This window comes from Labrus mixtus, chromosome 5 (genome assembly GCF_963584025.1).
Source record: "Labrus mixtus chromosome 5, fLabMix1.1, whole genome shotgun sequence".
Classification (NCBI taxonomy): domain Eukaryota; kingdom Metazoa; phylum Chordata; class Actinopteri; order Labriformes; family Labridae; genus Labrus; species Labrus mixtus.
Genome location: NC_083616.1, coordinates 23,093,390 through 23,237,568, shown reverse-complemented (window position 1 = coordinate 23,237,568; position 144,179 = coordinate 23,093,390). Strand labels below are relative to the sequence as shown.

At 40.1% G+C, this 144,179-nt stretch overlaps 4 protein-coding genes and 1 long non-coding RNA gene across 8 annotated transcripts in view; 2 read left to right on the top strand and 3 right to left on the bottom strand.

Annotated features, from left to right (window-relative positions):
* Nucleotides 1-2,887, top strand: part of sema6a (sema domain, transmembrane domain (TM), and cytoplasmic domain, (semaphorin) 6A) — a 113,179-nt gene extending 110,292 nt beyond the window's left edge. For all 3 annotated transcript variants that reach the window (XM_061038665.1, XM_061038664.1, XM_061038663.1), the window contains one exon: nt 1-2,887. This exon is cut by the window's left edge and continues 1,438 nt beyond it. The gene's annotated coding sequence lies outside the window, so the exon portion shown is untranslated.
* A 53,550-nt stretch (nt 2,888-56,437) lies between these two features.
* Nucleotides 56,438-120,824, bottom strand: commd10 (COMM domain containing 10). The gene is made up of 7 exons (XM_061038659.1): nt 120,671-120,824; nt 118,869-118,959; nt 118,243-118,353; nt 116,707-116,862; nt 113,232-113,342; nt 57,191-57,250; nt 56,438-56,769 (listed from the first exon to the last, which is right to left on the bottom strand). Exons 1-7 carry the CDS (start codon nt 120,697-120,699, stop codon nt 56,731-56,733), a joined length of 597 nt encoding a protein of 198 aa, XP_060894642.1. The 5' UTR covers nt 120,700-120,824; the 3' UTR covers nt 56,438-56,730.
* LOC132974552 (uncharacterized) lies at nt 96,180-97,378 on the bottom strand. Its single transcript, XR_009673128.1, has 2 exons — nt 97,290-97,378; nt 96,180-97,243 (listed from the first exon to the last, which is right to left on the bottom strand). It is a non-coding gene; the product is annotated as an uncharacterized LOC132974552 (long non-coding RNA).
* Nucleotides 120,825-121,673: 849 nt separating the features above from the next.
* Nucleotides 121,674-135,641, bottom strand: ap3s1 (adaptor related protein complex 3 subunit sigma 1). Of its 2 annotated transcripts, XM_061038662.1 has the most exons (7): nt 135,308-135,641; nt 129,661-129,752; nt 128,549-128,660; nt 128,381-128,452; nt 127,105-127,212; nt 125,717-125,758; nt 122,390-122,528 (listed from the first exon to the last, which is right to left on the bottom strand). In XM_061038662.1, exons 1-6 carry the CDS (start codon nt 135,374-135,376, stop codon nt 125,723-125,725), a joined length of 489 nt encoding a protein of 162 aa, XP_060894645.1. In that variant the 5' UTR covers nt 135,377-135,641; the 3' UTR covers nt 122,390-122,528; nt 125,717-125,722. The 2 variants fall into 2 exon arrangements, with proteins under 2 accessions (XP_060894643.1, XP_060894645.1); XM_061038660.1 differs by lacking the exon at nt 125,717-125,758 and having other exon boundaries at nt 121,674-122,528; nt 135,308-135,636.
* Nucleotides 135,642-138,416: 2,775 nt separating this feature from the next.
* cdo1 (cysteine dioxygenase, type I) lies at nt 138,417-143,748 on the top strand. The gene is made up of 5 exons (XM_061038658.1): nt 138,417-138,654; nt 140,058-140,135; nt 140,657-140,814; nt 141,347-141,516; nt 142,708-143,748. Exons 1-5 carry the CDS (start codon nt 138,485-138,487, stop codon nt 142,735-142,737), a joined length of 606 nt encoding a protein of 201 aa, XP_060894641.1. The 5' UTR covers nt 138,417-138,484; the 3' UTR covers nt 142,738-143,748.
* The last annotated feature ends 431 nt before the right edge of the window (nt 143,749-144,179 follow it).

Genomic DNA, 144,179 nt, shown 5'->3' with positions numbered 1-144,179 from the left:
GAAACCGAAGAAGCTGAAGCTGTCCTGAATATTTCATCCAACGGCGCCCTGTAGCATCCAAGGCGGTGGCTCTGTCTCTTGTTTGTGGTGTCTTTTTGCCGCCGGGACTTGACCTGATACTTTATCACGCTGGTAAAAGCACATAAGAAGACAGCGCTGGGAGAGGGGTTTGGAGGATAATCGTTGTACAGTACCTTGAGGACTGAGAGAACTGAGCGAGCGAGCACTCAGAGAGAGACTGAGCTCGGGCTGAACGGACAGACAGCTGCTTGAGTTTTGTCAGAAACTGTGAAAAAAAAGCCTCTCAGTGTTGCAGCAATCAAGTCCTGCCTGGGTTTGACTGAAAGCCGGAGGAACTTTCTACTGTACTGGTTACTGAATAACACATGACTGTTAATACTAATAGCTTGTTGTATTTATTTTTATTAAGTGCTTTTGAAAAAAAGACTGACTTTTTAGGCTCGGAGAGAGAGGACAGAGAAGAGATCTTTTAATATGAATTAATCAAGTATGAGAAAAAAAAAACATATTTAAAGTCATTAAACTGGAGCTCGTAGAACTTTCTTGATGACTTATGGTAAATGAGGTCTTACTGTGTGCTCAGTGGGACCGGCAGCTTCAGATATATGTGACCTCTGTGAAGAGGAGGAGATATTTATTTAAACTGTGCCAGACAGGGACTTCTATCTTCAAGGACCACATTGTCCATCATTTCAGACCAATCATTAAAAAAGACTTCCCGTTATCTCACCCTTTTCACTCCTCCCCCTCCAATCAGCACTGTGGTTTTTGTACAAGTCGGTAACATTTGTCCTGATTGGTCGCTGGCTTACCGGTGCCATCTAAGCTCACTGTTGCATGTTGCAAATACAAGAGAAGCAGCTGCAGCAGCAACAGTGCGAGAATCTGAATACACATACATACAATAAGAGGCTGTAAGAAGTGACGCTGCGAGCAAACCGAGCCCCTAAATCTGAACGTGTCTTCGTTTGTAGCGGCGTCACTCAGACGAGCAGGCAGAAAAGAAAAAATCTGAAAAACATCTGTATGGCCTGCTTCTTTTTCCACATGTAAATTTGTGCCTTACACCCCTAAAGTAGTGACAATGTTTTCTTTATTAGCTGTTAACTTTGTCTCCTTGTAGTATTTTATTTTTTATTTTTCTTACATCATGATGTTTCCCTGGTTTGATAAAAATGCAATTAAAGAATGTAGGTGTTATTGTTGTAATTCTGGTCCCTAGACATAAAACACAGTCCAGAGGGAGGAAAGGAAGAGGGCTTCAACTTGTTTCTTTCACTCGCTCTCTCTCTCTCTCTCTCTCTCTCTCTCTCTCCCTCTCTCTCACACACACATGCACACAGTTATATTTGTGGTTAATTTCTGATTGTGCCATTAATGCGCTAAAAGCAACCCTTTATGTTGTCATGTTGTGCTGGCAGTGTCGATGAAGACGTTGTGTTTTTGATTTTATATTTTATACAATTTCAAGTCCTGTTCTTTTTTTTTTTTCTTTCTTTTTTTTTTTTTTACTGTTTTCTTTTTTTGCTGTCTGTTGGTTTGGAGTGACAGTTAAATGACTGATTAACTGAGCAATTAACATTTGTTACTTGAGAAGGCCAATGTATGTGTATCTTTCTGGTGCACTGCAATAATAATAATAATAATAAAAGCAGCGTCAACACTAGCAAGTATGAGACACTCATGAGAACCTGGTGTACCGACACAAGTCTAGGCGTCTTGTGTCTGTTGTTACAAAAATTTGTTATGCAGTTGCATAAACAGGCTGGTTCCTGTGAAGTGGGTTGACATTTTAAAACAACATTTTAGAGAAAAGTTCCTTACTTAACCCCCTTTTTGTAAGAAAAAATATATGTTTTTATCGTGCTTCAGTAACTCTCATTATCAAGGCATTAAAGTTGGCTGAGAGTTTCTTATCTGACCTTCATTTAATTGCTTTCACTGTCTTTTTACTTGAGGATTTTTTATCAATCACCCCCCCCCCCCCCCCCCCCCCGAACACTTATATCAACGGAGCACTCCCTCAGTGTCGTATGTGTAGATACATTTCTTGATATTTCAAGCAATTTTCTGTTTCTCAATGGAGGAAAAGCCAACGATGTCTCAATCCACAGCTAACAGGGAGAATGTCAAGTGGGAAGTTAGAAAGTGACCTGACTAGCATGTAAATAGATTCTGGTTGCAAATGGCAGGGTCATGGTGCAACAGATGAGGTCAAGGCAGGAAGGTGCCTCTTTAGAAACACGGTGTGGCATCTGTCAAGGAAGTTATCCCTGTAATGAAATAAAGCTATGATCTTCAATTTTAAAACGCCCAAGATTAGTATAAAGTGGTGTGTTAACCACAGATTTAGAATATACCACAGCATTGTAGACTTCAAGAAATCTCCCATGCCTTGATTACTCAGATTTTACAGCTCAAATGTCTTGAAATTCGTCCACCCAAATAAAAACTGAAAACATATCGTCCACATCTTAGGTTGACAAGTGCATTTAGATTTGCGATTCTTTAACAAGTGTTTTGATGTCGAGTTGGGCTTTGAACTTTTGAAAAGGCTGGATTGCGTTTGACTGTGAAGGCTGCTGTGGACTGTGAGGTTCTTTGGTGTGTGCCTTTTTTGTCTTTCACCCTTGTTATGATCCACTGCTACTAGATGCAAAATCGACAACTCTCTTCTCAACTTCTCGACCTTTTGAACTTTGTAAGCTTGTAAGATATTGTGACGTCACAGAGTTTTTTGCCCTACTCTCTTCACTTCCTTAACATCTGATTCACAGCTTAATGTATGTTGTAAAGAAAAAAACTCTTTAATTTAATGCAAAATGTAATTAAAAAAATAAAAATAAAATAAAATTCTTGTCATGAAGATTGTGGTTTGTCCTTGACTTATTCTTCATTTCTCTGCCGGAGGAAGGGAGACGTTATACATTAAAGGTCTCATTGTTGTTTGGGGGAGAAAACCAAGCCTGAGCTTTGCACAGGATTTAAAGCTTCTTTGAATCCATTTGAAAGAAAATAGTGTAACACTGTGTCCTCAAGTACACTATTCTTCTCTGCTTGTAAAGCACCCCAAACCCCTGGAGATGTGAGAAAACTTTTCTTTAGAATAAGATTCTAAGATCTTGGAGGATGAATCAACGTTAAATTGAAGTGAAAACGATTTCTTGAACTTTAGAGTGAATAAGAGTGGGTTATGAGCAGAAGGCAGAGGCTCTGGACTCGGTTGTACAATTGATTCTGTGGGTTAAATGAAGCAAATGATTTTGATGGAGATTGTGGGCAGCTCTCTGTTTGGCAGACTGGTATAAGAAACACTCTCAATTACCTTTGAAACACATAATATCTACAGAGTCATTAGGAGAGTTGTTTGAGTCAGTGGTAAATCATTTACTCTCATATAGAGAATCAATAATCAACTCTAAATAAACTGCAGACAGAAAGACAGTAAATGGATTCAACATTTTGAGATCTCGTTTGTTTTCACCAGACTTATGAGGAAATAATCTCAATGTGGTGGTTACATCACAAGTGGACCAACAACAACAAACAGTATCATTTAATGTACATTTAAAATGTGAGAATACAATGGGAGCCAAACATAACCCATATTTCTGCTGGAGGGATTACCACAGATTGACTTAATGCTGACGTTCTCCTTGTTTGAAGTTCTGAAGGTACTTCAGAAATGGTGATGACAAAAGAGGAACAATGGTGATAGTGTGTTCTTACAAAAGGGTTGTGTAGTTACGATTAACTGGGGGTGAAAATTGAAACAAGTCACAGCACGTGCCTGATGGTTGCCTTGTCTCCTAAGAGAAGTAAGTGAGTAAAGAACACAAGTAGGATTTGGTTAAACGAGGAAATAAAGCACTAAATGCAGAAAGAAGAAAGAAGCAAAAATGGACTATTCTTTTTGCCTTAATGTTTAGTTTGACATGGATTCTAAATACAAGTCACATCACCCCGAGCTGCTGACTAACACTGACTACAACGGCTCCCATTTCAGATAGAGGCCTCCAGTTTCACACGTTAGCACATCATTGGTATCATTCTGTCAGGAGCTGTGGCTTTGGCAGGTAGTTTGACACTCTGTCCTTTGATCCCGCTGTGAGTCAGAAGTTTCATGCGCTGGTAAGAGTCAGACTGAGCATGGAGATCAGATAACAAGGATGTGGTGCAGCTAATGAGGCCTGTCGCTGCCTCCACAATGCCGCATTGTGCTGCCTCCATGCAGGAGCCCGTGTGTTTATGTACTACTCAGAGATCAAGATTCAGATATTCACCACTGAGTCCCTGCCAACATGACAAGAGCACAATCATATCTGGTGGTGACTGGCGCGAGCTGAGATGATCACAGAGTTAGTCACAGTGTGGTTTGGTGACCTCGAGGTCAGTGCTTAGGAACAGGTGAGTGTGTGTGTGTGTGTGTGTGTGTGTGTGTGTGAGTGTGTGTGAGGTGATTGATAGAGCAGACATAGAGTCAACATGTCAGAGTCAGTGCAGATAACAGGTTATATCTCTAATCTGTGTCAATACCAAAGCAATAAAAACCTAAACACGAATGCATTTGAAGGGTTCTTTTATTTCAGCAAACTTAACTTAGTGCATCAAAATTATTTTGTTTGTGGATAAAATGGATTATGTTCACGTATAGAGGCATTAAACATATTCAAAAGTGTCCTTTCCTCAAAAGATCAAAAGGATTGCCCACCCTTGAAATCTGATTGCCCCCCCCCCCCCCCCCCCAGGTGCTATACACCCCAAAATCTTTAATTATTATTAATTGCTGCTTCCTGATTGAGACGATGATGACTTGTGTTAAAATCAACAATTTGATCTGTTATGCACCAGGCTATTAGTAGCTGTTAGTAGCCATGTATGATTGATTGAGCCATATATTTGATTGATCATGTTTTTTGTTGCTTTTTTTTCAGTCTTGTTTTGTTTGTATGGACCACAGGAAGAATAGTTGTTACTGCGGTAACCACTAATGGGGATCCAATGTAAATAAATAAATACATGTATTTCAATGTGGTACATTCATACATATAAGTCGTGAAAGTTGCTATTATTAGTGAATATAGGCCTACATAAATAATAAATAAATACATCTAATACATCTAACTTCACACCACCCATGCATAAAGCAAGCCAGTGCTTAAGGTTGCTCCCCCCCCAGTCAGAAAAGTCTGGATACTTCCCTGTTAATACTTCATAGTCTTTGTCTTGATATAAGGATACAGAAAGGTATTACATTACATAAATATAATCATGTCAATGCCACTTGTATTAGTTTAACTTGTCTCTGTTCAAATATGGAGATTTCTATGACAGGTCACAGTGTGTGTTTACAATGTGTGTTAACTTAGTCTCAGTGATATGTAGCTTGGTTTACGTCACATTATATTGTTTGCCTCTAATGTCCTGAGCAGTCCCTGTGTGTGCATCTTTGTATTTGGCAACACAACCTTCTATTTTAGGCAACTCAAGTTGATACCCAATTGTATTCCTCTGTTGCATCATGTATCCTCTGGTATCATTAAAATGTTCTCTCATTAGGTGAGAGATGTGCATGTTTTCTACATCTTAAATGAGACTGAATATTAGAAACGGCTCTTTGTGTAAGGCAGTACAATTTGGAAGCACAAACTTAAAAGCTTTGCCTTCATGAAACTTGGATTTGATTCGGGCATATTAGGCTATATTAACTTTAGTTAGATGTACCTACTTATTAAGTTATGATTATTCTTTCTGTATGTCAGAGATCCAATTAAGGGAGAGAGATTGAGAGGAATGTTACTGAAGGATTTTTTAAAGTTTACTGTTTATGGAAACTCAATGCATAATTCATATAGAAATGGTAATCTAGAGATAGGTATGAATTGCTCTCTGATTAGCAGTTTCCATAGATTCCCTGAATGCTGCAAATCTCTTGAGTGTAAATCAGTCGCTTTTCACTCTGGCTCATGACCCGACATTATGACCCTGAGCTTGATGGCTCATGTCCCTGCCAGCAGCAGCCACCAAGGGCAGCGTGCCACAGACTATCAGTGATCCCAGCAACAAAACAGCCACACAGCCAGCTGAACAGCTAACCAGTGAGCTAGCCTTTAAACCCTCCAGCCTGCCTTTAAGTAAAGCGTGTTGTCATTCACGAGCTGCCATCCAGTCCCTCCCCCCCAATCAGTGCAATGCAACCATAATCCACTCTGGCCAAGGCCTGGCAGTGCTCATTTCTAGTGCACTGCAATCTGTGGTCACAACAGGCTTAGCCGTGTGTTAATCCTGCTGTCCCATCCAGCTATCATTATCCCCACACTGATACTGTCTGCTTCTGCCATTGCTCTTAATGATGCACACTCAAGGGTTTTTTTTTGTTATGTGCATTTTTCTGACAAATAAAAACTGTTTGTGGTGCTACAATGACGCAAACCTTTACAAAAACAAATACATTCACCAGAGACACATTGGCAGAAAAAAATCAACAAACATAAGAGACAATTATTTGCCTTGTCTAGAGGAAAACAACTGCATAGATACAAATACAGTGTAAATATAGGGCGGCAGAAACACACACACACACACACACACACACATGTGAAGCAGACGAGTCACACATTAACACACTCCTGAGTAATGGTTCCCCTGTGAATTAATGACCCTCTATGAGTCATTAATGGAGGTCAATAGGCCTCTTAATGTCCATTCACTATGTTGGTTGGTTTGTCGTTAATGTGTCATAGAATAAGTACGTGTGAGCCTCATAGTCGAGACTGTGTGTCTGTTTCTTAATCATTTTGTTGTGTTAAATATACACACACACACACACACACACACACACACACACACACATGCACACACATACACCCTCTGTACCTTGTGCAACATTCTTAACTACCGTTGACAACACTAAGGTCAAGTCCTCTGTTATTATTCTGGGGATTCAAAGGGTTTCAAAACCCTTGGGGTTTTTTTTTTTGTTGCATTCTACAATTTAAAATGTAGAACTTCCTGATAATTAATGAGGTAGTTTCAGTTACTTTTAGTCCAAAAAATAAATTAAGCATTAAGTATCTCTACCGGTTTACTCCTATAAGTGTGGAGAAGACCACATTTTCCGAACACTTAAGGATTCAATTTTGAGGGATAAAATACAAGATACAAAAGTATTTTGGACTGCATTTTTCCATACCGAAATTTTAATTCAACAAATTACTTAAACATGAAAAATCTTAATCAAAAATCTGAGATTCTCCTCCACTGATCAGTGAATATGTTATGCCAGAAGACCGGTCTGTCAGCCCTGCAGAAAGGGTGTGTATGAGTTTTTAAACAATGCTATGATCCGTTACGTTCTACTTCTTATCAAATATTCAGTTTTGTAGTTTCTGTCATAACATTTCTTGCATCTCTTTACCTTTTTTCTCTGCTGTTTTTGTCACCTTCCAACCGTAAACCTTCCAACGTCACAGTTAACTACTTTCAGCGGATTGATACGATTACAGTTTAATGTGTGACGCGAACAGGCACATTTTTCACTCTGACTTTTTCTGGAGTTTCTCCTGCAAGCCCCCTAGTATTTTTTCGACAGAAAGTTCAGGTGAGCTGAGGCGACGCATAGCCTAGTGGTTATGTCGTATGGCTTTAGTTGACGCCGCCGTGGGTTCGAATCAAAGCCCCTTTGCCGCATGTCATACTCCTCTCTCTCTCTTCCCAACATTTCCTGTCAGCTGTCCAAAGGCTAAAAGGCCCAAAAAAACAACTTTAAAAAGAAAGAAAGAAAGAAAGTAAGTCTGGGTGAGCTGATGTCAGAACGCATCAGGATATAATCAGGAGAATTCACCTTAAGCCAATGAAAGGGGTTGGTGATGTTTATATCCTGTGACTGGTGCAGGACCATAGACTGTCTGCATGGGACTGACATGATCTCCGTGCACATAATTAAACTGCTGCATCATGTGTTTCAGGAGCGGTCCTCCTGAAATGTTCAGGAGTGCAAATATGAAAATAGCTTCAGTCCTTCAGTCTGTGAGTAGAGCCACATCCCTATAGCAACTTCCTGCTCTTCATAGTAACTGTTTGTTCTTCGTAACAACGGTGTGCTATTGAGGTAAAAGCGGACTGTTGCATTCTTGGCCAATCAGAATAATTTATTTTACATAGCTGTTAAGTAATGTACCTTAAATTTAACACAGGAACAGTTATGCCTTAGTCAGCAGTCTGTAGCAAAAAAAAAATGTATTTGTCATCTCTGTCTGACACTCCAGGACTCGTATTAACAAACAATTTTCATGTATGTCCCTGTTATTGTTGTAAAATGTGAAGGTAAGTGAATAGCGCTGACCAGGTGTTCATAGAGGAACTTTGACAAACTGATGACCTAAGTGCTTTCAAATCCTGACTCTACACGCAAGAAAATATGTCTACCAATCTGTTTGTTTTAGTGTGTTATATTTGTGGTAGTGTTTATGTACACCAGTTTAATCTATGAATGCCTCTAATCCTAGACTCCTGGAAAAAGAATAATCTTCCAGAGGATATGCAGAGCTTACTGTTGCTCAGAACCTGCCCCAACAGACTCATTTAATCATAAAAATAGAAAACAATAAAGAAATGCTGTTTCCATATAATCGTAGATACACTTTTGTTCTGTATTATGAAGGTTTACAATCACAAACCTTTGTTACATCGTGCTGTTGACTATGAATATGATTTCTTTTCAGTGAGTGGTCATTTAGCACATCTGGTAATCTGCTGAGAATATGTGTTTTAACAGCCAGCCACAATCCCTCACACTGAACCTTATGTCTTGTGAGCCGAACAAAATCTGCACCAATTCATATTAAACTGATTAAGTCTTGCAGAAACCTGGATCCTGGCCAAAATTCAGCGCACAGCAGAAATGATTGCCTTGTCGAATTCATAAAAGCACACTGGAGACATTCTTCCCCTTGTAGGAAGTGTACTATCACATCCCAAGCACTTAAGCTGCACTAAATGTTGCTTTAAGGCATTTAGGTGGCCTTGTTGTGAAGTGGAGAGACCTGTAGAGGTGTAAACTATGAAATGGGCCTGTGTGCTGTTTCTGCTATTGAGTCATGAAGCCTGCAGGACACAGAGTGGAAAGATAAAATAGATTCAAATAGATTACTGCCTTAAATTATGACATTTATCCAGTGTATCAAGATTAACTGGGTGAAATGGGACAGATTATGGTGTAGTAAATAATTCCGCTAATGATAAAATAGCCTCCTGATATACAAGTGTATCTTCATACATCAAATATAAAGCCCATGTTATGCAAAATCCAAAATGTGTGTCATTCCTAGCACTCCATGCGCGGTAAAGCTGCATCTGCTCCACGAACTTAAACCAGGAATCCATTTAAACGTCCTCAGATGGGTCTCATGATATGATGACTCACTGAAACAGCAAGACGCACATCGCACGCTGCTGGGGGATAACAGCTTATTCTTGTATGATTTCAAGCACACAAAACATGCATCATTCAGCTCAAACTCCTCAGAACCCTGGAAGAATCCAGCATCAGAATCTCAGCTTGGATTCGCAGGAACGAGGGCGAGAGCAACTGTCTCTTGTGCTTTGAAAAAAAGCCTTCGGCTGTGAGGAAGAAGCAGCAAGAGGAGTATACCTCTGAGACTTCTGATGGCAGAGTGAGCAGGGAGAAGAGCCAAGCCTTGTTCTGCCTTTATAAGCCCTGCTGCACCTCATACATCCACGAACGAGCAGGAGAGAAATTGGCAGTGGGAATAAGGGCAAGACGGTGTAAATTTGGAGCACAAAAGGCTTAAGGGTGCACTGTGCGAGCATCCCTGTGGCCCCACACACACTCACCCATGCAGCAGAGTTTGCATGGGGCTTAAGAGGTGGCTGAGGAGAATGACTGGCGAGGGGATCAAAACAAAGCCCCTGGGTGATGTTGGAGGGGAGCTCAGGGACCTGGGATGGAAGTCTGCTCCTCATTTTATATGTACTTTCAGGCGTGCACACACTCACACACATATTCCAAAAGGCTAAGAGCATAATGACCATAAGAGGAGGAGAGATAACCCCCGAGAAAAACACCACCACTAAGAGAGAAAAGTCAAACTCACATGCATTTATGCACACACAAACACACACTTAGTAAAATGCTCAAGCTGGCTGAATTTGCCAGGAGTGAAAGATTAATCCTGTGAAACTGTGTTTGTGTGGAGAAACTTAGTTTCAGTGGTCCTCCAAAAATTGAGAGGAGATGCCAATCAAGTTTGTAGCACAATAATCTGTGACCTGGTTTCTCAATGCTGTCAGTCCCTTTGAGGGGTGAAAATAACAACACTACAGCTACATCCAATTATTTTCGTTTCAGGGCATTTTTCTGCATTTTCCTGTAAACATGGCTGCTATTTTTATAGTCAAAGACTTTCTCTATCTAAAAAAATATACATAAAGGCAGCATCAAATATTGTGCTGTATTTGCAAAAGACTTTAGTGTGATTTCACATGCCTAAAACAGTGTAGGCTCATCAAGCAGCTGGAAAACTTGGCCATGATGAAGAACCAAAAAGTCAGAATTTATGGGAGTGCAGCACCCAATTAATGGTGTCATCCTGCCAGGAGCCCAGAGTCACAACTGTGGCGACAAAGATATAAACGGGAAATGTCATTCGATTTATGATACTGCATATGTTGTTAATTTTTCACAGGACAGACTAATCAGTGAGTGTGAGTACAAACAACAGCTCCCCCTGAAGCGATGAACCCGAGAGCCTTTAGCTGCGTGCTAACTGAACAAAATTAAATTCTGGACTGATTTTGTGTGTATAAAACTATCAATGTGATTTCACAAAGCTATGACGAGAGTTTTTCAAGGGTAGTCTGACTTTCTATGATGTGGTAGAGGATTTTCCCTTGTGCAAAAACTGAAGTTCTAAGTTTCTTTTTAACAATCTTCCTTTTCTAAAAGGAAGACAATAAATATGAGTTAAACTGCATATTTAAGATTGGATTAAAAGTATCAGTCTGCTTTGTCATTGAATAAACTCTAAGGGTTTTCAATGTAAGAAAAATTATGTAAAGCCACAACATTTAATCTAGTGAGTTAACACATTGGTCAATTAATATAAGACTCAATTATAAAAGCTCTAGAATTTGCAGTAAGATGTAAGAACTAACCCTGGGTGTTGAGTAGGACTGTGCTCAATTAGCCGACTTAACGATTAAACTAGTCGACACCAGCATTATAAGGTTAAACACATTTCTAATATCTTTCACATATAGGCTCACAGTACCGGTTACATTTCTGTCATAGCTGTATGCAGCCACTATTAGCAGGGCTGTAGCTCTGATTAATGGCTGCTTCCATAATGCCATAATGTTCTACCACCTGGATGTAAACTGGCACATTGGACGTACAGTATGGCATCTGTAGCATGATGCTGTTTGGCAGCATTGTGATCTAGAAAATGGAGATATAGATAAATGCTTTGTAAAGGTAGGCACACACCTGACAGAGTGTCGGGGGGTTGGGTCTTGTCAGGGCAGTCAAAGAGTTGGTGGTTATGGTCGGTGTGAACAGCAGCGTCGGCCAGATTCAACATGTAGAAATGGCCACGGCCAGTCGGAGAAGAAATCACTCTGATTGGCTCTCAGCCAGCGTCTCCGTGTACGGGAATAGAAATGGAAGTGACAAAGGACAACAAACGACAAGTCAAGAGGTTCACGCACAAAGGCCAAACCAATTTGAAAGCGTTTATCCACAGCCATTGTGATTCTGTGTTTAGCCATGTTGAATGCATTGTGCTCAATCTGACTGATTTCTAAATGTTTTGTTACCTTTAGACTCTTCCACTCGTTTGAACTCCATGTACGGAAATAAGTTATTAGGAACCTCCCAGTGTTGAGTTGCTCTTCATGTCCACACTCACAACTGAGGCATAGTTTGTGACGTGCTTTCCATCATCCAGTTCTGGTTACTCTGCGAAACCTTCAGTTTATTGGTGTACAACGTAAGAGCTTCAAAGCAGCCTGTTTTCTTGTTTTTGCTCAGCTACAGTTGCAAATGTCATACATTCATGGATTAAAGAAGGTTCCTTTGACATATACAAGAAAGGATAATAATATGACTCACGACTGACTGACATCAGGTGACACATCTGTGTGTCTTGGATCTGAGTTGGAGTGGCTGATGCCCAAAAACAACACCTGCAAGTACAGCCAACCTTCTAAATGTGCTGCCAAAAAAAACAACGCACAGTTCTTTGAGATTGAGGTCTTGTCAAGTGAATAAAAAAACTCATCCGACCCCTTGATGTCAGAATGAAGTTGGTGGTGAAGGCTTACGAAAGGCTGCACTCAACATGTGCACCAACAATCTGACGTTCACAATTACGTCATATATCAATTAGCCAGGTGTGCAAAGGTAAGACAGCACACAGGACTTCCTTTATCGGCCTCCCTGACGAGAAGAGTTGAACTTTAGTTATTTAATACTTTTCCTGTTTTGTATTGGAGACTGTATAATCCAAAAGTGCTTCATCATCCCCATTTAAATGATTTTCAGGTCTTGATTCTCTGCTATTTCAGCTTTTATCAGAATAGAAGAGATGCTGTGAGTCAACTGACTGAGAGTAACTAATCAGAATACGTTTCTGTGTATGGGTATTCTCTAAGACCCAAAATGTTAAATTTTAAACAACTGAATAGAACATTATAATGCAATAAATATTTTAAAGTATCTTAATTTGCTCCTGCTTGCCTTTTGCAATGAGTTTTTGCAGGTTACTCTTCTACTCATAAGATGTATTTTCAGTTTGTCTGTTTTTTCATTGTGTGAAGGAACGTGTTTGGGTCTTTTGCTCATGCAAACTAAAGCAGCAGAATCTTTCACTAAGAAATGTTTCATGCAGGATATTCCCCTATAAGGGAAGTCATTAATAAGGTGGCTGTGGCTCAGTGGTAGAGGCGGACGTTTCTCAACCAGAAAGTCAGGTGTTCGATCCAGTGTTCCTTCAACCAAATGTTACTGTGAGTATGGGCAGCACCTGAACCCCGGGTTGCATAACCAGCGGTGTGTGAATTGTATGAATGGGATTAGGTAATACTGATTGGCTCCTCTATGTAGCAGCCTCTGCCATCAGTGTGTGAATATGACATGTAGTGTTAAAGAATCTTTGAGTAGTCTAGGACAGTGGTTCTCAACTCGTCTAGCCTCAGTACCCAGGATCTTAAACACAGACTGAACAAAACAAACCTGTTCAAAAGGCGCTTCATATAGGCTACTTTTCTTTTCCAGGCACACACTCACGACCCAATGAAAACGGCCATGCAGCCCACCTTTGGGTCTCGACCCTTCAGTTGAGAACCACTGATCTTGAAAAATTAAGAAAATGCTGACAAAGATGGTTAGCATCAACCTCCTTTCATATATGATCTTACGTTTTATTTTAAGAACTTGTTTCAAGGCCCCTGCAGTCATCAGAAAGTGAGAGGAGTGGGTCAAAAGAGTAGGGCGATGAAAGTCTCACCTTCCTCCCACCCTCTCGGGCCGCTGTGACAGGGGACAGGGGCGAAAACATGGATGTGTGAAAGCTGTCCCAAAGTTGTTAATTTGCTGATGGGGTTACATCCATCCACTCTGAACTGGGGAACAGACTTTGTCTGGACAGTGTGCCAGCGTGACCGTGTTATTTTGCTTATTCACCCTTTGGAAATGTACTGTAACATCTCTGTTTGATTAGAAACTAGAACTACATGAATTTTTTTCATGCTTTGATAGGATTTACTTTGGTCCCTTCACTTCTCTCTGTTTGTAACATCATTCATTGTATATGCATTTGGTACAGCCCTTGTCCTGCTGTTGCCCTCCCTGTTGCGTCAGAGCGGTTTAAAAAAAGAGTTCAGATTAGCACAAGCATGGAAAATTAATGAGTGTGTCATAAGCAATAGAGACTCATGGAGATAAATTGATGTTTACTTTTAACTCCTCTCCTTGAGTGCGGGTCACTCAGGAGAGGAATAATGAACAAATGGAGAAAATGGAAGTGTTATAGAAGGTTTAAAAAAGGTGAATTCGTCACATTTGGATGACATCGGTTTCTGAATCAGAAATACTTTATTCATTTCCAAGTGTGTGTGTGTGTGTGTGTGGGGGGGGGGGGGGGGGGGGGGGGGGGGGGGGGCTCTGAGCTAAACGCGAATGTCTGCTTTCAAATTTTCTGAGCTTTGTTGGTTCATCATCTCACTTTGAATAAAACAATGTAATATACTCTTGTGTTTTAGAAAAAGAAAGAAAGTTGTTTTTCAGCACAACACTACCAAACCCACTATCACACTCCTTTCAATCTGCAGAGTCCCTTTTCACCTTTAAGAAAAAGCTGAAGACTGAGATCTTTCATGAGCACCTACGCACTTAATGATATTGAAGATGATGGTTTTGACAATGACAATGATGATATATAGGATGGTTTTAATGCTTATTAGAAGTGTCAATAACAGCTGTTGATGTTGTTGTTATATTAGCTTAAAAAACCAGAGATGTCAGAGAGAGGCCCGTTAGCACCGCCTGTCAGCATCTGTCCAATCAGACTTAAACTTACTGACTTTGTATCCTCCTTTCATGATCTTTGCTTTTCTTGTACTTACTCCTATGAATGTAGACTTTGATAAAAGTGTCTGCTAAATGAACAGTAGAAATGGAGAAATGTAGACAACACACAAAGTGCAGCTCAGGTTGATATAAATGTTAGTTTTGTAGAATTTAATGTAAACCAAATTATTTGAAGAATAAAAACTTTAACCTGAAAAATACAACAGGTAAAAGAAACAAAATGCATACATATCACTGACAATCATTGGGTTTTAACCTCTTGTGATCATGAAAATCAGTACAGAATTTTGTGGTATTTCATGAACATTATTATTGTACAAGAGAAGTCCCGACCTCGGATAAGCGGAAGAAAATGGATGGATGGATGGACAAGAGAAGTGAAGTGCAAGTGAGAAGGGATTCATATTTCCTCCAGAACAAAGAAGTCGACAAATTTGATCCAATCCTCTGAGGACCATGAATATGTTTGCAAAGTTTTGTGTCACTCCATCTTGTACACTTACAAATATTTTACCAGAATGGTGAACATTTTGACACCTGCTGCTACGACATGAAAAGTCTGCAAAGTGACTAACTCATTAGCATTCATCCCTTGGGGACCACGACTGTCCAAATTTATGCCAATCAATTTGTATCTCTTTTCTGGACCAAAAGGACAACCAACAGACTGGCATTGCCTTCCCTGGAGCCATGTTTCTAATTTATGTGTTTTCTGTCTTTGAATGCGCTCTGCATGTCAAACCATGCAGACAGAACAAAGTTTAAAAAACAGAGACATTAACAGTTGAATGAATTCCACCAGTAATGATGAAAAATGGACCCACATTTTAAAAAGAAAGCACATCAACTGCCCATGAAAGATAATCAGTTTTATCTTTCTTACATGGTGGTCTTTCAAACAGGACTTGAACTGGAAATACACGGCGCCTGATGGCTGCTGGTAGCTGCTGTCAGAGGGGATTGTCTGGGCTTGTCAGACACCAAAGTAAGGGGAAAAGTTGCCTGGTGAGTGTGATCGCACCTTTCTTTCATCAACCATACCCTGAGAACACGAACCCCAAACTGAGATCACCGAGGGCTTTTTAAACATGTTCTAACCAAGGACCAGATAGCACTGGAACGAGCACTGGATTGGATTGCTGAAGCATTGAAAGTAGTTCCCTTGTATCTTCATCATCATATTGCTTTAGTGAAGATCAGTAATCAGTCTACCTTTTCAAACGCCTCACAAGCTTGAAGACAAAAACAACCGGCCTCAAAACATTTGATGAATGTTGACTGATAAATTGTCTACTTTAAATGTCCATGTTATAGTCGGTATCAGATGGAAAAAGTGAAAGGTAAGGTGATTATTATTTGTCTCTGTTTGAGTATGTCACTAACTTGTCACTTTTCTTACTGACATGAATTTCGAAAAGGACAGCCAAAAAACGATACAGGCGGATTGTACAAAGTTTATTTAACAGGAGGTGAGCATTTTTTTTTTACATTTTGCATCTAGCATTGTAAGACCAGAAACAAAATCCCAGACTGAGTGAGAAGTAAAACACCCCTACAAAATCATCATCTTTGATTTTATGCAAGGATAACCAATCATTATACCAGGCGGTTACATTTCTCATTAGCTCACATTAGCGCATATTTGAATGGATTAGAGCTAATGGAAGAGACAAGCAGTTCAGCAGCTCCGTGTATTAAAAACATCAGCAGCAGGGAGAAAAATACTATAAATACATGGAAACAAGGGAAGCTTGTGTAATATGTTCGGCTCAGACACAGGCGAGCAGAGTCGGTCTCGGACTGAGGACACAGGTTGTGATAAAACACTCCCACAAAGACTGCTTTCTCTTTTAGATGTTAAGAGAGGAGAGGAGAGGTCATTGGATGATTTCTACTCAAAGACGATCAAGGTGAGTAGATGTAGAAGACAGGTGAACTTAAGTGGATAGACGTGACATTATCATCAGCATTGCACAAGGATATAACAGGAAAGGCTATAAAAAAGCACAACATTGATGTTTTGTTGATGCTGATCAGACTCAGTTTGCTTCCATTAATATCAAGTACTCATATAAAGATTTTCATTGCTAAGATTTATTATGCATTTGAAAAAATTGACATGTTAGAATTCAAAATGACGGTCTCCACTTACAGATTTATGGACATCTTAAAATGATTTTATTGTTTTACTCCCTTTTAATAGTGCGTGCATATTGGATAGTTTAGGTCTGTGTCATATATCCTCCAGAGTGACTATAAATTTTAAGTTGCTTAGCATTGCATGACTTCCTGAGATTTATTCCCAAGGCTAATACACATATAAATATAGAAATATATATATAAAGAGTTTTCTTGAACCACAGGCCTGCGTGAGCACTTCCCCTCTGCCAGATGAGCCTCCACCCATATCTTCACACATTACAGCCTCTCTGTGGTATCAGTCAAGCATTCTGTGTGTGTATGCAGACGTAGCCGTGTGTGTAGTGGTGGCTGTCGTCCTAAACTGCACTTCTGATATAAAAAAAAAGGGATATCTCACTGAGCCACAGATGTGGCCGCTGAAAGCAGTCCTTCTGCTCCCCAGAGGAATAGTTTTTAGAAAATCTTGCACAAGTAGTGCAGCACTGAGAAATGTGAGAAGAAGCTGGCTCAGCAGTAGATAGCAGGTGGAGACGTATTATAGAGGGACACATTTAACAACAAATGACTGAGCTTCACATTTTGAGATAAACAAGAACAGCTTTACTGAAAAGATGCAGCCTCAAGAGTTTCTTAGAAAAACATAAACGGTGATAGAAAAGACGGTAATGCCACAATTAGTAACTCATAACCATTTGGCTAAAAATCGATTTTATAGTTCTTTGGGACTGCACAGGTGTTGCTGTTTTCAGGCTTTGCTTTAAAACCATCTCCAAAAGAGGCTAGAGGGAAACATACTAAGAACCAGTTAATTCACAGGTTTTATCTCACTTCTAAGCTCCACAGGATGGGCTCGCTGAACAATAGTCCATGTTGGACATTTCAGATGGAAACAGGAACATTTTAAATCCAATTTGGGAGTTTAAACTGGTGTACCCATTTTTGGATAAGTAGTGCAATACATAAGCACATGTAGGCCTACCTATAGTACAGAGACTATGCCTACAGAGAGAGTAGACATAAAATATCAATATATCAGAATATGACTCAGTGATTAAGATAGGGTTTATACAGCTGCCTGAGTGATCATGAACAAATGTTGGCTAGAATGAAAGGTGAGAACTTTAAGAGGCCCCTCCTCCTGGGCTCATCGTCCCCCAAGATCGTACACTCACTGCAGGACGTAATGTGTACGTACACTGCTTGTATCTACACTGCAAGCCACATGCCAGCACAAGCCGTGTTAACACAACAAACCCCTGAATAATGTCTGAAGTTATTCGGGTATGAGCTGTGAGGTATGAGTTTTTCCTGCCAGTCCCCTAGTATCTATTCCACGGAAAGTGAATGGATGTGAGAATGCATCAGGATATAATAATCAAGAGAATTCACTGTGGGAGTGTGGGGAAAGTGGTGGTGACGTTTATTCCCTGTGATGAGTGCACGACCATAGACTGTACGCTCGCGACCGGTGTGATCTCAGTGATCGTCATTAAGCTTCTGCATTATGTTTTCTGCTCGCCCAGTATGTTTTTCTCCACTCTTTTTTTGATACTGGGATTCTGTTGAACTCTGTTGCTTTGTCCGCTATTTCCACATCGTTCTTTTTACATCATGTCTTGCCACAGGAGACCCCCTGGAAAATTTCATTGTAAATCCAGAATGTTTTATTTTTCATTTTCACGAGTCTGTGTGTGAACAGCTTACATTTCATACATAATCTATTGTTTTGTTCTGTTTTTAAAAAGTTTGTTGCAGATGTCAAGTTTGATTAAATTGGAAGTTTCAAATATTGAGTTGTTTTCATGCTGTGTGTGTGTGTGTGTGTGTGTGTGTGTGTGTGTGTGTGTGTGTGTGTGTGTGTGTGTGTGTGTGTGTGTGTGTGTGTGTGTGTGTCACTGTGTCTGTGCTGGTCAAGCGTCCTCTGCTCTCATATCAGCTGGGATGAAGAACTGTGTTCAATCCATCAGCTCACAGCTGTGGCTCACCGCCTGTTGGTCAAGGTCACCACACACACACACACACACACACACACACACACACACACACACACACACACACACACACACACACACAAACTAAGACTTTTATACACGACATCCTTATGACAAATAAAACTGGTCTACAATGTGACTGCACAAGACAGAATCTTGACTTGTAAACAACCACACTTTTGTCGGCTAATTTTCTATTCAGTTATAGATAAACTAAATTATACAAAATTGAGTTAAAGGTAACTACCACTGGGATGTTCTGTTGGTATGTTGATGTATACGTCAGTGACATTAAAAGTCATGGCTATAAATGTTTAATTCCTTTCCATCTTTCCTGTGTTAGCCCCACCATGTTGCTTAACAAAGCATAAAAATAGCATGCATGGGAAAGAAGATGAACGTGACCTTCTTCGAAAAAGAACTGTTGTTTTCTTTATTAGGTTGTGAGGAAGTAAAGTGTGTGTTCATTTTCTGGTTGTGTTCAAGACATGAAATTGACTCATACTGTGTTTTGTCCATTTGTGCTCCCATTGCCTAAAATCAGACAAATGGCTGAGCCAAGTTTGAATATGTCCCCAGTCTGAACAAATTGATTCCTTGTCATAATGCCTGTCCAATTAATTTACCTTTTGCAGCTGAGGCTTTGTCAAGAGGTTGGCTAATTGCTGCGACTTGCATCACAGACCCTCTCTGCAGGGAGGGAAGCCAAACGCTGAACCAGAGAACAAGCAGCCATCTGTAGACAGGCTGGTCAGATAGCCGGGCTGTGGTGAACATCGATATGGAAGAAACCTGAAAAGTTTCCATGCTGCTCAATAGTGCAGCTGGAGACCAAGAACTCTTTGTCTGAAGAAGACAGTATCCTATTTTCAGACCAAATTAATCCTAAAATGTTACAACAAAAAGTTTGGGAAAAGGATGAAACACTTAAGCAAGTGATTCACTAATTGCCTGGTGAACTGTTTAAAGCTAAGTGAAAAAAAAGGCTTTGATTCGTCTGATCAAAACGGATGGCGTTTCTGTGACGATGGATTCCAGCTGTAAAGTAGCACTCTCTTATGTTATTACTTTTCCTTTATTTATGAAGACCACGATCGTCAGAGCAGTTCTTCTATTTTAGCACATAATGATGCATGCTCTAAAAATAAAAACTGGTCCATTTTCCCATCACATTCAGCCTGTGCTGACGTTGTGTGGTCCCAGGTGGGGTACACACACCCTGCTGTTGTCTCCGTGATGCTGCGTCTCTATATTTAATCTCTGTGTTGTTAATAATTTCACAGATTACCTGGAGCTATAATCACATGATGTGTGACGAAGGGAAGGTAAAGCAGAGGCCATCTGGTCGGACTGGGTGTGGCTGAGCCCACACACACACACACACATATACATACACAAGCACGCACACATTTTAAGCATAAAGGCAAGCCAACATTGCACATATGCACACACACACACGCACACACGCGCACACACACACACACACACGCACGCACACGCACACACACACACACACACACTGTCAAGAAAGATCGCATACATAAACAACAGAAAGCAGAAACAGCATTATCCTGATTATAATTAACTTGTCATTTAACCTGTATTCCACTTTAATCAACACAAACAGTGAGCCAATAAATCAAGCTGATGTTGCCAGCTTTTTAAAATTCTATTAGATATTGGCTTCTGTCCATTCAATGACATGCAAAAAATATTAAAACACCAGTGACTAATTATGGCCTGAAAACAGCTATTTACAGTGTAAAACATCTGCAGAACCTGCTAAGAGATTAATTTGTATCAGTTTCCCTGACCGCAGAGCAAGTAGAGGTGCGTCATTCAATGCTATGGTTACAAAATAATTTTACTGATCATGGGTGTCATTTGATTTTCTTCCTTCAGTTCTTTTCCCATCATTCTTTGCATCTCTCTTCTATATTTATTTATTTATTTTCCCTGGCAAAAATGAAATTGCACATGTACTTCATATTTGTCATTAATCCCATGAAAAGGTTTTCTATTGCAATTAAGCCTATTCATTTCAACTCTTTTATACCTAAAATGTTTAAATTCTAAACAACACATTGCATATCCTGCATGCTCAATAACATAATAACATTCATGGACAGAGATAAAATATGCACAGCCTCTATATGTCCTTCTATGTTCCTTTTTCTTGCCCTTCACTCTCCAACAGTATCAATATCCACTTTTCTTGCACACTGCTCACCTTCCCCCCTGCCAGTGTTGCATCATCTCTCATCTTTTCTCCTCTCCTCTCCTCTCCTCTCCTCTCCTCTCCTCTCCTCTCCTCTCCTCTCCTCTCCCCGCCCTGCACCCCGCTATCAAACCTCTCCATCTCTCTCCTCCTCCTCAGCCAACAACCTGTCACTTATACCTCAGAGCTATGGGACACAGCTGCCAGATATCTGTAACCTCTATGCATGCACACTCTCTCTCTCTCACACACACACACACACACACACACACACACACACACACACACACACATGTGACTGCCTCTCTGGACTATAATCAGTGGGGTCTCAGCTGCAGGTCTGGCCATCTCCCCTCTGAGGGCTGAAAGATCAGTCAGCTCTCCAGGGGGGAGAAAGAGCGTGTGTCTGTCTGCAGTGTGTGTATGTGTGTGTGTGTGTGTGTGTGTGTGTGTGTGTGTGTGTGTGTGTGTGTGTGTGTGTGTGTGTGTGTTTCTGAATTTCAAAGGTTTGGGGACAAATTTGGAATTTAAATCAGCTGTTATGGGACTGCTTGCTAATTGAGACAAAATTGGTACTGCCAATTTGCCTTTACTGTGGCTGCATTATAAAACATTGTCACGAAACATTTCTGATTTAGTCAACCTTTGAAAGAGCTCTGATTGCAGAGAAACACCTGAACAAAAAGATTTTTCAACCAGTGTGCAATAATGTTTGATCCCACATCACTCTGTCGGGCTGACTCAATCAAGCTTTTGTGGGATTTAATGAACTCACCACATGACTCCATTGACCCTGCCTGCACCATTGTATGTAGATCTTGATTTAATATATGCTGCCTCTGGTATGTACATTTGGAAAAAGTAGATATATAGTTCATAACTAATTGGACAAGAAGCAAATATAAGGTTTTATCCCCAACATTGAGACCTACTAGAAACAGATGAACGGATTGCTCCTCCATGGGGTGAATTAAAACGAAGAAATGATGGTGTTTATTTTGCAGACATATCTGGAGCTGTGAATTTCTTTTCTCTTTTGATCTGAACACAATATCACTTCTCTAGTCACTTATCGGACTCTTAACAAGGCAGCTCATGGGTTCCAAAATTGGGAGGAGCATAATGCAAGCCCTGAGAAAAACACTGATTTATTAACACAACACTAACATTCATTTTGAGATGTGTTCCTGGCCACCTGTTAAAAAAAAATCAAAATCAAATCCAATATTGACTCCCCATTTTGTCTCTTGTCTCCAGCAACTCAAAAGGGGATTATATGTCTCTTTGCTGACTAAAAGCTCCAACTTGTTTACCAGCAAGTTGCCAGCTTTGTCAGTCTGTCATTTGTTGATGGGAAGGTAGTGTACTGAGGGCTTTTAGGGCTTTTTATTGCTCTAAAATCAGCAGCAGAAACAGTGCTACTATATAAGAGCAGTGAGAATGACCCAAATCAGTAAAGTTGGGGGCTGAACTGAAAGATTCTGAAACGCTTCACAGTGCGAGATGTGGTTGACAGTCCTCTGTGGTATTTTTACGACTCTTTTCTAACACAGGCAGTGACGTAAGCCATTGTTAATTTATATTAGAAAAAAGGTTTTGTGTTATAAATATGTTATAAAAGTGTCGTCTTTTGAGGAGCAGGGTATGATAGAGTATCTAGAAGTTATGGGGCAGTGACTGTTTTTTTTATTTTATTCCATTCTTCCACAAGCGCTGTGCAATGGCTCGGTCCACAGGGAGTACATTTACGAGTCAATGCATTGCCCCCAAAGGAGACTTAAACCAACAATATGTGTCTGTATGTGTGTGTGTGAGAGAGAGAGTGTTGCTCAATAATATCTGTGTGTGTCTGCGAGTACCTTCGTTTTTTTTGTTGGCATGTTCCAGCTGCTCTGTGTGTAAGCCTGTGCATACAGTAATGTACGTGCACAAATGTGTGTCATTGTGTGTGTGTGTGTGTGTGTGTGTGTGTGTGTGTGTGTGTGCTCTCCAAAGCCCTGAAGGTCAGTTGTGAGGTGATTATACTTCAGCTGCATCCAGGTTTGGAGCACAAACAGCTGCACTTCCGCATTGATTTCCTGTCACTCCGGATGGAAATTCATACTGTACACCAGATTGGACCATCCCCCCCATACCCCCCCGAACCCCTCCCCATCTCCTTTATCTCACACACACACACACACACACACACACACAGCCTAATCATCCCCAAACTGATGTTTGATTCCAAACTTAGTGCGTAAAAGGTGAGGGATCAGGCGGCGTTTCTGACAGGTCACTGATGGTTTCAGTGGATGACTGGAAATGTATTCTCTGAGATCTGGATGAGCTGTCAAACGAGGTTAAAGGGAAAGGTTTCATTTGGAATTTTAATCCACACATTTTAACCGTCTGACATGTTATTGAAATTCAAATGACCACCTCCCCAGTATTTCTCAATCTTACCGCATGAATATGAATGCAGTGATAGCGTCCATCTGATTGTTCCTTAATATGCATGAGGGGAGAGGACTTGATGAATTGCCCAAATCTGTGTACCGATCCCCATTGGAGATTATTGGACCAAGAAACCAATTGTTCTATAATGAGAAGCGTTTACGCCCGCACTGGATGGACTCTTAATGTTTCTGTGGGTCTCATCTTGACCCGGCCTTGTTACATGAGCGGTCAGAGGTCAGACGTCTTGTGAAGGGAGCATCAGTCTCACTTGACATTTGGTATTGACCTCTGCAGAGTGTGTGGAAGCTGTGAAGGCGCTGACAGTTCATCAGTGAAGGTGCAACGAATGGAAACGCACATAAACACAAGCAGAGAGGCCTGTTTTGTGCACACGCTGCTTTCAATTTCACCCCACACTACCCCCATCCCACACACGTTTAAAAAGCTTTTTATTTCAGGCGGTGATTGCCGGCTTTGAACGCTACTTGTGAATGGGGACTACCATTAAGGCTTGTTCATTGCTGTGCTAACAGCCCTGTTTGCTCTGACAGGTCAGGGCTGGGAAAGTGGAGCCCCATGAGTGATGACATCAATGGCTCATATTCATGCAAAAAGCCATGCTGCAAATGAAAGCCGTAATTTGGTCTAACACAAAGGTAATGGATTTCAAACCATCACATTTGACCCGCATCTGTAATTTATTTATTTATTTTTTCACAACTTTGTAAGTCTGTATTTATTAGAATACATACAAGCAGCTCAGAGAGTTACTGGAATGAAATATCTATTTGTCCATGTTCAATATCTTTGTTGTACTTAACTAGAGTAATTTGTATTATGTGGCTATATACTTCTATTCAACAACATTCAGCAGATCAAATATTTACCTTTACACCTTTACATTTATTGACATCATCTTCTTATACTGACTTGTAAATGGGATAAAATTGTGATTTGAGATGGTGGTGTAAAAGTGAATTGCATAGTGTAAGAGTGCCAGTCAAAAACAGTTCACAGTTCTTAATACAAGGTCTTAAAGTGTTACAATCACAACCTCGTAAAATGATTTAAAATAAGTTCTGCATTCAAAATAATTCCTAAACTGTAATCAAGTATGAATAGAAAAACTTTTTTTTTAAATGAAATGTCAGTATGCCATGCATAACACAAAGAAACAGCTTGTTTCTGTGCTGGTTAATTATTGTTTATCGTCCAATTTTCTAGTAATATCACAAATGGATTATAATGGTAACATATTTTTTGTGTTTGCTTGGCAAAGTTAACTTAATTAAAAATGGTCATACAATGTGGGGTAGATTAACCTTTGACATATTTTTGTAATACTATTTTTCAGGCTTTTTGGGCTTTATTGTATGGGACAGATATAGAGTGACAATAATTATTTTGAGAGAGAGTGGGGGATGATCTTTCTATGCTTTAAATAAAAAGTATTTTACGACTATGAATGAGCGTGACACTGGGCTGAGGCTGATTAGTGTGTTTGTGTCTGTTTTAAGAGGGTTGGCTAGAGATGACCAGGGCATTTGAGATGTTTTCCAGCTTGCTCTCTCTCTCTCTCTCTCTCTCTCTTCCACACACACACATGCACACACACACACACACACACACACACATACACGGACACTTCTTCCATAATTGATGTGGGAGATGAGGCTCCCCAGGGGTCATCTCCTCTCTCTTCATCCCTCCTCTTTTCCCCAGCTGTTCTTGGCTGTCTCCTGCTTACCCTCCTTTCTCCTCCTTCCTTTTCTTTTTCTACCTCTTTCGTTTCACCCCTCCATACCCTGCCTTTCATCTTGTCCACCCATTTACATGCCTGCTGGCCCTCATCCATTTAATGTTTCTGACGGCGCCAGGGGTTACCGGTTTGGCTCCTGTGAAGCACTCATAGCAAGATGCCTTTCTTTTTAACCTCCTTTCTGTTCAGCCTCATCCTGTGTCTCCCTGGATCTACATCTACAGTACAAATTACGCCCCCAACACACACACAGTCTCACACACACACACACACACACACACACACACACACACACACACACACACACACACACACACACACACACACACACACACACACACACACACACACACACACACACACACACACACACAAACCCTCCCTTTACAACTCACACACATACCTTGTATTTCCCCTCTCTCTCGCTCTCTCCCCACAGAGGATTTTATCATACCGCACCTGGGTCCCTCTCCAGATGTTAAGTGTCTCCCTGGCTGGTGGAGATAGTAAGGAGAAAGCAGGCACCAAGAAAAGCACACACACACACACACACACATGCACACACACACACACACACACACACACACACACACACACACACACACACACACACACACACACACACACACACACACACACACACACACACACACACACACACACACACACACACACACACACACACACACACACACACACACACACACACACCCTAGATAGAGATGTATAGTGGAGGAAAGCTGGATTACTGTGAAATCATCAGAACCTTTTAATGGAAAAGACACACACACATTTACACACACTATAAAACACACACTCACATTAGCTCAGACCTTGCTGGTCACCCATTGGTAATCCTATATTCTAATATACAGTACAGGCAATATATCTCACCTCATATAATGAATTTACATACAATGTGACTCAATTCATCAAATATGACACGTATACAATATTTGCAGGTAATTTAAGCACTATGTGACTTTATGTTGCATTAAATTCATCTTTATTGGATTTATTATCGAGGGTGCTGAGATGGAACATGCTTTATCACTCAAGTATAATAAAAAAAAATACTTTTTAATAAAGTCACTCTGAGAGTAGATATTTTTTCACTTTCCACTATTATATAGTGAGGGGAAAAAAACATATAATACAATTTCTGCAGAATTATATCACCTGAATCAACATCAGACAAATGAGCCAAAACCAAAAAAACACCTTTATTAATTTGGAGGGATGAAGAGTGATTATATTAACATGTTCTCCCCAATCTTATGGAATGAGGTTTTTCTTGTTTTGTTGTAAAAAACAAAACAAAAACAAAACATGTAAAAAGATACACACAACACAAAAAGCTAGACAGTTAAACTACAAATAGATTTAAAAACTCATTAACAGTTAAGCCAATGTGTGGATGTTTAAGAGGAGCAGGGAGAGGCTATTTGATTATAAAAGAAGTAAAGGAAACAGAGAGAGAATATTTTAAATAAACAAAAATAAACGGCATATTAACCATAAGGTTGTATGCTTTTTGCACCACACTTATGCACATCATCTCAATGACTCCATCTATCAGGTATCTGGTGGGAGCTAGGTTTAAAGAGCTAGCACCAAGCAAGCACGACCTTCTGGCTGTAATTTAACAACAGTATGTGTCTGTTCCGTACTTATGCAGCTCTGTAGTTATTTGAATATTTTTTGACCACATGTTAAACATTTTACTGTTTGGTAACTTTTATTTCTATGCCACTTGTTGGCTGGCTGGATTGCAAGCTCTGCCGTTGGATAGTGTGACGAGGCCCAAAGCATTGTGGGGCATTTGATCAGGACAAGTGAGCTCATGTATCATTAAAATTACAAAAAAAAAAAATACTAACAATTATTAACAAAATTACGGCTGATCTCATAAACATCCATGAATTTCTCGCGTACACAATTATATGGTCATTGATGAGAGCAACCCATCTGGGTACTTTGTCCAAACGACGCCGGCCTTGACCCTTTCTGGGTGAAAACATTCTAATGTATGTCGGTAAATGGAAAAGATTCAAATAATAATAATAAAAATAATACATTCATTTTATATAGCGCTTTTTAAAAAACTCAAAGCACTTACAGTGAGGTAAACATATGAATGATTACTTATCAGGGATCGGGATCATAACATTATAAAATAAACACATTTAACGGTTAATAAATATGAAAATGGACAAATGAACCACACTGTGATCAGAGGTGTCATAAACTGACACCATATACCTTATGTGAGTATGTGAGTATGTACTTTTAAACAGTATTTCTCTGTAATAGCTTCTCGGGTTCATAGCTGTAATATTGTGGTTAAAGCCGTAGTTTTGAGGAAAAAAAATATAATACCGGAGTATTTCCTGACAAAAAACGAGGTTTATCAGTTGTTTTAGAAAATAATTAAATATGTAATGTAACTTTAATGATATTAATGCCTTTTTGTTTTTTGTAATACAAGATTGGAAATGATAACAAGTGAGGCTCTGAGATGACGATGAAAAGGTGTTATGTTGGGCCAGAAACCTTTTTATTTTTTAAATGAATTCTTTAATAAGAGGATCAGGTGTAATGTTCCTTTATAGACATTTTCCCCTACATATTTATGAGATGTGTCAAAGTTACATATTGCTCCTTTGCAGTCTAATAAGTTAGTGTGTGTGTGTGTGTGTGTGTGTGTGTGTGTGTGTGTGTGTGTGTGTGTGTGTGTGTGTGTGTGTGCGCATGTGTGTTACAGGTCAAACACTTGCCTGAGGAGGCTGTCTGGTGCCTCTGTCTGGTTAGGGAGGCTCGCAGGCTTCCCCCAAGCCCAGAGAGGGCCCTTACTCCCTGGGGAACAAAACTCCGACCATCCTCCAATCACAGATCCAGCAGATGGTGGAGGACTAAAAAGTGATTGGCAGTGAAGGCTCTCTAAAATGTTCCTGACAACAACAACAGCACTGTAAGTGGAAACACGGCCATACAGAGGAGCAACAATGAATAAAACATGGAGCTGTGACTCCTATTTGACTCTTTCTTGTTGACATTTTTTCAATCAAAAAAAAAAAAAAAAGCTCAAGCTCTTGAACGCATGAATCACGACCTACAAATAAATGATAGATAGGATGGATTTACATGCAGCAGATATACTGAACTGATTCTTTTGTGGGAAGAGACAGAATATTTTGAAATGTCTCTACTTTAACATCTGGCAGCATGCATGGTGAAGAATGACAGAGAAGTTGGGCAGAAACATGAAACAAAGCCGGTGCTTGAATGAAATCTGCAGGACACAAAAGTATATATCTTTACAGTATGTATGGAAGACTTTTGGTCTGATCTGTCAAAACAGGAAACATCATACTGAGGAGAGCAGGAAGGGTTTACTTTGCAGTCATAAATGTAGTGATGGTTTCAGTCAGAATGTTGTGGATTTTATAGATTAGAATAAAAATAAATGTGGTCTGTTTTGACATCGCAATAATGAGGCACCTATGAGCTTGATTTTTTTTGGTTTGGTTATACCAGGGGTGGGCAAACTTTTTGACTCGCGGGCCACAATGGGCTCTAAAATTTGACAGAGGGGCCGGGCCAGGAACAGATGGATGGAGTGTTTGTGTGAACTAATATAAATGACATGTAAAAGCCATTACATGAAAGGATTTGGCCTTTAACAGGTAGCAAAGCATGAATATGCAAGGCTCATTGTACAAATTGATTTCCAAATGCATTCATTTTATTAAATTAAATTTTAATAAACACAGTAGAGAAACTCACGTTCAGTTTCAGTGGGAACAGTGTTGTTGATCTCCCTTTTTTGCCAGTGCATTAAAGTCTGGAGTTAGTTTTGTAGTGGCAATTCTCAGGATAGATCCGAGGTGTTGGGTCAGTTAACTTGGATCTGTGAGGGCCTTTGTTGACGTTCATGACGCTGAATGTCTGCTCACATACGCAGGTCGAGCCAAACAAAGTCAGCATCTTCTGTGCTGTCCTCCGGAGGTTTGGAAACGTGGCTTTCGTTAAGTGAAGCATAAAAGTCATTCAGTTTAAGAGAGTTGGACTTCTCCTTTAAGACGGAGTCAGACTGCAGATCGATCAGTTCCAATTGCAGCTCCTGTGTTTCAGGGTCTTTTTGAAAAGTGACTTTTCAATGTTTTCAAAATCAGAAAACCGACGGCAGAATTCTCCGTGCAGGTCGTCAAGGGATTTGCTGCATTTCTTTGCGTTTCGCGTCGCCTCTTTCTGCATGGCAAGTGTGGGGAAATGAGCGAAAGATTTGTTTGCAATTTGTCTGGAGAATAAAGTCAGCTTGGATTTGAAGGCTCTAACATTTTTGTACATGTCGTGCACAAACTGATCTTTCCCCCCTGTAGTTTCACATTCAGCTCATTCATGTGTGAAAATATGTCCACAGCAAATGCAAAGTCACAAAGCCAGTTCTTGTCGCTTAGCTCAGGACTAAAACTCCAAAAATGCGCTGATCTCCTCTTTCAGCTCCCACACTCGTTGAAACACTTTGCCCAAACTTAACCAGCGGACACGAGAGTGGTACAGTAAGTCCTGATGATCCGCATCAGTTTCCTCCAAGGTAGCTTCATTCTCTCGATGACAGCAGACACCTGGTTATACAAGTCCTCTCCTCGCGTTTTTCCTTTCAGGGACTCCATGGTCAAAAACTCCTCCGTTATCTCAAAACTGTCATTAATCCCTCGGATAAAAATGAGGAGCTGAGCAGTGTCTTTTACATCATTAATTTCATCCAGCGCTAGTGAATATAACTTAAAGGACTCAGCCTTTTTGTTTAATTCGCTGGCTATATCTTCGTCAATCAGTTCCACACGGCGAGTCACAGTCCTGCTTGATAAACTGATTTTTTCAAACTGGCCTTGGCTCTCCGGACACAAGAGACCTGCTGTCTCTAACACGCATTCTTTTAAAAACTCGCCTTCGGAGAAAGGCTTGCTAGCCTTTGCTAATTTGAATGCCAGCAAAAAAACTTGCCTTGGTAGTTGACTCTTGAATCGCAGTTTGTTGGTGAAAAAATTGTTGCTGAGTCTGTAAATTATCCTTCAACCTCTGAGCCGCAGCCGCCCCGTTCTTGCGGGGACTGCTTGCTAGCGTAGTTAGCATGCTTCGTAGCAAAGTGACGGCTGATACTGTACTCTTTGAAAACTGCGACAGTTTCTTGGCATATCAGGCGTACAACCTTTGTTAGTTGTCCACTCCGTATTAAACACTCGGCATTCACTGTCCACTTTTCTTTTCTTTGATCTGCTCATTTTTACAGAAGGGCTCATACGGGTTCATTATCATCATTTAATAATAATATAATTTGGACAAGTTTGGCGGGCCAGATTAAAAAGCCCAACGGGCCGTATATGGCCCGCGGGCCGCAGTTTGCCCATGCCTGGGTTATACCAACCAAGTTTGAGCACATCTTGGAACAGTAGTGCAGTATCCATGTCAAAGAATATGAAGGGGCGGGGTTGAGGGGAATATGAAGTTGAAGTGAAAATGAAGTGAACCAAGTGTAATATGACTAATTTCTGAAATGTGAAATGGTGTTTCCCATTCTCTCCTTTTTCTTTCTTTCGCTTTTCTTTTGTGTCTTTTTGGATTAGGCTCATTCTGGCTGTGTTTATAGTCGATTTTATCCTGCAAACGATGTTCAGCTGTGCCCATTTTACCAACATCACCAACACAAATTAACTAACAAACAGGGTGATTATAAAGACTGAATCAGAACTTCAAGACACATTGTGTACTTTTTCAGCCACAGGTTTTTTCCATGCTAGTTTTGCACATCAAAGGTGCTTTGATGACTGTGTTGGCGGGTAATCTACTTTCGTTCAGGCTGAAATAGCTCAACAACTATTGGATGGACTGCTTATTTATTCTTACATATTTCTAATACATTCACGGTTCCTTGATGATGCTTCCCAAAGACTGATGACCCCTGACACCACCAACAGGTTGACACATTGGCCCTGTTAACGATTGTTTTAGAACATGTGTACGATACAATACAAGAGGTATACAAGATATAAGATACGATACAAGATGAGAAATTGTATTACTGATAGGATACAACACAAGACGAGAATAAGAAAAATAAGAAAATAAGCGTTGCTGTAGACCCTCCTGTTAAAGTGTCTGTTTAAACACAGATTTCTTTGTGCAAAAAAAAAAATCTATGAAAAACTTTCAGTTCAAGTTTCTGGTTCATGCTTCCTTGTCTCTAGAAGCTGTGACTGACATTTTCAGACAGTTTCAATTTGGCTTAATCACATTTCATGAACAGCAGAAAGAATTAAGACTCATCCAATAATGACTGTGGACATTTCTCAAACATTAAAAGTACATCTCTGTGACAACTTAAAAACACATTTTACATAATAATTTCCCTTTGCAAAGTAGCAACACAGTATAGAAACAGAATATTTAAGCCTTAGTGCCATGTGATTTAATCTGAAAATATTATGGCCAGCTATGGGCCTGCATGTATTTTAAAGAACATTATAGTCGATCTAAAACATTAAAACCCTTTGCGTCTCCAGTGTGATGCTGCACCAGAGATTAAAGATAAACTTTTGATCTGCTATCAAAGTTTTCAGTAATGTATCAGCAAGCCATGATAAAACACCAGTTAAATCATGTATATATGTAAAAAGATTCATCCATAGAGGCTGCTCAACAAAATGAGATAGTTGAGATCAGAGTGTAAAACATATTGCAAACAAACGCCGGTACATCAGTGTGTGTTCCCTTTGGGTTTCACACACGGCTCCTGCACATGCTGCACATTAGCCGATGGATCTCACGATTACAGTAGTTCACACCGGTTGAATGGGCGGTAATCATGCATGTTGCAAAGTGTTTTTCATCATCATGAACCCTCTGTTTCATGCACGGAACACATCTGCTAAGCCTGAGAGAACAAATGGCTCCGTCTGAAACATTCGATCAGACACGCACACTTACAGACACACACACACACACACACACACACACACACACACACACACACACACACACACACACATTCAATGAAAGACTGTTATATTTACTCCCCAGAGACAAGCTCCTTTACAACAAGTGCAGAGCGGCTTTTACCATCTCTCAAAGAGTTCATGATCATCTAAATATTGTGGCAGGGTTGAGGGGAGGGCCACAGCACGGTAGCACAGATGGATGAAGCTCAGAGAATCCCCCCCCCTCGTATTTCATTAGTACACACACACAAACACAGAGTTTCTGAGTGCTCCTGTCACGTGTGATGAATCTGTAACAACCAAATGCAAAGGAAGTGATGACTTGATTATAGTTGACACCAGCGAGTGTTGCTTTGATCTAATGATGGAGAAGCAAAGTGTGCTTGATGTCATTTAGCTCAAGCGTCCATTTATCTTCCCCAATTTACCCGCAGCTATCAGCGAGGCTTTCCTCACCTCCATCTCAGCTGCCATTCACCCAAATTAATTGATGCTGCGAGGGCCGATGCAATGTTTTTGCTTCAACAAGTTAGTAAAGTTAACTCTGTGTGTACGTGTGTTTCCTCTATTTTAAAGACTCCATTGTACCTAGAGAGCTATAATAAGATGAAATCTGTTGCTTGTGTTTTTTATCAGAGACCTCTGACTGGGGGGATCAGACTTGAGGTTAATGAAGGAGGAGGAAGATTTCATCTGTCTGTCTGGGTGTGTGTGTGTGTGTGTGTGTGTGTGTGTGTGTGTGCAAAGGTGCAAGGTGAATTTCATACCATAATGCCCCAGATTTTGCCTCTCAGGCTCCACACAAGCTATCCATCAACCAACCAGCCCACAACTCAGAAGAGATGATTTAGCTGGTTTTGATAATTTGTCTTTGAAGTTCTCCTTCAAAGACAAATTATCTTCAACCAATGATGGCTCACTACCAGTGTGATCGTGGTAGTTAGGAAGTTATCATTGATACCTTTAAACTTTAAAGACTGATTCTTGACACATGAAAAAGCAGTTTTTTTTTTCATGCTTTTACAAATAAATAAGACCTCAATCAAATTACAGTCGATTTTAAGGATAGAAAAAAGTATGAACAGTATCATCGCTTTTATTTTGAAAAATGTGAATTGCTTTATAATGGAACTTTTGTATTACCATTTGGCTTCACTAGTTTTTTGTTTTTTTAATGCAAATTATTATTATTATTTTTTTAATTCTGATACATGTTAAACTTGCAATTTATACTCACTCATTTTCAGATGAATTGTGGAGCAGAGATTAGTTCATTATAAGCCAGGTTTACGTAAACCAGCTGGTTATAATCCTGGAACTAAGCTTGAGATGGAAAGAATAAAGACAAAATACTTCATAATTGCTGGTTGATAAAAAAGAGGAAAATAAAACTACTACTTGCGTCCTCATTGCCTCGTTTATTTACTGTTGATAACGTTGGAGAATCTTTCTCCACTTCTGAACCAGCCCTGCTCTCTTGACTTTGTTTGTTACAAGCTCAGTGTTCAGCAGCATGGGTCCTACCGAGTCTTGATGTCCATCTCATTAGAGCACACATGCACTCCTTCCACACAGCAAACACACACGTCTACCCACAGGAGCCTCTGTCATGCACACACACACACACACACACACACACACACACACACACACACACACACACACACACACACACACACACACACACACACACACACACACACACATCAACACAGACTCACACACACACATACGAATACCTCGACAGCTACAGGCAGACATACACTGAGAGAGACAGATGGTTAATTGCGAGCACTAAACATGCAACCTTACTGAAATCCCCCGATGCCACTAAAGCATTTACAGGTATTCAGTTGAGCATAGAGCACGACTATCCATCACACACTCTCACTTACACACACAAACACACGCATACAGACTCACACACACAGGAACAACATAATCCATGCTGTTGGCACAGGAGTCTTGGAGCAGCTGCCTTGCTACACACGGGGAAGAGGGCATCATCTGGCTTCTGAGAAAAGCCTGTCAGTTATCACACATTTGGTCGGACGTATAATCCTTCACCTACACACACACACACACACACACACACACAAACACGCAAGCTCTGCCACCCACACAAACTCTAACAGGCACACACGTCACACAATTAATAATGAAGTTAGCCGTACAGATCGGACGGTGGTGATCTGAGAGCCCATCCTCTCTCTTCCCTCTTAGTAACGAACACTCAAGTTTCCCTGCAAAGAATACAGCCTCATGAATTATTAACTGTAACTCTATCAATAAACAAAAAGAGCAATAAATAAACCACTAAGTTAGTTACAGCAAAACAGCAGGCTGGCAAGCAGGCGGGCGGGCAAGTGTCCCCTTTGTGTGTGTGTGTGTGTGTGTGTGTGTGTTTTTGTCTCTGCCTGAGATTTCCTGCACAACAATGGATGCTATAATAATCTGGAGACATTGTTGATTATGGACCGAGTGCAGGGATTTTAGGGGTGATTTACAGGAGAAAACATTGGGAAGGCAGGCTTGAAGGAGACAAAGGCACTGTGGAGGACAGTGGATTTCTCTTCGCTGAAGCATATGGAGAGATGTGCAGCACCAATAGGATTTTCTCAGCGGAGTCCAAGGTACTGGGATTTGGGAAACAGGATTAGCTGCAGTGTAATAATGTGGATGTGATGGGGGGGCAGCGTGCACAGAGGAGGCGGCCCATGTTGTGTGTGTTTTTGTGTGTATGTGTGTGCTTATTGTGGGGGGGGGGAGTTGAGGAGAGCAGTCTAAGGGATTAGGAAGGTCCCAAGAATAAGATGTTCCTCGTCTCCGCTCTTTTTTGTAGAGTTTAAAGATGCAACCGTCCTCATTTTAGGGAAGAGGGCTGTAATAAAACATGAATGAGGCTAGCTGAATTAGCACATGTGGGGGCCTCGCTCCGTCAATGTTTCTCATTCATACACACAAACATACAAAAAATACACAAACGATTACAAAGTCACAAGAAGGCAGAGCTTCATGAGAAGAGAATTCAGTTAAAAGACATTGTTCCTATTGTTTCCTCATTCTGCGCACAACATCAAACTTTGACCAACACTGCTGACAACAGTTGCTGACTTTGTCAAGTTAAGTAATCGTTCACAGTCATTTCTTTACACAAACAGGGATCAAGAAGTTTAGTTACTGTAGCCCACTTCTCATCTCTATGAAGCTTGATTAGTGACGATTAGCTAAACACAGCCAGTTTCTGTCAAATACATTTTTCTAAAACATGGTTTATGTCATCAAAGTTAGTTGTTAGAATGCTTTTTTTATGTTGAAGTGTTCATTTTTCAGCGATAATAAGTTTTAATTGATTATTTGATGCCAAAAAAAGAGCAGATATAACTTAATGACTGAGAGCTCTTGTTAACAAATTCGGCCCCTGTGGCATTGTCTCCATTGAGAGAAAATGTAATCTGCTTTGATTAGCAGCTCCATGCCAGCAAGATCCTCTCTGCTCATGCCCTGAGAAATGACATCACCAGCGCAATAACGTCTGTCACAGGGGTATTTTGGCTTCTTTTTTGTAAAAGCAGAGGAGATGGCGATGCGTTGTACATATTTATATAAAGTCAATGATTACAACCAAAGTGTTCTCCCTCTTTTCTTCCGACTATAGTGGGAGACACTACATGGACTACAAATGCAAACCAGAACACTTTCAACACTAAATGTCTTTCCCACACCTACAGAGTGTTCATGTCAAGCATCTGTTCATCGAGATTAGTCGCCAACTAGACTATTTGCAGACAGATTTCATTGTGGGTAATGTAGGCACCAGGTTTTGACAAGGACACAGAATGCATTAGCCCTTGTTCTGCTGCATCACTGTCCTTTATCTGTATGAATTTGTCCATTTTGAGTCCGATGGTAGTGCTATGATAGTGGCAGATATTTTGTTCACCAATTTAAATTCTAATTCAACTGGAAATGTGCTAAATTATGGAAGCAGTTCACTGCCAACGTGCTGTTCCTTTTTGACTTTAAGTGCACTTACAGCTAATTAGAGACATTATGGGGGATTGGATCCTCTGCTTATAAGAAGCTCTGTCCTGACAGAGACACTGAGAGAACTCTGGACACTTTGAATACATTAAATCAACGACTACAGGCATCATATCTTTTAAAGTGCAGTGCACGTCTCTAACCAAGATGAGAAAAAAGGCAAAAGTCAGGGTACTTGTATACATTTTTGATGAAACAAACCCTTATTTATAGTTACGTCTCATATTTAAAATCGTTTTTTATTATACTGTATGCTTTTGGCATGATTTATATTTCTGACAGTTATGGCAAATAGATTTCCACAATGGACTCAAAGCGCTTTGACAACTACACTCACACCCGTTCACACACTGATGGCAGAGGCTGCTATGTAAAGAGACCCTCAGAAGTAACTAAACCCATTCATACACATTCATACGTCACCGACGAAGCAGCAGAAACAACTTTGAGTAAAGTGTCGTACATGTCGCTGCAGGATAGAACCCCCAACCTTCTGGTTGAGAGATGACTAACTCTACCAACTGAGCCACAGCTGCCAAGTTTGACTTTTGTCAAAGGTGTCTCTTTATAAAATACATTTGTGGTCCACATATCTCTTCCAGACTACACACAGTGGCTTATTTAACTTTTGTAATTCATTTCTGGGGTACAAACAAAAGAGTCGTGTGAGTGTAATTTGAAGATATTGGACCATAGGCGTATGTGACTCGAGTAGATCCTGACCTTCGCATGTAGCTACAGTTTATAGTATTTTCCACACTGAGACAACCTAATAAAACGGCAATATCTGAGAAATATCTAAATCATAAAAAATTCAGTCTGCTTCTCAGACTTCTCATATTGCTGTTTACTATCGCCTTTGCTTTATTAAAAGAATAGAAGCAGTGCAGATGGGTTTTGATATTACTATAATATTTTCCCCTCAAGATACCTGCAGCTAAACAAAAACAGGCACAGGGAGAATAAAAGCAGATGAATAGTGAATAACAAATAAAGACATGTCAGGTTGCATTACTGTGGTCTACACAATAGTACATGGCTGTCCCTGGATCCACTCTACCTCTGTCTTCATCTGTGCGTCATTTAATGTCACTGCTGCGGAAAGGCGGAGATATTTCTTCAGACGGTAGGATTGTCTGAGCTGGAGGATTGCATGGCTGCTTCACTGCCTGGCAGAACAGAGATTTGGAGTGACAGGTTATAGGAAGTAAATAGTTCTCCATAGTTGTTTACAAGTCTGACCTCTGATCTGTCATCTCACATCTCCTTTGTGATACCCAGAACTACCCACTCCTGCACCCGATCACACTTCAAGTTCTTACTGAAATAAGTGCATCAAAGTCATTGTTACTTCGGGTTTTCAAAGTTAGCAAATAACATAAATCAGTTATTTACATCTAAGTGATGATATTCAAAAAATGTATTAGCAATATATATATGTTAAGATATATGTGATATATGTGTTATTGTCCTGACTTCCTGCCTTTGCATGATCTGTCAAAGCACTTAGTAAACATCTGTTTTTAAAGGTGCTATATAGGTAAAGTTATTGTTATTTTTTTAACTATACATTTTGTTCAATCTTTATTTTTAACAAATCTGCAAAGCATCACTTAAAACTATTGACTGGATTGTGATTGGAAACAGGATTCACATACTCAACTTATTATTGACGTAAGTTGTAAACTGCATTGTCAGTTAAAGATCTTTGTTTACTTACTTTGTGTCACTGGTAACCATGGAGACGCTTTTAGCTTCGTTCTTTGGTTGGGCAGAAATGAGATAAGCAGTAAACCACATGGTGTAAGTTTGTTTAATTGGGTTCATCTTGTGTTAAAGGACTCATGCAAATATACATTTTTTGAAATGTATCCTTTGGCTCAATAGAGGATAAATCGTTTGGCAAGTTAAAATCAGAAGTATGCTAAATGGTTTTAAATGCAGGACATTATGTATTTTTTTATTGCCTTTTCACAAACTCCTGAAAATCAACTTAATGTAGTTTTCCCTTGACCGGGAACAAACACATAGAGAGACAGACAGACTGACACTGAGATGGACAGCCAGACAATTTCCCCACATTTCCGAGGTGAGCTGCATGTGAGAATGCATACAGCCGAACTATTCACGTCGTTTTTATGTGGACTTATTCTTTTCAGCCCCTTTGTATAATGTATGTAAGAAATCAGGGTGAGATGTGTGTGAACGCAGCAGGTTATATTTAGCAAAACTGACCGTGATATGTGGGCAGGGTGATTACGGTTATGTCCTGCAGCAACTGGTTTTCAATCGTCTACACGTTATGAAGCTGCTTCACACTCTTTTGTGCTCACTATAGCATGTTGTTCCACTCTTTCCTTTATACTGTGAATACAATGACACATAACATTATAAATGCAAAAATAATCATCATGGAGTCGAACGCTGTTGCTTCGTCTGCCTCATTGGATATGTTGTAAAAATCACACTATTATTTCTGCAGCATCCTCTCTATGCCACGTCCCCCACTGTCCAGGGAATATGACATTTTAGAAGAGCATGTGCAAAAAGGGCTTTTGTCCAACCAAGAGCTCTAAGCACTAAAATACTTAAATTAAATGACAAAAAATGTCAAAAAAGAATCCTCATACCTGAGAATCAGAACACTAATAGTCACTGTTTGTTGATGAAAATACCAGAGGAAGCAATTAATTATAATTGTTATTATCCTATCTTTCTCTGTCAATCAAATTCATTGACTCCTCATGTCAGGTCTAGGTATTTATTGTTCCAAACCAGGGTCTAAAGAAAATACAAGCTGTAAAAGAACAATTCATCAGAGGAGTCAGTGTTTTGGCCGTTGAGGTTATATATACTCCCTGTTTCTATCTAACTACCAAGTTCTCTCATTGCTCATTGCTCTCCTTTGGTAGAGATCAGAACAAGGTCAATATGTGTATGATGACTGTGTTTTCTTTGCTTTGCAGACCTTAAAAATCCAGCCTGGTGCAAAATAAATACAAAGAGGATTTCTGTCTTAATATACTGCAATGTATCACATATGGTTTTGTTTGAATCATTATTGCTTCCAAATGTTTTTGGCAGTCCATTTACTCCATCTTTCCAATTGCCTTAGTTAAAGTGTCAACAACAAAATAAAAGCTCTGTCTTGACAGCATATAATCAGACTTGGCGAGATGTGCTGGAAGAGAAGTCATCACTTGACAGAAAACTGAATTCCCTCTCTTCATACCTGCAGGACACCTGTGCTGAATTGGCTGGATTGGTTTGTAACGAAGCGTGCTCGCTGAACTCTGGAGCAGAACTTCCCCATCAGGTCCAACACCAGACCAGCTACAGCTACAAACTACCCAGAAGGCTGCAACAGTCAGTCATCTCTGTCCTACTTTCCCTCTTTTCATCCTCCTCCTCCTCTTCTTCCTCCTCTCACTCCACCATCCCTCTGTTTCACTCCTCCATTGCAGAAAGAAAATAGCAGCGCTGCTGTGACTGCTCTAAAGTATCACGGATAAAAACAAAAACACCACTCTCTCTGTATCTGGGAAAAAGAATGAAAGCTGTTCTGACCAGTTTGGATCATTGGGTTTCAAATGAAATTCAGCTCATCACAGAAAGCAGAGACATTGTAAGTTTGAGGACATTTTTGAGTTATATTCATATATGCAGTGTTTGAATATGCAAAATGAAATGAAATATAAACATGTGTAAAGGATAACCAAACACCATATGAAACAGCTCGTAAAAATACTGACAGATTTCTTGTTGAACATGTTGTAAAAGCAAACAAGCTCCTTTTCCAATATTTTTTCTCATTTGTCTATCACTGTGGACAGGCAGTGCTAGACTGGAGATAAAAGTGCAGGAAATCACAGATCGTGTGTGTTTTTTTATAGACTAAAGATATAAAACAGGTGGCTGCATATACTGGAGTTTTCACTTTGTATATGTCTGCATATAATTTAAATCATTTTCTACTAAAAACAGACTGTGTGAGAATTTCTTTAAATTATGTGTTAAGTTATGGACTGAACAAAAGTGATACGATGAGATGCTGTGAGATGTCGCAAACATTCCCTGACAGACTCAAACAGCACTGGAAACACAACGGAGATTTGTTTCGTTATCCATAATATCACTCAAATTGCTTTTTCCTTTTTAGAACCAACAATTAGGATTCGTTTTGTTGTTATTTAAGCAACGTCCCAAAGTACTGAAAAGTATCTGCAAAGAGTTCTGTGATGAAGTTTGTGTGATTTTTCAACCAAAAAGCAATGAAAGTCCTGCTCTTTGCAACCCATTAGACCATGACAGCCTTTCTGCAACTGCAGTATGGTACAACATTTTTCAATTCTTTCACTCAATAAATGTTGGCAGTGGACATAATTCATAAAGCAATACATTTTCACATCAATACAAAACTGGCAGAACCAATTTGTGCTATGTAAACATGACAAGTGGGACATTCGCTTGACTGCCAAAGTTTTGACTGCAACAACTTTTCCAATGCATGAAGAGCTCTAACAGTATCACCATTAAAGGTGCAGTTAATTGCTCTCATGTTGTCAAGCTACCTAATCTTTACATTACTTTCGAGGGAACAGAGCCAATATAGTGGGAATAAGTTTGGAATTAAAGTCCAAGTTGTGCAAAACTGAAAATCTACTTAAATGTAGCATTCCCTTTCCCAGGAACAGACAGAGAGAGAGAGAGAGAGAGAGAGAGAGAGAGAGAGAGAGACAGAGAGACAGACTAACACTGAGATCGACAGCTAGACATACAAACAGACACAGGCCAGCAGGTGTAAAAGACAGAAAGAAAGTGAGAGTGACAGACACTTACAGAGAGAAAGAGAGAGAGATAGAGGGAGAAATGGAGGATGGCGGGGAGCTCCCCGGGCTGTGAACCTGCCATGTGTGGAGGCATGCTGCACCATCTGCGTCGAGACTGTTTACTCCACTGAACCGCTGCTGTAGACACCCTGCAGGTACACACCCAGCACCACCTTTTCTAGGACATCACAGGGCAGGGCCTCAGCAAGCAGCAACGAAAACAACAACAACAAAAACAGCAACCGCTGCAAAAACAGGACATGAGTCAGGCAAGGGTTAGACCCCATATCTTACGCCAAACAATTACAAACTGAACTTCCAATTAAACAATGAAAACGTAGAGGGGCCGATCTGTACTTCTTTGACTAAACAGGGCACTGACTGCAGGGATGGCATGACGTTTTTTATGCATGCATACATAACCATGAAATAGCAAATGGTGGGAATTTGCATTAATCATATGTACTTTAACTTCAAGTAATAGAGATGTCTGACTATTAGATGTGCAAAGTATTTTTTTAACAGTTAAATGTACTAACAAAATAAAATGTGCCAAATTGAATTGCTAAGAAAGCCAATTGTAGCCTTTTGCAACACACAGCCCAAATAGTTGGTGTTGAAGTCCTGCCTCTAACAAGTAGTCATAGTTTGTGATTTTGGGCGTGGCACCTGGGGTGGCCAATCAGATTTCAAGGGGGACCCACGCCAACCCTGGTCACTACATACCCCAGGCAGGACATTAAAAATCTGTAGCTACATACAAGTGATTAACATTTAAGAGATTTCTGTAATCAGACATCTACGGTCACTGTCCATAATTCCTGATTTATGAACCTCCAAAATGGAATTTTCATGCTCATAATATGTGGTCACTTGCCAAAGACAAAGAAAGGAAAAGACATGACGTCATGTTTTCATGAGTTCACGTTGTAAATGGAGGCTTTTAATGCATTCTTGAATCGATATTTTCAGATTTTAGATCCAGGCTAATACAGTTGGACCATAGTGAAAAAAGGATAATGTACAAACTCAAGTGCAAGTACACTGAACAACAAAATCAGCACAGCTAACAACAATGAGACAGGACACAACAGGTGGATTAAAACTGATGAAAAAAAAAACATGGCAGCATGTTATTGTGTCCACTGCCAAGACATCGTGATCTTAATGGGCAAAGACAGCCATTGACTCCTACCTGTCATGAGGCCCAGACTCTCGTACAAACACTTATCATAACAAATTAAACTTTATCAGAACTGCAAACAATGATCCACAACACAGAACCCACCGCAGTATCTGTCTCCACAACACACTGAGAACAAAGAGGAGCAAGAGAGAGAGAGAGAGAGAAAAAGAAAGGACAAGACAAGACAGAACAAACAACAAAGGTGATGTCACACATATTGACAGACAAGGCAAGACATGAAGAGGATTGTGAGGAGGGAGAATGACGAGAGTGAGAGAAAGAGGCAGAGCGAGTGGGGGGAAAAGAAAGAATGACCAGGGAGGCAGAGGGAGTCCAGTGCTGCTGGGTCTTGGTGGTGCCAGCTACACTCCAGAGATGTCTTCAGTCGACACTAGCTGCGGCTGAAGAACGCGATCTCTCCCGTCTCTGACCAGAACCGGATGTTCAGATAGAGGTGGTGGTAAACAAGGATGGAGAAATATACATTAATACCCTAAACAGGGATTTTCAATAGTCACTTTAACATTAACATTTTTTATCACAAAAGTGTTTTTGTGCATGCAAAATGTTGAGTTCTTTAAAGGTGCACTATGTAGATTTGGTAGTGAAATTTGAAAGTTGGAGAAGTGAAACAATTCTATGCTATATTTTCTGAACTAAATACACACACTTTGTTCAGAAAAAAAATGGCACCTTTAAAAATCGTATTGTTGTAAGTTTGCAGCCTGCTAATGTTAACATGTTTTTCTAGCTAGCTTGGAACCGGCCAATGTAAGCTAAAATGTTTTTAACACTTGTTGTTGACAACGACTTCATTTAACCCTCAAATGAAATCTTAGTACATGTGAAAAATGTTAAAATGTGAAGTTAGTCACTTTTTCTGACTCCTATCCCCCAGCAGCAGTTCCAGGCATTAATTATAACTCAAAGAAATAATCAATGTTTATGCTGATGGTCTCATTTGCTTTTGTAGGTCATAAAGAGGCATGCGTTTTAATTTCAGTCAAAAATCTAAAATCTCCTCACAAGAGCTTTAACATCCTGCTTGTTTTTATCTTCGTAGGAGATATTAAAAGTCAGCATTTTTGAACACATCACAGAGTTCTTGCTAATTGGAAAACTATATCTACAAATGATGAAAGAGTAAAAAAAGTATCACACAAAGGGCGGAAGTGGTGAAATGCTGCTCTGCCGTAACGACTTCAGTCCAAACAAAACAAATCAGAAAGTAGAGATAAAGCGATGTGTCGTGCAGTATCAAGGCTTCCATATCAGGGACCGATGCGGACCACAGTTCATCAGGCTAACCCTGCTCCAACAGCATACATTATACATCAGAGACAAAACAGTAAAAACAAACATGTGTTATTGCCGCAGTAGCAAGCTCAGTAGATTTGGACCAGGTGCACTCTGCCTGCGCCAAGGTCGACTTCATAATATCATACCGCAAGATCAAAACTGCAACTTGTTTACTGGAAGAGCTGCCCATCTGGCTAAGCATCTCCGCTGGCAGCAGGATGAAAAGATGACTCAAAGAAATTATGTTGGGGAATGATGGGAAAGCAAACGATGTGAATCATGAGTAAGGCCTGGAAGGTAATGATTTCCTCTAAAGTGGAAACTAGACAAGACTGAGCCAGACTAGGCCAGGCGCCCAGCGCTGCCACCTAGGGCAGAGGACCAACAGAGAGGCGCTAGTTGAGTGAGTGTGCCCGTTTATTTTGCCAAGTGCACAGGCAGTGAAAGCATGGAAGCAGAAAAGGAGTGAGACAGATAAAGATGAGAGTTTTAGGAAGACATCATGGTCATGGCTGGAAGGTTTGGACGAGCAAAGACTTTGAAAATATAAAAAGGCAGATCGAGAGAAGGACTGGAAGTCGTTTGAAAGAGATAATGATGCATCTGCCTCAAACAATGGAGACAGCAGGACAGCAGCAGTGAAATGACCTCTGAATGACAAAGCCCGGGCGATGGTTTATGTACTGGCTGTGCATGATTTTGATTCTGTTTATTAAAACTTTTACGACTTTAGATACTTTATAAAAAAAGTTCTGCACACTTTAGTCCCATTGACTTTACATTCTGCATGCTATAAATTAAAATTAAAGTGTGAAACAGTGCCTGACAACAAATGTAATAATAGGGATTACAAATTGGAAAAATGACAGATACAAAGCCCAAGAGTAAAGAAAAGATGAAGTGTAACAGAAACTGGATTCACAAAAGTAAGGACGAACCGTCAGATAAGTTAAATTGTTTCTGGAGCCAGGAGGAAACAAAGTATGGCTGTGGAAGAATCAATATCAAGTCCCCATCAGATGTTCAATACAATAAATAACATGGACACAAAGCCCAAAGAGTACTATACATAAGTTAGCCTAACACTGGTGTAACATTTACTTAAATTGTTGACTTGGCTCTGGCTCAGACGTAAAGCTGGCTAACTTACCTGTTTGTCCTCCTCGTCCTTTGCTCTCAGAGACCTACTGTCATAAACACTTGTACAGGCTTTTTTTTACTCTTCAAAACGCCATGAAAGAAGATCATCAAATGCATTTTGAAAGTATAAATGTATTCTTTCACTGAGGAGAAAACAGTCTTGCCTGCATATTTGAATACCTGAAGTTTGACTAAGACATAAACAATGAACATTTTGGCTAAAAGGTAAAAAACAAACATTCCCAATAGCTTTTTTTGTAGTCATGTGATCCTTATGGCACGAGAAAGTCACATGGAGGGCGGGAAGTGAAGAACGCTGGTTGGTAATTGTTGGGAAGGGAGGAAAGTAAACACGCTAAAGCTTTAGATGGACGTACACGCAGCGGGCATCGTCAGAAAATGATGAGACACATTGGACATGATCCCTACACTTGACGGAAAAGTGATTTTTTTCCCCCCACGGGTTGAGTGATTTGCCTGGCATGGAGGCGATCGATATTACAAATGACTTAGTCCTGGAGACTTCCTAGCCAAATGAAAGCAAGAAGCTTACAGCTATTACTGTATGTGGCTGTTTACACGGCCTCGGATCGAAAGCTGTATTTAATGACTGCCATCTTGTTTTCGCTTGGGTGAGTGTGTTTTCTTGAGAATCGTTGCAGAACAAACTCTGCTCCGCTGAGTAGCGTATGTTTTGGAAATATTTCCACTCTGGTCTCTATTTCTTTAGAGTCTAGCCAGACAAAGTTATAAGTTAAATGATTGTAGTTGTCACTGCATACATGAGCGATGTCTGATTCTGCTCCTCCAAACTTTTTAAAACCATGTTTCTCCATGAGTCTTTAAAACGTTTCTCCTTTAAGTGTCAATACTTTTGTGACTCAGATGTTTTTTCAACACTAAAACCCTTTGGATAGACTTTATTCGTGACGTTCATTTTTGCCTATTTTTCTCTTATAATTTTGATAATGGAATAAATGTAGGACTTACTTGGCTGCTGTCTCTAATCTTAGAACCAGACCGTCCCTGACAGCACCAGCTCAATGAAGGAGTCTTCAGTCATCCCTGCTAAAGTTTGCGACACCATATGGTTTATAAGTATCTCTGGCAAGAAAATAAATGTGACTCATTGCCAAGTGAGACCTTCTGCCAATATCTATCCTCTTTAAGTCATTTTTAAAGAGTAAAGGCACTATCATGAATGAAATCGAAAGCTAACTGCAAAGTGGGAAACAAATTAACAAGTGCATGTTTCATAAAACTGTTGGCAGTAACATGAAGTACACATGCTAAGAGGTTAATGGGCTAAAGCAATCATGTCATGGATTCCACTGAGGAAAACATCCCCTTTAGCATATTGAACTCTTGCAACATGTTGCATAGATTACAGTGACATCAATTTATTAGCTTCCGTCTTATTGACATTTATTAATCATGCTGCTGCAAATGCTTGAACTCAGAAAGAATTACTGCAGCTGATGTGCAGACGGACAGGCAGCTCCTGGGACAGAGAAAACAAAGACGTGGGCTAATTTTAGACATGCTGCAGCACAAAGCAAAACGCCACAGAAAATTAGAGGCAGCCTTCTGCTTAATGAGAGAACGACTGACGCTGGTGACATGTTTTGCAATTCAGTGAAATAGATTTGTAATACTGGCAGATGTCACATGTAGTCACATCTTAGGCTGATAACTAAAACTCATTTCAAAGACAAAACTTTGCTCCTCCAGAGTTTCTAATGATTCTACACGAACGAGAGTGTGGAGAGTTAAAGGGTCAGTAAAAAGAGTGCAGGGTGGCTAAAGAGGGGAGAGTCAGAAGGAGTTATTATAAGTCCTGTCCAGAGGAAGACTTTGGACCTGGAGATACAGCGTAGAAAAGAAGCTTTAAATAGCTTGGGGTAAAGTGCCTTTATCTGTACAGGAACCCGAGGCAGCCGGGTCAAGTAGGGCTCAAGGCTGGGTGGAGTAGATAGTGAAGTCTGAGTTGAAAAGTTGTGGGAAAAGTGTTGGTAGGATAATAAGATTGTGAGGAAAGAAGACAAGTTTCAGGGAGAAGCCAGCTGTCCCAGTTCATTTTGTAAAAATGAAATGAAATTCCATTCAAGTCTGCAACCTTGATATAAACATGCAGGGAAGACAGTGAGGTTGGAACTTTTTTCCTGTCTGTGCCCTGCAGCATGTCACAACTCTACCAGGATAATAATAGAGGGCATAAAGGCAGGAACACGCAGTTGAAGAGAATACCATTTTAGAATGGGAGGGAAACCGATCATTTGTTTGTATGGGGAGTGACCACGGGTGGGTTAATGGGGCAGAAGGGTCATTTGGAGGGAAAACAAACCAAGAGGTACACTGAATATTTAATGTGGCTACTTTGATGGAATATATAAATGTAGGTGCAGAAAGATGAAATGCCAGAGGCATGATATTGAGACCAATTTACTGCCACCCGCACAATGAAAACAGACAAAAACTTCACCCAACTGAGTGATAGCAGACTTTTGCATGCAGGGCCAGTTGTACGGCTGACTCTCCAGAGATGTCAACCTGCACATTAAAAAAATGAAAGATTGTGTGATGTTTAAGTTCAGCATTTTCAAGTCAGAGAAATGCTGCCCTTAAGACAAAACTTTTATACTTCCCTTAAACTTCACGAGTTGCAGCTTAGAAATGTTCCATTTAGCTTCATGTTTCTCTAATATGTTAATTCTTTGGGTTTGATTAGATTTGATACATGCCAGTTGGAATGGGATCAGTTCATGTAAATGCTTTTTTTTTTAACGATCAGAGCGACCTGCAAGCTTTGAATTACGTCCATGTAATGCCTGAAATATGCAACAGATCAGCTACAAAGGCAAAGTGACATCAGCTCAGATTGTGGCGTGGACCCAAAAGAGTCGCCTCCGTCATCTACTTTTTAACTAATGTATTCAAAAGTTGGTTTCCTCATTTTGTTCTCCAATCATTTCAGAGCCAACCCAATTCCAAACCCCCCTTGAACAGGGCTGGTTCTGTGCCAAAGATGCGAAGAAAACTGGGAATCCAAAGCAATTCAATGTTTCAATAATTTAGTCTTCCAATTTAAAAAAAAAATATTACTGTCTGATTCTGTACAACAAGATAACGCTCTTCACTCCTGTGTTCCTCTTGTTCTCTAAAAAAGGAATCAAATGATGTCAGAATAAATGTTCCCTGTTATGCAGCTATGATAGAGGACAAGTTGTACTGATGTGAGAGGCTGCTCTACCATCATTGTCTTAAAAAAAGTGCAACCCATTTTGTTCCTTTATGGTGATCTTGGTGCTGCACACCGCTACCACACATTTATCACACCTTCTGAGATGAAGTGGTTAAAAATAGAGATAATGAGTTTCCAAAGTTATTCTGTACAGCCAAAGGTGAATGGTCTGCTAAATATCACACCTGTAGCTTGTTAAATATCCATTATATAAACCATGGGCATTACCACAGAGCTGGATGCCCCACTGTTCTGGCAAAGGGATTTCACAAGTTTTTTTGGATTGTGTCCTTGGAAATATCTGCCCAATGGGCTGAAGAGTATTTGTAAGCTCATGCAACCGATGTTGGACGAAAAAAGGTTTGGCTAGCAATGTTCATTCTAATTTCTCCAAATTTGCTGAATGGTTGAAGTCGTTAGTCTGAAAAAGCAAATCAAGTTTCTACACCCCGAAAAATAGCGATCGCAACCACGTGTCTAAGGCCCCAACTTTGTGTAAAGGGAGACAGTTTCCTTTTTCAAATTTCTGTTCCTTCAAACTTTAAAGAGCCCACCTGTTTAACTTGTAGCATTGCAAATACCCTTCACTGGAACTTAAAGGGACAGATAAAACTCTGAGAATAAGACCCCAGACCATTACCTCTTCTCCAACAAGCATTACAGAAGGCACTGTGTGTTACAATAGGTATTATTCTGCAGGCATCTGCCAAAAAGATTTAACCATCAGACTCTGAATAAAGCATGATTCATCCCCTCAAAAAACAAAATTCCATAGCAGCAGGCCGTCCCCACCAACGATCCAGAGGAACCAACAAGACATGAGAGCTCAGAAGCTCCCAGGAAAATATGTGGTTAGTAACTAAGATTTACAGATAGTGACATGCAGGAATATAATGTGAATGTTGATGTTACTTCCAGTGGGGGTTGTTACGGTCACCATAAGGCAGCCATATATATGGGGCTAACAACAATCAACAAATTGGCCAAACATAAACACTTCAAACACCTTGAAACACTCAAAATGGACTTATTATAAGACACATACAGAACTAACAGTTAACAAAGGTCAACAAGACAACACACTCCCTATCTGAGACGCAGCAAGGCAGCAGCCACTGCTCCAAAACCTCTGCCTCCTGAAGCCAGCACTGTGGTTTTAAACACTCGGGCCAGGTGAACCTTGTTGTTCAAACAGTAGATTCACCTGGGAGCAAGAGAGACACAGGAGGGGAAAGGGGATGCACAGAACAGGAAACAACAGCCGTGACAATTGTGAAATCTGTAGTGAGTTCTACAATTGATGACAGGTAAGGTAAGTATTTGGGCTATACGTGCTTCAGCACTCACATCCACCAGCTCTGTGAGTTTTTATGGGCCAACCTTTGTGGTCCAGCTGCTGTGCCCTAGAGGCCTTAACTTCACTAAGAGCCGACAGGGGGATATCAAATTGGGAAAGTTTCATAAACATACTTGAAGCAAGGGTGGCGTCTTATGAAACATTGAATGTATTTATGTCTTTATGACCCTTTAACAAAGTATTGGTTTTCTATGCAGATTTGGTGGTACTTAAAGGCTTTATATGTGATTTTTTGATCCAGCAGATGTCACCCTTGAGCACCAGCATGAAACCAAAACAACTTGCGCTGCATTGTTGTGTTAGCATGCTAATGCTAGCGATCTTTATTATGCTCGTATCTTCACGCTGCATGTAAATTTACCCGAAATGAGCGTGATCTAGAAACACAGTTAAGCAGTGAGTACAGTATGTTATTCTTCTTCTCTCTAGTCCCTCAATTAAATAGCTTTTATACGCGAGGGGAGGAGTCAGCCGCTGTCCCAACATTATAAACAAACTGAAAATATGACTTGGAAAACTCGGAAAACATCACAGACAGTGGGACTCGGGTGTTACACCCATTGTAGACAGTCATGACTCACAGAGATATTTTCAGAGGATATACTTGATTTCTACATTTAAGTGTAAAAATCGCATATAAAGCCTTTAACTGAAATTTAAGCAACTGTTGCTGGTTCCTCTGACCTCTATGATATGGGTGTCCCAAGACTATCCAGTAGAAATTTACAGTAAAAAAGTGAGAAATCTGGAAGTCAGGAAAGCATAATGTTATGCCAGTTGGAGATGAGTTTGCTTTTCTTCTGTAAAATGCCTAAAAATGCTTTTGGCTGACTTAAGAAACTTTTTTTTTTCTCAGTTTGATAAGTGTGTCACAGTTTAGAAGCATTAATGCCTTTACACAGAACACATCAACAAAGCAACATCAACCATCACGCCACTGTTAGGAGCTGTAACACTACCTCTGTTATCTGCATCTTGCTGTCTGGTTGAAGACTCTTTCCTGAGGGTCACGGTTATGAAACCAAATAGATCAATTCATTGTCAAATCAAATTGCCTCGGACAACCTATTGGCCTGTGTAATAACCAATGTGGTTGTTTATCAGATATGCCCAATTGAGTCACATAACTTGGACTTGAGTCAGACCCCAGTCTTTTTAATTGCTGACTTGTGACCTGACTTGACAAAAATAAAATGATTTGTATCTTCATTCTGATTTTAGAGCCCATTACTGTTGACTGGTGAATAACCTGATATCCTCCTCAAGCCCAAAGTTGGTTAGTGAAAAGTAATAGAACCCGTATGTTCCTAATTAATCCGACAGCTGCCAATAAAGTTAAGCAAGAAAGAAGTAAATGTGTTTGGTTGTACAAACACTCATAGCTTTTTTTTTTTTAGGAAATTATCATATATTGCAAGATTGGACCTTGGAGTTGGAGTGTGCTATTCTGCCCTGCCATGATTCACTGGTAGCCCAGAACTAAGAACAACAGGTTCTATCTGGCCTGTTTTGTAATTTAGCTTGCAAAGTCAGTTTGGGGGGGAGTGGTCATCAGTTGATCACTGCTAGATGTAGTATTCTAGCCTTGGAAATAACTCAGGTCTCCAAAGCCAAGAGACTTAATTCGAACTTGCAAAACCACCTCTGCTTACTGTTTGGAAATGAAAAATGTATCCTTTTTTTTTTGCAATTTTTATGTTACAAGGTTATTCAAGTTATTGGTTATTCCAATTCCAGTTTAATAAAAAATATTTTCTGTTTAACAGGCTTAACTTTCATGCAAAAAGTTGAACACTTACAGTCCAAGTTATTCAGATTTCCTTCCTAGTTGATTCATGTTCTCAAAGATGCAAAGTAATATTTCTATATACAGTTTCCTTTAGGCTACAGTATATCCTTTTGGACATTAACTCAACTGTCAAACAATCCACATATGAAATTGCTTTCCTGGGAACCTGTGAAACATGAAAATGTTTTAAAATAGCTATTTCCTCTTTGTAGTTATTCACAGTATAATACGCCTATAAACGGAATGAGTTATGGAGACAGTTTAAGTAATATGAAAATTCTGAGTCATAGCACAGTGGTGGACATTTTATTCAGTTGATGTCCTATTATAGCACCTCTTTCTGCTACAGAGCACAGTAATAAATATTTTAATAACCAGGCACACATACGAGAAAATGACTGGCAAAATTGTTCCTGACAGAATACAGATTTACTGTGACTGCGTCTCTGCTATTCTTCACTTTTTATTAGCTGCTCATAGCTCGCCTGTCCATTGTGAAGGGATTTTCCTAATAAAAGTGGACTGGTGCTATCTGTACAGCTTAACACTATTGTTATGACTCTGAGCTGTTGTTTGTCTTTTTCAAAAGACACTCATGATCATGTCTCCTTTGTATTTTGAAAGCAGTTGTCGAACAGGAACGAGACAATGTAAGCTATACAGAGAATACTACACACACACAAATGTAGTATTTTGGAATAGCCCGAGTCCACACAAACTGATATGCACACATAGCTCTTAAAAGCCCCGATAAATGTGCAGAGATCAGTGTTTTGTCAATGGTAGGAGTCAATGTTCTCAACAATATGGACACATTAAAAAAGCTGTTTGTACGATGAGTTCACAAATTACAAAGAAGTATTAGACAAAATATTCCAAGCTGAAACAACTTCACTGAATGATTACAGGCAATGACCAAACAAAAGCTTTTCACTGGGGAAAGAGGGCTCTGTTGTAACATTTACAGCGAGGAACACTTCCTGCGTCAGAGCATAAAGACTGCTAAAGCCACAGAAGGAACTAAAGTCTATAACTCGGCTGTAAAGAGCATGAGGTAATAGCTATGCTATTAACCATATGTATGGTGCTCCTATAAGATACTTCAGTACTCAACTGAAAATTAGACTCTGGAGCAGAAGATGACTGATAGCACTACACAGTGACTTTGAAAGCTGACTAGAATGCTACGCTTAAGGGGAAAACGTGCCTTTAACTCTTTTTAAGGCCGTGTTCACACTGGACTTCTTTTTTTCTGAAAAAAGAAGTCCAGTGTGAACACGGCCTAACTGTTCTAAAATGCGCTTTTACACCGCAGGTCACACTCATCCATTCACACACTGATGGCAGAGGCTGCTATGCAAAGTGTCCATCAGTATTAACTAATCCATTCTTAAACCTTCATACGTATAAAGATATAAAGATGAAGCAGCAGGAGGAGCTTAGGGTTAAGTGTCTCGCCCGAGGAACAAGGACTGGGGTTGTCAATGTTGAAAAGAGGTCTAAACAATCAGATTGATGTGCTTGGTTGTAGGTTCAAAGCAGCTTTAATAACAGCAGATCCATCGTAATGAGAGCACTAAAATGGATTTCCCTCAGTCAGTCAATTGACTTGTGGGGTTGAGGTACAATTGTGTGTTGCCGTCACCTGGATTTTGACTAAGGTAAAATTGGCATGCAAATTTCAGAGGTGACTATTGCAAACAGTCTTTACAGGGCTTTCCCTCAAAACAGATTGCAGAGTCTAAAATTGAGAAAGCATCCAATTTTATATATCCCTATTGGAGCAAAAAGGAAGTACTTTCAATAGAGCTTTTCATTCACATCCATTTTCCTTCAAACGGAGCCTGCCACATCCAACGCTGGCCCCTTCACGACCTGTGACTACCTCCCTCTTTCTCTGAGCTTGAATGTCATTTTATCATTTTCAGGTGTGACCATCACTTAACAAGCAAAACGCTGGATTCCCTCTGACTTTCTTTGTACTTATTTTGGGTTTCTTGCTTTAAGAAAACTAACAGGTTTTAAAGCATCCATTCAAATTTGTTTTTAAAGGTATATATTTGGGCTTGCCTTCAATTAGAGATAGGACATAAGAAGAGTCAGAAATCAGGGGGGAGATAAGAGTGGGAAATTACATGCGGGAATATCAGGAATAGCCATAAGTCTGTATAAACTGTTGCTTTGTTGTTGCTCAGTTTGTCCTTACTCATCAGTCTTTCTGACACTTCCTCTATCCACTTTTGCAGCTCAACATGCTTTTTGTAGAGTGCTTCAGCATAACATTTGTTGTAATTTGGTGTTGTTCAAATAAAACCGACCGATGTATCAAAATTCTCTATGCTATGTTGGCAGAAAACATGTGTTTTATAATTTGCTTGCTTTTGCACATTTTAGTCAGATATCAGAGTCTGTAGTCTGTCAGGCCTGTAGGACTGCCGCCGTGTACTGAGTTGTGACCATTAGACACTTATTAAAGCTGGAAAAGCACATCAACCCCCCAACAAGAGACTCTGCAAGAAAAACAGCGTTTATGTTTGTCTGGTGTCCAGCAGTGCTTAGTTTGCCTCATCACACACACCAGAAAATGTAAAGTGCTTGACAAGTACACCAAGAGACACAGCTCACCACTCACAAATACACACACTCACACTCCTCATATCACTCTCATCGGGACTGTGTGTGTCCTGTGTTCTGCAGATCTCAGTGTGAGTCTCTTTTTTGTTTTTTTTTGTTTTTCAAGGCGGCCATCTCTGCGCGGCCTAGCCATCTGTTCTCCATGCTGTGGAACACGGAGCTCCCTCCGGCTGCAGGCGTTTTCACACGGTGGCAAAAATTCTCAATTGGAGTAAGAAAAAAAACAACAACAATATCCAGGACCAAAATGATTCAGGCTGTTTTTTTTTGGGACACGTTTGTTACCAAATGTGTTATTTTCCAATTTAGTTTTACAAACCTAGTGTGTGAAAGTGTTTCAATACTTTTTATGTGTTCTTTTTTGGGGGTCTTTATGCCTATTTAATAGGACAGCTGAAGAGAGACAAAATGTTGGGAGGAGAGAGTGGGGGGATGCAGCACAGGCCCAAGGTCGGATTTGAACCCATGGCCGCTGCGATGAGGGCTAAAGCCTCTGAACATAGGGCGCACTATGCTATGTGACGCACCAAGTGTTTCAATACTTTTGAATGCTTTTGTCTTAATGTGTGCTTTGATCGTAGGAGGAAAAGAAAGAGTCTGCTGTTCTCCTTTCTGTGGAACATTAGGATATTTTTAAGTATCTCTGAGAGTGCCAGCTGTGAGTAGGTTCCCACAGTTAAACCAGTGGTGAATTCATCTGTTTAACAAGGAAGGAAGTGTGAGTGAGTTTGTTGTTACGTTTGTGTATTTGTGTTTTCCTGTCCTCTCAACAAGCCAATTATCCTATTAACACAGCTTGCCACCTGCTACGGTGAGACATAAAAAGTAACAGAACCACATGGGAAAGTTGTTAGCAATGACTCTGTTGACTGAGAGTCGGCTTTTTTTCAAATGAAAACTTAGTTTGTGAAGAACTCCCAGGGTTCATTAATGAAGTGTCTGCATGTACAGGAGACAAAATGTCTTTAATCTTGTATGAACTCTGAAGCATCCATCTCCTATCACTTACTTGGATCTGTGAAGCAGAGGGGTAGTAAAAGGACGACCTCTGGCCTCCACCACCCCATGTGGTTACGGAGATGTTCTCAGGTAAGATGGGACTCATAACGTCTCCAGTGTGTTCCACTTCTGCTCGCCAATAGTAAGTGTCAAGAATACAGACAGAATGACTCATGCAGGAAGCATGGAGGTGTACACTAGTGCTCTGCAAGGCCTGCAGGTTCTTGGAGTTCTTTTTTAATTCATTTTTAAAGCTACAGTTTATATTAAATATAAACCTTTGTGTAATTATGTGTCTTAACCAGCTTGCCTTGGAGCGGTTAAAGTGAGTAGGTAGAACGTACAGCATGAATGTATATACAGTGAAGGATTCACAAGTCGATAAACAAGTTAGCAAACGGGTAAATAATTGGCTTTCTGAGCATTTTTTTTATCTATGGCGTATAAATTATTTCAAGTAAGTTTTTCAATCTGATGAAAAAAAATAGCATTACACAGCAGATCTTATCAGTAGTCTACCAGCAGAGCCATCGTTTTGGCTGGATTTGATGAATCTGTAGGGGAGGAGGATACCTGAATTCAAAGACACACACACGCAGACACACACACACACACAAACGTAGGGAGAGATGTATGAACAAGAACATACTCAGGCACCGATCTACACAGACACATGCGTGAGTGCACGTCTACATAAACACACAAACGCGCACACACAGTGTGGGCATCTCAATACTTCCATCTGTTAAAGCAGAACTGCAGTTTTGTCTTAATGAGAAATAATGAGCCTTCACTAAACAACAACAGCTTGGATGGATTTCACCTCCACTCCACATTTGATTAAAATAGCATGGACTCATAGTTCATGCTATTTAATGAAATATGACATTTAGTGAACTACAATAGTTCATAGTTCTTACTCCAAGTTACAAAATCTATTTGTTTAAACACAAAATGACAATTTTCTGAACTTGGCTAAAGTTACTCACCTTTTCCATCCAGTTCGACATCAGCAGAGCATCACAGGACTAGAATAATGTCGGCTACTGGTTCAACAACTCCTTTAGTTCAGACAATTTTTTTCAGCTAATTGAACCAGGATCATTTGACCTTGTCATCACTAGAACCTCTTCTTTTCAGAAGCTGTTATCGTAACTTTACTTACTGCTGTCGACACTGCTAACAGGTGATACGGTTTAAAGAGTGACCATGTTAGCTGGCGACCTTCAGCTGCATGAAAACAGCAAGATTACTCACGAATAACTCTTTGTTTGTTTTTAGAGGCAGTCGGCTAAAAGTCACCAATCAACATGGTCACACGTTGAACCCAAACACCTGCAGATCATTGAGAGCCCCTCTCGTTCATGCGCTGACTCGCAGGTTTGTTAACCTCTGGATTTTACTGCTCCAATAGACCCTCGATTCATTTTGCTCGTATGTTAACTTGATATCCAGCGTCCCACAATGCTAGGAGCGGCTAGTACGTTTGCCTATGCAGGGGGTTAAAGGAGGCTGTGACTTAACTGCGTAAGGACAGCACTGCGTTGGTGTGTGCTTTGGGCCGATTTGCAATATAGCAGTGTGAACACAAAATAAGCCAAGGAGAAAATGCAACAATGTGACATTTCATCATCTGTATGGGAACAAAGCAAACGAGCTGTGTAGTGTGAAAACACTCTTATCTACTTTACAAGTCTGTTAAACACTGAGCAGTGTAAAAAAATATATTTTACAGAGAAACTAGTTTGAGTTCAATCTTTATTAACAAAAGACTTTTTTTTTTTTTTTTTACACAATCTTCATCTCCTTGTAAGGTTAAGCACAGGCCATGATTCAAAGAAGATACAAAATGAAAAGAACATTATCAATAGAGTTTGTACATCTTTTCTTAAAAGTCATATCTAATGTTGTATTATTACATCTCTGACAGCTGGTTCAGCTGTCAGCAACAAAAACAAACAAAACAGAAACAATGTGTGAGCTTGTGTGTGTGGAAGTGTGTTTGTGTGTGGTCCTACAAAAAACAGCAGGCATCAAGTCAGGGAATCCAACTGGCCTTGCACAACTTCGAGCTGAAAGAGAGGGCAGACAAAGGTTCAGTGTTGGAGGGGGGAAGTACACAAAGAAATACACACAAAGACACACATGAAAACAAAGATAAGAGAGATAGACAAATTGTATCAAAGAATGACGCAGACAGGATGCACATTGGTTTTGTAAGGCAATGTCTGCCAATCAGGATGAAATGGAACGAGAAAGATTGGCAATGAAAAACGCCGAGACACGTACGCAATGTGACATGAAAGTGCATGCAAACACAAACACACACACACACACACACACACACACACACACAGACAGACACACACACACACAGACACACATAGACACACACACACACACACACACACACACACACACACACACACACACACACACACACACACACACACACACACACAAACAGACACACACTTGAAAAAAATAACAGACCTTGTTGTAGAACTCAAGTAGCTCCTGGTGGTTAAAATCAGCGAAGACATTTTCCTGAACCTAAGAGAAGAGAGAGAGATAGATCGGGTTAGAGAGGCGTGATAGAAACAGGAACACACACACACACACACACACACAAAAAAAAGACGAAATTCAGTTCAGAAATATGAGATCAGCAGGGCAGAGGACAAAAAGCAGCAGTAAGAGCACATGCTGAAGAGTCGTTTTATTGTGCTTTCAATAAAAACCGTCATGAATTATTGCTGCTCTCCGGCCAGTACAAACTATCCTCTCAGTCGTATCCATCAGGAGAGTTTAAAAATACTCTGCGGGATCATTCGATGTCCATGATCGCATGGTGGGAAAGCCCATCACTGTCTGTTTGGCATACTTATAAAAAGAGAATGGCTCAATCATGTGTATGCTGCATGTAGCATGATGAATAATACAATGATGAGGCACAATACTTCATTTGATAATGCTGCTTTTTGACACATGAAAGCTAGTCAATTAATACGGCAAGTTTCTTTTCTTTTAAGTAATGTATTAATGTTATAAAATAGAGAAAACGTTATTACATGTTCTAAAAATCAGTTTCCCTCTGAGTGAACAGACACGGGGTCAGAGGGGTCTGACAGTCAAACTGCTGCTAACATCAGCGCAGCTTGTTTTTGGCAGCTAAGCTTGCTTTTGGGTTTGGAAACTCTAAAGTGTTCATCGTCCATGAGGCTTTCAGAGGTAGCCAAACTATCTGCACCTCAGCTTCAAAACAACTTGACCTGTTAAAAGAAGTCTGTCGCTGCCGGCCAATCTGCACTACCATTATGTTATTTGGTGTTTGCTACGATCTTTGGTCAGGGAACAGTCACACAGTATTTGGAGGACAGCGAATTCAAGTACTCTTTGAATTCCAAACCTAATCTTTTAAATTCTTGCTGGAGTAGAGTTATTTCAACATAGAATAAAAAGGGACAGGAAAATCAGTCCCTGTAATAAAGTCAGGCAATAAATCCATGTTAATGTAAACAAACCCACTCCATCTTTAATTTAATGGACTATGAATCTTGTGCCTACAGAAGCTGGGATGTTTGATTAAGATTTGTGAACACTGCTCCAACTTTTTTTTTCACGTTTTACATTAGTTTTCAGTTCAATAATACATGATGTGTCAACTCTTGAAGAAAGTTTCTTTTTAACAATGCATTATTAATGATTACATTGTTAGATGATTATCCTTGAGCCGTTTTTAGAAGACTATTATGACGCTCTGTAGACAAACAAAAGAAACCAAGGGCAACCACCACTGGACTGCCACCACCGCAATCATCACTACACGACAGGAAACGAACAAGTCCCTATGAATGTTGACATAATGGCAAAACACTTTATGAACACACCAATCACTGAAAAAATAGCTGTGATATGTGTGCTTTCCAGGTAACACAGAATGAAAAGGGTAGTCTTGTATACAACAGAAGTGCGCTTTGTGTTGTAAGAAAGGCTGCTGATAATAGCAGCTTATCCCTGCCACCAACTAGGAGGAAACAGTAGGACAGAAAGAAAGAAAAGATGGAGGGTAAATTCACACAAACAAATAGAAACACACTAAAACCACATGAAATATCTGATGGTACACAACAGTAGCTCCCCTCCCTGCAGTTTGGTGCTTAGAGACTACATGGCGCTCTGGGGCTTGAATCTAGCTGGTTGGTTGGTTTGCCGGGTGGGTGGTTGAGTGAAGGAGGCCATGTGTCAGAGCAAATTAATGACAGAGATATTAATTAGAAGCAACGTTTAAAGTCCATAAAGCAGAGCACAGAGGGAAGATGTTAGCTCGTATCAAAGCCGCGCCGCAACATGGGGAGAATGTAGGACAGCTTTGAGTTTAGCTACAGCTGAGGGGGAGCACTGCGAGGGCAGGCAGGTAATAAAAGTTACAAGTGTTGTTACCATGTGAGATACGAGTAATAAAAAAAAAAAAAAAAAAGAAGATGCACATCAAAGTAGTTCTACAAGGTCATGAATTATTTCCCCAATAAACTCAAAAAACTGAGCATGCAGTGAAATTAGCTGAATGATGACACTCCCGCTGCTTCCAACCGCTCAGATCTGATTCTCAGTTCACACAACTCAGTTTTCTATTGATCTGCACAGTGGAAAACACTCTTCTAATGAGAGCAAACCAGCGCTGTATAATCAGTTTATTTGGGTTGATGGTCTTCGGTGTGCCTTGGGTCACGATGACTACACGTCAGCAGGGTTGGGAAACAGACAGAAATACTTGACTGCTAACTGAACTCTCTCTATTATTGCCAGAGGTGAGAAAGGGGGCAACCAAAAAAAAAACTGATGTCTGAGAAATCAGATGTCTATCAAAAGTGTGACACAATAACTTGAAGGCAACATCCTTGACACTAACTTGGAGTTGAGGATGAAAGTGGTTTTTTTTTTGTGGGTTTGGGTTGGTGAGAGTGCAGATCGACAATGTGTGATGTTGAGAACTTCCAGGTACACTACGGTTTGTGTGTGTGAGACAGAGAAACAGTTTTGTCTTGAGAAGATATGCATAAATGTGTGTGTGTGTGTGTGTGTGTGTGTGTAAAGCCCTTCCCATTGTTCCTCAGGGCTGAGATTTTGCCAGGCAGTAACCCACCAAGGCTCTGACAGATCTAGGCTAACACTAATGGGGATAGGATGTATCATCCTCATCATCACAGCCCTCCACTACAAGTATGCAAATACATACACACAAACACACACTTCTTATCTGTCTTAGTGCCAAAATCCAGTGTGTCAAGATTCAGAAAACAGGATTAACCCATGAAGATAATCATTAATTCGCTTGCATCTGGCGTTCCATATGAGCTTCATGTTCGTGTTTCATCACCATATAGGTTACACACTGTGGGAGGCAATCAAATGTATAACACAGAATAAACTACAAAGGACAAATAAACTTACAGCTGGAATTATTTGAAAATATTTCCAAACTTCTTCAAAAGCTGCAAGAAAGTGGGACTAAATGTTCCAATGCAGCCCAGGGTGCAGGCCTGACACCTCTCCAGAAGGTTGCTGGTATAATGTAACTGATGAGCCAAGAAATTAATCAGGGGATAAAAGTGAAAGAAGTTCTATAGGGATTACAGCGTAAGCCCTCAGTCTCACATTGGGGAAATCACAATTTGACAAATCTGATTTATTGTAACCTGGGTTTCATATTCTCTAGTCTTCTTCGCTATAGATAACAATAACTGCTCATGTTCATGAAATTGGAGAGAATGACAACATAGCTAAAAATTAGCTCTCTATTTCTTGAAAAACAAAACGAACCCCTGTAATTTGTTATTAACCAAAACTAAAAGTGATAAAGGTTTGCTGCTTCAACTGTGAACTCCTACTCTTTGGATTGGATATGGACGACTTAGTTTTACTTTAAAACCAAGAGGTGGATATTCCTGACTCTAATGGTAGGACTGTGGTTATCTCAGTTTGCTGCTTGGTTCTGATACTTTGGCCGAGTGTGAAATATTTAAACAATTATTAGCGTGGGAGTAATGACCTTTATAGTGACCAGAGGATGAAGAAAACGATGAATCCTAATAGCATGGGTCCCCTGACTTTTATCTGAAGCCACAGGCTCTTCAAAGTCCCCTCTAACACAGTGGCATATCTCTATCTATCTGCAGTTTGGATTGGAGGATATTTTGGGCTTTTTCTGGACTGCAGCCAGCCAGTTGGCATTAGTTTAGAGTTAAAGATCTTTAAATCTGGTTCAAATGAAGGTTCAGGTAATTTGGAGCACAAATTCATGATCTTGAGTTAACCTATTTTTAAAATATTTCTCTTTTGGGCCTTTATGGCTTCATTCAATATGAAATCAGGGAGAGAGTTGGGAATGACATGAAGGAAATGACATGCAGGAAAAGAGCCGCAGAACTTTGATGGTTCCCCGACTTTTCATATATGGCCATTATCAAGTAAGACATTTTACTTTATCCAGTACTTTGAGAATTTCTACTACTTTCTATTTTCTGTCTTATTTCACAAGCATAAGCTCTTATGACACTCTTTTTCTTGTGACTTTAGAGACTGGAACCATATTTTAATTGCTTATTTCTGCTGTAAAAACTTGGCATTTTAACGTGGGGCTTTGAGGAGATCACTTGGCTTTTGGAGCCAGTTTCAAGTGAAAACTTGATGAAGTTTTTTGCACTTTCGAAATTGCTTAATTTTTTAAAACCGGAGGTGTGTTGGTATAGAGCAACTAGCTTGGTACTATTAGGCAGTAATGTTTTCTTATTCTCTGTGTTGTTGGTGCTTTTACAATGCCCAACACCAACGTACGGTGTAAAAGGTTTTTTAAACACCCCACAATAAGCTGGCAATAAGTCAAATACGCCCCAATGCGTCATGCTCAAGTTTAAATCCGAATGCAAAATGAGTATCTGGAAAACCTCTCTGCCTCTATGTTTAGAAGCTTTGCTCCATTACACATAGCGATGTGTTTCTACACCTCAGAAGTGATTGCAACCAACATATTGATAGAAAAAGAACTTCTGCACAAAATGCCACACGTTTTTTTTTTTTCTCCTAAATAAGAGGTGCAAAACTGTAAAAGTCAACACTTCCTTAAGTGCAGAGAGAAACTCCTCTGGTGTATTGAAGACGAACAACCTGTAACTGCTGCATTTATGTGAAGAGGAGACCAATTTTATGATTTTAAGCTGTAGGAGTTTTCTGTTCCAGGAACATCTGAGCACTACCTGGATTTCAATTGAAAAGAGAATGGCACATTCCACAAGTGGTGCTTTTATCCCTTCAAGTGGTTAGTAGTGTCAGTAATGTCAGTCTGTATAAGACCAAGGTGTACTGAGCAGAAGTATCTCATACCACCACCATGTCTTAATGGCGCCAATGGTTGGAAGTAAATAGGCACTCTGTCAGTTATTTGAATCAGTGAAATAAACAGCAGCTTTTTTTGCTTAGTGCAACCCAAAAAATAAACAGTTTACTTCTTCACGTATAGAAAGTCAGGAAGGGCAAAGGAAAAGGGAGTATCGTAAATATGACAAGAAAGAGCGATCAACAAAAACTGAGAGGGGAGGTGAGAAGTGGATGTAAGAGAAATAAGCAGCAAAGAAAAATACAGAACAAACCGGGGAAAGTGGAGAAACATGACAAAAAAATGAGGGCTTTAGTAGAGAAATGAAACATTGTGATATCCCCAGAGAGCATTCATTATAACAAAACAACTAAAAGCAAATCAAACATCACCTCTAAAGAATTCACTGACAGAGAGAATTTGTCCTCAATCCAGTCATGTATCTTCAAACATAATATAACATCAATGCTGTCTATAAATTCACAGGGAAAGAAAAAGTGTCTGCATGAAACTGTCTGCAGGGTGAAGTCATTTTAAAATATGCACGGTAAAGACGGAGCCAGACAGACACAAAGTGAAGCAAATCAGACTCAAGTGTCGACAACAAGTGCCGATCAATCTTCTGCATAATAACTGAAAGATATGTGAACTTTTGTGTGTCATGAAGTCTGGGCTAGAAGTTTGAGACTTTTATTTTATACATGCATAGATAGCTCTTTGTTAGCATTTTAGAATGGAATTGCTGCTTTCATTCTGTTTTATGCGCTTACTGTATACAAGTCATTGTCTCAACATCAAAACACTGATCCACAGTAAAGTGTAAAAGAACATTATTTTTTTTCATGTTTTTTTTATTTTAACAATCAAAATGAATCATCCTGGTTTTTTTAATATTGTCTCCGTTATCTTCAAACTAACTTTTCTTCTTTTTTTCTCACAGGCCTATCTTGTTTTTCCCCCCAGCTAGCTTCTTGCATGCATGTACGTTTAAATAGATGCTGTTAACGCTGTCTTTCTGTAGAAGAAGGTGGCATTGACCTTTAAATGCCCTACACTAACAAAATACAAGCACCTGCTTTGTTACACTTGTTTTATAACAGGAAGCAGTCAGGAGATAAAAATCTGGATCCAGAAAGACCTGTTAGTTTGAGAAAAAGAGGAATCAAACTAAACAGAAGGATACTCGGATAAGACAGGTGGACTAAAAACTTAAAAAAGGGACACACGGTCGAGTCCGTGTCCGTTCATCGGAGAACAACATAGAGAGCGAGACTGCAGCTTTACTGACTGGACTTTGAGGGTGAAGTGTGCTTGAGCACGGTATAGATTGCCTAGTGTGAGTGTGCCCTTAAATGTCAAGATCATGACAGCCTTACCTAAAAGCATGATGGTATGACTAACTGGTGTATAGACTTATATAGTTTTCCTACATTGTCTTTCTCAATTGATACCTTTCAGCCTCAAACCCTGCAGTATTTGATGCAGCAGGTGTAATTACCATGAAGGTTCAGTGCATTTTAGAAACCAGAATTTTCTGGAAGTGGACGAACATCTGTCCCCACGCATTTAGATCAAAAAGGAAGCAATGCCTGAAAGAGCGCAGTCTGACATTATTACGGTAAAAATTGTTTACAAGATACATATTTTCTTCGGTTAATTAAAAGGTCTCAAATATCCCTCTGGATCTGAGTCAAATTTGAATCGTTTTGGGCCTTTCTGTTCTGCCCGAGTTCTGTTCCATGGAGCATTTCAATCCTGTTCATGCATTAAGCCTTTAAACCATTTTAAATCTCATTAACAGGCCTCTTTTTTATGTATCTAATGTCTGATTGAGCACCCAGCCATACCAGAAACATCTCAGGTGGGATATGTAACCAAGTTGTTTCTCTTAACTACCTGCTCAAGTGGAGCTTTTCAAAGCCTCAGGTTAGTCCCTTATCCAGAGAAAATGATGGCACATTTTCACAAGACGTAAATAGGCATAAAAATTAAACAATTAAACAAAAAAAACACAAAATCCTCTTGTTAATTACTCAATATAACACGTTTGTGTTTAAAGGTATTTATGTGAACACACAAAGACACAAATGGCCTTAATGTTCCAAGACATGCATTATATCCACTGGATTATGCAGTTCTGACTATTTAAAATTTTAATGTTATTTATTCCAACACAATTAGTATTCTTGCACAAATGCACAAAATGTGCTGCAGCTCATCCCGACTCGACTAAAATGCTTTTCTCCGTCCTACAATATGACACCGGCACAGCATTTAATCAGCATCAAAGGAGAGGGTTACTGTAATTTTGCCAGCTCAAGTCCTCTGCACTGAGAGGATACGGTATATTATGTGTCCTCTGTGGCTCGGCTTCATTATATGTCTTCTGTGACTCGCAGCTCGTTGACAGTTTGTCCAATTGGAGCTCTCTGCCGCTGCCTAGTCGCTGACTTTTGCCTGACAGAGAGAAATGTTGACAGTGAAAGACAAAGAGGCAGATAGAGAGGAGGAATGCACAGGAGGCTGAGCTGTCAGGATTTTGGCAACCCTTTATCCCTCTTACCCTCAAAATACGCACAGACACAACAGCTACACACTGTCCTTTCCGGCTTTAATGCAACTTACACATTTAAAAGCACACCATCTTTGTTTTTAGCCACATCACACATCCTAAACATTATGAGTAAAAGACCCTTGCAGCTACACTCTTATGTGGCAACACATCTCTACAAAACATGACGACTGAGTGACTGCTAGCCGTATCGCTCTATCAGGTTGATCAACTTGTCTACATGCTTGACTTCTTCTCAGCTTCTGTCGGACAGCTTCCAGACACCGCAGAATATGTTTCATTACTGTGTGTCAGTAAGCTTACAATTCAGGTGTGTCTGCAAACCTTTCTTCCCATACACCTTTCTGTCTTCATGCCAGAACCCTTCTTGATATTCACTGACTGTCTGAGCTGCATTCTGCCATCATGCTGAAGGATGATCAGCAGGGGTTGTTTTATGAGCGCCGTCTTTCACTGGGCATGCACAAATAAAACACTGGCATGAGGACACTGGGTAATATTTTCCGCAAACAGTTATTTATGTGGAATAAATTGCCATCTCATCATCAGGGACATTTGTTTTCAAAGTCAGGAATTAGATGAGATGAAAATACTTTCCATAACTTACTTTTCTGCTGCAAATTCAATCAGTGGCAACGATGTAAAAAAAGAACACCACTTTGAGACATAAAGCAAATAGGAGCCGACTTGAGCTTGTATATAAGAGTGTTTTCTGGGTGCTTTATGACGCATGTGTTAGAGTGTGTTTGTTCAGCTGCGTAGCTGTCAGTCACTTAAAAAAAAGATATTCTGACAAAGACAGCTGTGCTGTCAAAACACCATCTTAGTGTCTCAATAAAGATTTTGTGTTGTTTGCTTCGATGCTACAGGTGTGCTGCTTCTTTCTTTTATCCTGTGAGTGAATCTGTCCATCTGTCTGTACCTCATCAGCAGTGCTATGATTGAGTTTGTAGCCCTCTGATCCACTGAGGAGGAGGAGGTAGAGGAGGAATGCAGATGGGAAATGGAGGCTGGTCAAAGGGTTATCTGTGGAGAATCCTGGCTAGAAGACTGCCCTGAGCATTATGCTAAGTTTAATTAATAGCTTTCTTATTATTATGGCGCACTAATCAAGCTTAATGCAATATGTGATTGATCTAATATGTCCTCTGACTTCAGTTTACAAACAAGAAGAGAATGGCTTAATGAGGTAATTACAATATGATGACTACGGACCCTTAAATTATCCAAATTAACATCATCTATTAGAACCAATACATTTCACAAACTCAGACACACTAATGAGTCTTACTTTAGCTGAAGAGACTTTTAGCATTCAAACAGAATGATGTGTACTTTGTATTCATATGCATGGCTGTGTTTAGTATACAGTGTCATTTCTAAAGGTGTAACTTCTAATAAAACATCTAAACCTACTGTATGTTTGTACGTCACTTAACTGTAAAAAAGGATGCAAGATCTGTTTGCTTTCATAGTTCTCCAGCAGTTTCGTTACTTTGGTTATTTTGGAGGTGCTTTTTCTTCAGCCCTCTTTCCTTTCACCTTTCCGGATCTACTTTATCTCTCCGATGAAAAAATTGAAATCTACGTTTCCAGTAAAACCTGGCAAACTCAGATCATGTGATGAGAATTAAATCTCAGAAAAGCTACAAAGAAAAAGCACTCGGGGAATTTATTCCGTTATTTTAAAGAATGTTTTGCAGTCCCCAAAAAACTGGAATGGACTTGCTGCATTAAACGGTGAGTAGGTGGACAGCGCAGAAGCAAAAGCCAGAGTTTTCCAATCAAAAGAAGAGAGCCTTTGTGGTCTGTGGGAGCTCCAGGCAGCAAAGAGAATATATTTTCTCGGCCTTTTGCATGGTCGCTTTTTCCACAAATGGTCAGCATAATGGAAAATTTGAAAACCTTGACCTTTATTCGGGAAACCAGATGGTGTGAAACATTGTGCTTATTGAATGCAAACTATGAATAGTTCTGGTGCTATGGGCCTGTCTATCAAAACAACAACATGAGATGTAATAAGATGATGTTGTGAAGAAGTGTGGGGATTATAGATGTTGTTCTTTTCACTTTAAAACAACTATCCCTTACAATCACCATACTGTACCTAATGGGACTCAGCTTTCCTGTCATACTTAATGATTTTCATGGACCGGGTAATGTATTTAAGGCAAATCTTTTCTGGTTCAGATACACTATGTCTTTTCATATAGAGGAAATAGCTTCAAATAACACAGCAGTTAGCAAATGAAGGCCGTTCATAGACTTTTTCCCTCACTCACTTTCATGTATTGAGGGGTGTTTTGTCTTTTTCCATTACTTTACTTGAGTAAACTTCTGCCTCTTTAGGTTCATAATTAACATCAAGGGACATTATAATACACTACTAAACAAACCACATAACAGGTCAAGTCATTTTTAGAGATTTTAAAGTGATTAAACCTTCAAACCAGAATAGCTATTCAACTTGTCAGATCATGTACAGCATAGGATGATTGGTTGTGTATCCATTTGGATGATACAATGGAAAAAAAAAAAAAAAAAATGGGCGACAGTGTGCTCGCGGTTGGTGCAGAGGCGTGGTCCTCCCAGCAGGCGGCCTGGGTTCGGGTTTGGCTTGTGGCTCCTTTCCCACATATCATTCCCAACTCCCTCTCTTTTCCTGACTCTATCCATCGTCCTATCTCTAAAATAAAGGCATAAGACGCCCTTGTAGAGAAGTCTAACAACTGTGATATATATATATATATATATATATGTATTTTTTTTATTAAGTAAAACGTTTCACTTCAGCTCGTCTGTGTCAGTTTCTTGGAATGATTCAGCAAACACTACAGCCCGAAGCTTTGCACTTAACTGTGCTGTCAACAAAAACAAAAAGAAAATCACTAGTTCAAAAACAACCATGTTTAATCTTCCCATGACCCTTTGAGCCCGACGCCGTGTAGAAAAACAGCCCATAGGAGCCACACAAGCAGTGTGTACCGCTGCTGAAAGAGGGGCACCATGAAGCCGTATCCACATCCACAACAGTTCTGTGTATCGCACAGTGACAGACATGGAACCTCAAAACGTCAGCCATTCACTAAAAGCCTTTCGACTACAACAAATAAGTGCTGTCAAAGCCTAACACTGGAAAGTGCCAATCACCTCTGTTATTTATAACAGAAATGAGCACAAGCTGATATGTGCACACACACGGAGGCCCACGCACACACACACACAGTCCCATTTTCCCCAAATATAATAGGAGAAAAGAAGTTGGTTTTTTTTATACCTCTGTCAGATTTATGACATACAAGAGAAGGCATGATGGAAACCCCTTCCTGTACAGTAAGCAGTCTCAAAACTACATGTCAGTGTTTCTTTTTTTTATTTCTCTGATCTGGAGAAAACACTCGGGAATAAACTGGCCTAGAACATTCCATCAGAAAGCATGTCTTATTCCTCTTAAATTTTTTTCCCCTTTTCTTACAGGCTTTTTGATAACGCTCTCATTCAATCTAAACTGTGAAAACCGCGGGGAGTAGATAACAGCAAAGAAGAGCCGAGTGAGAGGTCGCTACACGAGACGAGACAGTGGGAACAACGATCAAAAGAAAAAGCAAGGTAGGGAAAAACAATCAACAAACCGGTGTTTTGCTTTGTTTTGTGCTGAGACAGACGGAGCGGGCAGAAGGTTCAAGGCCTGACAGGATGAATTCCCGGAAAACACACCTGGACTCATGAATACACATGAAACGCGGCACTGAAACTGAACACTTGTGTGCACAGAGTTCCACTATACTGAAAACATAATCCCACTCAAACATTACAATGCACACTAAAGAGTTTGTACACATCAAAAACCCAATCAATCCTTAAATACTGTGTGATTGTACATGAACACATACAGGGGTTCCTTAAAATGGATTGTAAACTAAGAGTTATTTAACAGAATCCTGGGTGGTAACGGGGTTGGGAGGTCTAGTCTGTCGACGTTTTTTTAATGTGTTATTATTCATTTTTTTCTGTTTTTCTTTTTAGGTACTAAGGTCCTTCTCTTTATCTTCGTCAGGCGTACACTGCTACACTGCCGGGGTGGAGGGGTTTAGGGAGGCAGGTCTGTGGAACTCATGTAATTGTATTGCCGCCTCCCTATATGACAAAAAATAACCTATAAATATTTGATTGCATAACAGAATCAATTCTATTACTGAGGTTTCTAAAAATTATTTTTCATAAAATCAATGCCGGCCAAACTCAACAGAGATCAACCCTACCCATTTTAGAGTGCTAAACATTGTTGGACAAATGTGAACTGTCAGTTTTTAATCCCGTAAGGAAGGCAATTAAACTCAACTTGACACAGCTTGTATTCACTTTGTTCAATAAAGAAAGATGGTCATAGAATAGATTTTCTTTTGGTATAGTAATAATGTAGAATTAAATACATAATGTCAGCTTTTGGGTCCACATGGTGGTACAATGGTTTGCCCCTGTGGTGGTACAATGGTTTGCCCCTGTGGTGGTACAATGGTTTGCCCCTGTGGTGGTACAATGGTTTGCCCCTGTCGCTTCACAGCAAGAAGGTTCCTGTTTTTGGGGCCTTTCTTGGTTCTTCCCAGTTACTCCAGCCTCCTCTCAAAGTCAAAGAGACATGCTATTGGGTTAATTAGTAACTGTAAATTGCAGTATACGGTGTCTGACTAACCTGCAGAGGGTGTCACTCGTCTCTTGTCCAAGAGCAGAACAGATCAGCTCCAGTCCAGAATCCCAAATGGGATAAGAGATGTAGATAATGGATGGATGGAAGTTTTTGTCAAAAAAAAGTGTCTATCTTTTCGACTTTTATTCACATCCTAAAACCACAAAACAAAAAAAGGTGACAGAATATGAGGAAAGGATGTCAAGTCGCTTTGCAATTCTGTGCTACACCTGCCGTCTTCCACAGTACCATGGGCATACTGCTGCTGCAGCAGTTCAAGAGCCAGCTAGAGCGAAGGAGTTGGATTATTAAGTAGAAGGAAAGTCTTGCTCTTCATCCACTCCACAAGTGGAGGTTGGTGCTCTCAGAGAAGGGCCTTGGATTTACAAAATATTATTCAGCGGACTCCTTCTCTCAGGCACGATCCAAAGAAAGTACTGGAGCACACGAATCACTTAAGGCAACTTTATTTTAGTGCGAAGAGAGGAGGTAGTTGGGAAGTTTGTGGATTATGTAACAAGATGTGATGATGAAGGCTTACAGCACGGGGATACAACTTGAGTCCATCTACAAGTAAAGTTTACTTTTGTATTTTACATGGTTGATGTTTCACCCTGCAAACTCAAAGTAAAATACTTCATTTGTTGATCTTGATTTCCCTCCTCTATGCCACACCATGCTGCGTAATAATCATTGTTCTTTCGCCTTTTGTTCATGTTAAGGTTATTCCCTTCATCTCTTACTTTTTTTTGTCAATCTCTTGGTGGGAGTATTCATCACTCTATCACTGCATTCCTTCTCTATCTCTTTAACGTCACCTCTGCTCCTTCCGCTCCCTTGGATTAAGTGACGCCTTGTTATAAACAGCCCATCAGCGAGCCGACCCATCCGTATCCCGGCTGTGGTTGGACATTTATTAAGAGTCAGCTCTGCCCTGCCTCTCTGTGCATCCCCACATGAATACAGAGGACCAATTAGTAGGCGGAACAGTGTTTATGTCGACATGCTCTGAGTGGCTGAACCACACATATAAACAAACATCCAAACATTTACAACAGACAGATGGAGGGTTTGTCAGAAAGCGCTCTTTTGACTTAACGGCGACTTTCTCAGACATTAGGAACACTTCATACTGTGCTAAGTGATAGCTATGACAAAGACAGGAGTTAATATGTTTGTTGTGAACAAAAGACGCACGACAAATTCGCACAAATAAACACACTTCCACGCACTTCCATTCCAGACTTGTAATGCTGGGACGCGGTGAAAATGTTTTGTGAACTCATTCAGCAGCCACGAGGCCTGACATTTATGAGCAGCAGGAGGCAGCTACTGCGGTTAAACAAATAACATCCTCACTGGTGGACTAAATAGGACGACGGCTATTTTGCCTATTGGTTTTTTCTCCAATGGATGAGGTCACCCATGTCCTGACCGTGAAATGAGAGTGTGTGTGTGTGTGTGTGTGTGTGTGCTTGTTCATTATTTGTTATTGTGTGCGCATTGTCCATCCACCTCCCCAATTAGAATCCACCACATCCTGTGTTGTGGTTTAGGGACAATGGGAACATGAGTATGCCTCCAACAGAGCGCACGGCTCCCACATCCTCCTCCTGAGTCTTCACATGCTATGCAGCAAGACACAGTACAACATGAACATGTGTTATAATTATTGATGATGACGGTGATGTACCTGTGAGGAATCCATTCATATATTAATCACCAGCAGGAGACAGGAAGACAGGAAGGAAGGCAGAGTGAGAACAAGGTCCCCGTCAGACCTGGAAACTGGAACAATGCTCACTTCCTAAGTCTGTTAGAGTAACTAATACTACGCCTTCCATACACAGGACTCAATTCTTGAAAACTTCCATGTTGACTTCAGACAACGCCGCTATCAAAAGATATTACATTATGGCTTGGTATGTGGCATATGGCACGCAAGACTTTATGCAACATAGAAAGTTTATTGCACGCACAAGGTGAGTTTCTGAAGCCTCACAACCGCCTGTCATTATCTTTATTTTAGCGAGGAACATACCTTGAGAAGTTCCATTTCTTATGCTATGATTGTGACAGACACCACTTCTCAGTGTCTTATGACTGGTTTGCAGGCTATGTTTAACAACTATTGTTATTCCAGGTGTTCCATTAACAGGCTCAAAGTGCTTCTCACCAGTGCTTACTGTTGGTAAAATGACAAACAGTCCACTCACACAGGTGTTCTCACTCATTGTTGTTTGATTACATCTGTTCTCAGTGGTGTCTTCAAGTCATATCTGGTTCATCATGTTCTCAAGGATGTCCTTCTTTTGTATTCACAACCTTGGATGTGGAAATGTTCTAAAAGCTTCATGTAAATATGCATAAATATCACATGTGTGCTGACATTTAAAATAAGATGCAGGTCATGGAAGTTGTTTTTTTTTCTTCCGTAGATTATGCCATCACATTTCATTCATTGTATTACTTGCTGGCTCATGAGTCTTTTGGTTTCTATGTGTCGTAGCCTGGCAGGGATGTTCTCAACACTTTACAATTTGAACGCCAAGCATCTCACGTACAGACATTCTGGTCTAGTTACCACAAGTTAACACGTTCCATTCGATTGCAGAACAAGGCTCTGAAGGCCTGCGCAAGTGGGCTGGATTGAAAACGTATTTACATACTTAAGTTGTTTTGATGAAACTGTTGTGATTTGGATAACTGATAGAGTAAGAGGATTGGTTTCAGTTTAGAGTCAGCGGCAGCGCAATTTCTCACAACTTCAACCTGTTGACAGACCTAACTGATGAGAGAAATTGAAAAGTCGTGAGGCTGTTAGTACAGAGCGTTAATGTTGTATATGTGACGGCTTTTTCCTGAGCACTTCATCAGGTACACTGTAAGGCGTCAATGGGTATGATTGAAATCAATACAAAAGTCTTAATTTAAAAAAAACTGCACAACAATAAAGAAAAAAATTACGACAAAATAAGAATGAAATAATTCAAGCTGATTATTAAAGACCCCATTCAGAGCACCCATATTTCCCTCTTGATTTCATTGCAGGGAAAGCCCAGCTGTAACTAATAACACTAACGAATACTAATTCAACCACCATTAATGACATTGGCTACACCTGCTGTACATTTCAGACTATGTCATGTCAAACTGTCCGCTGAGAAAATGGTCTGAGGGCGTTTACAGCTAACAGAGTACGATGCATCAGGACAGAGAGTGACGGACAGACAAAGAGCAAGAGACAGACAGACAGACAGACAGACAGACAGACAGACAGACAGACAGACAGACAGACAGACACAGTGGAGCTATATGTGAGAGAGCAGAGTGTCCTCTGCTGGGGGTCATTTGTCAGGTCATTGGGTCAGCCAGTTAATGAAATAAAAGAATAATAAAGAATCTCTCTGTACTGTTTAACACAGAGAACGGTTGTTTCTGTGTGGAGTGTCCGCTTTCACCCACCACTTCCCACCCTACACACATCAATACACCCATATACACACACACACACACACACACCAGTTCTCTTTTTCTCTCTGTGTTGCCTCTCGTTCTTTTCTACACACACACACACACACACACACACACACACACACACACACATAGCTGACTGTGACTCTAGGTGGGCAAGGGTGGGATTTTCACACGCCTCGCTCCCCAGGGCCCATTCAGTACAGTACACAGCACGGCAGCAGGACACACACACAAAGCCGAGGATTGTCTGCACCCAGTGGGCCACTCGCTGAACTAGAATGACAGAAACACAGTGAAGCATGGACGCAGATACAGACACACCAGCTCACTACAGACATGGCCCGGGCACATATATACACACACAAACACACGTGCACATTCACACATACACAAACACTTCATTCAGAGCTTTTACTTCTTGGAAGCAGAGGCCTCTTCGACTTGCTGGGGCCCACGATGAAAACACGTGGATGGACAGAGTCATTATCTGATATATTTACTCACTAACTTCCTGACTTACTAATCAAAATATAATCCCAAGAATTTACCAAACTAAATATTTCTGTAAACTAACATTGTCACATTTTACATTAAGATAAAACATATAAAGTGCTGGGGTGGGTATTAGTGAAAAACTTGACGTCAGAAGCTCAAAAAGTCTCTAAATAAAAAAAGACGCATGACTGTTCCGATGCATTTGTAAAGTTTAACTCAGTTTGGCACCGCCTGTTCCACTCTCATGCCTCCTTTGCTGTGTCATGAAAGGACTTTGGAGGCATTTTTAGAAGTTTATTCATAAATAATGGCCAAGGCCCCCTCGCAGGGACTTAACAAAAATAAACATTTTGAATGTCCCTTTCTGTTCTTTTAATAAAATATTCCGTTCTGCTTATTTTATTCAACATGGTGGAAATATAAACAGTATTTGTTTCTCTCTTTCTCTTCTACACGGACTGTTTTCTTTTTGGACAGCTGTGCCGGAATGAGGACACTGGAGAAATATGCAGAGCAATTTGTAATTAGCCATTCAAATATTTTATTAAATGTGTTATGTGCTACATTTACTACTTTTTTTTATTGGTACACCCTGCGCTTTGAAGTGTTTTGTTTGTGCAGCATGTTGTATCGAGTCACCAGGCTCTTTCTTCTTTTTCTTCAAGTACATCCAAGGTCTCCTCCTTTTACATTCTCCCCCTGTCTTCCTCTTTTCAAGTCCTGTGTCAGCTAGCACCAGCAGTTTAGTCTTATAACACATAGCCTCTGTCAAGTGTGCTCTCCTCCGTCCTCACTGTGAATGCTATGCAGCGAACTACACACACTTCCAACAAAAGGTGAAGGCAGCGGTTGGCTTTTGAACATTTCACTGGAAGCAAAGTGAAGCTGTGAAACAAATCCAACACATCACCAATCAGAGAGTAGAAGTCGGCCAATAAAAGGGTCAAAATGAATTCATAGCAAGAAAACGGTTTAAGCAGTCAAAGGAGTTACACAAGCTCTTTTTACACTGCGAGTCCACAAGTGCCACAATGGATGTCAATGTGCTTTTACATTAAATCCGCAAAGGCATAATATTGCAGTCTCAGTGTGTGATTTCCCATTGTGTACAGCAGGAGCTTCACATACACACACACACACACTAAGAAGACACATGTACAAACGCAAAGCTCTGTTCAACCGTGGCAGCTCTGACATTTCGCCCCTAAACGCCTCTGTTACTTCCTCTGATGTCGGCTCGGCGGCAGAACAACTTCGCCGCACCACTATGCCCCCGTGTGTTTTACAATGCAGACGAGATGTACCCGGGGCGAAATAAAAAGTCATACCTTGAACCGGCAATGTAAAAAAAAAAGGCAACAAACAAGAAAGAAAGTGAAATATGGATCGCAGGAGATAAATACTGGCATAAGAAAACATTTGGAGGCCGATGATAAGACCATTGGTTCACTCTTGCCACCATCAAAAGTGTAACTCAACAAACCAATCCATACAGTATGTAAATATTTTCATGGACTCTGCAGTTAGCTCTATCCGCACCACCGCCACATCCTCCATGCAAGCTTCTCCCTGCTCAGCAGCCCGAACTTTAATGAAATACACTTTCGTGCAAGGAAGAAGCACAAAAGCATACACGCACACAAGCAAATTAGACGGGGTTAAAGGCAGTGGAGTGCGATTTGCCGTGCCAGAGACACTTGTGAACTTTGATGACTAATGTTCTATGACCAGTACTTCTCCCTCTCTGTGACATGCACCCTCAAACTTCTCTCCAGTGAGGAAGAGCCACTTTATTATTCAACCACATGGGAATCCATCCCTCGTTTTGAGGGGGGGGGGATGTGACAACTCCTCTCCTCCTATACTGTGGTCAGCGTCGAGTAGAACCAGAGTCTGGTTCCGATCAGGGCCTCGAGTCGGCACGTCTGCAATGCGTCATCCGCCACATGCTGCGGTCCCCTGGTTCCTTCATGGCCCTGCAGCCTTAAAGCCTAAACCAATATGAGAGGAATAAGTGGCTCTCTCATTGATTTGATTCATTGCCGTTGCCTTGTGTCAGTAAGAGTTTTTGGTGCCTGGAGATTATGATAGAAATCAATCACTCAAGCTTCCTATCATGAGTATTTTACCAATGGAGAAAACCAACAACCCTTCAGCAGTTTTTCGGTTGCTGTGATGTGTTTGCCGGGTCATTTTCTCAGTTCTTAAATCATACTTCCAAGTATCTGCGAGTTTCTCTTACAGATCCAGCCAGCATCGCCCAAAGCTGAGCCACCGGCAGCAGGAAGAGACTGACACTCCATGCCACGTACAAAACACTCTGTAAATTTTTAATAAGTAAATCTGGGGCACTTTCTTCATCTTTTAGAGGACTTAAGAGATACTTGCGGATGTTTGGTATCAGAAACCTCCCGCACCACTGTATTTTAAACAGATAATCTGCAGTTTCTATAGCAGAAGATTTTAATTCTCCTCATGCCACATACAATATCCTTCACTATAATTCACCTTTGAAGCACTGCGCATGACGCATGACTGATAACTAGTCATAATAAAAGGAATTACATGCAGGGCTCTTGTGGATTTCTGTTTAAACCTCTCCATATGGGGTGGAGGAAGGAAGCAGTGCAAGCCATTAAGCTTCGCCTACATCAAACCAGTCCACCAACAACCCGAGTTTGACAATCCTAATCTGACAAACTGGTGCGGTTCAAGACTATTTCATTGATGCATGAACTTAAAAAAAAAGCTGTAACAAAAGCCTCCAGAGAGTCTTTAAATCCGCGCACAACCTTAAAGATTCATCTGAGACGAGGCTCCGACATCTTTCATCATCTGAAGAGGAATCCTGAGGTTTCAGGCCCATGTTGTGAATTTATGTAATGTGTGCAGCAAAGTAGAGGGAAAAAATTCATACACCTCTCTTCAACATCCTTTAAAACCTCTGACTTGTATTTCAAACACTTCAACTTTCACTTGTTCTCTCTCAAAAACACGTCCACCTTTTAAGCTCCTACCAGTGTATTTGACTCTTGTATGCTGTTTTTGTTGGATTGTACAAAAAGCTGTGCATTGATGGGAAGTAGCTCGAGTCGAGTCAGCTCAGCGCCAGCTTAAGATGAATGTCAGCTCAACTTGTCAGCAGCAGATAATATCTGTGATAGGTACGAATGATAACCGCAAAGGAGGCTGTCCACATTTGATCTCCTTTCCAACATTTAGTCCACAAAGTGACTCACAACTGACAAAAAAAAGGAGTGAATCCACTACACAATGTTAAACAGTGGAATAAAGAACGAGGACTAAGCAGGAAAGGGACGAAAAAGAAACAAGACATGGGAGAACAAATTGAGGCAACAGAACAAAGAGAGAACCCTAAAGATGAGCAATTTCATTTCAAGAGAGCAGCGAGCGAGAGAAGTTAATCCATTTCATAGTCACCCACCACAGCACCCTTCATATGTGGTCTGTGGGAGTGGCAGAGGCTGGGCTGGCCTAGATACATGCCGAACGAATAAAGCCGTAATATCCTTTGATACAAGTCTTTGAAACGTGTTCAGCTCTGAGCAGCATCTGTTCCTACTTTTAATCTGGTTAGGGTGTTTCTCAAAATACCATTAAGTATAATAGTCATCAGCAGGCGTAATGGAACCCAGGATGTGACATGATCGATGGATTGCACTAATTTGACGGGAAATAATGACAATAATCCTTTTTAATTTCATTTTCTCGGTTTCTATATTTCGCTCATGTAGACGTTCAGAGCTTCATCTCAACAAATACAAACAAAAACGTTAATTAAAAATGAAGCAGCTGACTTGGTTTGATTCTTGGCTCACACGTTACTCTCTATCTCCAACGATCTGTCCTGTGTGGCCTATTTATCCCCAACCAACATCCAGCATCTGAAAACCACCAGACCTCAAAGTGTGCGCAGCCTCTCCCCGTGCTCGTCATTACCATGTTTGTTTATCTAGTGCTCGCTCCCTCAGAGGAACACCCAGCCTTGTTAAGGAGGAAGAAGAAAGCTTTAAAAGTGGAAATAAGGCATACATTTCAGTCCAGTCCCAGGACGACGCGCGAGAGGTGCCGAGCTATTTTCCATAATGGTAGCTTAACAGGGAGCTAGCCGGCTGAGCGAGGGGCACGTCGTCCTCATTAAGGCACTCGCTCAGGAACAGATTAGCGCTTCATTAACATACAGAGGGAAGCGAGGGGAAATTACCACTCTCCATTTCACAGTCTAAAAGGCAGGCGAAGACCAGAGTTAGAGATAAGTGGTGGGGAAAAGATGGACTCAATTTGGGGAGAGATAAAAATCGATGTACGGTATAAAATTTGTAATTAAGCCTTCCAGAATGTCTGACTGTAAATGTGCATTTTAGAGCCACCTCTCTGTCTCTTTCTATGAATTCATTCTTTTTCTGTCAATCCTTCTAATATTTTCAGTTTTTTACACCACTGTCACTCATCCAACTGGCCTTTGCTCCACAGAAAGAGGCCTTACTGGAGTCATTAGTAAGAGAATGGGTGGTGTCGCTATAAGCCGCTGTACCACCCACAAACAAAGCCAGACTTCCCTCATCCTAATTAGTTTGGTGCTAAAGGGGAAGGAGACGCAGTAGGACAGTTTTCTGAACAGCGAAGCAACTTCCAAAGAAGTCAACCTGCTGGCAGGGCAGGTCAAACTAAATCTACAAATCCAAAAGTTTCTTTATAATAAGCTCCTTAAAATGCAGCGAGAATGCACTTAAGAAGATGACTTGACGTTCATTCAACTTAGAAAACATACTGGCCGTAATAGCCGCTGTAGTTCCTCTCTCTCTGTTCAGATTCAAAAGCCAAAGATCAAGAAGCAAGTTTTGGGGGGAAAAAAGATTAATTAGCCTTTTACATCAGTGACTGAGTTTAGAAGAAAGAAAAAAAAGGCCAAACAAAGCCTGAGAGAGAAAGGATTTTCAAAGTAATACTTCAAATGTGTGTGGACACCGTGTGCCAGAAATCCCTGCACCGCTAACCCGCCCTTCACCTCCTCACGTCCAAATCTATAAGTCATGAAATCCACTGAAGTGTTTTTAACCTTTAGATTTACTGGGGCCTAATTAGTGTGACTACCTGTCATAAAGAGGCGGAAATGTCCAGACTCTCCACGGACGAACCAAAACGTAACCTGAGGAAGGGGCTAATTAGGAAAACTATACCTGTAGTAGTACAGGGCACGAGAACATTTCTCGCCTTTAGCCTGTCTTGTGACTTTCGTTCTAAAATGTTTTTTTTAAATATTATAACCTTTGTGAGATATTTAATTGAGGAAATACCTGCCATAACACTATTAACATAAAGGAAAACTGGTCCTACGTCCTCTCCTGACAGATGATTCTAGTGAAAGGTGGAACAAAAATCATCTATTTTAACCTTTGCTTCAATGTAATTATTGAAACAGCTTGTCATTTTAATCTGAGAAATTAAAGAAAACCATAGGAAACCCATGCATACATTAACGTCTTGTCTTGTCAATATATAGTTTGTTGTGGTCACACATTGCATCTGTAATTCTGTATGCTGCTGACACCTTGTCTTACACCTGGGCTCCTGCGGTGGGATACTGATTATCTAAAAGGTTGGCAGGGTTATATCAATCCATACAGTCTGAGCTGACTTTGGCCAGGAGTTATTCAGACTGAACAATGTGCTTCAGGCTAATGAGCTGTGCTTCACTTTAAGACGAAAAAGAACAAGAGTGAAATCTCTGAACTCAAGCTTGCTGAAGCACATTGACCTTACGGGAGAGTCATTTTACACGGGAGTCACAGAAACGTATCGCTCTACACAGGTTTTACTTTAATATTAGCAAAGAGGAAAGGGCAAACATAAGAGAAAAGTCCAAAGGTATGTTTTTAGCATTAATTAAATGAGATTGGTACAGTGCAGACAATATCACACTCACACACAAATAAAGGCTTAACACTGCTTTTTTTTGTTTGAACTTCTACATGTCTAAACTTCCTCATCAGCTGTCTATTTCATCACATTTAGAGTGACTATTGAAGATCCAGCCCAATACTTTAAAATGTTAATCACAGTGTTTTAAATATAAAAATATGAAAGAAAGAAAAAAACAGGAATATTTGGAGTAAGTTAGTGCAGGTCAATCATTGACTCATACAAATGAAGTGAACCAAGAAATTAAATAAATTAAATTACGTCCATCACTAAAAGCCTGATTTCTTTAAAGAACTCGACGGTAACATTTTTTAAACTAATGCGGTGCAATAAACTGCAGTTCCTCGAGTGTCCACTTGAGGCTGGCTCAAAAAGCCAAGGATTCACATTAAAATGACTATTTTGAACAGCAGAAATAAACATGTTTACGCATTTGTACAACAAACACATTTGGTCTCTATAGCTCTTTTCTTTGTTCCTTAGGGGGCTGGATTCTTTAATAACTTATCTGTTGTTATTATTTTAAGGCTAATAGAAATGTAAAACTGACATAAAGGAACATTGTATCTGTTTGCCAGAAAGCTAAAGGCCCTCCTTAGCTTCAACTCTTTGCCTGTTTCTAGATTGATCGGACCGTTAACTGGAGATAAGACGTCTAATACGGCAACCACCATCATTGGGCTTCATAATGATAAATATATATAAATAAATAATTCACAATGCCTCCTCAGACACCAATGGGTGACGGAGAAGAAACCACATCCATGTATTGATCATTTTAAACCAAAACAAACTCTTCTCACAGTCTTGTATCTTGTTATTTTAGGAATATATTATAATTTATATCAGATATCTAAAGGGAATTACCTTTCTAACCAGAGTTTCTGAAACTCAGTCATCACTCAGGCATTAAATTGTCCATTTGACACACAAAACCAGAAACGACACAGAAGTATCACTGCTGATGGAAGGCACCATTTTAAATAAACCATGATGTTGGAAGTGCAACATATGAATTACATCAGCTAAGACCCTTGAGAAGAGTGTGATTAATGTTAATGTAACAATGAAACAGGTCCATGGATTCATTAGCCACTTCTCTCGTATAATGCTAACCTTCCTTCCTCCTTAGACCTCCATACAATATGTCCAAATGCCTGTAGATAATATATTAAGTGAACCATACAGACCTGAACGAGAGAACACTGAGTTACAACATAATGAGCTCAACCTGTGCTGTGAGGTTCACTAACAAGTGAAACAATCACCTCTTATTAGCCTGTGTTATATCATGGGTGTCTGAGTCATGCACAAAGCTGTAAAATGAGGTGAAAGCAGGAAGTCACGCTGATTTCAAACCGGGTTGGGTAACCGTAAAGAGAAGTCAGGTATTTGGGGAAACTTTGATTTGGCTGGATTTTTAATGTGAGCGTAACTATTTATTCAACACACAACACTTCATCCATGTGCCGAGCATCTTCTGGAGACATCAAAATGACAAGACTTCAACAGATATAGTCGTTAATTTCCCATAAACCCACCGCTTTGAGATGCTATTTCTATTTCCCACATTAATGATTATTGGCAGATCATTTAAAAAGAGTGAAGAAATGTTTTTCGGATTTTACAGACAGCAGTTGACCTATAAAAAAACATCAACTTAATCACCATATCACCACAAGTACAGCATTCAAGTCATGTGTTTTCCTCAGCATTGGAAATGTTGTCACACACAAATTCAGTAAAAAAAAAAAAAAACGTAAGCCAGATTGAATAAGAAGTCATGAAACTACTCAGAGAAATGAAAACTATAAAATCAACACTTTAAGACTTTTCTGAGGAAAGTCAAAAGCTCCAGAATAAAAACTACATGTATCTTGTGATGTGTTTAAATATGTATTATTCACTCACAATGTATTCAACTATGAACACATTTTACTTCAACATTGTGTAATTCAATAATTAAAATGTATTCCTGTTAATTTTGTGTGAATGATTTCTAACGCCTAAGCCGGCCTCTGTGTAAAAGTTTACATCACTTCTTTCATTCAGACTAACTATGGCATGGAGGTCACATTCTTATCATTGCAATAAAGCCACAACGTCTGTGTATGCTACAAAGCAATGCATACCTGAAATCAAATCCAACTCTGAAAAATAACATCACAGTCCTTACTCAACCCAATGCAGTAACCTAGATTCTTCTCTCTCTTTCAACATCTCACAGACAGAGAAAAAAAAAACAGATATGAAAGCTTTGATTGTACTTTATCCTTGAAGTGTGAAAAAGTAAACGAAGCCAGAGCAAAGAGAGATAGAAAGAGGAGGAGGAGGTGGGGGGGGGGGGGGGGGGGGGGGTGAAAAGAAAGCGTCAGGTGTCATCCAAATTCCACAGCTACCCTTTAGTCTTTCATGACCAAATCAAAACATAGCCAGTATTTCTCGTCTTCATTGTCAACCCCTTCACTGCCTCTCTCCCTCTGCCCCGGCTCCTCCAGCCATCCATCAGTCTGTGTTTTTTTTAACCTGAAAGCACACACACACACACACACACACACGCACGCACACACACACGCACACACACGGACATACTAACGCACCGCTATTAGCCCATCAATCTCGTGCTATATTCACATGCCTGAATGCTCACACACACACGCACACATCATCGCCACCTTTAGCTCTTCCTGTCTGCCCTGTCAAGTCGTGATAGCCTCAGATGTGAGAGACAGCGGAGCGGTAACGGCTGAAACGTTGGAGTTGTTTTTAAAGACATGCTTTTCTCTTTCTCAGGTCAAAATGCTTCCTGCAGAAGGAAGCTCCTCATGCTGCAAACTTTGGAAAAGGTCTGTGAAAGGTTTTTTCGATGTTTCAAGAAGATGTCTTTCTCAAAAATGGATGACTTCTGTCAACTTAAGTGCCTCGCTGGAAATGTAATTCCGAGCTGAACTTTACTTTTTACCCTTTGAGGTATACGGTCTATCTTTAAAACTCTTAACGGTGCCCGGGTTAATAATAAACTTCATCCCATGTAACAGGTACGGGAATCACAATCTCTGCCTCAATATGCCGCAGACACCTCATTTGGGACATTTAAGATTTATTTGAGAGTTTTTTTAAGACTGTATGAGTAACGCAGCCGAGGGATAAACTGAAATAAGCCTTCAGATAGAATTAACTTAGTTCAAACCATTTGTGACAAATATGAACCCTTAAAAAGGTGCCGTCTATTTGTGTGTATGTGGGGAAACCATCTCCCTTTGAGGGCTTCTCCCATCCTGGCTGTGACTAAAAGGATTGTGGGGATTTTTAACGTAATGGCAAAAGGGAGAAAACTTCATTGGGAGCCACTGCCAAAAGGCAGAGGAGGATTTTTTTTTTTTTTTACATCCCCACCTTCCTCCTTTCCTCTCCTTCCGTCTCCTCCCCCTCCTCACTTCCCTATCTCTTCATTCTGTTCTCCACACCGATGTGTCTCTTTAGAGGCTTCAGAGCCCGGGTGTCTTATCGAGGCTTCCCAGGTCTACAGGCGAGGCTGAGGAGAAGCTACTGTCAACCCCACTCTCTGCTATCAGCCCCCCGGCAGTCACAATGAGGTCGACATGCATACTCAAGCAAGCACATTTACACAGATACACACGGAAATAAATGCACACACACACACACACACACACACACACAAACAAACATACAGGTTTATCAACCCCCAAACAAAACTCTGGAGTAGACTTTAGTCATCCTCCTTGAGGGCCTCAGCAGAAAGAAAAATTGTGCTTAATGGACATTATTGTAGAAATGCTTTAAGGAAACTGTCAAGAGGAACCGGACCAGTAAACAGAGACTGGGAGAAGCTTACAACAAGCTGACAGCTTATTTAAATAAGATGCTGAACACATCTAAATCCTATCAACCCAGAGAAAGAAAATGCATATTGCCAAAGTGATTTTAAGGGAGAAACGATGATAGCATTCAGCGTGGCCTCTCTCTCGCTTTCGCTTTTTCTAAACAATTATCTTGCTGAATGTGCGTTTCTTTGTCGATGTAACAGAAACAATAATGGCATCTGTCAAAACCTGTTTCAGAACCATGAATCCGATTCTTGTTTCCAATGCTTTACCTCCTTTACTTTTTCGGCTCGCTGTCATATACTTATTGACAAATTGAAAGCGCTGTTTGTTATTTCGGAGCAGTTAACCCAGAATGTGTGATGAGTCACGTCCTCAGCCAGAACAGTTTGGGGAAATATCTTCCAGAAAACCGAATTTACATAAGATGTGTGACAGGACACCGACAAGGAGAGGGAGAGACAGAGAGACAGACAGAGAGACAGACAGAGGGGATATGCAGGCTGTTTGGTCCATTGTGCATTGTTCCCTAAGGCTCTGCAGGTGTGATTTGCAGATGAGCAATGTAAACCGGCCCATTGTTTTACTTGGTGCCCCAGAAATCCCATTCACACACGTACACACACACACACACACAGCAATAACTAATTACATACTTTGAGTTGAACATAAGGTCATGTAATGTTATTAAAGTTAGGTTAGGTTACTGTAGGTAGATTTGGTTTATAGTGAGGGAGTCCGCCTCCTTTTAATCACAGTACAAGACCAGACATGATTGACAAAGTGACGGCAAGAAATGAAACACATATGCAATCAGTCAGTAAAAGCATCGGATAAAATAAAGATAAAATGTTCCATCAGTAAAAACAAGTTAAATGAAAACAAGACAATGTGCAGAAATCCACAAATAGTCAATGAATTGGAAAGTATGGTACTTCTGCAACATGACTTACAAAGCAGTTGGTAAATAGAGTTTGTTTGTGCATGTGTGTGTGTCTCTCTGTGGAGGGTGTGTGACTTAAGGAGGAAAAGGTAGGAGTGCTGTAGCATGACAGAGAAAACTCAGTTCTGCATATTAAAATCCCTCCACCCAAATGAGCTGTGGTTAGCAGAAGGCAAACAAGCATGGCAGCCCGATGAGCCCGGGTCATCTATCTATATTTTAGTGACATGAAAGTTTCCTGGCTGAGAGAGTTTGTGGCTAACATCTCTTAATAAAAAGAGACTTTAATTTAAGATAACATTCATTAAATGTGTGAAATAATTAGAGACTCCATAAGGCTTTGAGTTATGTTAGATATGTTACACTTCCCCTTTGGGAAATTTGTCCTCTTCATTTGACCCCATCCAAACTAATTAGAAGCAGCAGGAACTTGCAGCGCAGCACCCAGTGACCAACTTCACTTTCCCGGTCAAGGGCAACAGCAGGAGTATTCCCAATGTATAATATTTTGGGATGAAAGGGGAAAATAGCAAACCCAGAGGAAAATGATGCAAATGCAGAAATAAACGATCAGTTCCAGAAATGTTTAGCAAAAAAAAAATAGATGCAGTTTTTCCAAGGCTGTCGCACGCTTTTTTGCCCCCCCCATCCTTCTTCCTTCATGTTCTGTTACCCATCCAACGTGATCAACAACCTCTCACGTCTTCTGTACACGGTTATTGAACACTTTTCAGATCATGTTCAACTGGCAATATGAAATACCAGAGACTTTACATCTTGGAGAATATACTTGTCAGACAACAATGAAAAATATCACGTCATATCCAGAATGAGAAGAATATTGCTTTGGTGCATTGGAATGTGTGACATTTACCTCTGTTAGCCTTTGTTTTCGTTGGATTTTCTTTCACAGCTGTGGGCAAAGTGAAATGCCAGCATGCAAGCAACATTGCTTAGAGTCCAGCTGCCCTGATATACACAAAAGGGTTGGATGAAAATGCATCTAGTTACAAATGTCAGTGGGGATGTTTGTGTGAAAACGTTTAACTTTTTTCACTGAAATGATATGCAAGAGAACCAATATACTGCAGTATGGTGTATGGTCTCAGTAGGTGAATTTTTACATTTTTAAAATGTGAAATGGTCCAGTGGCCATGGCTAAATATTCTGGCCTTGGCACACTAGCCGTTTTCACATATGCACTCCGGAGAATATCTAGATATTTACAGGAGGACCACTCCGGAGATTCTCCCGAAGTAGCCGTTCACATATGCTCCTCACAGCGGGGGACTTTCCCTGTCAGAGGGGAGGGAGGGGCCGCGGGGGATTTCCCGACGTAAGACGTGACGTAAATAAACAACGCGGAAGTAGCGGCCGAAGCAACAGAGTCCGCTACACGACGTTATAATGAGAATATTTGTCTTTATATCAAAGCTATGTGTAGTCCAAGGGAATGACAACATCCACAAAAGAGTGTAGAACAACATACTGACGGACAGAAAACAGAATGCAGCCGTTTAATTACGTGCACGGAGATCGTAGTGGTCGCGGGCAGACACTTTAGCCGGTCACTATATAAACGTCATTCTCTTTTCATTGGCTGAAATTGAAATCTCCGGAGAATATCCTGCTGCATTCTCACATCAGCTCCTCCGGATTATCTGCGGAAAAAATATGAGGGGTCTGGCAGGATAAACTCCGGGTAATATCGGAGTAAAAAATTCAGCTGTTGCGTTCACACATACAGCTCCTCCTGGAAATCTCCGGAGTTTTTCAGGAGATTTCCGTATGTGTGAAAAGGGTTACTGAAACCTCTTTCTGCATTTAGAGATGTTTGCCTTTAGTAAACATAAAGGAAGTTACTCCAATTGGGACTTAGGCTTCTTTTGCATTTTAGCCAAGCAGCAACTTCCTGTGAGGTAAATTAAGCTCATGTGGAAGTTCAAAAAACTGCTGTTCCTCAAGTGTCTACTTGAGACTGGCCCCCAAAAAACAAGGAATCTCCATTTGGTCCCATGTAGTATCCATTTTTACATCATAAATAAATATGGTTCAGTCTGATTAGTGTATTTTTTTGTTGGTAAAAACTATATTTTTGAAATATAATTATGTTTTGATTATTTTTTGTCTTAAAAGGGATAGCATAGTTAGGGGCGTGGCCCAGGACACGTAAGGCCCACCTCAGCTCCATTTCTTACCTGTTGCTAGATAAATCAAACATTGGTTAGAGATGACATTTACAATATGCGCCTGCATATATTTTGGGCTTCAAAACCCTTCATCAGAAACCACTGAGGCTACGTCCATGTTTTAAAAAGTCTACGTTTTACGCCCACTCAGTCTGTAGCTTTTAATATTTAAAACAAGCCCCTTTTCCTGACTGATCTGAACTTTTGCAATCAGGAAGCAATCCAGTGTTGTAGCCTTGACAGTATTGTCTCAACAGTGTTTGCAGTGTTTGTTAAAGGTCTCTACTGTGAGAAGAAAAACATGTTTGAATTTTTTTTTTTTTTTTCCACAAAGCCCATGAATGTATCTGTAGAGAATATAGGTATTGCCGAAGTTTCAGTAAACAGTGCAATGCCTCCTTACATGTTGCAACCAGGGCTTTCTGCTGTTTTCCAAATTAACCAATCAGGATGTCCTCTTGCAATGTTGTTTGGTAAGTTATTTTGTGAGCTCAAACACACGCACGCACACACACACACACACACACGCACACACACACACACACACAAACAAATACTCGAAGCATGATATAGATATTTTTTTATCACCTTGTTTTAGAGCTCAAACTAGAGGTGGTAAAATGCACTGAATCACAACTTGTAAATGTATGTTATCTTTTGTCGGCTGTATTTGAATCAGAAGTTGGCTACCTGGTCGGCATTCAGCACCTAAGGCAGGTTCATTTAGTTAAAGGTTCTATATGTAACTTTTTACATGTATAAATCGTTTTTTATTGCCCATTAATAAGCGAACGGTTAACTGATGTGAAAAAGTATGTTCACTGTCTATCTGTGTTGCCTGTAGAAAAAGTTTCCCCGGGTCGTATTTTCCGCGCAAGCGCCAGGAAGTGACATTTTATGCACGTTCTCAACGTCCTCCTCACTCCGTTCCGCTTACAGAGATCAACAGTACAAACTCATCACACACTCCCGGTCTTCACCTGCACAGCCAGAGGCCGTCTTCCACACACTTCTATCCGCCCTAGGAGCTCTCAAAGATGGACAAACTCATCACACACTCCTGCTCTCAGCCAGTGCCTGCTGAGACTGTCGTTTGTAGGATGGAGAATGAATACAGACACACAGACTCCTTCACAGACCTTCACATGTGTATGACCACTTAACTCCTCTGTAAACATTATGCCGGTAAATATCCAGTGTTTCACGGCCGATGATGATGCTCATTTGTGTACGTACGAGCACGTATGATGAGCACGCGAGGGAGAGCGAGCAACAGGTTACTGGTGCAGTTCGCCTAACGGCCATGCGGTATCACTACAAACTCAGTATTTTTGAAAGTTACATATAGCCCCTTTAACTTTGCTAAAACAGGGGACTGGTGTGAGTCCTCCCCTCTCACCCTTTAAAATCCTCTACAGAATACAGTGTGCACGGTGCAGTAGAGTTCAAGAGAGTTTGTGTTAGCAATTGTTTCTGGTGCTTTGTTGCTGCTTACACTTTTGTATATGTGTATGATGGGGCCAAAGCTTCCGAAACATCGGTGCAGAAGACGCCTACATAAACATGTGGGTTCTGACACTTGTACTAGACTTAGAACAATGAGGATTATATCTCTACACCCACCGCCACTGGCATGTTCTGGCCTATCTGACAAGCTGTCATCTTCAGCATTGTTCCCCCTGTACAACTGCATAGTGACAAATCATAGAAACAAAACTGTTTGTGTAGGAGAATAGCACAGATTTCAGGCAAAATGTCAAACTGCAGTACATAATCTCTGCCACTGGCAATCACTTCAACAGCCAAGATAGAGCCTTTTGTATGGAATCTACTTTCTCTGGTGTTACACTATCAAATACAGAGCTGAATGCTTCAGTGGCACTATCAGATATCTGAAATGGAAGTCCTTCACCATTCACATCCAAGACACAATGTAGATGCTGAAAAGAAGTGCCAACAGCTACCAGAACTCTTAAAACAATAAGTTGTTTGCCACAGAGTCCGTTTTATTGGGCTCTCAAAAGCACATTATTCAAAGTGAAAATGAATAAATGAACCTTCAAGCTGTTGAACCAACACCAAGTCACAGCTGGAAGCAGCATGAAAGCTTTTTAAAGTTGGTTTCAAATGTGGGGATATATTCAGATCACTGAGGGAAATAATGGGGCCACAGTTTTGTCTTTTAATGTGTGTGTGTGTGTGTGTGTGTGTGTGTGTGTGTGTGTGTTGCATGTGATGCTTGTTCAACTAGAGAGTGCATGTAGGTGTGCGTGCGTGTGTGTGTGTGTGTGTGTGTGTGTGTGTGTGTGTGTGTGTGTGTGTGGCATCATTAGAGGAAGGTCAGTGTGACACCAGCAACACTACCTCATAAATAATGTAAAACAATACATGAATTAGACTTTATAATTACACCTCTCCACGCAGCCCCTCCACAGCACTACGGGGGCCGTTTGCATGTATGTACGTGTGTGCATCGTGTGCATGCGTGTCTGTGTGTGTTTGTGTGAGTGTGTTTTTATAAGCTCTAATTAAATCCAAGAGAAGTGCAGTGGTTATTAGAGTGTTGCATTAGTTAGAGATGGGGGTAAGGTAAGCAATACTGGGCTCAAAAGGCTTCAGTTCATTAGAATTTGTGTGGTTTTGTTTACATGGGCGTGTGTGTGTGTGTGTGTGTGTGTGTGTGTGTGTGTGTGTGTGTGGGGGGATATAAAAAAACTCATAACAGCAATATGTGAGAAAAGTGAGAAAATGAGAGCGAGAGACAACATTTGGAAAAATGCATGCTCACAGGCTTATACTGTATTTATATGAATGAGCACAAGTGAAGGGCTCTTGTTTATAAAGCGAGGGTACGTGAGCGCTGCACTTGTTGCACACTGCATCTTCAAATCCAACGGCTGTGACTTCGCATCAACCAGGACATGGTATTTGGCCGCTTCTCTAATGACATTTAGTCCTGACCGAGAGGGACCGCGTGTCTCTCCAATTAGAGTCAGCCCTCCCCTGCACGGCAAGCTGTTAGACAAACCTCAACCCTCCTCCCTGCAAATTTGGGGATGAATAATTGAAAAGGGCAGAGCGGAGCACCTTGATGAGGTTGGCACATTTGGCTGGCTGAATGGTCAAACTGACACGGCTTGAGGAAAGAGGAGAAAGGCGACCGCTATCTCAGCAGAGCAGAGTGTAGCTGCTTCACTGGCTTTGTCTGGAAGTTCAGCCTTATCACGCAACACACTGGGCTGTCACCCATATAACCCTGAGAACAACACAAGTCCATGTAGTGCTGGTTAAAGGCAGAATGAGGAGGATTATCCTTCATTACAATGTATATGCTCATACAAACATGATTCATTTTAATCATCAGCTATTATTCAAACAAATGTACCAAGATGTCAGTATTTGCAAAGACAAGGTTGGGTTAGGTTAACTAAATAAGCTTATAACAATATTCATAGTGAAACAATGTGCCTATCAGTCAAGTTTGTTGGACTATTACTGAAGGAGGTTTCAAATGAAGACATTTTCTTTTCAAACCTCAATCCATTAACCTCACTTTGTCCACCTTTAAGCTCAAAGAGTCCAACAATGTTCCTCTAGGCGGTCATTTATCCGATTAAACAATTGACATACTATTTCTGAATGCTAAATGTGAGCCCATGTTGCTCCAAGTTGAAAGCTCAAGAAGAAGTGCGAGAAAAAAGAAGAAGAAGAGTTCAAGTGGACGAATACATACTCAGGCAGATGACTATCTTCAGCAGACTTTTGGACTCCTTTAAATATAGAAGCAAATTAAGTTGCTGGGGAAAAAAAAGGTGGAAAGGTCACAGACACCTCCGCTGCTCAGCAGGGATAAAAATAAATATGTATAGTCAACTAAGCCATCTTAACCTTCTCCTTAATGAACTACTGTGAATTAAAGTTGTTACAGTATAAGATTGTGTTTGATAAAAGGGCAGATGGAAAGTCTTTCCCTGTTTGAGTGCATTTACAAACAGTGTTTCTTACGCTGTTTTCTGTACAATGAATGAATGAATTAGTTTTTATTTTCCTGTCTGCTCATTAACGTGATCCATCCCGGACGGAATTATTCAGACACATTGACGCTGAAAATCAATCAAATGTTCCCGGATGTCTTTTAGCCAACATCACAGCAGAACCATTAACATGAAGCACCCCCCCCCCCCCCCAAATAATAACACTCCAAGAGGTAAGAGACAACCATTACCAAAACCGAAGCACTTCAACATACAGTCAGCGTCTGAAGTGCAATAAAACCCTCAGTGTCACGGCTCTCACAGGCCCCTCTGTTGTAAATAGATCATCTTTTTTAACACGCCGGTGCTCGTAAAACAACAACGTGTCATGAAATCGTTGGCTTCCTCAATGGTTCAGTGTCAAACAACAATGTCAAGGTTCTTTACAATTTGAAATATTGCATCAACGTGTTGTCCAGAAAAAAAAACCTCTATGCCACTTCCTCAAAGAAATGTCACCTGTGCTCTGAGTATTGGCTTAACATCATGAAAGCACAGACGATCAATTCTGCACGAGGAGAACCGAGACATCGTACTTCTTTGTTTTCAGCAGCAGACAGAAGAAAAGAAAAAGCAGCAGTACGTCAGCCACTGCTGAGTGCATTTCTTAATTTTTCCCATAGATAATTTAATAGAGTAGAAACCAGTACCATTGGGACATTCACTTAAATGTCTTAACTCGTGATTGAAATCTAATTTACATTTTACTTTTTGTGAAATCTCAAACGCTCTCATATAATTCACTTGACAGCTGAATGAAAACAGCTACATAGCCACCCAGATAACTAAACTGTTCCCCTGCTCTTTCATGTGCATGTGTGAGTGTATGTGTGTGTGTGTGTTTGAGAAATAAAGAGTGTGTTAGCCGTCGCTGATTGTTGATTGAAGCCGCTGATGACAGAACGGTGGCACCGGGTTCTTTTCAGTCGCGATCCCCAGGCCCCTGACCCACCTAATTGGTTTTCAGTGTTTAAAAGACCGAACCATCAAAGACGAGACTGTCAGTCTGATTGCTCTCCCTTTTGGATTCAACTCTCTCTATTATTCATAACTGACACCAAAACTTTCTGGAATACCCTGGAAAATATACAACGGATGAGACACCACACATTTACACTCGCTGACAAAATCTGCAGGCAAATTTCGGTGATCATGAGGGCATCATCTGCAAACAAATACACAAACCCTGAGGCAGGCATGGACACACACACGCGCACACACACACACGCACACACGCACACGCATACGCACACACACACACACACACACACACACAGCTTGTGTCGTTTTATTCAAAGAGAGACAAGACAGCCAGCACACCCTGACACAGCAAAGAGAATACATGACCAAAGGAAGTTGTTCTCTGTGTGTGTCTGTGTGTGTGTGTGTGTGTGTGTGTGTGTGTGTGTGTGTGTGTGTGTGTGTGTGTGTGTGTGTGTGTGTGTGTGTGTGTGTTTGAGGGTTTGTGTTAGTGTGTTTGAGAAAGGAAAAGAGAGATGGACACTGTGTTTGCATGTGTATGAGTTTCAGAAAGAGAGATCTTTGTGTGTACGTGAGTGTGTTCAAAGGCTTCATATCGCTGCACAGACTCTGCAGAACTGTTCTGACAGTGCAGAAGTACAAACACTGACACAAGTTCTGTGGGAGGCTTTTTGCTCCAAACAATACATAAGAAAAAAAAGTCTCATGCAAGTGATCAAAGTTGTAGAATAACCCAAGGAAACGTCACCGCATAATCCAAGCCACTAAAAATAGGTCCATAAATTCTTCTTAAACTTTGCTTTGCACAAAAATAAATGTCAAACACATAATGGACTTAGAGGCCCAAATGTTAAACACAAATCACGTAAGCACTTGACATGAAGCCTAAGACAAACACAAAAAACATGCTCCTGCCTTTTCTAGCTCCACAAATAGGCCACACTTCAAGAGCGCCTGACGTAGCTAAACAAACAGCGTCGCGTTCGGCCTCTTTCTCATCAAGACGAAGGAGAAACAATAGAACCACAACAAACAAGGCGCCTCTCCCACCGTCAGTGCTTTTAATCTGCAGCCGTATCTCATCCACTGAGCTTTGTTTTGACCAAACAAACTTCCTACAGTACAACTCCACCCAGCTAATCTGTGCTGTACCTGCTCCACCTTTCTGTTAAGGCGACACAAGACAGCACAGTAGGATCGAGTCTATAGCTTTGATACTGGGGGGCCCTTGATGCAGCAAAGGTATCTGCTCCAATCTGAACTTGCTTTTTTTTTTTTTCTTCCTTCTTTGATGGGTCTCCATCTCTACCAGACATGCACTACTGGATGCATCTCAAACCAGGAGAAAACCTGGCTCCATCTCTCCCCACCCACACATGTTCAGATACACTACAAAGAGACACACACACACACACTTTTATCCCAGGCTCGGTTTCCTCTTTAAGGTGCCAATCAAACATTCATCACAACTTGCTTTTGGACTTCCAACGACAACATCTTTTTCTCGATCTGATTGTACCTTTCTTCTTTACTATGTTACTCTGAGAAAAAAACCACACAATATGAGTTTTGTCAATATCCCAGAGCAGATACCCTTTCATTCTCCCTCTCTCTTCTACTGGGATAGCGCTCATAGCGATAAAGCCTGCCTCTATTATTAGCAGTGTAATAGAGGGCTGTGGTTGTGAGGATCTGACAAGGAGATGATAACAGAAGTGCTTACTCCTCCGTTCTCTCCGCGCTCCTCCTATATCATTTAGAAAACAGTCGCAGTGCAGCAGCAGATCATGCCCGGCTAATGGCCTCCAAATATTACCGCTGCCACAATAAGCAACACTCACCATTACTCTATTTGTGTCGGCATTAAAAAAGAACATCATTACGTTTCAGAATTTATCTGTTGTTCTACTACTCTGCATGGCCCAATAAATATTGGTGATCCAGCACAACGACCAGATGCCAAATAAAGAAGAGAAATTAACGAAGAGTTTCCCGGAGTGGCTCTCAGGATTGAGTTTCCTATTATGGACTCACAGCTGCTTCGTCTGAGAGTTCATACCTCGTGGTTTTTGGCAGTACTCAGCCAAAACATGTATCTGTATTCTCAGAAAATGCCCCTAGGGTATTCTTCCAGACGCATTTATCACCCCCCACCCCCCCACCCCTCTCAGATTAATATCTTTGGAGAAGCTCCAGATTTGACACCTGCCGACATCGTGAAGTTGATGAGTTAAGTCTTAGTTCAGAAAGTTCACTTCAGTGGGAGTGGGGTCCTTTTGTTTCCAAATATAGCCTGGACTCTGTATGACCGACTGTCTTACATGCTGGAACAAACTGAGTGTAGATTGTGAGGATTTTTTTTTTTTTACTGTTTATAAAACAGGCTGACATCAATACTAATTCCTCCTTATGACCTATAAAAGTATACCAGACTTACAGCGAGAATATTGACTTCTTCTAGGGGTAGGTCGGAGAAGAAGATTCACCCTGGAACTAGCAGGCTTTTTTTTTTTTTTTTTTTACATTTTCCACAGCAAGTATTCACAAGGAGTGATGCATCTGACTACTGAAAGACAGTCAACCAAATGTATGTATGTTTAGGACAAGATCAGCAAAGACATAAGTGGCAGTGCTTTATCCACAGGGGGCGCTAAAACTGAGACATAAGGAAAGCTCCTGTGAGGAGTTTTAAGCTGAAACTGACTAATATTATTACTGATGTCTCTGTGTGTCTGACAAAGCAAAGGAGAGCATCAGACACGAGATGGATTATTTCTATATTCTTAGTATTAATGCCTGAAATTGGTGATGGATGTAGGTGTCAGATAAAGTGACAAACTGCACGTGTGGTTACAGGATATTTTGTTTGCATTTCCTGTATCTCTTCAGCTGTCCTATCCTATGAAGTAAAAAAAAAAAACTGCACCAAAAATAACTTACATTAAAAAAAGATTGAGGGTGAGATTTTTCTTTTTTTTTTAACACTTTTTACAAATGCAAAGGACAAAACCAGCAAAGAGATAAAGGTTACTAGTCTGTCCACAGCGGTCGCTAATATTGACACAAAGCTAAAGTTCAGAGGAGGAGCTTTGAGCACCTGGAAATGAATTCTTGAAATCTGTCTTTCAGGCTATTTGTGAATATTTGTATTTGGTTTCTTGGTAATACATATGAACATTTTTGGGATTGTTCATCCATCCACAACTTTGCAACATCGCCTGATCTCAGCAGTGATTTCAGAAGTTCAATGCTGTTATCTTCCAGTTAAAAAAACAAAAACAACCAACTTGTATGAAACCAGGTTTTCCATTTTAGGAACCTGTAGGGCAAGAAACACGTGCAACGAGACTCCCACACACAAGCTACACAGCAGAGAAGAAACAAAATGAACAATGACCAATTAACATCTCTGCAGACACCTAAACACACCAAGAGGCTCATCCCAGTCTGAGAAATGATGTGTGAACACCTCCTGCTGGGGAAGTGTGTGAGTTTTCTCTATTGTTAAAAGAAAAGAAAACACAAAGAACAGTACAAAACAAGATAGCTCACTGTTTTCCCTATAGGCTGATGTGACAATACCATTATTACACTGTAAGTGTGCCTGAGCCTGTTCCCAGCTGAGAGTCAATAACAACCAGTACATGCATTTTTCTCTGTGTGTCTCTGTATGTGTATGTGTATGTGTGTGTGTGTGTGTGTGTGTGTGTGTGTGTGTGTGTGTGTGTGTGTGTGTGTGTGTGTGTGTGTGTGTGTGTGTGTGTGTGTGTGTGTGTGTGTTTGTAATGAAGTTGGAGCTGACAACAGAGCTGTAAAGGCAACCAAAGCCAGAGTAGATTTCCAGGGGTGTATGTATTTGGAGCGCTGTGGGCGGCTCTGAAAGCCTTCAGAGTAAAAAAAAAAAAAAGAGTTTCCCAGGATGCACCCTGATGTGTGTGTGTGTGTGTGTGTGTGTGTGTGTGTGTGTGTGTGTGTGTGTGTGTGTGTATCTATTTGTTTCTGCTGTGTGTCTGTCTACTTCCATGTACCAGTTTTGGCTCAATTTACAAACATTTACATCATAATATTCCTTTCTGAACACAATTGTGTCTCTGTGTGTGTGTGTGTGTGTGTGTGTGTGTGTGTGTGTGCGCGCGTGTTCTTCATTGTGTCTGGGATTCTCAAATGTGTGAGTGTGAGTGTGAGTGTGAGTGTGTGTGTGTGTGTGTGTGTGTGTGTGTGTGTGTGTGTGTGTGTGTGTGTGTGTTCTGCCAGGCCTAAGAAAGTGACATATCTGAGCAGCTTCCTCTATCTATAATTCATAGTGCTGGCTCCAAACAAAGAACAGAGTGTTCGGCTCCCATCAGACAGCGTACAGGAGAACCAACGCAGTTACTAAAGCTGCAAACAAAATGTAGCTGGAAAGCTTGGACCTGGAGCTAATAAGAGTATTAGAGAGAGTGATAGCAGAGAAGAGCACACAGACTGACAGGCAGGCAGGCTGACAGAATTGCGTGAAATAACTACTGTTTCCTCCGTCTCCGTCTCCTTTTCTCCCTCGCCTGGATGGATTTTCTCTGACCCACATTCTCAGGAAACAGACAGACAAACAGGTAAACAGGTGCAAATATGACCCTGCGTTGCTGTCTACACTGAGACAAAGGCTCTTTCAGCGCCGTGCTCCTTTCCTTTTGTTGTGCTAGACACCTGTAATCACCCCCACACTCACCACGAGGACAATCATGCAATATTTAGAAACTCCAGCTCCGATCATATCTCAGAGGGCAGATGCAAGATTTATACCTGTTGTCTGTGGAGGTTTGTCTTGTCTTCTACACGGGCTGCAGCTTGTCGGATTAGTCATACTCACCTCTCACAGCTAAAGAAAGGATTTTTTCCCCCCCCCTTTGTTTTCAAACATAAAGGTGAGGTGGAAATCAAAGATATTTTTTTTTTTACGTATAAATCGGCACTCTGCTAAAGCTCCAGTGCTGGAGAGATTCAAATGACATATAGGAGAATTTAAATGATTAGTTGATTTTTTTAATAAGTCAATGGACGGAAAATCTTTCAATCTTTAATTTGTGAACACAATAACTTGTTAAACACACAAATCATGGAGTGAATTCAACAAACAGTGGCATCTTCATTAGTTACCGAGCAACAGTCTCATTTCATTTAGATCATTTTTTCCAGTCGCCTTTGATATGAACATTTATCATTAGCTCTCTTTAATCTCCACATTAAGCTTTAATTTCTGAAGCAAACATTTGTCTGTATGCCTGTTAATATTCATAAGTTCCTAAGTTCACCCGCTGTGTATGGGGCACTGTGGGTTTAAAGCAGCTTATTCAGAAAACAGCGCCCCGCTACATGAAATAAACAACGTGAAAAGAGCAGAAAGCGCGAATCAAATCAATGTCGTTGTCGTGGCAGCTACACAACAAAGTGAAACGCAGCTTAACGCTCTGTACTGAACAGTACCGCGGTCTTTGTTGACAAACGGTTGATATAAGTGACATATGTGGCCAGAAACAATACCCCATCAAGCTTCCTCAATTTCCCAAGATCCTTTGATCCATTTGCTTCACAGTAATGATCCTTTAATGAGATGACATTGAGAAAATTAGTCACGAGACGTAAACAACCAAGATGCATGTAGGATGTCTTCTAGTTAATCTACTTCTGTTCTAAATGTCTGTGACATATTAAGACATGATGTTATGATGGCATTGGTACAGACACACAGAGTGATATTTAATATGCAAACTGCTTCAGCAATGTCAATGGAGAATGAACTTTACTTATATCACGTGTGCATATTGCTTTTAGTCACACAGTCACAAAGGTAGACGCTGCCACACAAGTGCACTGCTGCCCATGACTACTGGAAACTAAAACGAATCACATTCACACACCGATGGCTGTGAGAACATCTTTGAGGATCTACCTTGACTTGTAGACTGGGGATTGAACTGCCAAACCCTCAGATGGAGAGATGACCTACTCCAGCTCTATCTATCGATCTATCCATCCATCCATCTATTTAGATATCTATCTTTATCCATCCACCCATCCAAGATTTGCTATCTTTCCATATGTATAATATATATACAGTTTATTCTAAGGGCGGTCGTAGCTCAGTCTGTAGGGTCTGGAAATTAGACTGGTAGCTAAAGAGGACTTCCTGAGAACTGCCGAGATGCCCTTGAGCTAGGCAGGTGCAAAACCATCTGGCGGATGGGTGATGTGTGTTTAATAGCTTGATAAAATTAGCATTTTTAAGACAACATTTTTGAAAACTTAACAAAGTCTTGCTTTGTATTGGCCCCTTCAAGCTTCCAAAAAGTGAGGATATAAGTTTTTTAAATTGAATTTTTTCATATATTTGTTACTATTGACTATTAATCACACAGAGACACTTTGCTTTATCTGTATGAAATTCAGATTACAATATTTTTTTTACACCTTATTGTAGATATATATATATATATATATATATATATATATACATATATATATATATTATAAAATGGTCACAAACCCAACCTCCACTTTTTCAATAGACAGCTTCTGCTCCTCATGTTGGCATCATGTCTCAGTTGCTTTCATGTTGTTTCTCTTTATTCAGAGTATTGAGATGTTGTTGATGGTTCCTCTGGGTCTCATTTACATCATTTCATGTAAACCTCATTTTCCATACCTTCATTGTTGGTGGGACATGTATGCACTGTAATTATATTACTAACAGCAGGTGACACACGTGATGCTTTTAACACACAAACTGTCATGGGCTTTAGTTTTCAGTGTGACGTTTGCTCCAATTAAAAGACAAACGAGCCGGACATATGGTGGGGGGGGGGGGTTGTTTATTAAAATGTAAAGACAATGAAGATGCAGAGAGATGGTGAAGAGAGGTGATAGAAGACACAGGAAATTGCAGATATGGGCTGAGGACACAACGGTGTGCATAATGACAAAGGGAAGAATTATGGTGGGGTTTTTTTTGTAACTGATGGAAAGATCATTCCTGTTCTATTCATATGTCACTGTGAGTCATCCTTTTGAGCAGCCAAAAATAGCTTCCCAACCGCACACGCTGTATCGTTCTCCTCCCGTTCAATCTCTTCGACTCGGGAAACTGAGCAACAATCAGAGGATGTGCAACAAAAGGTTTAGGGAGAACAGCGAAAGTTGGGAGGTTACAGTGCTGTGTTCAAACGTGTGCTAAAAAGAAAGAGACTTGAGTCAGTCAACATTAAAATATAATCCCAGCTCATGTCATATTTTCAATGGCGGCCTGAGAACGTTTATATACAAAATACCTTAACTACAGGCTAATAAAAGGATGTGTCTACCTCGGATAGCTCGGACTTTTGATGTCGTCAAATACTCTCTTTTACCCCCACGGTCATGTTTTACTGCAATAATTACAAAAGAAAAGTGTCTTAGCTGATGTTCCTCATGAAAAGCCATTTACAGTTTAGAATCAATAGCAGCTGTGATTGTCTCCGTTCTGTTTATAAGATGGCTCTCTATTTTGGAAAATGTAAACACCACTGCGTCTGTTTGTGCTGGATATATACAACAACAATAAATACTTGCAGTGTCGCCAGTGCCGATGTGACAAAGCCAGATACAAACCAGGGTCGTTGTGGTTACACGGTATGCAACCCAGAAAAACCACCGGGTCACCAGAGCGCTCGCTATAATTGTGATGTGTAAACACGATCAGGCTGTTCGAAATGTTGAGGAAAAGCAGAAACAAGGACTTAAGACGAGAGATGAAGTATAACACAGAGGCACAACAGAAAGTGATCAGCAGCAACAACAACAACAACAAAAAACATAAATAGCAACTACAGGGAGAGAAATAAACTGCTGACTGAGAGAATCACAGGACAAAAATGAATTTGGATCTAGCAGCATCGAGTGCAGTATATGAGATGCAAATAGCGCCTGACAAAGAAAAAAAGAAACGTCTAGAAATAGGCGGGTGCGTTCATATTGTTTGTTCACACCTCCCACACTTCCTTGGTGAAGGGTGCAAACATTGAAAGCAGACAAATCACATTAGGCACCTAAAGAATGGTCCAGCCCTGACTTAGGGTGACTGGAGCTGGCAGGCTATCCGTGGGCAAAGGAAGCTCTGCCTCTGCGGACTATTTATCCAACGCTCTCTGTTGATGAGACTTTAAGCTCAACCCTCAAGTCTTTTAACTCCTCTATGTAGTCCATGCACACACTGATAAGGATGCATCTGCAATTTCCCCTGCAGCTTTCTGAAATACTAGCTAATGTATTCTAGTTGTCTTCTTTACAAAAAAACGCTTGCTGCCCACATTGTAACATCCTTTTTACATTAAGTAGATGAATCAGAGTGTCAGTAAAATGGTGTTTGAAAGCAGCTGATGTTGTCTGTTAATATTACAATTTCAATTAACTCTACTATAGAGTGACAACAATTTTTAACAATTATATCCAATAAAAGTATTTACAGTCAGTAGCAGTGCATCTATATAGAAGTCTTTATTTGGCAGCTACATAGCACACCATGTTTCGGTTTCCAAAGTGCAGAACAAAGCGCTATAGGAACAGCTTTGTCCCAGCAGCACATTATTGAGCGGAACAAGTCATAAGATACGTGTGTGTATCGTGTTGTTTTTTTCTCCTTTCTCTCTCTTTTCTGCTGGATGTGGTTGTTGATAATTTCATGAAGGTCTTGTATGAAGGGACAGGGATTTGCAGGCCGGGGAGCTTATTTCATGCTTCTGAATGGTTCATTTATTCATCTATCTACTGTAATGTTCTAGGCTCTGTAACTTTTACAAATCATTTTGTTTATCAAAGTTTAAAATTGGAGTCACGCTTTATGCATTTCTGCACTTAAAAAAAAAAAAAAAGTATTGTCTGTGCTTTATTTAAGTATATGTGACTCTCCCTGCAGCCAAATTTACCTACGGGTACAAATAAAATAACCTGAACCTGATCCTTATATAGGATTCAGGGTGCTGTCACACTCAAGAGAGTCTCTGTGAAGGCACGTTTTCTTAAGCTCTTTTATTTCATCTGTTTGATATCAGCATCAGTTGTATGGTTTAGACTTAGACTTTAGACTTTATTGTCCCCGAGGGGAAATTCTAGGGTGGGAGGGTTTAATCCCCTCATATGCTCGTGCTGCTGTATGATAAAAGGTAGGAGCTGAAACATGGAGGGCTTTTCCATGAAGCAGTAAACTGGACTCGACTGATCCTGATCGATCAGTAAAAAATAATCACAACTGGCACTGGACATTCATGCTTTTTTTTTTGTTCAGTGTATCTGTTGGAAGTAAAAACAGGAGACCAAACCCGACGCACCTCCAATCTACCCAGCAACTACACGAACTTCTTCTCTGATGTTAGGGCTACTCACGCCATGCAGCAGGGAAACAGATTTGAGTCGCTCATGGAAGTATATTGTACATGTGCAATGTGCATTCATCAGAAAATAAAAACTATGGTTGATAACCTGTATGGTGTTAAATTCATTCATATACGCATAGGTCACCAAAAGTTCATATTTTAACATTGCAAACAAATTCTCAAAGAAGTTTTTCTTGTTTTGAGACTTTTGTATTGAATGCCTGAACTCTAGAGAAAGAATTAAAATAAATGAATATCCATACCCATACTTGATCAACCACTTGATCCAAGAAGAACTGCAGTACACTGATTTAAAAGGCTAACATTACACTGTCAGATATTTCTCCTCTGGCCTAATTTTTTTTTTTTTTTACCAAGAATAAATAATCAAGTTTAAGAGCCTGTAAATCAGGAAGCTTGATGCTGCAGAGCCAGAAAGAATGGAGACACTCGACAGCTCCGGCGCCAAGATAAACAAGCCAAGGAACACGAGCCGAGTGTGAGCCATAACAAGATGATTACGGTGGTGGCAGCTAGTTACCATTCCCTGATATGGAGTAAGCGGGAAGGTGCCATGTCATGTACTTTCCTCCTCTGCCAAGCCAATGAAATCTGCTTACTTTCCAATGGGGCTGGGAATTGATGCTCTAACTAAGGGAGCAGCCTTTACAGGAACGCAGTGAGGTATTAAATTAAATGGTGAGCTAATATTAGAGACTTTTCATTCATTCCAGAAATCCAAACTAAAGTTTCTTCCTCTAAACTTCATGTTTACCTTTAAATGTGCTTACTCCAACATAGGACAGCATCTGAAAAAGCTGTGTCAAACCTTAATCTTCTAAATGTGTCGGGTGGCTTGAGTAAAAAGCTAAAGCTAGCCAACATCTTGTAGTATGAGCCTGAACTGACCATCCCTGCGCCAGGTCCCAGGATAAGTGGCACTCAACCTCTACAGCCAAGGTCTCTATTCTGAAACAGTATGCATTTTAATGTATTAGTTTGGCACAAGGGTTGAGTGGCGGGTCATGGGCAACCGAGCTGTGTGTGTTTGTGTATGTGCTAAAGAGAAAGAATGCATTTGTACGACGAGTAACGGCTGCTATTCACAACTGTAAGGCCGGCTTCTTTGCACTATGTGGCAGAGCCACAGGATTGCCAAGGCAGCCGGCCTGTGCCCCCGTGGTATGTAGACACTGTCGCTCTCATACACAAGGAAAGAGAAAGGGGGGAGGACTAAAATGTGTGTGAGTGAGAGAGAAAGAGAGAGAGAGAGAGAGAGAGAGAGATGAAGAGAGACAGAGAGTTTGGGCGAGTTTACAGTACAACGTCAGCTGCTCCACCAATAAAGCGAAAACATTTCATCAGTAGCAAGCAACACAAAGCAGACATAAATATGGTGTCCTCAACAAACCTACTGACGCCGTGATAAGAGACAGCGATGTTCTTCGTTTCTCTGCAGGGCTTTTCAGGTCATGCTAAAACTACAGTGTCCGTTCACTGAGCAGCATTGGTTAGAAAAATGGTTTTAAATATCTGTTCAGATATGTTGTCTTCTTTACCTATCTTTAAGTCATATTATCTGATTTGACTTATAACTACACTTTTAATGTTATATGTAAAGCACTTATAAAAACAGCTTGAAAGAAAACGTAAAAACCCATCAGAGGTGTCCCTCACTGTTTATGATGTCATCAGCTGAGGCATGACTGGATGCCTGTTGGTGAGGTTACTAAAGATAACAAACAGGTTTGTGACCTTCTGTTCAACATTAATCTAGAACCTGCACGATTGATTGTATTTAGAAGGCATTGAGAACAGGGCTGACAATATACCGCTTTACCATCCAGTGTGCAATAGGTACAGTATATATCGCAGGATGTGCGACGCCAATCATGTGACCAGAAGCACATCATGCCGCCTCTTTTCTTTTCTGTTGTTTGATGCAAACAAAAACTGCCAGTTTTCTTGTATTTCATGACTTATTCACAATAAAAGTCTGATACCACCTTCAGCAGTCACAGAACTGACCGTAGTGCATGCAGAGTCTGTGTGTGTCGCTGCATGTAAAATGTACACACACAGGAAAAAATTATTTTGTAATTTCAGTTTGTCCAATGACGTTCAGCGGTAGTTAGGACATTTGAGTACATTTGTGAAGTCAAAAAAGGATGGGGGCGCCGGTGGCCTGTTGCTCCTTCGTTGTTCCCCTCTCCCCCTCCCCCCCCCCCCCCTTCCAAAAAAAGGTTTAAGTTCATATTCATCAGGACAAAGTCTTATCAAGGTTTCAGCTGTATTTTCTTTAATCTGTTTCATATCTATATAACTCTCCTCACAGGCACAATAACGCCTCACTTGTTCTTCATTCTCAACAATGAGCTAACATGTAAATGGTAAATGGTAAATGGACTTGAGCTTATCTAACACTTTTCTAGTCTTCCGACTACTCAAAGCACTTTTACACCGCCTGTCACACCCACCCATTCACACACTGATGCTAGTGATCGCGATGTAGTATCATCAGAAGTAACTAATCCCATTCATACACTGACACTGAAGCAGAGGGAACAATTCAGGGTTAAGTGTCTTGCCCAAGGACACATCGGACATGTTGCTCAGCTGGGGATCGAACCCTCGACCTTCCGGTTGAGAGGCGACGACTCTACCAACTGAGCCACAGCCGCAAAATGTGCTTGTAAGCTCCAAGATTACACCTCTTAAAGGACATGAATGCACCCTGTGTAGACTCCACGAACTGAAGCTGACGCAGCTCTGCTCTGCAGTGCTGTGTAAGTTATCAACAGTAACCTGCAAACAAACACAAGCAAACTTTCTGATACCCAGACTGCGAGCAGATCAAATACATGCCACTCTGAACATGGAGGTCTATTTCTAAAGCAATACTTTAGCTTTCAACAAAAAACAAATCACACTGTCAAATACCAGTGTAACATCAAAGAGTCTGAAAATGGTGACAATGTGTTGATACAGGCGGGGGGAAACACTTTGTGGCCTATCATTGCATGTGGGATGACAAGAGTACCAGGCTCAAACACACTCATTATAATCATTATTCCAAGGAAGGGTAGAGGACTACAGCTCATATCCTTTTATTGCCATCCCTGCATGATGCAGGCACACATAGACAGCTGTTGTCAACATGAAATACAGAACAAGTCAGAAGACAAGATAACAACTACGACATTCGGAACAGAAACCACATGAATAAGTACCCAGACCTGTTCATCATTTGATAATATATCCAAATTATTATAATTATTTGGCATTAAAATGATAAAACCTCATCCTTTCTACACCGTGTATGCCTATCAGCCAACTTTCATTGGAATGAATGGATGTGATTTGGCTCTGTACTTCTGCAATCAGTGCTTCTTGTTTACTCTGAAATAGATTTCTCACCCGAGCATAGTTCAGCCAAGAGGCAGAGCAGCATCTCTGAAATAAACTCCAACTAAATACTGAAATGAAGAAATAAAAAAAAATAAAAAACACGCACACACACACATCTGAAAAATCTCAGTCTTCAGCACTCTTTTACCATCGCTGCCGGCTATGTTATACTGGCACCACATCATAAGGGGATTAATGGTTACTTCACAAACTGGGTGTGAAACAAAAACACCCTGAATAACCAGAGACAATTGAAAGCTGATCACAGGAGTGAGAGATGTGAGAAGAAAAGAGGGACGTTAAATCAACGAGATTTAAATGGGAGTTGCAGCAGTTGGATTTTCGGGGGGTTGATGGCTTCCCTATCTGGGCGTCAAGCGTGTACCGTGGGTGTGCTTAAACAACATCCAAACATCCCCAAATCCCCCAGGCGCCTTTTCAGCAGCTAAAGAATCTGGGAAAGGGACTGGCGGAGGAAAACAGAAGTGGAGGTTAGGGAGGGTGAAAGAGGGAGATATAGAGTGTGTAACACGGAGGGAGAATCAATGGGTGCCCCCGCAGCCAATAAAAGCCATGACATCATCGCATGGCAAGGAGCAAGGAGAGACGAGGGCACCCACAGTCGCCCATTCTGCCTCTCGGGGCCCATCCTCTGGAATGGATAAGAAGCGAACAATGCGCCCTCAATGAATGGGATCCCAAATCCCACAGGAGAAAAACAAATCACCAGTGGGAACGGGGGAGGGCGAGGGAGAGATGGAGAAGGAGACAGAGAGAGATGGAGGGAGAGAGGGAGACCCTTAAAAAGATGTGCACACAAAGACACAAAGCATCTTGGGACATGTAGAGCAAGACAAGTAGAGTTTGATACAAAGCCGCCTTTGTCACTGCGGGCTGGTGGGTGGCTTGGTGTGAAGGATTTGAACGCGGTAACGCTTACATCAGAGCTCTCCAATATATTGATCCGGCCATGTAATCCCTCAAATGATAAAAGAAAGGGTTGGATGTACTCCGGGAGTGTTGTTTTGTTGGGTTTACATGATGTGGGAGGCAGGAACAGGGCTTTATGTAACTTGTCAGGGGAGCTTTGAGCTGCGTTCAAAGTTTGGCCTGCTGCTGCAGTTGTCGGTTTGACGGAGACACGGGAGGCGAGGAAAGATGTTCAGAGAGCGTCTGATCACAGCAGCCCCTTCGCACAAGTCAAAATGGGATGTTTAATTGCATTCCCACTCTCATGGAGTTGATAAATAAAGTCACAGCCTTCACCGGGAGAGCTCAATATGGGTGTGTGTGAGTGTGTACATGTCAGTGTTGTGTGTGTACGTTCAAACAAAGAGCTTCCGTTCCCTCTGTGATTACAGCCCTGGTGCTGTAAGCCAGAACAGAGGAAATAAATTAGAATCACACGAAGAATAGTCTTTCATGTCTGATACTTTGATAACTAAAAAAAAAAAAAAAAAACAAGCAGGTTTTTCCACAAACTAGAATTAGTTGGCTTATAAGTCGGAGCTAACTGGGGACAACAAAAATTCACACAATGAATGGAAGGTTTGCTCTTAAATAGGTTATATATAAAACAAGAAAAGGAAGAATTTCATGATTTTTTTTTTTTTTCATGAAGAAGCGCATGTGTTGACGTGGGATGAGCTGAATGTAGAAACTGGTGAGAAGCTGATTTGGCAGGTGTATTATCTTTCTAACAATCCAGAAGCACTTGAATGATGGAGCACAATTAACAGCAGGGCTTCTATGAGGCTTACAGACACCCCTCCTGTAGGAAATGTGAAACAAGATGCAGCTGCAGATACCATTTAAATCACACATTTCTTCTGCATCATATCCATCCCCAAAAGAAAGGTGAGGGAGAGAAACACTTTCACTTTTTCTGCAGCTATATGAGATGGAAAGTTGAGAAACCAAAGTTTGACTTTTTTCAATATATTGATTTGTTGTACACTGTGACATTTCAAAAAGAACGGTGTTCAGTTTAGATGCAGGGAAGATATTTTTTAATAGCGCATCGATTGAAACAGACATTAAAAGGCAGAGTCCACCTTAAAGCTGAGCTAGAATTCTCTAGAGAGAGAGAGAGAGAGAGAGAGAAAGAGAGAGAGAGAGAAGGAGCGAGAGAGAGAAAGCAGGACAGCTGAGTCAAAAATCATTGCCTAAAAGTCTGGAGTTAAAAACTGTACCTCTACTATCTCAGAGGTGCTGACCCTGACCTGAAACCTTTGACTTCTGTGGAAAGGGAGGGAGTAAGGTTGCAACTAATTATTTTCATCATTGATTTTCCACCTGACAAAATCTTAACCAAAAAATTATGAATTATTTCCCCAAAATCAGAAGTTATGTAAAGCATACCATCACAGATTCTTATGACCAAAATGAAGTATTTCAGCTAATCGTTGATTGGCTAAAAACAATCAACGTTAAATTATAGAAACAGGTGTAAACAGCAAACCTTCACATTCACAGATGTAGAACAAACTAGATTCTTAACTGATTCTTACGGTTTGCGTTCAAATGATCAGTTGTTGCTGTCTGTTCCATTTGCCCGCACAGAGCTGGAAAAAAGGGCTTTCGTCTACTCTGCTCCTTCTACATGGAACATGCTGCAAAAAGACTGGAAAATAACTGAACTGATTTCTTTGAATGCTTTTAAATTCAGGCTGAGAGCACCTGAGACGACCTCCTTTACTTGTAACTGTTTTTTATCATTTTAATTGCTGTCTGTATGTTGTGAGTGTAACTGTGTAACTTGTGTTGCCTCTTGGCCAGGACTCCCTTGAAAAAGAGGTTTTTAATCTCAATGGGACTTTCCTGGATAAATAAAGGTTAAATTAAAAAAAAAAAAAAAAAAAATAAGCTTAAAGCTCCCAAGACGAGTTTGTAACTGGTTATGAAACGTACTGAAATGAATCACGATGCCTCTTTATGAGCTTCAAAAGCAAACAAGACCATCAGCCACAGATTGGTTGCTTCTATAAAGTTCTTCTTAATGCCTGAAACTGCTGACTGGGGTAGGTGTCAGGAGAAGTGATCAACAACACTCAGCCAAAAAAAAACATGTTTTTTCCAAATCCTACAGCATGAGTCTTGATAAGTGATACATTTGACATTAAAAAAAAATACTACTTGTACAGAACAAGATCAGCAGAGGGAAAAGAGGCACCGCTCTGTCCACTGTGGGGCACCAACATTGACACAATCTCAAAATTCTTCACAGGAGCTTTAAGCAATCATTTCATTCCTGAAATTATCGTTGATTCATTTTATGTCAACCAATGTATGACCTGATGAATCGTTTCAGCCCTTAGGGGAAGTGGAGAATAATCTAAGTGTCGAAGTCAAACAAATTTGATGTCATTATCTTCATAAATGTCAATGTCATTTTCAAATTCTTTACCGATGTCTTTATGTGTACCTATCAGGTGAATATTGGCAAAATCTGAGAGGAGGCTGTTTTTGCTTTGATTGAATATTTGAGGGCCATAGGAGGAACGTCAGAAAAATCTGTTTGAGATTCTGTCTCATAGCTGTATTTACTAAATTTTTCCCTTTTGCGATTTAAAGCTCAGACTAGCTTTGCTTTATCAATTCTCATCAAGTCTGTCTGAAGCTATCTGCGAAACATTTCCTTTGAAGTCGGAGCCAGCATATGGAAGCTACATTAGCTTACAAGCGCCTGCCCTGTGCCTTTGCGGCCTGGCTCGTCCACAATAAATATTGAAATCTGCGTCGTCTGCTCTCGCAAGTGGATGTTCTGTATTATAAATGTCATCTTATCCTTGGTCTGCGGAGCAGCGGCTCGTTCTCATGCCACAGGACAGAGACACCAGCGCTGGCGAGGGATTTCAACTTTCAGACTCATCAAAGCGACATCAGAGTGTCTGCGTGCGTGTTTATGAATAAAAAAAGAAGGTGGGGAAAAAGAGGGCTAAAATGATAGCAGCAGAGGGACACAAAAGGGAAGAACAGAGAGCCAGCGCTCTGTTTTCACCATACGTTCAGTTTGCCCTGATAACAGAGCCGTCCGTTATATGACACACAGGGGCACGGTATCACTAAGTATCTTTGCATCTTTGCCTTTTTCCCTTTTGAAATGGTGTAGACATGTTAAACCTTCTCAAAGTATGTAAAATGAACCAGTCCACGAGGGGTAAGGAAGATAAACGGCACTCAGGGAGCCGTTTAGGAGCCAAAAAGGAAGGCTTTACTGAGTGACATGACTGCAGCCACTGTCTGCTGAAGGCCCCTTAAACTTTCCTGTACGACATCTATACGGTGGCCTTAGTGATATCCTTGATAGTGCTAAAAACAGTAATTGTTTTTCCACCAAATGACTAACCATTGTCATTGCCAGGAGACACAAGGACAGAGATTTTTAGTGATGCTAAAAATATGACAGTCACTCATTTAAAACCTGATCACTCTCCCTCCATCAGGCAGTGAGTTTGTTGCTAAATGCCTTACTCGTACTTTTTACCAAATATTTTGAAATATGACAAATGTCCCTGTTTATACTTATCTCAAATGTATATGACGTTTGTTATGTTTGCTAATAATGTAATTTGTTTGTGTTCGATTTATCTGCAGCTAACAGCTAACTTGACTCTTCTTAGCACTTTGTCTTAACATGTTGAATGTTTTATCACGTTCGATAGAAAGGTGAAGTACAAAAGACAACAGTTTTCTAAAGAAACCCAAAATGCATGTTGACTTCATGGGTTCAAAATCCCTACACGTATATTAGCATATTCAACACTGTGTAGCCCTATCAGAAACATGTGCTTAGGAGTGGGACAACGTATGGATGCAATATGTTGTTGTTTTTTTACTGAAATCCTTCAACCACTGGTGCCTAATATTGACGTTTTAAATGACGCTCGCAACATATTTTCCTGCCAATTTGACTCACGGTGCCACTTATGACATGAACGAGGGCAACTTGAAGAGAAGAGAATTTGCCAAAGAAGAAGTTGACGGTTGGAAAAAAAGTTATGTATGACATTGGATGGTATTGTGAGTTACCCTGCCATCCCCACTACTGTATTTCTTTGTTGAAAAGTTTCCACTTTCAGGCGTTTTAAGTAGAGCCCGACTGATTAATCGGACAGCTGATAATATTTATCCATATTAGCATATCCAGTGGCTATTGGAATTAGCTAGATTTATCACAGATATGCGCCGATATTACTAGATTTATTCACCAGTCAAAAAGCATTTAATCGTGAGTGTCATTGGACACTTCATTACACCAGCAGTTCTCTTTCTTGCTGCCACCAGCAGGGGGTGCTATATGGATTACAACAAGCATTATCCCCCTCCAGAGTGTCAAGCGGTGATGCACATAAATACACAGCTGCTCTTCAATTGAGCGACCGTCTTGTCTTCATTATGTATCTTTTCTATAAGTGTTTGAAAACAGCATTTGAGGGATCAACACAATAAATGTAATAAATATATATCTATCTCTGCAGAACGAAGATAGATCTAAGACAGATATCGGCCGATATATCACTATCTTTTTTTTTGTCCTCTCAATATCGATAGCAGTATCGGCCCAGCAAATCTCATATCAGTCAGGCCCTTATTTTAAGGGAGCTATATGTTGTCTTGTTGATTTTACACCAGAAGCAAACATCTTCAACTGGAAAACCGAATAATTTGAACTTCATTTTGATCATTTTCATTCCTGTGCTTCACATTTAGCCCTCTTTTATCTCAGCTGTAAGCAGCACAGATACAATCAGGGAGAACTTTTCATAACGTCTGTAAAAATCTAAGGAGATGTGTTGCTGCTGCTGCAAACTCTATCAGCTAAGACAAGACGCTGCACACACCAGTTAGCGGGCAGAGAGCCATGTGTTGTTGGTTTTTTTTTTTTTTACTTCCTTATTTTCATGCACAGCCTTATCCCACAAAGACCAAACCTCAGCAGACAAAACACCTCAGAATTAAAATGAGTAGATTGTGCTCGTCTATTTCAAGGCCTGTGCAGTTGGAGGAAATTAAATCCGGTTATCTGCAGCCTGCATAGCGTGCTTAGCTAAAAAAAACGCTATTAAAACAGAGATAAAAGCCCTGATTCTTGGTACTTTTTGTGTGTGTTGATGAATAGGAAACTCTGCTCACCATTAATAACTGCAACTGGATGCCTGAGGTTAAGAGGCAGCCGGAGCACACCACTATTATTACCTCGACAATACTGCCATTAATTCGTAGGGCAGGAGTTCCACAATGAATAGCTGGGGAATTTTACACGAATCCCCCACTCTCCTCCACATGTTTCCTCTTTGTTGTCACCTCCCCCACCCGTTCCACTTCACCTTCATCCTCTCCTACTGTCATCTCTCGGCTGTCAACCTCCAGTTTTTCTCGTCTTCTCTTTCTCTATTCGCCGTCCTTCCTATCACCTTCTCCTGCATCCTCGCCGCTTTTACTTCTATCCAGTGCTGAAATCCGGTTTCTTATCTAACTTTATTTCCCGTCAGACAGCAGATCACTTAAGTCTTTTTCTGTCTCAGCAGCTCCTCTTTCAGAATAATAAACACGATATGCAACAGGTTTCATACTGTAGCCCAACGCTGAAGGGGGCTTCTCATGAGGATGAACTAGAGAGCTGACTCTTGATGCATTGAGAGGTAGATGTGAGGACATTTACCTGTGTGAATATTTGCTGCTTCCTCAGCACAGCAACTCTCCACGGAAAACAGCTCGGGAGAAAGGCTAGAGGGGCGCTACACAAACTACCTCATGGAAGCCAATTATCGCCATATCAATAAATGTAGTTAGTCCAAACTATTTTTGAGGCACAGTGGGAAATATTAAGAAATACATCCTGAAGCCAATTCATATTTTAGGGTCAAATTAAACAAACAAAAAAAAAAAGAAACAGTGTTTATCTGTTACTGACGCTGTGTTACACCCAAAAAACAGATCACTCATTTCTCCATTTCTCAAAATCTCTTCCACACATGTTTGGTGAAGGAGATGTGACGCTCCCTTGCATTCCTCCTCTCCTCCCCTCTCCTCCCCTCCTTCTCCCCTCCTCTTCGGGGAGAGTGCTAATGAAGCAGGAGGCTGGTCAGATGGGAAAGTCTCTGACTCTCCACTTGGGTTCCAAGCAATCAATAATATACAGACGGCCACCCTCGCTTCCCTTTCCTTCTCTTTCATTTTCTGTCCCTTATCCCCTTCATCTTCATTATTTTACTCCCCCTGTAGCTCTGTTTTATTTGTTTCCACCTCCTCTCTCCTCTCCCTCTGACTGACCCCGCTCACCTTTAATCCTCTAATTATTTCCTCTGTGCATGTTGTTCCTTTCCTTCGTTAGCTGTGATATTGTTTGAAATCTGTGTTTCAATTAGTAGGAAGCTTGCATAGTTTCGTCTCTATTTGCAACTGGTTCACATCTCAGTGTTTTGACATTGCAGAAGTTGCAGGAGAAATTCTCAAAGAGTCTGAAAGAAAACAAGCTTGCTGTCAGGAAACTCCAATCAGAAAACACTGATGGAAATTTAAAAAGCAAAAAAAAAAAGCAACGCACTCTCAGACTGCCTTAATACAAAGTTAAACGAGGTATCCTATCCATCTCTGAGATACTTCACCGCCCGAGGGAAGCTTTCCAACCTGTGAGACAACAGTGCCCCCTGCAGCACGGCAGAGCAAGTGCACGTCAGCAAAGCTCAGTGAAGTTGATCCCCCAACACTTTCAACCAGCCTTGTTTTAGCCCACCAGCTATCTCCTCCCACAAGGGGAATTGTGTAAGTGGATTTAAATAAATTAATGCCTCTTTTGCTTGCCTAGGGAGCACACAGCAGAAAATAGTCCATAACAAAAAAGAAATTCGACTGCTATCGCATTCACAAAGATAAAGAAAAACATATATTTTCTCTGGCTATCGCCTATAGGCCCACATTTAAAGAAGAAGCAATTTGAATATGTCATGCCTAATTCCACGTTTAGGCTGAGCCGGCATTCTCCAGGGACTGAATACAAAGCAGCGTGCAAGAAAGACACTTGACTAGTCAGCCGGAACAACCCTATCCTGGCTCCAAGTATAATCAGTCCCACCATTTTGAGACAAAACTGCTTTTAAAGACACCAACGCCTGACGGCCATAGCTGAGGAGTGTCTGCATCCGTTACCAAACAGAAGCTGTCCCTTTTGCAGCATTTAAAATCTGTAGAATATTTGTCATATATTTGTCAAAACATCGACAACACGTGGATATTCCTAGGTCACTAAGTATGTTTTCAGATTTTATTAGAGTTATTCGAAGAATCAAAACATTAAGTCTGGCTGAAATATTTCAAATTAATTGCACACTTCAAAGGTTGGGAATCGTTTAATTTGAAATAAGAAACTGCCTTTTGAGTTCCTCAGTCCTTTTTGTTACTGATCCTTCTCCCAGCGGAGGGGGAAAGAAATGAGTGAGGGAGGCTCATGAGATCTTGGCTATTAGAGTAACTACAGAGCATTAGCTAATTGGGAACCAAACAAACCCTGCTGAATGCAAATGAATGGGAAACAGGAAACACTAGAGCGGAAAATCTTAAGTAAGAAGCATATTTGCATCTTGGATCCGAGTGCATTTCCTCACGCTTCTTATTTAGGTCTCATTAAGATGCTGCACCAAAACCCTTCTCTCATACTTTAAGTTGTTAAGATGATGCTAGTATCTATTGTCATTGACGGAGTATTAATAATCAAAACTGATGACCTCAATACGGCAAAATAATTGTAAACAAAGCCCTGATACTGTGAATGAACGTGTGCAGCTCACTGGAAGTTACAATCCTGTCCGATTCTTGCTACAGACTGTCTCAGGAGGACAAGGAGACCCTGGAGGTTTCAGATAACAAGCTCCCTGATCTCTGGTCTTTACACTACAGTTACTCTGCAGCCAGATGTACGTCTGTACCTCTGGGTCAAAACAGGACCAGCGGGATTACGGTCTAGCAGAAAAGAAAGAGGGGCGGCCTGGAGATGCTTCTCATTTGACGTAAACAACGGGCAGTTTTCACAATTGCAGTTCAAAATGAAAAAGCCTTAAAAATCGGACAGTGAACCGGTAGGAGAAGCAGATGCATGAATAATGGCGGACTAGACTGTGTGGAGTTCTGTTTGTGTGTGTGTGTGTGTGTGTGTGTGTGTGTGTGTGTGTGTGTGTGTGTGTTTGAGTGTGTCAGTTCACACCTCAGAGTCTTCTTTGCGGAGTCCCAGTTGGAGGATGGCACTGGGAGACTTGAGTCTGGCTTGGCTGGACTGGGCCATCTGCAGGTTTAACTGCCAGCCGACATACTCCAGCTGAAACACACAAACAGAGCAGGTCTCTCTCTGACACTAACATAGTTGTGAGAAAAGCTCACACTCCAGTTTAATAACGGCCCCAGACACAGTTTCGAAGACTTGATGAATACTCGAGGGAATGACTGTTCCCACACACTAAAAGTGGAAGAAGTGCTGTTTTTTCTTTTTTAGAAGAAGAATTTCTGTGTATCAGGATGTTTTGTTGGTCTGTATTCTGTGAAAAAAACATTTCAGTTTGCTCTGTTTGTAAATGAGACACAATCTCATGTCATCTTACCTTTATTTCTGCTGTAATCAATTGACCAAAATCCCCAAAAGCCTCATGCTCTATTTAATGTAAGAGAATGAAAGGCAGCAAAACAACACGATTAAAAAGTCTTGTGACAGCAAATGTTTGTTGTTTTTCTTCTTGAAAAAGTTTTAACGATAAATTACTCTTGAATTATTTTTGTTTAAAGACTAAAGCCCCGTTTCCACAATGTGGTCCGGCTTGGTTCCTTTCAGTTTGGTACAGTAAACCCGGATCTTGCTTGCAGCAAACCGTACCCTTACTTGGTAAGCTGAGCAGAGCCGGTTGGCGATAGTTGTGTCTGCCACGTTATAGCGTTATATCATAGCAGTGCGACACAGTGTAGCTGATAAGTTCAATGAAGAAGAAGAACATGACACAGTAAACAAAGGGCAACAACAGGAGGACGTCAAGCAGAGGTCTGCACCTCCGAGGTCGTTGATGGAGTCGTGCTACGTGCTGATATTAGTCACAAAATACCAAAACAGCTTTGACATTACCCACTCTCTAATGGTGAATGGACGATTGATTTGCTCTAAAAATAATTCAGATATGGACTGCTTATTTATCGTTACTTCTTCCTTTAGTACATTTTTGGTTTGATTTTATAAAAAAAAAGATTTTAAACACAAAAAAAAAATTAAATAAAATTTCTTTAAAGGAGCAATATGTAACTGTGACACCTACCTAGCGTTTCAAATGGGTACTGCAGTCCAAATTCAAAACACTGGTGAGAGCTGTTGCCCCCGCCCCGCCCCGCCTCCTCCACCCTAGAGTGGATGTGCACGCAGGATGCCATGTCATGGACACTGAAGCCTCAGTGTTTAAGCAGCTCTGCAGCGGTTTTGAAAACTTTCTGCGCTCTAACCTCTCTCCATTTTCAAAAAGCAACTCCAATATTGATCCTAGTTTGACCACGTTTCTGCTCGTGGAGCTTATTAGAAAAATGCAGAGGCGTTTTATTTAGGTCGGGTAGAATGAGTTATATCTGAACCAGTTCACCTGCCCGCTTTGTCGCTGCAACACCTGTTGGTTTGCTGATGCCTGGCAAACTGAGGGGCGTCCAAAACGGCCGTGTTGGGGTGGTCGAAACAAATACAAACCATTCTGGTCGGAATCCAAACTGAGAAGGAGGACATACTACCTGCTGCATTGTTGACAGAGAAGCCAGCACTTCAACATAGCATGTTTCCTTAATGTCTGATGATACAGGAAGTTCATTTTATGATTCAATTCAGTAGATATCTTACATATTGCTCCTTTAAAATGGAGTCTGCACAGTCTATTAACGACTTGTTTGGTGACCATGTACGAACCAGATGACCCTATAAGCAACATGACATGACTTATGATTACGGTCACGGCCGCAGACATGAAGATTTACGGCTGTAAAACTTTGCTTAATCTCCCAAAAAGTTTTAGTTACTTTGCCTCTGAGCTGCAGGTGGCCAGACTATTACTCTCAGTCTCGGTCCGCTGTAGCAGTGTGATAGATTAGCAGCACTGAGTCAAGGCAGGGCAGTTAAGTGTTTTATGATGCGGAGAGAGGCCATAATAATAAACCATGTGTGACTTATCGGGTCTGGGTGCTTCCACAGCATCAGAGGACAGGTGTGAGGAGGCTGAGGGCTGGCCAGCATTACTCACAACTGAAACAACATCCACATTAGCATGAATAAACATCGCAACTCTATGATGTGTCAGAATCCCCGTGAATCAACTGAAATCAATCTATCAATACAATTTATTTACTGACTTTAATTTAAATGCTGTTTTCATTCATACAAATATTACAGCAGCCTCATCAATCAATCAATTCAATCAATTTTTATTTGTATAGCATCAACTCATAACAAGTGTTATCTCGAGACACTTTACAGGAAGCAGGTAAAATACCTTACTCTTTGTCTGTTAACATTACAAAAGAGCAGGTAAAAAGACCTTACTCATTGTTATGTTACAAAGATCCGGCCTATCCATCATGAGCACTTTAGTAAAGCAGCAAAAGTTACTTTCTGTCTAATCATTGTATTTTCTCCATGTCTATATTCGATCTAGATGTTCTGCTCCATCAGTTGTTCATATGTTTTGGTATGTGTTTTGGTTGTGTTGCATTTGTAACAATCTAAATAGTTGTTGACTTATGAGAAAAAAACAGCCAAGACACCGGTGCACATCGGCTACTGACATTGTAGCATGCCACAGAATTTGATGATAGTCTGTCAACAGGGAAAGTATCAGCCGATACAGATGTTCAACCAATATCTGTAAATCCATAAATTATCATGTTTTTAATGGAATAAGGAGGGACAATCTTATGACTTAAAAATGAACTCATATGGCTCATACTGGCTTAGCTAAACTGCAAGGTTCCTTGTATTTAGCAAAGATGAAAAGCTCGTTAAAGAGGCTTACGTCTTACTAGTGTTCTGAGTAATTACAGGGGTAACCCACTTCAACAAAGAATGTTCATAAGGAAACATGTAAGTTACAAGGAGTTTAAGTGTGACTTTAATTTAGCCCAAAGTCACAGCAGTCACAGGGGTTGTCTCGAGGATCAATGGCCGCCCCGACCTTCAGCTGCTAGCAATAAATCCTTTGGAGGGAGAAATATCATCGACCAAGGTAGGCGAGCTTTCGAAATGTATGGCTGCAGCAACTGTTCCAGCATAATATGACTGACGCATACATGCTGCCTTCTTATTCTCTGTTAGATCTTAATTCCCCTGACTTTAAAAAAGGAACACTGTTTGAAGTGTCACTGTCTAATCAAAGAGAGAAACACGTTTCAAATTAATTTGACAACTTGTGTGATCTGTGAAAGCACTCTTTGTAATATACACAGCCCAGATAAATCATACAAACGCAGGAAAGTCTTAATATGGATTGTTTTTAGATTTAATTTAGTGTCAAATGTCTATAATGCCTCGCTGAACGTCACTTAAATCAGTGTTGCTGTCATAGTAACTCGGTGGATTCATCTCACATGTTTTTAAGACTTAAAATGTCTTGGCTGTAAAACAGTCAGTGACAGGGAGCCACAGGGACCTTACTCTTGTTTATGAGCCTTACCTTCTTTGGGGCAAAAATATTGTTCTTTAGTTTCTCCACCAGCTCAGGTCCAGCAGCGGCCCAGGTTTGAGAGAACATCTCAGCCTTGTCCGGGTTAAGATGAACCGCCTCCAGCTGCTGCTGCAGAGCGGCCGGCTTCACATTATGATACACAGCCTGACGCGGGGAGGAGACAAAGGGCAGAGTAGTATCAGTGTAATAAATGTTACCATTCACCAAGTTTTCCAGGATTAACAGAACACTGTTGCAGTCCTGTTCATTTTTACCAACAACACTCAACTCATCACTGCGACGATACAACGATTTGTAAAACAACAGTGACCCCAGCTGGTGAAATGTGCTCTTAACATGATCTGCATGAAAATCAGACCACTAATTTCTACATGTAGTACTTTGTTAGAGTTCAGTTCAGTTCAGTTCAGATCTTTATTGTCCCTGGAAGGGAAATTTGATTTGCAGCAGTGGACACAAAAACACAACAGATAAACAGACATAAGACAGTGTAACACAACCTGATGAGATACAACCAAGAAATCTAAAATATAAAACTCACTGTTCGTTAAGAAGTTTCACTCAAATGGTATAAATAAATAAATATAATAAATATAAAATGCAATAGCTCTGCTTGAAAGTGCAGTCAAGGATTTAAAGAAGATTGAGAGCATTAATTGCACGAGGAACATATGAAAATTTAAATCTGTTTGCCTTAGCCCTGGGCAGCCTGTGACCTGAGGGAGATATACCATGAGATAAAACAAAAGGTTAAAACTGACTCGATAAAAGATTGGTAGAATAAAACCATCAGTGTCTTGTCCACATTAAAGGTGTTCATTCTGAAAGTAGAGTCTCTGAAGGCCCTTTTTGCAGATTGCATCTGTGTTCTTGTCATAATTTAAGTTTTTGTCAATCCCTCTATAAAGAGTGGAGCTCTTTATAGAGGGATTGACAAAAAGATTATAGATTTATATATATATCTATATATATATATTATATATATATAGATTTCTCTAAAGAAAATCTGACCTTAAGCAGCATCTGTGTTTCCAAGTATTATCTTTCCCTTAACATGGCAGAAGACCAAGCAACACATTGAGAATGTAAACAGATTCGAGATTCAAGATTATTTTTATTGTCTCACAAAGTGAGAAATGTGTCTTGGCATTTATTGACAATGGAAAAAAATTGTTAGTTGCAGCCCTTAAGGCATGCAAATAAATTATCTTTGGAAGCACCTGCACTACTACTGTAATAATAAAAAAAAAACCCTCAAGGATACAAATAAAATGTACAACTGGGTCAGAGAGAGTCATCATATTTCTCCTGTTAACATCCAAAGCAATGATAATCCTCATGCAGCCGTATTTACTTGGTCTCCTTAATAACATTTAAAATGTATATATAGTCTAATATTCTTAAAAAAAAAACTAAATAAAAAGAAATACAAGTTATTTATACTAAACAGAGACCTTGATAAATCGGCACCCCGTAAACAAAAAATCATATAACTCCTAAAAATAAAAGGTGGCCTCTACTCACCTGCTCTAGAATGAAGGCGGTCGTTTCCAGGACTAGATCGAGAGCCTGTTTGTCCAGTGAGAGAGCAGTCTGAAGCTTTTGCTCCTCGTCTTCACTGAAGGTCCGCTCTCCCTTTGAAGAGGTCACAGATGATGTGGGTTTGAAGGGCCAACACAAAATAAACATATCACTTCATTGTATGTAATCAATGTGCATACACTGTTATGACAGCAGAAATGACAGATTTCACCACTAACATCAACAAGGGCTCCTTTGTTGTTATTATTGTTTTAAGCCTTAAATTATTGGCATTAATAGTTTACCTTAGGAATTTCCTTTGTAAATTTGCTTCATATTTTATGATTTGACCTGATCAAATTAAATTTCTCCTTGAAGTTAAAAGAAAAAAAAAATCTGACAGGCCAGTTGTTCTTGGAACTAAAGACTGACACCTTGTTCAAGCATGCTACGCAAAACCCAGGATGATCATCAGTGCCAGGCATGTGTGTGCATTCATTAGAGCCGAGTCTGACTGATGCTCCAGTAACTCATTATGCACGCCGCTCTCTCTAGCACTCCAACTTTGCAGCACAGGCCTCAAAAAGCCTCTTGTCTTTTGCATGGATAACACTGTAGAGTCTCTGTACCTTCAGATGAAGCTTCTGTATGATGCGGGAGATCAGTCTGGAGAACTTGTTCACATCAATCGCATTGATGAAAGTCACCGCCTCTTTTATGCTGTTAGGAGAAGAATTGATGAGAATGTTGATGATGGTGGCGTAGCAATAACTCAAATATCTTTTACTAGAGCAACAGATTTCAGAGAATTTCAAAAGGAGTCACGGAAAGTGACTACAAGCACAAATTATTGATCAACACATGACATATGACATGGTACCACTTGTTTTGACAACATCATAAGAGATTCTTCATGAATTGTTTATAGTAGGTTCCACAGGATAAATAATGGCACAAACAAAACTTTGCAGAGTGCATTGCAACTAAAATGAGGTTCTGCATAAATAAATCAGAGAATTAAGAATAGAGCACACAGAGGGACAAACCAGTGACTGCCAAGTAATTTCAGAGTATGCTAAGGATGGCAAAATTGTTGATACTAAGGCACTTTCTGATACCAGGTGTTTTAAAATGATACAGTCTCATTTGCTTACAGAAAAGTACTTCAGCTTAAAAAAAGATTCATATTTAACCAAAAGCTGGGGTGCTGGAGGCGCAGTGGTTAGTGTGCGTGCCCCATGTATGGAGGCTGTAGTCCTCCAAGCGGGCGGCCCAAGTTCAAATCCAGCCTGTGGCTCCTTTCCCACATGTCACTCCCCACTCTCTCTCTCTCCCTGATTTCCGACTCTACCCACTGTTATAGCTCATAAAAATTAAAGGCACAAAAAGCCCAAAAATAAATATTTAACCAAAAGCTGCAAGCAAGCAAAGGAGAATTAGCACAGACTAAATAGCCCAAATTTGACGTATTTGTGCTTTTTAGACAGAGAGCAAAGTGTGCCTGCATTTTCTGTTCACTAAAAAGAAGAAATGAAGCGATATCAGGTGTCTATGACTTGTGTTTGTGATGTCGAAACAAGTTATTCTCGATTAATGCTCAAATTAAATAAAAGTATAAAAATATGGAAGTGTGACAACACCGCCGCACTTTTGACCATACCGTGCATTCACACTTTGTATGTTTTATGTATTGTCTTTATTTATTAAGTACATGTGACTCTCCCTTCAACCAAATTTACCTACGAGTACAAATAAAGTAACCTGAACGTGAACCTGAACCCTCCTACATAGACTTCTTCTTTACTACTAGTATTGCTTTTCTAAGCTTTATTACAAACTTGCAACTCAAAAATCACTATTTTCCAGTCATGTAAAATGTGTTGTATTATACGTGTCACAGATAGTTTGATTTCTGTATAACAACTTGCAACTTGAATACATCACAGCTTCAGTGTTATGATTGTGAATTGTTTGTTTCAGTGATTTTTTTAAATTTTCTATTCTAATGTTTCCGTTTTCCTTTTGATCCTTCCTCATGATGTTTTTGATGTTGTGTGTGAAGCACTATGAATTGCCTTGTTGCTGAAATGTGCTGTATAAAATAAACTTGCCTTGCATTATCCTCCAGCAGTTTAAAAGAATAAACTACTCAAGCAGACTGTCTTTATCTCAAAGTTTGACTAAAGCACTAAGGTCAAGATAATCTACTCACGAAACATGCTTTACATTAAAACTTATTTTATAAATCGCGATAATAAAAATCACTTTAGTAGATCCTAGGATAAGAGTTAGTGTAAAATAGCTTCCCATATTGGATTTAATGAAGACAGTAGTAACATAAACAAACCCAAAGCCAGTGTGACGTCAGTGTTAAATAATGAATCACAATATCGATTCTTTGTCTCTTGAAAATAAAGAAAAACCTGCCCACCTTTGTGTTTCTTTAATTATAGAAGTCATTGTTGCTTTCTGTAAATGAAAAATGAAGAGAGTCTCAAAGCACCAGCAGCATCTTCTCAGTTTTCATTTCTACTTCCTGTTGTCACGCGCAGAGAGTCATGTGACACTCGAGCATGCGCAGTGGAGAGAGAGAAAGTAAAAGGTTTTAAAGTATTAAATTAATTTTGGACTCTAAATCTAGCACAACAATAGACTGTAAGCACAACTTTCTCAACAATAATATAACGTTATAGAAGCTCGGAACATATCTCAGTTTAGAGCGTACTTTGCGTAAAAGCTGCGCACAATGAAAGAGTCACTACGGCATACGCAATGGACAAACAGAGCAGACAACGAAAGCGCAAAACCAGCTGCGTGGTCTCTGTTTTATACAGTATTTCATTATTTTTTCGGGTTGATGTAATCTGCCGCTGTAGAATTAAATAATTATTCAATCCATGCTAATTGGTTTCTCACTGTCTGATAATAAGAAAGACTTACCACGCTGAAAGCAGAATGAAGAAGTTTCCTTATGAATGACAAAACTACACTGAAGATGATCTGTTATGACTACATTTCTACCAATAAAACATTTAAGTGTTTTAGTATTATGAACACATTTTAGAGACCATCCAATCTAAAAGTATTCATGCAATGAATGTGTCCATCTTAGAATATTATTTTAATATATTACTGTAATTTGCAACAATGCATTTCAGTTTTATGCTTCATACATTAAAAGATAAACTTTATGTACTGTTGTCTACTGAGTCTATAGAAATGCATCATTGTCTATAAAATGAGCATAAGTCCAACACTAAGCTTGGTAAGAAAAAACCTCATTATAAAAGTTTAATAGTAAAACATGGCAAGAGCTTTCTCAACACAAAATACATTCTAACAAATGTCTCGTAAGTACACCCAGAGCTTATTAAAATATGTTCATGTTGGTTTTACAAGATGTAATTAATAATGAAAAAAGACAATAACCAGGGTTAAGTTTCGACAGTTTATTATGTTGAAAAATGAGAAGAAAAAAAAGTCATGCACAGAATAAAATTAAGAGAAGTATTTAAAAAGACATGATAAATCATTTAAAATATTTTGCATACAAAGAGAAAAGGAAAAAAAAATCATTTCAGCATATATATCTATCTTTCTGTCACAGAACACATCTGCAATATCATAATATCCTTTATTATATTAGCGCTGATTTTACAAACAAGCTGTAATGTATGACTATCAATACTGCAGCAGACCTGTTCCAATTGGATATTACAAATGGTTTCAATCTCATTTCTTTGTTGATTGAATTCTCTAGTCTGGAATAACCAAACCAATCAGACTGTCCTGAAACTTCACTTCCTGCTTTAAACACTTGATTCAGTGAAATCATTTCAGTTCCAAACTGACACAGATCTGCACCGTAGCAGCTAAACGGCAACGGCCAACCTCGAGTGAGGCAGAGGGAATGTACCAGTGATAAATAAATACTTCATTTTTCCTTCAAACAGAAAACAAACAAACAAGTTATATATTCTTTTCTTTAATCGGAAAAACAAAGAGAAAACACCAGAACAGGTAGTGCCAAATCACACAGAACCTTCAGGAGGTATACTTTGAAAGCATAATTTTTTTTAAATAATTTGAGGTTTTGGTAAACAGATTGCATCACGGTAAACATTGACTGACATCTGCAGGTTCAGGATCTGTCGCTGCCACTATTTGAAGGAGGGTAAATTTGGCACTTTTATGCTGATGTCACCAATGTTGATGTTTCTGGGCATTTCCGGAAGATTCATGTTCTTTACAGCTGACACGGCACGAGCAGGCGCTCCTGCAATACCCGCCTACACACACACAAAACACACACACGGAGGGTTGATAAGATACAAATTAGTAAAAAAAGATGCAACATGCTATTTATGACAACACATTTAACACTGAAGACTGGACCCACACACACACACACAAACAAACACACACACACACACACACAATGCTAAACAGAGTACTAAGACAGAAAACTGCTGACAAAATGCAAAAGCACTGACAGCTACTAAGACGAACAATATGTGCACATGTACATTCAGATGCCTTCATAGCTTCATATGCACATGCATTATTTGGTTTCAGAATGATTTACACCACAACCAGAGCCAATTACGAATCAACTGAGTGAGGACATACTGAACTACACCATTCACGAATTCTGACGTACTGAGCAGTTTGGGACATTCATTAAATGGACAAAAAGGCAGCTTGCTTGGAAAGTGAACCCACCGGACTCTTGAGGACCGATTTGGGTAAAAATGTGAGGAGAGAATTGGATAAAGCAGAAAAATGGACTTGGATGTGAAGACGGAAAGGATGTTTGGATAGACAGATTGTGTGTGTCAAATTTTAAAAACCATGTCAAGGTAATAACAGCTGGAATATTACAGGTCATGCTGTACTTCTAGTGGGTTGAGTTACCTCAAGAAAGAGTGTAGCTATCTTAGGTACATTGAAACAACATTTGTGAGTAGAGTAAGAAGACAATCGTGCCATTTCAGGTCTATGGTGTTAACTACTGATGACATGAGGGGGTTTTAAGCCAATTAGTGCTGGACTACAATGTGAGCTCTACTCTGAGGAACACGGGAGGCTCTTCACTCTAACACACAGAAACTCAATGGGAATATTCATACAAAGAATTTAGTGTTTTTTAAAGCATGAAGGTGGTTTCAGCTTTTGGAACAAAAAAAAAAAAAAAACACATTTGTATAGAGGAAAATGATTGGATGTATTTTAGTCTTGCGTGGTCAGACATTTGAGAATCACTGCGGTTAGAGATCCCCCTACAACTGAATCTTTAGCAGGAAGACCCAAAAATGACCCAAAGGCTTAATTAAAAAAAAGAACACAGAGAGAAGTACATGTTCACGAGGAGTCTTGTTGACCTTTAAGTGAGATGATCCCGAAAAAGTATGTGAGGAATGTAGATTTATCCACTTTCACAAGGTTATATCAATGCACCGTTTGTCTAACAGGCATCCCTTCCTCTGCCAAGAATCAAGGAGACTCGTGTCACATGGACGGATGACCATGGCATTAAAAGAGAGGAATGCTGATCGAGCACACGGGTCACTATGCAGGACTCAGATTCCAGATTTTGTTCCCTCACAGTGGGTAGACTAGAGACCTACTGTGCTGATCTAATATAGTAAGGTGTTAAATCAAATGCTGGATGACTAATATATGTAGAGGAATCACCAGCTGTGTAGCACACAACAGAGGATTGATTCTCGAGTGTATGTACATCAACGAGCCTTTAACCCATTTCAGGTCTGAGAGGGATATCAGTGCTAAGAGATCATGGGGGAAACTTTCTTAGTTAGCTAAAGAGCTGCAACTAACAATACATTTTATTGGGTGGAAAATATTTTAACAAATAAATGTTTAGGTTGTTGTGTATATATTTCAATAAAAGGGGGAAAAAAATGCTCATCCCAATTATCCAGAGCCTGAAGTGACATTCGGGTAATCATTATGTTACTATAGGAACATTCAGTTTGCATCGATTTTGCCGCCCATTCTGGACAAAGAGGTCATTTTTATCGCTTTGCAGATCTTGTCAGTGCCTTTTTTTCCAAATACATTTTCGGGGGCGATTTAGCCTTTTTTTGACATTGAAAGCTGAGGAGAGACAAGAAACGTGGCGAGAGAGAAAGAGAGAGAGAGATGCACTAAATGATCGCAGCCGGGAGTTAAACCTCTGATCAGTCGAGGACTCTGTACATGGGGTACCTGCTCTACCATCTGAGCTAAACCAGCTCCCCATCCTGCTTACTTTTAAGAGTCAAACCAATCACCCATTGTGAATATTTGCTGTGGAAAATGTAAATATAGTCTGTTTCTGCAGCTTGTTGTAACTCACTTCATCGACACCTACCAAAATTGGTTGAAAGCATTAAAAATCACTAATAAAAAAATGATCTTTCTGGTTACTGACAGTCTTGTTTTCTTTTGTCGGTCAAATAGAGGCCTCAGCATTAATTTCAGTCAGCTTCATAAAAATCTCAAAACTCATCACAGCAGCTTTAATGAAAAAGAAAGGGAGCAAATCCTTAAGTATTAGAGGCTGGAAAGAGCAATTTTCAAACAACTAATCAAAAGTTGCAAATGAGGAACTTAAGATCACTCTCATGTCTGTCAGATGAACATTTAGCTAAAGCTAGCAGATGCTAATCTTAGCCAAGCATAAAGAGTGAAAAAGGGGGGGCAACATTTAGCCTTGATTAAAGGGTGAATATATATATAGGTATGTGTCTATACACATATATATAGTTATATAGTAACACCTCTAAAGCCTTAAAATGAACAAATTACATCTCATTGTTTCATCAATGTGACAAACTCATTTTACCAGGGTTTACATCGTGGCATTATACCAGGAGACAAGTAACTTCATGTCTTAACTAATTACTTGTCAACTGAAATGCTCTGAGAAAAAAGTCAACTTTGATTGTTTTACTGACAAAACAAACAAACTATTTCGACAGCGCTTTAGAAGTTCTGGTTGGCAGCTTTGTATGGAGCCTTGATAGGTGTTTCCTCTAGTTCCCACTCTTTTTGCTAAGCTAAGCTAACCACATGCCAGCAGCAGTTTACAGTATCTAGCATACAGGTATGTTAGTGGCATTGATCCTCTCCTAGAACTCTTATCAGGACAGGGAATGAGCATATTTCCATAAGTATTGAATTATTCATTTAATTCACAAACAGCAGCTCAACTTTTAACTTTACAAATAAGTCCTTGTATTCAAAGCTCCTTACAGGCTGCATCATACTGTCATGATATTTTGATAATCTGGTCTAAATTCACCAAAGTGATGAGGACTGTTGAACTGAATCATTTTTGGGTCTGCTGAGAAAGATTCCTACTGTATGTTAGTGACATCAGTTTATTATTACATGGAGGTCTATAGAGAGGGGCTTGTGGGGGAGGTCAACTTTGATTTATGGTTAAAGGACTTGGTTGTAAATTTAGCAGTACCTGTGTCTACCTGTCCTGCCTGGTAGACTGAAAGATAAACGTCTGTAAAGAGAGAGAAGAATGGAAAGAACTAGACAGAGTCAGGAAAAAGAGGAATGAGGAATGTTAAAGCAGATTAAAGTAATTACAGTTTATCTCCACAGAAAAAAAGTGATAGGACCTATCATAGACCACATCGTCGAAGAAAAAAAAGGTCGTACAGATTCTATCACGATTAATTTTGAAGCCAAAAGTGAGGATAATAATCTGGAGAGTTTGATGTGGAAGGAGTAATGCCATTAATCAGCCTGTTTGGAAGGAGAACAGGTCATTCCTTGTTCCCCAGAGACTGCCATATAAATGGACAATGTCATTGTGCATTAGCATCAGAGTGAAACACATACACACACTGCGGTCTAGGGTAGGTCCAAGAGGGAAAGACAGAGCAGCTCTGATGATTGTAGAACAGTAAAAGGCTCTGCTTACAGAACATCAATCCGAAAAAGAAGATTCTGTGGCGTTAAAAGCACAAAATGCAGGTCAGGTCATTAGAACAGGAGATCTTTATTAAGGCTCAAATTGTGAAAATTCAAATGTTAGGGCAAAACAAAAGATATCAGCCAGTTGTTAACCTGGTCAAATAACTCAATCAGATCACAAAAAGGTCTTACTGCAGTGGTTTGCAAAAAAAAAAAAAAAAAAAAAAAAAGGCAAATCATTAGTGAAATTGAGTTTCGGACTATCAGGGGCTAAAATCCACATTTTGAAAACCTGAGATGATTTCATCGAATTGTCTCTGGCTGTCTGTCGGATTAAAACTGTCCAATAAGTAAATTTATGTTTGTCTGCTAGCAGAAGCTGTATGGAAAGCAAAGCAACATCTTTCAGAGGTGCAAATATCGAAGCGAGGACACTCATAGCTGTTACAAAACACATTGGGAAAAGTGTTTACTCCAACATTAACAGTGTATAAAAATCACAGTTTCTCTTAAACAATTAAAATGTTAGAAATTCAATGTGTTTTCATAAAATATGTCAAATCTATGATCACATATGAGATGGTGATTGAGTGATTTAATGGTCAGAGAAGCACCAGACGATGGTACAGTTAATTCTCCATCATAACTATGCTGACTATGATGCTGTATTTCATACTGAGGGATACAGGAGAGAATATGTCGAGTCTTGACCTGTGTGGAGAGCAGTGCAGCAGCGAAGAGGAGAGGCCGGAGAGAGAGCACAAACACTCAAGAGTAGGTAGGGAGCATCCACAAGATCACCAGAGAAAAAGCATGCAGGGTGCAGCATACACACATGCCTGCATACTGTACACAATACCTCAGAGAGTATGGAGGTAGAATCAAGTCAGACATCGAAACATGGGAACGGACGGGCCGGGTCAGGCTTACCTCAGATTTCTCCATCTTGTTCTGGGCGTCCACCTGTGTGATGATTTCATTCATGTTGGTCTCCAGGACCATGCCGCCCATCACCATCTCTGCAAGAATGTTGTGAACCTGAGAAAGTAGAACAATCACACGTTTTTATATTATTAAACATATGCAGTGGTTTGACAGAGGTTCCAGTAAGTGTTGGCTTCATTTTTAAAACTGTGCGACTCCTGTTGGACCATAAGAGGCGGCGCCAGATGTTTCTGACTAGGGTGGCCAAACTGGGGTACTCTACTGACCAATGCAGGATGACATTAAGTTTGAGCGTACACACATAAATGAATAGCATGTATTTAAACTTTCTATCTACTTTAACTAACACTCAGATATCATACAGATTTTATACTCCTGTGTATACCTTTTCCTACCACACTGAAATGTCAAGAAAAAAAAGCTATCAGCCTGTTGCAACAGCCAATCAATGTCAACGATTCTGAGGTGGCCAATGAGATACCAAGGGTGCCCCTGGCAACCCCCTTGGAATCGCCCCTTTGTACCATGATAGCACAATGCAAGGCTGCATTAGTCTTTGCTTAATCTGCCAACAATTTTTAGTTGGTTGATTCTTTTTTTAGAGGTTTATTTTTGGACTTTTTATGACTTTATTGACTGACAGGACAGTAGATAGAGTCAGAAATATTAGAGAGAGAGAGAGAGAGAGAGAGAGAGAGAGAGAGAGAGAGAGAGCGAGAGACAGAGAGGAGTGATATATGGAAATGTAGCCACAAGATGGATTCGAACCCAGGCTGCCCGCTGGACAGACAATAACCTCTGTACATGGGACTTGCACACTAACCGCTAGGCGACTGGCGCCCCCAAGTGAGTAGATTTTTTAATCAACCTAAGTAAATGTGTTATTTGAATAAAGCAGCCACTTAAAGTGGACATTGATTATTGTATCACCTCTTAATAGCTGAATGTATTGAGTCATTTTGAAGATTGTTCATTCCTAAAAAGGAATTTCTCCTAACAACATGATTGTCATACGACAAACCAGTTTTTTCTGAGCAAATTGCACAACTAGAAAATCTAGGAAGTCAGAACCATTACTGTCACAAGTCTTCCTGTGGTTTTCAGATAAAAACATAATATGAGGCAATGACGGCTTACAAAGAAAATAACAACTGATTTCTGATTTCAAAGTGGCCACAGGTAATGTCTAAGATCAAACAGCAATATTCTGAATATGTTAAGAGCATATTTAAAAAGCAAACGGTGAAAAGTGTTTCTTTACCTTGTCTACATGGAAAATTAAGTCAAGTTCACAGACATTCTCAAAGCATTTGTCCAACGTTTCCACAAATACCTGAAAATAAAAAAAGTTACATATTAAAAAAAACAACAACATGGTATCAAATGTAGCACAACAAACACCTGGTTAATGACAGACTGCAGCTTTTACCTGGATTAAGTCTAAAATTCCTAGCTCACTCTCTGAGGAGTCCACACAGAACACAAAGTAGAGTGTGGCATAGTGTCTGTAGATCAGCTTGTAGTCTGATCCTCCAATCAACCTGAAACAAGGACAGAGGAACATTACACCCCAATCTGTTCTGATGCATACAAATAGACTTCTATTGCCCTTCACGCTGAGATGGCCTGACATCGTTTCCTGTCTTATAGAGAGTGTTCTGACACAGAAGAGACAAAAGGTCAAGAGAGAAACAGTGAGATTATTTCAGTCATGTGTATGAGAAGACGAAACATATACTAAGAGGACTGGACGTGAAAACTTGTTGGCGCGTTAATGCGTTGGAAAATAAGTGAGTAATCGTGTTTTTATATCGAAGAGGTTCGAGCCACAGGAAATGCTGAGTAATCACTTAGAACTGGTTCTAACAGTGGACACCCCCCTCCACCGCCAAACTTATAACTATTGATAAAACGATCAACTAATATTCATTGATAAGATCCTAACAGAATCGGCCTACACACACAAACTCTTAGCACAACACTGTGTAAGTAAGTGTTTTCATTAAGTTTATAGGTGCAAATCCAATTGTCAATCTCAGAGCTAACAAAGCCTTGTACACCCCTGAGATCTTTGGCGTCGCCCACCCAGAGGGACCCGGACCCCACCTTGGGTACTAATGATTAAGAAGGAGAAGGAGGTTTAAACAAAGTGATTTTCACCCGTTTTAAAAACATGTAAGCGACGTGCTACTATACAAAAGTTGTCTCTAAGAACTTTGCAGACTTTGTAATGCAATATTTTTTAACAGGGAGGCTTTTGTGATTCATGTTGAGAGAGACTGATGCAATAGAAAGTGCAGACAGTGGAGTCCAACGAAAACCTCCGTTTGTTCATCATTCATAAATGACAAATGAACAAAAACTGTTACTCTTGATTGCCATTCATTAAATCCACTTGCGTTTTTTGTTTGTCATGTGACGGAAAATCCAGGGACGCTGCCCTGAATCAGTCAGATTCAGTTATCTCTACTGGAGTGTTTACCTCAGCGAACTCAGGTGATTTAAACCTGCTTCCTAAATGTTCACATTCAGACAACTTACATTCCACCTTCCAGGAAATTACACACGTTCTCATCTCGTTTGGACACCAAGTGGAAGGTTTCCCTGATGATCTGTTGCTCTGTGTCTTCATTCTGCGGGGTGTAATGAGGAAACAGAGCGAGTTAAACAAAGACATGAGGGTAAATAATGACATGTTTGTGCATTGAATAGCTTCCAGTGAGCCATTTCATTACTTCTAGCAGAAGGACTCAGTTGGCAGGTAAATTAAGGGGGGTTCCCTCCCACTTCCTTTTTGGTTCTGCATGAAAAAACACAATTCGTAACCACCGACCATTTCCTCTGTTGTTTAAACATACACCAGCACCCACAGGCTACAGAGGCAATGATTTCAATGTGCGAGCTGAGCCGCGTCAGGCTTATCTTCTTGTTTGCTAACGGCTGAGATTGTGTTTGAAACCTCAAATATCCTGAGGACTGCTTTAAACTCTGTAAGTCCTAAAAGACTTAAAGAGCGGACTAAAGATTTACTGAAATAATACAGAGACACGTTTCAGCCGGTGTCTACTAGTGTTGCAGTCAAGACCACACCAAGACATACCTGAGACCAGAGTGCTCCGAGACTGAGACAAAGCCAAGACATTTAGGGATCGAGACCAAGTCAAGACCAAGACCGAGGCAGGGAGAGACCGAGACAAGACCAAGACCATAAGTACCAATGAAAAATCATCATCTTCAGCCGTAACCAGGGGATTAAAAAGTGGTTTGTTCGTTTAGAAACAGACATTTTCTTTCTAATCACAGAAATGATGTGGAAAAATAGCCCATCAGTGGTGGTCTTGACTGGTGTTGATTTAAAATCCAGAGTACGCCCAGTCTGAGACCGAGATAAGATTCCAAGACGAGACCTTCAAAAAGTGGTCTGGAAACCAAGAGCGATTTCGAGTGTTACAACACTAGTGTCTACATTATGTTGCTTTAGGCTATAACCAGCAAACATTGGTGGTGTGTATACAAATGCAAACAAAAAATGCCTCAAAATCCAGGAGAACATTTTTAATCTCTACTTGAAATCCTCAGTCAAAACACAACCGTGGTCCAAGTCCTTTTGTGTGCAGCTGTAACACTGAGTCAGCCTCACCGAGGGGTGCTAATGTCCTCTCAGGGTGATAACAGGTCAGTGAGCACAAGGAGAGAAGAGGCTGTCCACGAAGCAGCTGGCTGCAAGGTTAAAACTCGGTTATGTGACTTGCAGGGTTACTCACAGTTCACAGATACAGAAGCTAAACAACAACATCACTAACTTCCAAAACTTTCCTACTTATCCTGAACTTTTCTCTAAATCTGTTCAAAGTTGAGAACTTCCTGCCCTTATTTTATTGTTGGAGATACAAATGTAAATTCACGGTCTTTAACAGCATCATGCCCACTCTGTTACCATTACGTTTACTGCCTTGTGTCGATATAAAGGGAAAACCCTGATTGTGACACACTTGTCGGTCAGAAAGTTAGTAAAGAGTTGTAGTGGGTGGTGGTGGTGGTGTACTGGAGAAAATGATGAAAGGTGTACTTAATATTTAGCTCCTCTAATGTATTAATGGAGAGTGCAAGTTATTAGAAACACCTTTTCAATATATCGCACTCTAGTACAATACCACAACCAACTACGACTTCAATAATGAATACAAAGTAGAATTATTGCACAGAATTATTATGGCTGTTAAATACTTGATCAGGATTGGCTTATTATACAACGCAGTGTTTCCCCTAGGTTTACAGCGTTGGGGGGGTGGGGACAAGCCGACATGCCGACATGCCGACACGGCGACACGACGACACAAACACTTGAAGGAATCTTGGTGTTCATGTGTTACTTTTAATGACAGCTGTCCTTTTCTATCGGAAAGGTATCCTGAAATGACTTCTTTCCCTGATTTCCGACTCTATCCACTATCCTATCCCTACAATAAAGGCACAAAAAGCCCAAAAATAAATCTTGTAAAAAATAGGGGAAACACTGCAACGGACTGTCGGACTCACTGTAACTGTCATCATATCAATCCGCGGAAAGAAGTCCTGTTGATTTGATATGAGTCTGTTTCCTGAGGGAAATGGAAAGGAGAGGACAACCTCTGAAAAGTGGATAAAAGACCTCATTTTGTATGCTATGACAGAGAAATAAAAAAAACTAAAGATGGCACATGAAGTAAACTCATAACATTGACACAATAATGAATAGATTGTTTGGTCGATGAACTGTCAGAAAATAGAGGGAACATGTCTGTCAAGGTCCAAACTGATGTCTCTGAAAGTCTTTGCCAGCTGTCAGACATTAAGTCATTAATATGACACCCATATTTTAATATGACACCCATGAGAGGCTAAAAACAGCATTTTGTTTGCCACTCATGAATTAAATGTAATGATTGTTTTTTATTTTATTATACATCAAATCTTAATATATTCTGTATTTAAATGTCATGTTATGCCTTATTTCATATTTCTTTTAATGTTCTTAATATTCTGTAAAGCACTTTAATGAATGTGCTCTACTAATAAACTTTCCTTGCCTACGTTTTTTTTAATTTTTTTTTTTTAAACGTAACAAAAGATAAGCTGTCATTGATGAATTGTAGTTCAAGTAAAAGAAACGTTTGAGAATCAGTAGAGCCAAACTCTGAAGACGTGGTCGCTCTTAAGCCTGAACAAGCAGCTGTTTGTTCTCACTGATGTCAGGAGGGAGATGATTGACAGCTGATGCATTTACTTTGCGTGAATTTGTGTTTGCACATTAGTCACTCAGCTCTCCTCTAGATGTTAGATCACACAGCTGCTTTGACTCTATAGGTCTGAGTCACTCTCATCCACTTCTAATTAATACTACAGTGCCACTCCCCCTCCTCACACAAAGTACAAGATGCACTAACAAACATCACGTCACTTTCTTGTATTCTCTGCAACACCTTTAAAAAAAACATGCCTTCCACTATAAATACCAGACTAAGACGAACGACAAAGTAAACTTAAAAACCTGAATGCTAAACTAGCTCTACAGCTAGCAGCATGTGTGAAATATGATATCCTTGCAGCCAGTAAGGAGACACCTCAGCTTTTAATACAACAGATGGTGTGTCCACAATCCACATAGGCTTCTTGTAATCCCATCAAATTCAGTTCATCCTCCTGAAATACAAATACATCCACGTCCATCTCTATGCACAGATGCTGGAACAAGCAAAACACAAGAGTGTCGAACGGCAACTAACAAAAAGAAAATGTAAATAAATTTTAAAAAATTGCCAAACATGACATATTTGTTTGACCTAAATAGTTTTCAGATTTCCAAATCTGAAACAATTGGTCAATCTTAAATTTGTAGTTTGACCTTTTTATTGAGCAAAAATGAAAGTGTTTCATCCAAAGGGTGCTAAAATGTTAAGACTAGCTGTTACTGGGGTGCAGGTGGCCTAGGGGTTAGGTCATGCCCCGTGTACACAATAGTCCTCCTAGCGGGTGGGCCGACTTTTGGTCCAGCCTGAGGCTCCTTTTGGCATGTCAATCCCCCCCCTCCCCCCCTCCCTGGTTTCCTAGTCCATCACTGTCCTATCGGATAACGGCAAAAAGCCAAAAAAAAAAATGTAAATGTAAAAAGAACAGATTTGCTGTTTCTGTTTTCCTATGACAGTAAAAATATGTAAATGTAATGTTTTGTACTGCAGGTAAGACAGAACAAGCAGTTTGAGGACGATATCGCCTTGGGCTCCGGGAAATTGTGCTATAGGCATTAACTTAAAAAAAAAAAATTAATAATAATATGAATCTGTATCAGTGCATGAAATGTGAGTCGAACATCAAACACCTCAAAGGAAAACAGAGAATGGTATTATTCTGTCTGTTAAATGTGTTGTTATTGTACTTTACAGGTCAATGTGTAATATTCATTCATCTGTACAGTAAACATGGTGATCATTTCCTCATTTTTGGGCTTTCATAAAAAAACACTTATTCTCTGACAGATTCAAAAAGGACCTCTTTGGATGACCCTAAAGATTTCAAATTTGATGTTATTTGAGTGACGTTAAAAAAAAAAATCTCTCTTTGCACACCTGAGTGTGTGACAGGTGTGTCGGAGGAGGACTAAAACTTCAAGACAATGAGAAAAGCTCCCGCACACTGTCCCGCCTTATGCTGATAACATATTGTTTGAAACCGAAACATTGCATAATCAAATAAATCGGATTTGAGTAAAAAAAAAGCCTTCTAAGGCAAACTTCATTCAAACACATCGGCAATTTCCCCTCAATAAGCTCTCAAAAAACGTCTGGCCGTACACTTATCCATCTTTAGTTCTACTGACACCTGGCCTTTATATCAACTGATTAAGAGATATCAGAGTTAAAGAAATGAGCTTTAAGTCTGACTGTGTGGGAGATACAGGGATGATTTTTTTTTTTTTATGTGTAAGCTAAGGTATGCAATCAAACTCGTAAATATAGTTGACACATCAGCTCTATTCATGCAACCACTGTGGCTGCTTCCTTTAGACGAAAGGGCCGAATGAGCATGAATGAGCCATGTATGTAAACTAATTGAATCGAGTGGCCCAGGATCGGGGCTAATGTGATCCTGCTATAAGACAGTAGACATAAGTATCACACTGTCAGTGGACCCTTCATCATGTTTCCTTCAGGAGGTTAACCAACACATTTTGGATTTATAACGACGCTAACTTATCATCATGTTCAGTTTTTGAGAAGCAAGTTCCTCTAAACTTTTTCATTTGCCGCAAGAAAAATCACTCCAAAGCATTAACCCGAAGAGGAAATTAATCAGTGCCTTTCCACTCTTTATCAATCTTCTTTTTTTCCAGTTAATAAACTAGTTTCACCCTTTCAGATTCTTAATGAGCTTGCTCCTTGGTTAGGGCACCTTGCTATTGTATTATTAAAGAAGGAGCAGGCAGCCAACCTTGAGTTATAAATCCAATTATGAGAACAAGGCAACACAGCTTGCCCAGCAGAGGATATGACATAAGCTTTCTACCTGCGTGGGACATATTCTTGTAGTTTTCTACCAGACACAAAAAAAAAAAAAAAAAGATAAAAGGTAAATGACACCTCAAGTTGGAGACAATACAGCGAATTGCTAACGAGGAGCTGGAGAGAGCACGAGTCTCTCACAAGGGCGTCATTAAAGTCATGTGACCCAAACAGACATAGTGAAAACACACTGGCTTCATCAGCACAGCTGGATTTAACATGACAGCCAAAGAAAACCCGAGTACAGCAGTGTTCCTACAGGCTGTATATGTGATAGCTCGGCTTCGGCTTGCACATGTTTAATTATTCATATTTCTAAAAAAAAAAAAAAAAAAAGGGGACAGCAGGCTGACATCTTATACACCGTGAACAGTTCACAGGACTGTGAAGTACACACACACACACACACACACACACACCTCCCATTCAAACAGTTTAAACATAATGCATTAAATAATACAGCAGCGCTTTAAAGACAAGGCTACATTGTATCAACTGCGCAGGAAAACATGAAACAAAGTATTTCACCCGGTTTAGCTTCACATTTCTCATGTGTACTTTTCCATTTTTTTGCCTTCAAACCAGCAAAAAAAAATCTTAATAAACACAAACATGTGTTGATAATAACAATAAAAGGACATGTTACTCACATAATGTTCGTAGAATTTAGACAGCCTCGGTTTCCCATGGTTGTTGAATATTAAAATGGCTTTAATCATGATTGTAGCTGAATGGAGGGAGGCGGGGGATACAAAGGGTTCAGTCTGTCCACAGACTGTAGTCCGTTTTTCTCCCGTGAACCCCAGACCCGTCCGGGGATCCGGGCTAAATCCCGCGTCTGGATATCAGGTTAATGCGGGGATAGCTTCGAGCTACACGGTGCTGCTATTCCTCCATCGCCTCGTTACGGAAATATTTCCACGTCAAAGGGACCAGTCATGCTCTCCTCCTCCTGCTGCTCCTCCTGCCGCTACAGGAGCCGCGGTGGCTCAAACCTCTGCCGTCCACCGACACACACGGAAGAAAAAAGAGATTTAAAAAAACAAAAAAAATCTCCGATTCAAAGAGTGATACTCAAATCAACCATGCAGTGGCGTCAAAACAAAACAAAATTCAAAGAACTTACTTTGAATGTCTCTGGCTCGATATCTTTTTATCTTTTTTTTTTAATTTTAAATAAGAGTTTTTGTTTAATATCTCCAATGTGGTGTTGTTCCACTTTCCTCCTTCAAATGTTTTATTTTAAGATTCATCACAAATAAAATGTATGCAATGAATTATTGAATTATTAATTATATATTTATTTTATTTATTTATTTAAGCATCAGTTTATTTGTCAGGGATAATACATGCAGGAACTGTTACATCTAATTAAAGCAATGTGACTTCTAGCCATGGCCAGTTTGCAGTCCTTGACCCTGGTTAGACTTTTAGAATTGATAAATGTATTTTGCCCTAAAATATTCAACATATTTATTATCAATCAATCAATCAATCAATCAATCAATCTGTTATTTGTATAGCAGTTAAAATACCTTACTATTTGTTATTTTATCTACAAAGACCAAATATTTTTAATTTATGAATATTATTCACAATAATATTCTATAGCCTACTTTTTCTCTTTTTCAATAAATGGTGACTTGTTGTTTTTTCACTTTTTGTTTAGAGATAAATGCGTATTTATATATATTATTTGAGCAAAGTCTGACATTGGAAACATTGGATTTGTGGATATAATATTTCCAAACGAAAACAACGAAAAGCTCAGGTCACAGCTTTATCCACCAGGTGGAGCAACAGTTAATTTGGCATTGATGATGTGGCAGCTCAGGGGGAAAACTTACCACAACCTCTGATGTAAGAAACATTCACCATGCACTTTTTGTGCTATGGCCTGAATATCTTCCTTTGCCGGGGAGGATTTCCATCAGACAGACTGACACATGTTGGTGCAATGCAGATACATGCAGAGTTTTCCTGCTGGAGACCGCAATCTCAGACCCTGACCTGTGTTAGACAATTAAACCTTTTCCATGTCTCATAAAGAAACAAGTGCTATTCAAACTTCCACAAAGTTGCAACTCTGACATCTGCAGTGGCATTAGATATTGATTTCTTAACCAATGCTGCTCAAAGGAAAACCTCTCCACCTTGAAGAATGATGCCAACAATAATCTGAGTCATAGCTTTCATTATGAACAATCTTGTTTTCTAATGAGAAAGGTGTGGAAACATGAGGCAATTTCCTGAATATCCAGCTGAATTTGTAATTGCATTTTATATGATTTTTTTTTTTTAACTGCAAGTGAAAGAGCTGGACTGGCTGACACACAATAACAACACTACCCTCTAAAGACAAAAGACAAGATAAGAAAAGAAGATTAGATATACATCATTGTCCCTGAGAGGAACTCTGCCTTAAGCAATAGTGAAAAACAAATGTACAGGTCGGTGAATATGCTGAATGTTTCACGTCTGATATGTTCTTGTCCATTGATAAGAAATATAGGAGCATCTGTTCTTCAATCCGTTTCTGATTTTATACAGAAGTCGGTCTCTGAGTTCTTTTTTTTGACTCAGCACATGTTGCACGCACGTGTAAGGGCAGGTGGAACGCCAAATCACTGACTCAATTTGCCTCTCGCTGTTTACTGATGGGAGGTATAATTGAGGCAGAAATAAGAAACTATAATTTACTCCAGGATTTGGATTTTGTAAAACTCCTATTTTCAAAGACAGAGCACCATTAGTGTATGTAGCAGTTTCCAAATGTGGATTTATTTATTTTTTCCATTTTAGATGAATAAAAAGAAGAAGTCCAAAGTTTCTCTATTCGACTAATAGTAAAAGATATTCCTTCTTTGTTTATTTTCATATTGACTTTCATAAACTGCATTACTCGGGTAGAGTTCCACCAGTGCTTCACGCACTCTCACAGGGCCCTTGTGTTTATCTAGCGATCCATCATCAGGTTATAGTTTTGTTTGACAAAGACAGACGTAACCACCTTGTTGAATCAAGCAAACCATCATCTGCAGTGTTAATAAAGCATGTCCCCTTTCTCCTGTCCTTTCCTCTTATATTAATTTCCTTAAACATTTGTCACATTCTATATTTCATAGAGTGAATGATCGACTGCTTATAAGTCTATTATTTTATTAATTGAATGTCAGTGTATAATCTCTTTAAGTAATGCAAGCAAAACAAACGAAATAGAGCACTAAAATTCAACCATATTCAACAAGTGGCACCAAACAAGATCATCTATCGTCCAGCTTTTATTTACCCATGTTTTCAAATTGCAGCCCCACTTCACAGCTCACACAGTGTGTGTGTGTGTGTGGATGTCTGGATTTGTAAGGAGAGGGCCCAAAGAAAGAGGCAGCACAGCTATTGTTGGACAAAATGCCTCAGTGAGAAAGCGAGAGGAAAAGGGGGAGGTTGTGTTTGTGACAACGTGGTGGAATTGGACTCAAAGAGGATTAGTCCAAGTTCTTAATGTGTGAGATGAATGCATATTTATCATTAAAGCATTCACAAGAAAAAAATAAAGTTGTCCTATCTCTATGCAGTTAGTGTGATGAAAGCAGCCCCGTGTTTCTTGCGATATTTCATTAGGCGCTTGTGAGAAAATTAACTTTAATGAGACTGCGCTGCTGCTGCTGTGGATGTTCACCTTCTCCGATAATGGTACAGTCCGGCACCAGCTCGCCCCCAAATTGCGGCGCTAGCCTATAAAAAAGTAACCGAGTGCACAAAGTTGGACAGAGAAACCTGTTGTTTGAAGTTGAAGTGAAAAACATCTGAGAAAAGAAGTCGGAGAGATGGAGCAAACCGAGGTAGTGAAGCCAGAAACTCTGGACGACCTGATTAGAATCCTGCACAAAATCTTCGAGGGTGACTGCATCAATGTAGAGGAGGTGCAAGATATAATGGAAGCATATGAGAGCAATCCGCAGGAATGGATGAAATATGCTAAGTTTGACCAGTACAGGTGAGGAAATGATATATGAATTAAAAATCAAGCTGATATGTTACTGATCAGTTTTAACGCATTTATTATGCATATGCACTTTGTCGTTCACCTAGGCTTATTGTGTTGTTTTTAAATGGGCTCTATAGTTTGACCCATCATACTTTAGGCCTTAAATGTGTTGAGTTGTTCTTGAATTTCATGTCAGTTGTTCCTCATTTAAAAAAAATAAAAAAAAAGATGATTGCATTGAAAGCTAAAAATAAAAATAGGAATGTATCTAGCTATTATTTTCTGTGCACACGTCAGAACGTATTTCTAGTAGGCCTAATAGGTTATTAAAAAAGTCTACCTTTTAAAAAGCATCCTCCTTAAATTTAAAGAAAAACAAACTTGTTTTGTCGCCACACAGAACGGCAGCCTCATCACATCCAATTTGAATGAAAAGAAAAGCTAAACGTGCCATTTGCATAGATTGATATAAGAGAAGGTTCATTTCAAAACGTCACTTGTGCACCGAGCTGAAAAACCTCATGTCAGACGCGTTCTCTGTTTTGTTTATCACACTTCAAAATATGGCCCCACTCTATTCAAAAAGTGTTCAATGGCTCCCGTATGTGTTGTGATTAGTCAAGGGTCATTGGGAGGGAGGGTGGGAGATTCATCCAATGATCACCGAGCTCGGACACACACCCGCTGATTCCCGCAGGGATGGGCAGGAGCGCCTGTTCGGAGACGCAGCTGCCTCGAAAACATTCGCAGACAGATGGGAAAAACATGTTGAGCAGCAAAAAAAATGTTGTTTTCGCAGGCTTTTGATGTGATAAATAGATTGCCCAATTTAGGAGTCAATGACCCCTTTTAACACCTTACAAAATGTATTCTTCTTTGGCATGTAGGCCTATGCAAAAACATTACCACCCCTTCCCAGAACGTGGTTAAATAAGTAGGCCTCGTGATTGGTTAATGTTCACTATACAAAAACTAAAGAGAGATATCATTTAATTATTTTAATAATAAGAACAATTTAAAAAAAAGTAATTGGTTATATTTTCCAAACTCAAAGTCCTTTTTGACTTTGTCTTACATTTTTTGGGGACTTTTTACAATTATTTTACTTTGTGGATATTTCAATACTTTTATTATTATGTTTTTTTTTTTAAAAGGAAATCAATGTGTCATATTATGTCAAGACATTCAAAACAAATCAAGCAGTTAAAGATGAAGTTTCTGTACTCACACGGAAATGAAAGCTTGTCCTTTAACGATGCTTTAAACGTGGAATAAAGGATTACGTGTGAAGCAGTCTTTCTGCTCAGGACAGTTTTGCTTCTTCATCACTTAATTGTAACAGCAGCGATGATACATACTGTACAGTTTGTCTCCCTGTTGGTAAAAAAAAAAAAAAATGTGTCATTCTGCAGGTACACAAGGAACCTGGTTGATGAGGGAAACGGAAAGTTCAATCTCATGATTCTTTGCTGGGGAGAAGGACACGGCAGGTGAGATAACACCACCATCAACATGACAATATTAACTTTGATTGTTTTTATGCAAAAGTTTTTCATTTATATTTGAACAAGATCCCTGAGAGATGACTATTGTAGTTAACATCATAAACCTGTTAGAAGTGTTACATTTAGGAAGCAACATCATTCTCTTATTTTGTTGCCAGATCATCCGTTTTTACTAGCAGCTGTACTGCTATTACAGTCGGTTGGCAAACAACTTAAGCGATGTTCTCTGGAAATTATTGTAACTGGTTATTGGAGATAAGAGAGTTCAATGTTTGTTTGTTTAATAATGCATTGCCACACTTTATGAAAAAGGTCCTGCAGTAAATCATGCATAAATCTAGAATCTGCTAGTCTGCATGAACAGTATCAGATTGTGTAACACTTTGGTATGAAACCAAAAAAACAGACACGTTTTGTGGCTGCCACAAATGTGGCTGTTTGTTAACTGGGGTCATTTAAAAGAACATTCTGACACCGTATTCTTGTGTGTACTTTACAATTTGCAGTAGCATCCACGACCACACAAACTCGCACTGTTTCATGAAGATGCTGCAGGGCCAGCTGAAGGAGACGCTGTTCGACTGGCCTGACGATAAATCAAAAGGAGACATGGTGCAGAAGTCGCAGAGAATTCTCCAGGAAAACAATGTCGCTTACATAAATGGTGAGAAACCACCCGGTGCTGATATTTCTTTTCTTTTTTAACTACAGCTATTTACCTCTCTTTGGTATTGATACCTTTTGAAGTCTTTTTATAATTGTGTTGTTTTTTTTTTTGTGGGGGCATGTTGTGAAACTGATTCTTTATACATTGTTATAACACTGATAAAATCCTCATGTCCACCAGAAAACATCCTTCATGTTTTGTTCCACATGAGGTATGCGTACGGAATATGTGTCTGGAACTCAGGCATTTCTGCCCTCAGTCGAAAATCTGTGGCGCCGCGTCATTTCTTTTTCGTGCAGAGTTTCCGACCTCTGCAGTTATGTAATTTCAGACCGGTCCCATTGGAGTTAACAGCCAGTTGCAACTTTCCCAAATCTCTGCTTACTTAGTGTTTCCCCCAAAGCCAACAGAGCCCTGGTGTGATGTTTGCTCTCAGTTATGGGTTACAGCACTGCCAGTAACTGCCTGTGAGCCTCATTCCGGCGGTGTACACTGTCTAAATGTATGTTTGTTGATGTGCATATTTTAGACTCCATGGGCCTGCATCGTGTGGAAAATGTCAGCCACACAGAGTGTGCAGTCAGTTTGCACCTGTACAGCCCTCCTTTCCAAGTCTGCCAGGCCTTTGACCAGAGGACAGGCCACAAGAACACCGTCAAGATGACCTTCTGGAGCAAATATGGAGAGAGGACTCCTTTTGTAAGAGACTTTTTCTGCACTTAACACAGACATATGTAATCAAAACTACAAACGACCTAGGAAAGAAATCTTATTATTATTGCTATTATTACCTATTTGTGCTTCCAAAAACACCCCGACCCTGAGTCATTTTTATGTATTTTTTAAAGCCCAAACTTTACAGAAAGACTGTTCATTTGAGAATTAAAGTGAGAGATATGTGTTATCATGACAGAAAGCACAGTTCAAAAACTTTGAGTATCATGTCATTTCATTAGTAACATTAGTAACCTATGAAAGCGACTTTTGATGTAAGCAACAACTAAAAACGGAGATAAAGATTCCTTTCATCAAACCCCTCTTACTGAAAAGAAATGATTCAGTTCTTCAAAGTACTGCAGAAGTTATAAAGAGCTGTTTTTATGCATGTATTATAGTATATTTATGCATACAAATGCACATTTTGGTATATTTCCAAACACAGAATCCGTTCAAACAGTTAGCGAACATGCAGACTTCCTCAGCCGCTGCCTTATGAGCAGGAAGTGGCACGTTTTTATAGTGTCTCACTTCCCTCATTAAGTTTAGCCACAAGCAGTTCAAGAGGCACCCTGTGGAGATTTAGGAGGGTAATAGAAAGTTTCCATTTGAATTTAAATTTAAAGTGGTTAAACAAGAATGTTGCTTTGCAGGCGAGAAATGTGAAAACCCACAAAAGCAGTTTATTTCAGCCTAGCTAACCTTCTTATATACAGTATACATTGTAATCCAAAGAGCCGCACTCGTAAAATCAGCTACAGTCAGACATGATAAAAACAAGATAAAAGGTAAATATGTAAAACACAAGCAGCTGAAGAATGAACAACAACCTTATCTCAAATCTACTAGTTGTATAAGCCTACCTTGACCACAACACTGTTGAGTTAGAGTTTAAGATTGCAACACAAACAAAGATAAGATAGGAGGAGAACATAAAAGTGTGCACATAATGAACTAAACCCTGAATACACCCCAAGCTAGAAACAATTGTTGCTGTCTGAAGTGTTTTATAAGACAAATGACTGTCTATGCACCATATAACATAAGTCTTACTCTAAATAATCCAGGTTAATCTCAGGGGATGGTTTACTTGAAAGATATTTATGTTACTCATTGATAATGAGCTGAATCAAAGGTCTTACCCATGTTTTTATTTTTTTACTCTCTTATTAGGAAACTACAATTTCACAAGAGAACAACTAATGGTGACCAAAGGAGGCTCTGGATGATGAAGACGGTTGCATTTAAAGTGACAATGTTGTGAAAATGATTCAAGGGAAACTGCTAGGGGAAGCTAAATGTGGACCTACTATGACTAAGCACCCATTTAAAAAATCAGGAACTGGCCAGTTCAAAAGGACAACCCAGTAATTAGAATGGCTTTATCACTGCCCAGTGCGAGCTTGGCAAATACTGATGAGCACAGGACGAATGCATGAATAGGCTTGGACATGGATTGAATCTGCCTTTTGTTTGCCGGGCCTGAGGAGACCCTTTTCCAATAACAACATTCCTGTCTCACCACGACCTGTGTATCCACACTTTTGTAAAAGTTATGGCCCATAGTCAAAAAGTAAAGCTTCAGCATTTGGAAAAAAAAAGAAGGGTAACATAGTGCTCTTATAGTGTTTCTCTTAATTTTTATATTTCAAGGAAAGACAAACAGTTGCAGTCAACAGATTTGTTATCAATGGAGCACTTTTTATAGTTGTATGTACTGTTGATTTATACCACTCGAAAATTGTCTTAACACCTGTTGAAAATTGTGACAATGTTTGTATAATCTAATTAAAACGAAGAAACGTTTGTTTCATTTGCGTTCGCAAAAAAGACATGTAAAGCTTTAGAGTTGTGTTGTTTTGAAAAATGCCATGGTTGTAATTTATTTGCAGGTTTTTCTGTTCACGGTGGGAGTGTTTAAATCAGCGAGGCCGCCGTTACTCCTAAATGTGTTCATACGTGACTTTTTTGACCAAGAGATTCTTGTGAAGGGAATATTTTTTATGATATGAAGACGACAGTTTTAGATTAAACTCAATCTCTTTCTCAGGATTTAGGCATATTTTAACTGTAGCTGTATTTATATAGTGTGTAGTTCTTACAGCAGATCATTTCTCATAGCGCCGTTTAAAGTATGCATGCTTCCTGTGATGCAGTAAACAATAGAACTGGCCATAACTGTAGACCAATAAACACTTTAACCCTTTCACAGAACTTTACGCTGTATTGTCTTCTTCTTTTGTGTTACATGTTTTGGTGGAGTGGTGGAAGCCAAGCGTCAACCAATCAGCTTCAGTGTCTTAATATTAAATCAATGTTAGCTAATAGTTCTTTGAACGCCTCATTGAAATACACATCAAAGTTTATTAAAGTAATTACAGAAATGCAGTCATTTATTAACTCATATCTCTGCTATCAGCACGTAGCAGCAACTATTTCCCTCTGTACTTTGGTACAAAGGAAATATTGATTGTTTATTACCTTGGCTAAATAGTACACTGATAGTCGTATTAAAGTACTCGATATCTCTCTCACCTATGTGCTCTGTTGGTATCTTGTTGTCAGACAAACACGTTTGTGAGCCATGCCATTGACTTAAAAAGGAAATTACTTGTCAAGGATAAGGTACCATTGAAGAGAGGCTT

Coding starts and splice junctions, on each gene's coding strand:
- ap3s1 (XM_061038660.1), bottom strand. CDS start 135,376: ATGATTAAAGCCATTTTAATATTCAACAACCATGGGAAACCGAGGCTG. Junction 128,661..129,660: donor AATTTCCTGGAAGGTGGAAT/GTAAGTTGTCTG, acceptor TCCTTGTTTCAG/GTTGATTGGAGGATCAGACT. Junction 122,529..127,104: donor ACAAGATGGAGAAATCTGAG/GTAAGCCTGACC, acceptor GTGTGTGTGTAG/GCGGGTATTGCAGGAGCGCC.
- commd10 (XM_061038659.1), bottom strand. CDS start 120,699: ATGACTTCTATAATTAAAGAAACACAAAG. Junction 57,251..113,231: donor TCCGCAAAGAAGACTCTGAG/GTGTGAACTGAC, acceptor CTCTTCTCTTAG/GTTCAGGAAAATGTCTTCGC. Junction 56,770..57,190: donor TACTTGAGTTCTACAACAAG/GTCTGTTATTTT, acceptor CCTCTCTTTCAG/CTCGAAGTTGTGCAAGGCCA.
- cdo1 (XM_061038658.1), top strand. CDS start 138,485: ATGGAGCAAACCGAGGTAGTGAAGCCAGAAACTCTGGACGACCTGATT. Junction 140,136..140,656: donor TGGGGAGAAGGACACGGCAG/GTGAGATAACAC, acceptor TACAATTTGCAG/TAGCATCCACGACCACACAA. Junction 140,815..141,346: donor CAATGTCGCTTACATAAATG/GTGAGAAACCAC, acceptor TGCATATTTTAG/ACTCCATGGGCCTGCATCGT.